We start from the raw sequence: 129,619 nt of genomic DNA, 5'->3' as shown, positions 1-129,619 counted from the left end.
TGAATATATTATTAAAAAATATAAATCCCCACTGATAATAGGCTGGCCTATAGGTAATGTAGTCACTAAGACCATCCACGGACACAGTGAATCGTCACATGTATGTTTTAACATTAAAACATTAATTATAAAATCACGCCAACAATTACGTATTAGGTTATTTTAGTAGCTTAATATTCTATGTAATAAAAGTTATGTATAAAGGCTTTAGGCTGCCCTACACATTATTGTAGGCCCAGTCTAATATGCAACTCAATGTATACAATATATTTAGTCGGGGGTCCCTGATCCATCTCTCCTTAAGTTTAGGGGCCCTTGGCTTAAAAAATGTTAAAGATCCCTTGTTTAAGCTAACTGTTTCAACTGTTTAGTCAGTAGTTTTTGTTATATATTTGAACTTTTTAGTCAGTGGTTTTAGCTAACTATTTTAACTGTGTAGTGAGTAGTTTTAGCTAACTATTTTAACTGTGTAGTGAGTAGTTTTAGCTAACTATTTTAACTGTGTAGTCAGTAGTTTTAGCTAACTATTTTAACTGTGTAGTCAGTAGTTTTAGCTATATATTTGAACTTTTTAGTCAGTAGTTTTAGCTAACTATTTCAACTGTTTAGTGAGTATTTTAGCTAGCTATTTTAACTATTTTGTCAGTAGTTTTAGCTAACTATTTCAACTGTTTAGTGAGTATTTTAGCTAGTTAACTATTTGAACTGTTTAGTCAGTTTTTAACACTCTAACATTAATCAACATGTAGTGTTTAGGTGTTACAGTTACATGTGGATAAATACTTTTGATCAAATCATAATTTCTATTTTTTTTTTCAAACGAGTTGAGCCACTCTACAATCTTTCCATGTAGGCTACAACACACACAGGCTATCACCTTTCAATGCATGCATTCATTCAGGCTCATCTGTTGGCTTGCTTAAGGTAGGACTGATTGATCACGCCTTTCTGTTGTGTAAACGTGGGATGTTTCACTGACAACAGTGGGGTCAGCAGGTAAATGCACCGCTGCTCATACTTGGAAACAAAACATATACGCTAAAAGGAAACTTTTATAATTTGGTTGGTTAAATAGAACATATATTTATCTTTTAAACTTCCAATGTTAATATTGACATACATGCATACCAGACTAAGAAATAAAAGTAAAATTTTTACATTTCAGTCAGATTCAAAAGCATTCAATGTCATTTTCTATCACAATCAGAAGACATTCAAATCATTGCTTGAATTCAGAAGTTGCATGACATGATCATTGCATGCGCCTTGGATATATTCATATTTATACACATATATTGGTTATATATATTTTTAAATGTAATTTTTTTTAATGCATTTCACTATACATGCATTCAGATAAGATAAGATTAGATTCAGCTTTGTTGTCATTGTGCAGAGTACAAGTACAAAGGCAATGAAATGCAGTTTGCGTCTAACCAGAAGTGCAAAAAAGCAGAAAAATGCAAGAAATATATTGCAGTGTTATAAGAGCAGAATAAATATGGCTATGTAATATGAAACATGTATGAACAACATGTAAAATGTAGACATACAAAATAATCCAGTACATTTTAAGTATCAGTGGTACAGAAAAATACTTTGCACATCTACAACGTGAGACACATGCATCGGAGGGGGGGCAAGCAGCTCAAAATTTGTAAAAAGAAAACTCCCGCACACTGTCTGACTTGCAAAAAATATATAAAGTTTAATAATAGGCAAAATTTTGGTACTAGACCATCTTCAGGCAAATGGTGTTACATCCTGAGAAGCCGTCTGTTGTAGGAGGTGACTGCTTTTGTGCACCAATCAACAACTTCCACATGAAATCAGGCATTAATACATAACATTCATTCACATAGAGTACTATAGATAGAGCTTATATATATATTCATATATATATATATATATATATATATATATATATATATATATATATATATATTATACTACTACTTTCATAGTATAGAGGGGCTGTATTGAAGTTTAAGCTCTATCTAGTATGTGAATGAATGTTATGTATTAATGCCTGATTTCATGTGGAAGTTGTTGATTGGTGCACAAAAGCACCACTAAAGTAGATGGATGTTGATTTCTGTATAATTAATCCACACAGAATTATGTAGAGCATTCATATTTAGGTGTATTTCCAAAACCTGCTGGTACCTTAAACATTAATAGATAAATAGAGGAAAAATAATTAACAACAATAAACACAACAAGAGTCCTCACAAAAAATCATTGAGTATCAGTGGTCAAAAGGTTCATATAAAACAAGTGTTAAAAAAGAGAAATACGTGCAGAGACACAGAAGTATTGACAGTATAAACAACCGTTTCTAAAAGAGTGATCATTCTTTTTCCAAATCTAATTCTTTAGACAGAAGGGTATTTCTAAGACTATTTTATACATAGAAAACAACAACAGAGGAAATCCATTAAATGTAGTTTTTCATTCCAAAAAATAACTCCCCGAAATGTTCTACAGAGGAAGATGAAGATAGATTGTTAGCCTGTCTAATTTGGTAATTGGAGAGATTTCCTCTGAGGCGCTTGTTGTGTCAGTGTTTGACCTTATCAGCAGATGGCAGTGTTGATATGCAGTGCGATTTTAAAAAAATACAAAAGAAGCACATCATGGCCCCAGATTGCTTTATGTAGTTGTGAAAATGTGTGGGTATGCAAAAAGTACCAGCCCCCCAAGTTATTATATTTGAAGCACATATAATTGTAGTTATTCCAAAGAGGAAAATAGCATTGAGTAAAATAATGAACAAAAGTCACGTAACTTTACAGCAGAACACCATAACTAATATCTATCTATACGCTACTATAGGGATTAGAATTGATTGAGTGCAGGTTTATGGCTTAAAACAGTGGTTCTAAACCTTGGGGGTTGGGACCCCTGAGGGGGTCATGAGATCATTTCTGGGGGTCACCAGATGGCTGGGGAGAAAAAAATTGAATAACATTTTAGACTGGGGAATGTTTTTTACATTACTGTGTGAGTTTGGTACATTTCATGTATTGTATATTTAGAGCTTCATTTGTAAATCAGTAGGTCCTGGGGGGTCATAAACATATCAAAAATCCACAGAGCCTGGGGTGTTTGGACAAGGCTAGGTACTAGCTGCTAAAAGTAAATTTAAACTGTCATTAAAGCAAAGCATTATTTGTTTACATGTATTAATCAGAGCATATACAAAAATCAGCAGGGGGAGGCGTGAAACAGCTGTTTGCACCGGTTTGCAGCTCTCTTTCTCTCGTTGTCGAGGGGGTGGGGGGGGGGTCACGAACACATACCTCATTATTCTGTGGGGGTCGTGACTCAAAAAGGTTGAGAACCGCTGGCTTTAAACACTAGACAGGCTACAGCAATGCAACACATAAGCATAGAACAAGAAGACACAAGCATGGACATGGAGTAAAATAACACAACCACCGTTACAGGTCATGACAGCTGGCAGGTTGATGGCGTGAGAAAAACACAACACAAATAACACGAAAACGCGCCTGAGGTTTTGAATATGCAGAAAGTTTTGAACAATACAGGAGAATAATAATAATAATAATTTCCTTGACATAAAGAAAGACATTTGCACCGCAACTTGATGCATTAAAGGCACACATTGTGGCAGAAAAATTCAGCAGAATGCAGGAAATGAAGTGTACAGCACAAAGTTTTCTGGGGGAGGACACCCAGACCCACCAGTTATAATGTGCCCCCCATTTTGGATAGAGCCATACCTTCCTCAATGCCTATGTATATGTTATTCCATTTAACCTGAATTGAATGTATGCAGTAGCTTAAGAGATGAGATAATCATCCAAATGTTAATTGGGTGTGTTTTACATCTCAGCTGGGTGTGTGTGTGTGTGTGTGTGTGTGTGTGTGTGTGTGTGTGTGTGTATGTGTCTGTGGGGAGGTGGGGGGGGGGGGGGGATTCCTGGGGGGGTTCCCTGTAATGAATGTGTCTTAATTGTGGCATGCGGGCTATTTGACATTTGAAAAGTCCGATGATCCCTCTTCATTCTTCACAGCCATTTGCATTTCCGTCTTTAAGGTCAAATGGGTTTGAATAATACATTAAGGAGGCTGTTAAGCTCACAGCCAGCGATACCTGTCGCCACAAAGACACCAGCTGAGTGTTGCTGAGCTCACTGAATGTTACAGAAGCGGTCAATTTAATATCACGTCGGGAAGCAAACACAGCATCCGGTTAGTAACCGCAATATAAGGTCAAGAGTCAATAGAAGATAATGTCATTTATTAGGGCTGGGAGAATATGCTTTTGTTGTTAAACCCCCCCCTTTAAATTACACCTATGCATAAAACATACAAAATGATTCAAAATAAAACAGTACGTACAAAGTACCTACATACAAAACAAGTACAAGTGCTGACAAGTCAACCAAAAAGCCTGTTTAAATGTTATTTTAGTGATTTATGAAACGACAGTGCTCCGTGCCATATTTCTACGTATGTATGTGAACTATCAAAGGGCTAAACCTGGAATAATTTCAAGATCAAAGGAAAGCCCAAATTAGAAACCTTGGCAAGAGATTGGAAGAATTTAATGAGCAAAAATTAACATGTATTAAATCTGACCCGGTGCTTACATGGCAGATGTTGAGCGGAGCAGCGAGCACACACGTTATCAGAGATAAACAGCGGCGGGGAGCATGGGAACGTCCACATAGCTTACCTTTTATTCCATTTCAGATACAGCTCCGCCGTTTGGTCTGAGGACGACACCAGTAGTCTCGTCTCTGCAGATGTTTGAAACAATAATTAAAGATAAATTCGTCTTTATTAATCCCACACTGGGGATATTCCCTTGTTATTATGGAACATTTAATATAATTGTGTCCTAAAGGAAAGTGTTCTGAGTAGTCATTGATCAAAATGAAAGCAACTTTTCAATTTGAGTTGCTTTAATTTAAAAAAAATACTAATTAATATAAAATAAAATGTTTTATTTGGGAAAACCTAAAATAATCAGATGGATCCAACCTTCAAAATAATTGTTGCATGGAGTTCAACAATTCAGGTTAATGGATTATTCACGTTAAATCTATAAACACAGCTGTTGTTTTTTTAAATAATTGGTTTGCTCCACATTAAGAAAATAGTTTGCATGAAGTTAAAACATATAAATTATCGTGAATACAGTTGTTTTTTTTTTACATTGAGTCAACATTTTGTGTGATTGATTACGTTGATATTTTTTAAGGATGTTTTTTTTGCAGTGTAGATAGTGTGTTTCAAACTGAGCAAAACGCTGTGAAATCCTACTTTTAGGACGTTCCTACTTGCTCGTGTGTATTACGTCACGATCAATGTCATATAGGACTGGCTGTCTAGCCTGACGTGGTCCTACTCAGATTCTAGTCAGAATATGAGTCTGATACTGCTCCACTGGGCTGGGATTATGGGGCGTGTTTCAACCGAGCCAAGAAAGAAAATGCTTCTGCACTCAATTGGATAGACCTACAACCAATCAGAGCAACGGAAAGACCTACAACCAATCAGAGCGACAGATAGACCTACAACCAGTCAGAGCAACAGATAGACCTACAACCAATCAGAGCAACGGATAGACCTACAACCAATCAGAGCGACAGATAGACCTACAACCAGTCAGAGCAACAGATAGACCTACAACCAATCAGAGCAACAGATAGACCTACAACCAATCAGAGCGACAGATAGACCTACAACCAGTCAGAGCAACAGATAGACCTACAACCAATCAGAGCGACAGATAGACCTACAACCAGTCAGAGCAACAGATAGACCTACAACCAATCGGTGCAAAGGATTGACCTACAACCAATCAGAGCGACAGATAGACCTACAACCAATCAGAGTAACGGATAGACCTACAACCAATCAGAGCAACAGATAGACCTACAACCAATCAGAGCAACGGATAGACCTACAACCAATCAGAGCAACGGATAGACCTACAACCAATCAGAGCAACGGATAGACCTACAACCAATCAGAGCAACGGATAGACCTACAACCAATCAGAGCAACGCCCCATCATCTTAGCGACCATCGAGGCCAGCTGATAAATTAAACGTTTGCCGAATCGCGTAGGAAGGACGGCAAAAACATCTTTGCGATCGACAAATGCCTTGATCGCGGTTCTCTGTTCCTCTTTTTAAAATGAACGCGCTGTCAATATCTTCTATAACAGACGCGATGGAGGAATCTACACATCTCAATTCTCCAGCGGCAGCCGTCTTTGTTGTTAACAAATTCAACACAAGCGCTCTTTGACTACGTTACTGTTGATCGTCTGTCCATCATCGTATAAAGCCCGCCCAGACAATTTGATTGGTCCAAACAGCTCTGGTTGGAGCGTAGCTGCTCCACAACGGATCAAGACCACACCGAACTTCCCAACCTCAAATGTTGTGGGCGGGGCTAAGGCTACTGGGTATCGCCACTGATTTCCTGAATCGATTTGATTCCCATTCACAAGGTCCCGATTCGATTTGATTCAATCAGGGATATTTCCGTTATGCAATACCAAAGATTCTCAGAGATCTAATGCTGTAAATTATACGAGGAAACCCTCTAACCTGCTGCATTATTACAAATATTCATGTTGTCGTTAAGAATTGGGGCGTCTGTTATTTTCCTCAGACTGCTGTCTGCCATCCCGTTGGAAACCTCTTCCTCTTCGGCTCGTTAACTTCTGTCCAAGTTTCCCTCGTTCGTGTGTTGAGCGCCGCCTCGAGGAGCCGTGAAGAAAACCTAATCAGAGCGCCTTGTTTTATTCATTAAAATATTGATAGTTGGCGCCAGCGTATCGATTCTTGTATCACAAGAAGGACAACGAGATATTGCCATGTTCAGGGGCGTAGCTGTTATTTCAGAAGTGGATAGGGTAGAGACTGTTCAATTGAAAAGATCCTCTCCCATTTGGCTCTCCAAAAATCACAGATTCCATGTACATTTCATTTATGATTGATGGAAACACTGATATTTCCATCAACTGTTCCATACTGTTTAACTGCCGCATCTCGCCCAATGGGAGCCCTGCTAACATTTTAATTTGCCACATGGAGGCGGAGCATGCCAGCGGACCAAATATGTGTTACCAAGGCAGCGCTGTCAAAGTCAACTTCACATGGAGAGTTTATTGACGTGCTTTTATTTCATCGAAAAAGTCAAACATCTTGGACCGTGTTATTGCGTTTCTCATATACTCTTCTCACTTAGTGTGGTCGACATAAAGCCTCCCAAAAAAGTATGTTAGCCATCAAAGAAATAAGCTACAAAAAAGGTTTTAAAAAAAGAGTGCTAAAAACATCAGAAAAAGCGTTGGAAAAACTTTTTTAAAAAGCTTCGGCAAAATTGACAAACACGTTGGAAAAGCAACAAAATTTATTAGAAACCTAAATTGATATGTGGGCCGGATCAAAATCTGCGAGAAGCCGAGCTTGACACACGTGTACTAAGGTCATCAATATGCAAAAACATCTGAATAAATTAGTCACAGGGATATTGGAACTATTTTGTCAGAGGGGGTGCAGTAAATATGTGTGTGTGTGTGTGTGTGTGTGTGTGTGCATGCGTGTGAGAAACATTTGGCAGTAAAAGCCCAAATTTGGTGGCCTCTGGCACATTCTAATGCCACTATTCCATCATATACACTGATCTTAATTATTGCATTTAATGCCTCCTTCTCCCTATATTCTTTTGTATTATATTGTGTTATTTTATCATTGCCTATATCTAAATGCAAAATATATATCAGTTTTTGAATTCTTGAGGAAAAACTTTGGGAAAAAGGCAAACTTTGGTAAAAAAAAAACGCCAAAAATGTCAATGTCAAAAGCCTCAAACAGCAACACAATTCTTGATTGGCCAGCGGTGCACTCAAATCAAACGATTATGATACGATGATAACCGAACGGGCCACTGGGCTGTTATAGTTACTCGCCCTGGGCCATGGGGCAACCCTTATCGGCCGTATTGATATTTGTTCCCACCCCTAATAATGACAAGTAAATATGTACTTATGTATATAGAGAGAGATGTAAACAGTTCTTAAAGTGATGGTTCGGAGTTATTTCACCCTAGGGTCCTTTGCACCATGACCTCGAGTCAAACACCCCACCAGAAGCTTTTTTCAGCTGGGTCTAGCATTGGGAGAGTTAGTTGGACCCACGTTTGTATCTGGTAAATGACCCCACTAATATTGCCCGAAATGATACCAAACGTCTACAGTAGTACATATAGGTTATGTACTCATAAAACGATGGATTGGAAAGTTTGTAAGTACACCAGAAGTTTATGAACACTTGCCTGCTGGCAGTAAGACGAGTGCTTAGAGCTGTCTACAAATTACAACACCGAAAAGAGATGCAACAAAAATATTTTTTAATTTAACTTTTTTTTTTTAACTAAGTGCTGTAGTATAACTAGCAGGAGACAAGTAATAACTGAGGTAAGTTTGGAGACATTACCTTATTTAATCATTAAATTAATAAATATTTTTGGTGTATCTCTTTTCGGTGTAGTAATTTGTAGACGTCCTTAAGCACTCGTCTTACTGCAGGTAGCAGCAGCTAGCAGAAGAGAGCAGGCAAGTGTTCATAAACTTCTGGTGTACTTACAAACTTTCCAATCCATCGTTTTATGAGTACATAACCTATTTGTACTAGTGTAGAAGTTTGGTATCATTTTGGGCATTATTAGTGGGGTCATTTACGAGATACAAACGTGGGTCCATTAGCCCCTGCGCTAAGCTATTCAGCTGATAACGCTGCTACGCTAACTCTCCCAATGCTAGACACAGCTGAAAAAAGCTTCTGGGGGTGTGTTTGGCTCGAGGTCATGGTGCAAAGGTCCGTAGGGTGAAATTACTCCGAACCATCACTTTAAGTGAAGTGTATAAAACAGATTTCATGGTATTTCCTTCGCTAGGATCAAACTAATATGAGATGAATGTAAATGAATAAGCATGTTCAAGCAGAGGGATGTATTTAACAGAGGAACAAGTCGTCCATTGGGGGGGAGGGGGGGCTGAGTTTCATAATAAGGCTTCTGTCTTAGGAGGACTGAACCTTGCTGTGGATGTATAGCCTTGAGGAGACAGATTTCTGGCTGTTTTTGACAACTCGTTACCTGTAATTTACCTGACGGATCGGTGAGGTGGCTCCGAGCGGGCCGACTGAGCGCTTTGGGCCTGGGGTGATGTAAGATGCAACGGCAAATAAGCAAACGATTTATTATGGCTAATGATGGCTTAAAACAGAGCGGGTGGGACTTGACAGTTGTGGTGTCTCTATGATGAGGGGGTGGGGAGGGGAGGGGCTGACACATCCTCAGATTAATCGACAATGAAAACAATCGTTGGCAGCGCTACTGATGGTGCTGTCTACTCTCTGGAGACCGATAAAATACACAAACTGAATCTTCCAATCAGCTCAAATACTGTTGAGAGGTAATATTTCCCAGCATCCCCACTAACCCTAACCCTGTTGGTAAGGCAACAGTGTGTGTGTGTGTGTGTGTGTGTGTGTGTGTGCGTCCCCCCACACCACCCACCGCCCCCCACTCCCCCTCCTGCTCCGACATAATTGGTCCATCCCTGGCACTACCCCTCATCTCTCCAAAGCCACCAAAAACTATAACCTACCTTGTGTATTTTTCCCTAATTGAAATGCCTAATGAGGTCCCAGGGGCTCCATCCCATTACCTCGGAGTTAATTAAAGCCTAAGCAGTGTGCCAAACGGTGAATAAAGATGCAGCGAAAGTGCAAAAAAAAAAAAAAAAAAAAAAGGAACAGGGTTCGGCGTTCTGCTGGGATGGCGCTGACCTGCTTTCCTTTTTTTTTTTTGTCATTGTTGTGGGACGTTATACTCCGAGACGGAGCAGATGTCTATTATTTTTTTATTTGTCTTTATTTCGGGGGCTTTTAAATTTTCATTCAGGCTGTTATTTTCCAGTGTGGTTAGAGCGTAACTCTGCTTTATTAAACATGAAACTGACTGCCGTGCGTTTAGAGCTGAAGCAGAAACACACAGCAGGTATGTTAGGGGCTTTTATTCCATCTCCAGCGTGACCACTGGTGGAGGAAGTATTCAGATCCGTTCCTACTTTCGTAAAAGTACTAAAACTAAAAGTGACCATTCCTCCAAACCTGTGGAACGCCCTTCCTACTGTCTTACGTTCTGCTGTTCTCTGTTGAAGCTTTTCAAAGCTCGTCTAAATTCGCTCTTGACTCATGTTTGTAACTTTGGGTTTTAGGTTTTAATCTTTTAAATCAGGGGTCTTCAACGTCTTTTAAGCCAAAGACCCCTGACCTGAGAGGGACCCCCTACTGCATATGTTGTATACAATTAAGTTGCATATTAAACTGGGCCTACAATAACATGTGGGTGGCCTAAAGACTTTACATATACCTTTTTACTGCAAAGAATACAAAGCCATTAAAATAAACATAAAAACGGTTGGCATGATTTTATAAATCATGTTTTATTGTTAAATTTGGCCCCTGTTGAAGATCTCTTTCAGTGATTTTTTTCCTTGCTTATTTTTCTGTTGGATCTTACCGTGTTTTTACAAATGGTTATCATGTGAAGTACTTTGTGACTTTGTCTGTAAAAGGTGCTATATCAAATAAACGTATTATTAATATCACACACACACACGTACAAAGTTACAAGTTACAAGTAAAAGTCCTGCATTTAAATTGTTACTTATGTGAAAGTCTGGAAGTATCATAAGGAAAATGTAGTTAAAGTATAAAAAGTAAAAGTACTTGATGCAGAACTCTCCTCCCATTGTAGAAAGAGTAAAGGATCCAACCAGTTGTGTGTTTAACAGTCTCATCATCTCAGCTGGACTTGTAGTCCGTTATATTGTTGGCTAGTTAACTTTATAATATAACATCTGATTTTAGAAACTAGAGATGGTCCGATAGGCTACCATTTTTTGCTTCCCGATTCCGATACCTGAACTTGCGTATCGGCCGAGCACTGCTCCGATACCAGCGCGTCATATATTATTATGTTTTAACAGCTGTATACTCCTCTCCCTGTATGGATGTGATATTATATATAACAGCTGTATACTACTATCTCTGTATGGATGTGATATTATATATAACAGCTGTATACTACTATCTCTGTATGGATGTGATATGATGTATAACAGCTGTATACTACTATCTCTGTATGGATGTGATATGATGTATAACAGCTGTATACTACTATCTCTGTATGGATGTGATATGATATATAACAGCTGTATACTACTATCTCTGTATGGATGTGATATGATCTATAACAGCTGTATACTACTATCTCTGTATGGATGTGATATGATCTATAACAGCTGTATACTACTATCTCTGTATGGATGTGATATGATGTATAACAGCTGTATACTACTATCCCTGTATGGATGTGATATGATATATAACAGCTGTATACTACTATCCCTGTATGGATGTGATATGATGTATAACAGCTGTATACTACTATCCCTGTATGGATGTGATATGATGTATAACAGCTGTATACTACTATCCCTGTATGGATGTGATATGATCTATAACAGCTGTATACTACTATCCCTGTATGGATGTGATATGATATATAACAGCTGTATACTACTATCCCTGTATGGATGTGATATGATGTATAACAGCTGTATACTACTATCTCTGTATGGATGTGATATGATGTATAACAGCTGTATACTACTATCCCTGTATGGATGTGATATGATGTATAACAGCTGTATACTACTATCCCTGTATGGATGTGATATGATGTATAACAGCTGTATACTACTATCCCTGTATGGATGTGATATGATGTATAACAGCTGTATACTACTATCTCTGTATGGATGTGATATGATGTATAACAGCTGTATACTACTATCCCTGTATGGATGTGATATGATGTATAACAGCTGTATACTACTATCCCTGTATGGATGTGATATGATTTCTATCTTTGTTGTCGGTCTGGCTCAGGTTAAACTCTTTGTGGAACATGAACAAACACAGACAATGAACGCCAAAGAACTTTCTTTTATTCTCCAGTTTGACAGTCAGTCATAATGGAAAAACAACATGAATAAACTACTTTAAAGTAGATTTTCCTCGGGGCTAAATAACGTGGTATCAGATCGTTGCATTAACTCCTGTACTCGCCGCTACCGATACTGGCATTTTAGGCCGTATCGGAGGCCTTTCTGATCTGGTATCGGTATTGGAACATCTCTTTTATAAACAACATGTGTACTGAGTGCAAAACTCTTAATGTGTAAAGTAACTAGTAACTAAAGCTGTAACAGATGAATGTAGCGGAGTAACTAAGGTAACTAGTAACTAAAGCTGTAACAGATGAATGTAGAGGAGTAACTAAAGTAACTAGTAACTAAAGCTGTAACAGATGAATGTAGCGGAGTAACTAAAGTAACTAGTAACTAAAGCTGGAACAGATGAATGTAGCGGAGTAACTAAAGTAAGTAGTAACTAAAGCTGGAACAGATGAATGTAGCGGAGTAACTAAAGTAACTAGTAACTAAAGCTGGAACAGATGAATGTAGCGGAGTAACTAAAGTAACTAGTAACTAAAGCTGGAACAGATGAATGTAGCGGAGTAACTAAAGTAACTAGTAACTAAAGCTGTAACAGATGAATGTAGCGGAGTAACTAAAGTAACTAGTAACTAAAGCTGTAACAGATGAATGTAGCGGAGTAACTAAAGTAACTAGTAACTAAAGCTGTAACAGATGAATGTAGTGGAGTAAAAAGTCCAATATTTCTCTCTGAGATGTAGCAGAGTAGAAGTAGAAAGTGGCATGAAAAGAAAAGACTCAAGTAAAGTACAAGTACCTCAACTTTTATACTGAAGTACAGTACTGAGGTAAATGTACTTAGTTACATTCCAACCACTGAATGTGTCTGTAATAAAATGATACAGCTCATTAAACGTTCATATGTAAGACCTACGAGGGGCAGCCATGGAGGTGGTTAGCGCTGCGTTCACTAGCGTGAAAATATGAATCCAGACCATGTGACCTCGTTGGAAAAAGAAAGGACAAACACACGGGCTGGTAGAGACGTGAAAAAACCAAGACGAGACATTTGCTTTTAAGAAACAATTTTCAAATGTTTATTTTAACATGTCAAAGAAGGGTGGGGGTGGGGGTGGGGCACACACTCATGAATTGAAAAAAAGGGGAGGGCCGGCTGCAATTATTGGCCAGTACTATGACTTCAACTTAACACTAACATTAATCAGGCTTTTGGCTAAAAAGAAAACGTGTTTTTTGTTCCTTAATTTCTTTTTTTTTTTTTTTTTTTTATATAAAGAAACGTTATGTACAATGGTTCTTTTATACAAGAGGTTCATTTGGATAAATGCATCATCATCAAAACGAAAAAGAAAAGAAACCAGTTCTGCGGTAAAACTTTACAAAAAAATACATTTTGTTTTCATTGAGAGATGGAGAAAAGGAGACGGTCAAATATTGACCAATAATATTTTTCTTCCTTTTCGTTATTTTTTTTAAAATTTTTGTTGTTGAAAAAAAGCAGTTCTAATACCTATTTTTTTTTTTTGTAAAGAAAAGCAATATACAGCACAACACGCGGGACAAAAATTGCGTTTTTTTTCTTTTTTTTTTTTTTCCTCTCCAGATTCACTCAGTCGGATTGTTTGGTAACCAAGGAGAGGGGCTGCGACTGGAACAGGGCGTGATGGGAGTGAAGGGCCGCCTGATGGAAAGGGGAAGGTGGGGAGAGCATGGAGGGGTGCAGAGAGCTGAAGGGGATTGGCCGGCTAAGGATGGGCGTGGTCGAATGGCTACCTGAAGAACCAATCGGGATGGAGAGATGGGAGGAGGAGGAAGAAGAGGAAGAAGAAGAAGAAGAAGAAGAAGAAGATGTGGATCCAGAAGCCTTGCCGGCCAGGGAGAAGTGGTGGTGGTGCATGCGCCCCTCCGGCTTGGTGGTGAGCGACAGCGGCTGGGCCTGCTCCGAGTGCGTGGCGGCGGGCGCGGCGGGCGAGGCCAGGGCTGCCGAGGGCGTGGCCGGTGAGTCCAGCATGCTGCCGTGGGACGAAGCCGGGCTGTCGCACATCTTCTCCGAGGGCAAGTACTGCACGCACTGCTTCTTGCTTCGGATGGAGAAGTCTGCGAGGAGAGAGAGAGAGAAAGAAAGAGAGAGAGAGAGAGAGAGAGAGAGAGAGAGAGAGAGAGAGAGAGAGAGAGAGAGAGAGAGAGAGAGAGACTCTGAATTATGGATCGGCTGCTGTGCTGCAAAAATCTGGTTCACGTCCCGACAGACGCCAGCGAGCCGCTACCACATCAGTGAAGACGATGGCAGTGAGTGGGACAATGTTTAAATCAAGGTGAAGAAGAAGAATGCCTTTATTTATCCAGTTAGTCAAGTTGCACACACATTAAACACAGGCCTGAATCACACACATGCTCAGCACCTACAGTGTATGGAGGACTAAAAGTGCCACAATTAAATAAATAAACACACCATTAAATAATTACTTAAATGTGTCATTAATTAATTAAAATTAGAATTAAATACATAAATGTGTTACTAAATGTGTCATTAATTAATTCAAATACCGATTCATTTTATGTAAAATACGTATATAATTATTTGTCACAATTAAATAAATAAATACACCATTAAATAATTACTAAAATGTGTCATTAATTAATTAAAATTAGAATTAAATACATTATTGTGTAATTAAATGTGTCATTAATTAATTCAAATACCGATTCATTTTATGTAAAATACATATATAATTATTTCACTATTTACATTTACATTTCATGATCCTGCGTTGCAGTGCTTCATGAATTACTTAAAACTGTCAAACTGACCCATCAAAAAGTTGGTAGGCGGAACCTAACGCCTGATTGGTTACCCTGTGCATCAAGCCAAGATAAATCAATTCCAGATAATGGATTGATGCAGAGCTACTGAACACATTCCAATACACTGGGTGGCGCTATTCACCTCTACGTTGGTTTAGATACTCGGTTAAACAGAACTTTCATTGCAACGGCTAAAAAGCAAGGAGAAGACTCGGTCCTGCTAGCCCCAATGTTGAGAAGCCGTGTGAGGTGCAGGACAAAATGTCTAAAAGTTGCCCGGAGCTGCTAAGAGAAGCAGCGAATTTGATTGAGGAAGCTCTGAGCAGAAATCCAACGGCTCCCGCGGCACCGGTGGCTACGGCGGCTCCGGCAGCTCAGTCACCGCAGATACCGGCCGCTCAATCACGTACACCTGTCCAAGGTAAGCTAAGTAATTTCATGTTAGCTAGGTGTGCTACTAATTAATGATTCGGGACACACGTGTAGGTTAAATTAGATCGACTCGAACATGTATTTGTATGCGGTATTATGATGCTTCGTGCGTGACACGTTTATTGTTAATGGGGGGAGCATAAAACTAGTTCGCTAATCGGCTAAATGGTGTTAGCTGGCTTGAGCATCCCAAGATAGAAGTACAGGCTGTTTTAGCTGACTGGTGACCATTGAGCTGTGACGTTTTTCTGTGTTGCAGCGGAGGTAGCAAGGCTCTTTGCGCCATATAACATTGGAGCCAGAAGGAATATGACAAGACGACCAGCACAAGTCCAAGTTAGCCGAAGAAGCTACACACACACTGTCTGTTGTTTGGCTGACCACAATGCGGATAAAATTCCAAGCGTACTGTTTAAAGCTGAACTTCTTACTTCAGGACTTGGAGAGCAAAAAGTAACCTTTTCAGGTCAGTGCGAAACTAGGCATTTACCAAAACTAAAAAAAGTTTGTACTGTCTGTGGCTTGTTGAAATTATTTGCATTTCTTTTTATAGTGACTCAAACTTAATTGATGTTCATAATGTGAATAATTATCACAGGCTTATTTGCTTAATTTAAGGTGAGGTGAGTTATGATTTTGTTTTGTTTTTTTCTCCAGGGAATGACCACGATCCCATGGTTATAACAAATAAACTAATGGAAGTGTTTCCGAAGCTCCAACAAGGGGGAGGCTTTGAATTTCTAAAACTTGTAGGATCTACTACATGATCGAAATCTTGCATTGCTTCAGTGTCCCAGCACTGGATACACCCTTTCCTATCTGAAAGATCCATCGACGATGATTGGACAGGCTACAATCTACATACGTCCACTTCAACAGGATCTACCCTTAGATTGTGTACATAAATTTACAGAGACTTAGTTTAATACATAATCAAAACAAAGATTACTGGTGACTTTTAATCCTTAATTAAAAGCCATTTGTTGTTGTTAGGAGAGCTCACGTCCTGCCTCTGGTCCAGTCATCCCCTGCATCAGTTGTCATAAGGAAGTTCCCTTTTCAGAGATGAAGCTGCACAGATTGAGCTGCAATGGGTATGTACTTCTTAAAAAGCAATGCAAGGGTAGCATATTCATTTTCTTTGGGAATATGTCTCTCTTAGAGTGTTGTGCACACAAATAGCGACTATGACCATCATTTCAATTGTGTTAACTTCAAGGACACCCATGCAGGGATCAGAAAGAGAACAAGAGGGAGGCCAAAGTGAAGAAGATGATAGTGAGACAGCCCTAGTCAGTGACAGTGTTCCAGTGAGGCCTGAAACATCAGCTGAGAGTGCAGTAGTACCGGCAGTGATTGTCAACGAGGAGTTGGATCGCAAAGAAACAGACAGTGGTTTGTGTCATCACAATAGTGTTGCTATAAGATTGTGTGTAACTGAAAAGTTAATAGAAAGATGACACCTGTAGGATATAATTAGATAATACAGTTACAGACAATTAATAACATGCAACTGGGTTTTTCTATTTTTCTAATATTTAATTTTTGTTCAGAGTGCTGTTTTTATGTCAACTCAGCGTTGTGACAGGTTCTGAAGATGTTGGGTCTCACGTTTTGTCAGTGAAATTAACAAAATTTTCCTCCTGTTCTGTAGAGTGCGAGGATATCTGTATATGCAGGTAACATGCTAACTCACAAGATGTATCTCTGGAATAGATAACTTTATTGTTGTTTGTTTAGAATGGAAGCTTCTTAAAGAACCCACTCAAGCTGCCAAAGTTTTCAAAGAGAATCTGCTAAGGAACATGCAACTGGGAAACCACTTAGAATGAAGATGGATGTAAGGGACTCTGAAGAGGACAGGGAACGGGAGCTTCTCTTATTCTATAAACAGCAGCAAGAATGGGCATGTCCACTTCATTGTACTCTGGTTGGTAAGTAATATAAAGTTTATAATATAAATACATCTGTACAGTTTATACCGCTCAAGTTCCTTATATGGAATTGTTAAATGGGAGAATGGAATGCACAAAATTATATAATTGATAAAATGTTATATGTATGTATGTGAATATTGTGCACAATATACTCTTATCTGGAATAATCAATATTAAGGATGCTGTTCTAGAATTACAGCCAATAGAATTTTGACTGTTTTTCTCCCTTGCTTGTTAAATGTTACCTAATCCAGTTACCTGTATTAGTCCGCCACTTTTTTCCACTGTGTTATTATCAGTATTTTATTTCAGGTGATGTTGCTATCGGAGAGGGTGTGATGCGGTACTTTATGACAACAATCATATCCAAACTCCAGTTTGGATTCAGTCTAGATCTTGGTAAGTATTTTACTAATTTTTTGAAGGTTAATCCATCTATAAATTGCAGGAATGTCTGTCTGTAGCGCATGTCTCTCAAACAGTTAGTCCGATGGATTTCAAACTTGACAGGTGTCTTGCTATGAGTAAGTGCAGTGCCAAGTTTGATGTTGTTTGGATAAACGCAAAAGATAGCGTTACATATATAGGTAAAAGAAGCACACATTGGCTTTTGCTGCTCTTGCCGCTTGCCATTCTCACACTGCATGCAACGCTGACTGAGCACCTGTTTGTGTCTTGACTCGCTCTACACCGCCTCTCTCTATGCGCGCACACACACGTACGTTCTGGTGGTTGAACGCAGATATGTGCTGTTGAGCGGAGGGCCGGTGGGCAATGTTTTGTGTCAGGTAAATCAGTAAGTTGGTAGTAGGGTATACGGGGGAGTTGCATTTGAAGTGGTTTGGGGTCCTTCTGTAAGTCATTTTGGAGTAGGCTACAATTTGGTTTAAGGGAATTCTACAAGCAGCAATACCACAGGCCAGGTTTTTTATTTTATTTTTTTAATGTATTTTAAGAGGTTAATTGTGACATTATTCCCTGCTTTCTTGGTACTTTACAGGAGGAATGGGCCGAACACTGCTATTTGAGGGTGAACCTGACCATCTTGTTCCAGCAGCATCAGAGGCACTTACTGAAAGCAACCTCTTCCGTGTTGCAGGAAGGATGTTGGCCCACACCTTTCTGCATGACGGTCCCCATGTCACAGGACTAAGTCCTGCTGTAATTCATGTACTGTTCAATGGGGACCCTGAAATGGCAACTGTTGTTACAGAAGACTGTCCTGATCTGCACATCAGGAGCATCATAGAACTGGTATGTAACCTAAAAGAAACTTTGCCATGTAAAAAATATTGCTTGGGCAGATATAATAACTTGTATGGTCTTAATTCTAGCTTGAACATGAAGAACTTACACGGAACAGAAGGACACAGTTTCAGATCTTTCCATGTCTTGGGATCTTCCGCAGTCACCAAAACAAATCGGAGATGGCTACATAACAAACTTCTACTCCATGCAGTGAGTTCCAAGTGACAGAATTCATTGCTGTACTTGTTGAAATTATAGAATGTGTTGTGAACTCTGGCTTGTTATGTTAACACAAGAGTTTAAGTACTAGAGTTTTAATGGATTTTTATAAAGCACTTTATTGTGCTTTTATTAACATTTTCCCTACTGTGCCAACTTTTGTCAAATTTGGGTTAAGGATTTGGGCTGTAATATGGGTCGGTCTGTCTCCTAGGTCGTTGGGAGGACCATGCGCCAAATTAAACAGTTGAGAAAGGGACTGAAAGATGTGATGGTATGGCCCCTGCTGACATCTAGGCCAGATGTTGTACCACTTCTTTTCCCCAAAATGGCTGACATGCAGTTCACACCCCAGGTAAGTCAGTAATTTAGTTATATTTGTGACTTAACTTGATGAATTTACGTGTATTTTCAATAACTGAGCTGGTTATTTTCCATTTTCCAAGAATGTGATATGCATAGTCCTTCACCAAAATAAGTTCTCCCTTTTTAAAATTACAATTTGTTCTTTAAGATGCTCCTAGAAAAAATCACATGGCCAGTTGAGGACAGTGATGATGAAGACTTTGACTTAGACACCACCTGCCGCATCACTGGCTTTCTAAGGATGTTCATTGAAACGGGTATAAACCTTATTTTCTCTCTTTACAAATGCTTCTATGTCGCATGGATAGATATGATCAATTAAAGTTGAACTAAATGTCTTTAATCCATTTTATGACTTTTAGCTTCATCAGGTACCCTGGCCCAGCTGCTGACCTTCTGGGTTGGCTGGGAGATGCTTCCTCCTGAACTGAGAGTAGAGATTTCTGGGGGAACCCTTCCTACGTCCTCCACATGCTTTGAAACCCTAAAGCTGCCAGCTCATTTCAAAATCTACATGGACTTTGAGAAAGCACTTGTTGCTGCCATAAAAAGTACTGGATTTGGGCTTGTTTAAGTTTTCAGACAGATGTCAATTAGGGCTGGGCAATATTTTAATGTATCTATCGTGATATAACACTAGATATCGTCTTAGATTTTGAAGAAGTGTAATATCGTTACATGGTAAGTTTGGTCTTTTCCTGGTTTCAAAGGCTGCATTACAGTAAAGTGATGTAATTTTCTGAATTTACCAGACTGTTCTAGCTGTTCTATTATTTGCCTTTAACCACTTAGTCATTATATCCACATTATGATGGTTATTTATCCGAAATCTAAATGTGGAAGATATTTTGTGAATGCACTAATTGTCAACCTTACAATATCGTTGCAATATCGACATCGAGGTGTTTGGTCAAAAAATTTCGTGATATTTGATTTTCACCATATTGCCCAGCCCTAATGTCACTGCATACACAGTTCAGATGAATTTACACAAGTTCAGGGTCTTTAAAAACATTAACACACTGTTGACCATATTTTTTTTATTCTACATATTTTTTCCATTTACTGAAATCAAACTGTTCTGCACCTTCAGTGCTAACAGTACAGCATTCATGTTAGTCATTCTGTGGACCATAATGAGACAGGAAGCTTCAAAGAACCAGCTTTTTATTTTTCCTTTTTAAAAAGGAAAGTAAACTTTAATTTTTTCCTTGCTTGTTGTAACACAACAAATAAAAACATGGGTTGGACATCAGTCTAAGATTCTTGATAACACTTCCACAGTCTCTACATATAGTCTAAGTGCATCAGTAACAGAAACTCCTGGAGCTGGCAAAATTGCAACCTCTTCATCTGAGAGCTCACGGGCCAGCTGAACCTCGGGGACTGACACAGTGCCTCCATGAAGGCAGTGAGGTCCGTTCAATCGATCCCATATTCTTCAGGAACCTGAATGGATAACAAGCATAATCAATCTTGTACTTAAAACTAGTTTGACATGTCCTTACACAAGATTATTTTTGGTCAGTGAGAGATGAAATGTTACTTATTAAATTCAGTTTTGTAAAATAATACAGCTGTGCATAGTATGCACTGTAGAAACTACAGCTCACATGTTGATCTTTAAAAGCTCGGGAGATTTTAAAGAGACAATCTATAGTAAATGTTTCATTTAAAGTATCACATTTAGCACAATTTTTTTTTTCTCCCATAATTCCTTTGGGGAAACAATTTTAAAAAAAAAAAAGTGTTTAAAGTTGATTGTTAACCTCAGTAGGATCCTCCTCAGGGCCTTGCTCTCTGTAACTTCTCCAGAGATGTTGTGGTGACTGATTCCTTTCAGTTCTAAGACCGTGAAAGTTCCAAGCATCTCGAAAAGAGTCGAGGCTTTGCTGAATCAGTGGAAGGAAGATCCGGTGCAGAGCGAAAAAGATGGACTTCATTGTCTGGATTCAATGTTCCCTGATCTTCCAATGAAGTGAAGATCTGATAGAAGAGGTCCAGGGCATGTTCATAAACATCTCTCCACATCCTCTCTATTCTGTGTTTAGGATAAAATTGACAAATTGTTAATTTATGTGACCTATACTAAAGTACATTCAACTAGTATGTTAGTTGTGGGAGCCTAGTTGCCAAACATATTTCTTTACCGCTGATTGTGGACACTTCTGCCTGTGATGTGTGAATTCCTGTCGGTACCTCTGCTTCTGATCATGAATTCTGCTACATCTGCATTCTCCCCCCCTTTATCAGACCGTACCCTTGATGGCAGCCCATACTGCTCAACAGCGGCGATAAAGCTCTGTAAAACCGTATGAGCTCTGTTATTGCCGGCCACAGTAAGGTAGACCACTAAACGACTGAATCCATCCACCCCACCGTGGACAACAAATCTCCACCTGTTGCAAACACATGAAAATATACAACTTTATTGTAAAACAATTGAATGAAACATCTAGAAAGATGCATTGTTTATCTGCTAATATCACTGACCTGATAAGCTTATGGTGGCCATCTATATGCCACAAAGAGTTTGGGCCAGGAACAAAATACTGCCGTCGCCTTAATACACGCAGCCTCAGACGTCTCATGTAGACTCCCTCTGCATCGACTCTGCGTAAAGACTCTTGCAGTCTTGAGACTGAGGGGAGGAAATTAAAATGAATAACCACACACTCACTGGCTACTTATTTTGAGGATATAGTGGTGTCATAATAAAATACATAATGTGTGTGAAACAGTCAACTATTACAGAACCACCACAGCCTCAAAAATGTACTGTACTGTCAGATATTGTCCCTATTAATTTTTATATATATATATATATATATATATATATATATATATATATATATATATATATATATATATATATAGATTCCACATGCTCGAACAGACATGACCTGAGATTTTTTGCCTCCTATGATTATATCCTTTTCTATGATTATATTATACCCTTTACAGCAGGGGCGGGGGCACATCCGGATAGCTGAGAATATTACTGTCAGATATTGTTCCACCTCTATTAAACAGGAGGCTAAAAATCACAGGACATGTCTATCCTGATGACAAGTCAGCTGTCCTGAAATGTGTGTTTCTCTTCTATTATACACATTCTACATCTCAGAGGCGATGTCTTTCCATAAGCGGGCTTCCTTCAACTTTCAAAGGGGCAGAGCTCCAAATTAAAAATACATTTAAATAATGCCCATATTATTATACTCACTTGGAACATGCACACCTCTTGCATTCAGGTGACCACGCATTAGCTTGTAGCCGTGTTTGGATGACTTCTGTGAATTTCACTTACAATACGGTCTAACTCCTCATCATTCACAGCTGAATAGAGATCTGTCTTTCTGTACAAACAATAAAAACACAACATCAAGTAATGTTACCTTACACGTCATATTCTTTCCGAGTGTATGAGAGCAGCAATTCATAAACATAAAACTCATGAATTAAGTGTAAATACCTTAAACTGTATTGTTGCATGCGCCTCCTGATGGTCCTCTTTGACACTCCGAACATCGCTGCAATTTGAACTTTCGGGAACTCCACAAAGAAGTTGATGCTCCAGAACTGCACTCGGTATGTCAAACGCCAAACGCCCGGTCCCTGTGTGTGTTGGGCCTGATGCCCCTGGTACCAGAGAAGCGGTGGACAACTTCTTCTAGATTTGCAATCACTCTGTGGTCGATATCTTCGCCGGAAAGTGCGGAAATGACTCCAACAACTTCAATAAGTTCCTCTGCTTTACTAGCTACATGCTCTGGGTCAACAGGTCCTGCTTCTACATCCTCTGCTAAGTTTAAATGTCTCTAACCAACTCTCTGGAAAGTTCACGGAGATCCTCCATTGTCTCTATCCAAGTACTCTACTTCAGACCAAAGCAATGGATCAGACTAGATTTATGTTAGCTCCGGACTTTGATGGGTCAGTTTGACAGTTTTAAGTAATTCATGAAGCACTGCAACGCAGGATCATGAAATGTAAATGTAAATAGTGAAATAATTACATATGTATTTTACATAAAATAAATCGGTATTTGAATTAATTAATGACACATTTAATTACACAATAATGTATTTAATTCTAATTTTAATTAATTAATGACACATTTAAGTAATTATTTAATGGTGTATTTATTTATTTAATTGTGACAAATAATTATATACGTATTTTACATAAAATTAATCGGTATTTGAATTAATTAATGACACATTTAGTAACACATTTATGTATTTAATTCTAATTTTAATTAATTAATGACACATTTAAGTAATTATTTAATGGTGTATTTATTTATTTAATTGTGGCACTTTTAGTCCTCCATAACAGTACAGGCCAAAAGTTTGGGCACACCTTCTCATTCAGTGCGTTTCCCTTTTATTTTCATGACTATTTACATTGTAGATTCTCACTGAAGGCATCAAAACTATGAATGAACACATATGGAAATATGTACTTAACAAAAAAAGTGTAATTATTATTATTATTATTATTATATTTTAAATTCTTCAAAGTAGCCACCCTTTGCTTTTTTATTAATAAGGGAAACAATTCCACTAATTAACCCTGACAAAGCACACCTGTGAAGGTAAAACCATTTCAGGTGACTACCTCATGAAGCTCATTGAGAGAACACCAAGGGTTTGCTGAGTTATCAAAAAAAAGCAAAGGGTGGCTACTTTGAAGAATCTAAAATATAAGACATGTTTTCAGTTATTTCACACTTTTTTGTTAAGTACATAATTCCATATGTGTTCATTCATAGTTTTTATGCCTTCAGTGAGAATCTACAATGTAAATAGTCATGAAAATAAAGGCAACACATTGAATAAGAAGGTGTGTCCAAACTTTTGGCCTATACTGTATACATGCTATCACGCTAATGGAGAGATGTCAGAGTGAGCACTTTTGGGGGGTTCGGTGCCTTGCTCAAGCGCACCTTGGCAGTGCCCAGGAGGTGATCCTAACCCAACTCCCTACGACTTGAGCTCCGGCCACCCCCACAAACACGGGTTACACTTTACTTGAGTGACATGACACTGTCAATGAATTTGGGTGTTTGGTTTTCAATTCTACAGAAGAGGTTTAGGGCCAATGGTGAAAAATGTATTTGAGATTTGATTTGAGTATTTGAGTTCAGAATTCTGACTTTATTCTCAGAAGAATAAAGTCAGAATTCTGAACTCAAATACATTTTTCACCTCTTCCGTACAATTCATAGTATTTGAATTTTGTATTTTTTTTTTAAAGAATGTTGAAGAAAGTGACAAAAAAGTTGGAAAAAAAAACCCAACAAAACTGTAAAAAAATAAAATTGTCAAAAACGTTCGGAAAAATGACAAAAATGTCTAAGAAATTAACAAAAACATCGGCAAAAGCGACAAAATGATGACCAAAACGCTGACAAAAAATTTCAAATTTGACTTTTTTTTTTTTTCCTTTTTACCCAGAGCAACAAAACGCTGCATGGTGGACAGGAAGACAACACAAGGGTTAAACATGCTTGCAACGATGCATTACGTAATAAAATGTCAAAATGTGATAAATGTATACTTCCATTATGTAATAATCTGACGCATTTTGTAAACCCTGAACCAAATGTGTAATACATTCAGTGATGAAAGGTAATACTAACCTACTGGACAAATAGTTTATTTTTGCCATGATTCACGCTACAATTCATAAAATAAACCTGACAATATTCTAAAAAAAATGGAATGAAGACATCCATTTTGGTTGGCTGTTACATAATGCACCATGTGACATATCGGGTTCAGGTTTTTATTACAAAATGTGGCAGATTATTACATAATGCATTGTTACAAGATGGTGTGCATTTTAGAGCTGCAAAGATGAATCGATAAATAGTCAACTATTAAAGGAATCACCCAACTATTTTGATAATCTGCTTGCAGCTTTCTTAAATGTGAATATTGTTGTAGTCTTTTCTCTCCTCTGGGACAGTAAACTGAATCTCTTTGAGTTGGGGACAAAACGAGACATTTGAGGACGTCGTCTTGGGCTTTTTGGGAAACACTGATCCACATTTTTCACCGTTTTCTGACCAAACAACTACTCAAATAATCCAGAAAATAATCGACAGATTAATCATCGTTATGCAGCCCTAGTGCATGTATGATGGAGAAAAAAGAACCATGACATGTGAATGTGCACTGAAGGGTGGAAGGCTGTCTTATTTTGCACACATTACAGCAGACATACCTGCCGCTATTAGCACTGAACCTCATAAGCTGCTCGTCAACGTACAGGAGCAGGGAAAGAAGTTAGGGAGTGTTAGTGAAGGAGAAGAATCCATGCAGGAAAGGTAGAGAAAAAAAAAAAACTAAAGAAGAAAGGTTCAGCATCGCAGAAATATAAAGCCCTCGCTACGGTTATTACCAGGTACCCCCAGGTTTCCACCAGGTCAATTTAAGATTTGTTAAGACCTTTTTAATACCATTAAGGCTATGTTCACACGTGGCATCTTTTTTGATAAGAAAAGGTTGACTATAGGGCACTTTTGTAGTAAAAAAAAAAAAAAAAAAAAAAAACGTCTTTCGTTGCTATAACAACAGCTACTGCTACAGTATCCTAGAGCGCTATGTGGAGCAAACGTTAGATAAAACAAAGAGGTGGAGCGAGCTAGAGAAAGGAGAGAGAGAGAGTGGTCATAACGTTAGATTAAACAAAGTGGTGGAGCGAGCTAGAGAAAGGAGAGAGAGTGGTCATAACGTTAGATTAAACAAAGTGGTGGAGCGAGCTATAGAAAGAACAGAGAGAGAGAGAGAGAGAGAGAGGTGCTAACGTTAGATAAAACAAAGTGGTGGAGCAAGCTAGAGAAAGAACAGAGAGAGAGAGAGAGGTCATAACGTTAGATTAAACAAAGTGGTGGAGCGAGCTAGAGAAAGAACAGAGAGAGAGAGAAAGAGAGAGGTCATAACGTTAGATAAAACAAAGTGGTGGAGCATTTTAATCAACAGGACCCTAATGTAAAACAGACGCTGGCAGCTTCAAAAGACGCAAAGTGTGAACATAGCCTAAGTTATTTAATCTTATGAAAGGACAATACAAATGTTAGACCTTTGTAAATGAGATTGAAGACTTTCTAAAGAAAGACTCTTAAGGCCTTGTCTTTCGAATATTATAATTAAAGGTGCTCTAAGTGATGTTGGGTGACGTCAATTCTTGTTGACGTTCAAAGTATTTTCAAACAAAACAGCAGCTAGCAGATAGTGAGGAGATGTTTTTTACAGTGTGTTCAGGGGACAGGCAGCTAGCAGATAGTGAGGAGATGTTTTTTACAGTGTGTTCAGGGGACAGGCAGCTAGCAGATAGTGAGGAGATGTTTTTTACAGTGTGTTCAGGGGACAGGCAGCTAGCAGATAGTGAGGATATGTTTTTTTACAGTGTGTTCAGGGGACAGGCATGTAGCAGATAGTGAGGAGATGTTTGCTGTATGTGACAAAAAATGTTGGAGCCTAAAAGACCTTTTTAAGACTTTTAAGACACCGCGGGTACCCTGTATTATCTCTGATTCCAGTTTGTGAAGAATAAAATCCATATAAAGAAAGAAGAAAAGGCCCCTTACCTTCTGGTTTGGAGTCGGGTTTATTGTCTCTCTTCCTCTTTTTCCGCTTTCCCTGCACGGATAAAACAACGCTGTTAAAAACAGTTTTCATAGTGAAAGGAAACCACTTCAACCACTTCGACGTATAGACCCAATCACAGCGTTCATTAGCGATAACGTCCGTCCCGTGCATATGCAGGAATGCTTCGTGGGAACAGTCTGCCAATTCCCAAACCTGTCTGTGACATCCAGTTAAGCCTCTTTCCGACCAAGTAGTTACAGGAACGTAGTTATAGGAACAGTCCTCTTCTAAACAGTTCTACTAACTACTCTCCCCCAAAACTGGTTTTGCCATTTGCGTTCACACTGACCAAGTGGCCACAGGAAGTGGTAGGAGGGGTAAGGGAGGGACGCAAGCACGGCAACGGCAGAGACCACAGATAGGTCACACCCTCGTGCTTAACTGGATATCTTTAAACGTTACAGTCACGGCTGAATAGGACAACAGAAATGAAACAAGTTTTTGCCTATTTCACATATCTCCACGATTCAAACGGAAGGCCCGCTGTCTACCCGGAAGTTATTTCTTTCTAGAATGAACTAACAGAGCGGTGTCTGACTGAAACTAACTTCCTGTACTCCTTTGTGTGAGATGAAAGCCGACGATGGAAGCTACTCACATAGTTGTCTCGTGCGGACCAGCCCGGGTAGAGCTGCGAGTGCAGTTGCCTCTCCTTTCTGGCCAGCTCGTAGTATTTGGCCTGTTCCTCTCGGGACAGGGAATGCCACTGTGGACAGAGACAGCAGGTATTATCAAAGGGCTGCTGGACACACACACACACACACATGCAAACTATACACGCACGCACGCGCACACACGCACACATGCAGAGACACACACACAGACACACACGCAGAGACACACACACATGCAGAGACACACACACAGACACACACGCAGAGACACACACACATGCAGAGACACACGCGTGCGCAAAGACACACAGACGCAGAGACACACACGCAGAGACACACACACACAGAGACACAGAGACACACACGCAGAGAGACTCACAAACACACACACACGCAGAGACACATACGCAGAGACACACGCACACAAAGACACACACACACGCAGAGACACACACACACACAAGCAGAGACACACGCAGAGACACACACACACACACACACACACACATGCAGAGACACACACACGGAGAAACACACACACAGATGCAGAGACACACACGCAGACACACACACACACGCGCGCGCAAAGACACAAACACATGTGCGCAAAGACACACACAAGCACAAAGACACACACGCAAAGAGACACACACACACACATACAGAGACACACACACATACACGCAGAGACACACACACACACACACAGAGACAAACACACGCAGAGACACGCACACACACGCAGTAACACACACACAGATGCAGAGACACACAGAGATGCAGACACACACACACACACAGAGCGCAAAGACACACACACGCAGAGAGACACACACACAAGCAGAGACACACACACACGCAGAGACACACACACACGCAGTAACACACACACACAGATGCATAGGCGCGGGAAGTAGGGGTGCTGCAGCACCCCCTGTTGGTGGCAGCACCCGTTGTTGGCAAACTGCGATCAAGCCCGTATTACCCAATGGGCATTAATCATTATGGTGATAATTATCCAATCAGAATAAAATACAAGTTGTTTAATGTAATGATTGGGAGAAGACCGCATGCACTGTGTAGATTGGCTAAAGATAAAGGTGGGTGGGCATAGAGCAGGTTGTTTACATCGCACTGATCCAAGATCAGCTTTCTAAGAACGCGTTGAGATTGAAAGAGTGGAATTAATTAGTAACTGATCCCCGGTCAGATTGGGTTGCATCAGCGAGTGAAAGTGTGGAAAAGAGAGAGAAAAAAGCGGCTGCTATAAAAAATGTCCCGCGAATAAATAGCTTTTTTAAAAAGAGCTGGGAATGACGAAGAGGAGGATGTCGAGGAGCTAGCCAACGTTAGCTTGGAAGAATCGCTGCCTTCTACCAGCTACACTCAGCCACAGCTAACGGTGGCTAACGTTAACTTTAGCGAAGTTGTTGTGGAAAAAGACAGAGATGAGGCCGGTCATCAGCATTACAGAACAAGGTAATGGCCCCTCAGGTACCATCATCTCTGAAGACCCTGCACTACGGGGACCGATTACAGAGACCGTCCGGGAGGAAGTTATACCCAGAGGGATATTAGCCTTTCAGAATCGGCGGCTAAATGTCCAGCATCTCGGAGGGGGGGACGAGGCTGGCGGCAGAAAGACCCGCTCTCTCACTAGGGCACTGACCCGACACCTTCACAACGGTGAAACGGTACCACGGGAGTGGATTCTATATTCACTGTCCAGCGGAGACATTTGTTGCGTTGCCTGTAAAGTGCTCCCAACACACAGCAGCGCTTGTGTAGTAGGGGTTAGCGAGCTGCTGAGGGAGCTGGACTTTGAGGATTTGATCTGCGACTTTGCAAAGAAAAAGACAAGAAATTAGAACTTCTAAAGGTAAGAGCTATTATGCTATCTGTAAATTGAGTAGGTTAATATAATCTGTTGTGACCGTGTGACCAGATAATGTACATATTTTGTTTAGTTTATTGAAATGCCATGCATATCAGACGAATGGCATCATAATTTTGTGATGCTGCTATAGGCCTGTGTGAGACGTAGTGGTCAAGTGCAGTAGCCTCTATGTTGGCTTTTGCAGTTTGTGAAGTAGCCAGCTGACTAAGTGACTGTTATTTTACAACCTGCACTCAGCTGTGTTGTGTGATGGCATTGTTGTATCTTCAGTCAATCACGTTTCAGAATTACTATTGTGCTTTCTGCTTGGGTGATTTTTAGTGAATATTATATCGCCATAGTCTTGAGCCATACAACGCTTTGGTATGATTTAATTTATTGTAACATTGTCTTGTGATGTGTGAGTCAGATGGCAGTACTTGGTTTATTGAACTGGAAAGGCATACTTGATGCCTGCTCAGCTGGACTAGTCATTCATCTTTTTTTTAATTATTTTTTATTCGATAGTGACAGTGGATAGACAGGAAAGGGGGAGAGAGAGAGGGAATGACACGCAGCAAAGGGCCACAGGTCGGATTTAAACCCGGGCCGCTGCAAAGGAATCTTTTGACCAGTAGTGATTGGCATGTGATTTAGTGCCCATTTAGTTCGCACTGTATGTAGCGGACTTCATGGAGGGGGGGGGAGGCAGAGGTTGAGTTGTTCTTCGCCCCCCCCGGCGCCAGCACCCCGCACCCCCTGCTGAAAATGACTTCCCAGATGCAGAGATGCAGAGACACACAGAGATCCAGACACACACACACACACAGAGCGCAAAGACACACACACAGAGACACACACACACACACACACACACAGAGTGCAAAGACACACACACACACACGCAGAGACACACACACGCAGACACACACACACACACACACACATGCAGAGACACACACACACACAGTTCTTTTGACCTCTTTTGGGGAGTGGGTTGTCTTTCACATTTTTTTGATGGGGGACAAATCTCCCTCTTCTAAATATCAGAGGGAGACATAATTTACCCCCCCCGCACACACACACACACACACACAGACCAACCCACGCCCGTCCGTGCTGCTCACCCGTCTGCCGAGGATCTGGTTGATGGCGGCGCTCTCCTTCAGCGTGCACTCGGCCACCACTTTGGCTCTCATCTCCTTCATGTACAGCATGAAGGCATTCAGGGGCTTCTTGATGTGAGGCCTCTTGTCCTCTTCTTTCTTGGGAGGAATGGGCGACTTCCTGCTAATCCCAAACATCCAAAAAACATGGCGTTAATAAACCCCGAGCGGTGGGAGAGGTGCTGGTGAGTTAACGCCAAAACAAGGGCGAGACATTGTGCGGTAGGGCCGCACGATACGAGGGAGGGGCTTCTGTGTGCCGAGATGTAAAACAAACAGACTTAAAGTGCTCATATTATGCTTTATCGTGTTATATACAGTATATTTGTTTGTGCATGCTATAGGTTTAAAAAGTGATAAAGCCCTTCCTTCATGTCCTACGATGTCTTATGTTGATCTAATGATGATTTGATGTCAGTTTTAGAATGTTTTTTTCCGGTTAATATCGCGATAACTACATTACTAGCGAGAAATAAACATGTTTATGTCAGTTCTGCTGCTTTCAACATTCTGCTGAAATACAACAAACTGCCTGTTGAATTTAAATTAAATGAAAGGAAATAATATCTAACATTATTTTACTGAATTGAACATAAAAGGCTCCACTAAAAAAAGAATGACAAATGAAATGAAAAATTTCAACGTGCAGTTTTCTGATGATATTTTGTTGTGATTAACACTGCGATGATACCACGACGACACAATATCAATAACAGCAGGGTTTGAACCAGATAAAAGACGTGTTTTAAAGGGTTCTTACGCGTGCATGGAGGGGCTCATGTCGCCGGGCTCCTGTTTGATGGCCGGGGACACGATGGCCGGGTGGGGGATGCCCGTCTGGTGGAGGCCGTGCGGGGGCGGAGTCACCATGTGGGGGGAGAAACGGCTGGACACCAAGCTGTGATGGAGACAAGGGTTGATCAGTCGGTGGGAACCATATTCAGATGGCATGCATTTCACAGCTGCAGAGATGAATCAGCTGTTAGTTGTCAACTGTTACATGAATCGGCAACTATTTTCATAATCTGTTTAATCGGTCTGAGTCATTTTCTTTATGAAAAAAAAAAAGTCAAATATTCTCTGATTCCAGCTCACTGTAACGTGAATATTTTCAAGTTTCTTCACTCCCTTGACAGTAAACTCAATATCTTTACGTGTGTGACTGTAGGTTGCATACTGAACCTGTCATAAGGTAAGTGTGTGCGTGTGTGCGTGTGTGTGTGTGTGTGTGTGTGTGTGTGTGTGCAGGTTGCATACTGAACCTGTCATAAGGTAAGTGTGTGTGTGTGCGTGTGTGTGTGTGTGTGTGTGTGTGTGTGTGCAGGTTGCATACTGAACCTGTCATAAGGTAAGTGTGTGCGTGTGTGTGTGTGTGTGTGTGTGTGTGTGTGTGTGTGTGTGTGCAGGTTGCATACTGAACCTGTCATAAGGTAAGTGTGTGCGTGTGTGCGTGTGTGTGTGTGTGTGTGTGTGCAGGTTGCATACTGAACATGTCATAAGGTAAGTGTGTGTGTGTGTGTGTGTGTGTGTGTGTGTGTGTGCAGGTAGCATACTGAACATGTCATAAGGTAAGTGTGTGCGTGTGTGTGTGTGTGTGTGTGTGTGTGTGCAGGTTGCATACTGAACCTGTCATAAGGTAAGTGTGTGCATGTGTGTGTGTGTGTGTGTGTGTGTGTGTGTGTGTGTGTGCAGGTTGCATACTGAACCTGTCATAAGGTAAGTGTGTGCGTGTGTGCGTGTGTGTGTAGGTTGCATACTGAACATGTCATAAGGTAAGTGTGTGCGTGTGTGTGTGTGTGTGTGTGTGTGTGTGTGCAGGTAGCATACTGAACATGTCATAAGGTAAGTGTGTGCGTGTGTGTGTGTGTGTGTGTGTGTGTGTGTGTGCAGGTTGCATACTGAACATGTCATAAGGTTAATGTGTGCGTGTTTGTGTTTAGGTTGCATACTGAACATGTCATAAGGTGTGTGTGTGTGTGTGTGTGTGTATGTGTATGTGTGTGTGTGTGTGTGTGTGTGTGTGTGTGTATATAGGTTGCATTCTTAACATGTCATAAGGTGTGTGTGTGCGTGTATGTGTATATATAGGTTGCATGTGTGACATGTTAAAAGAATTAAAATGGAGTCATTTTCCGACTGCCCATTAACTAGAGTGTGTGCCAGTGCTGTTCATTACAATGCTCCATTGTGCTAACAATTGGAAATAGAAGCGAGACTATTAGTGAAAGGTGTTCTGTGTGTGCACGGGGGCTGTCGGAGCGCTCTCTCTGGAACCTGGTAAGGAAAGTGGTTTCAGGTGTCACGGCCATGCTTTCGCCATGGCAACAACACACTCCACTTTTTTTCCGCAGCCATTGCTATAATAAAAAAGGGGCTTTTGAAGAACTCTTTATTTGGACGAAAAGGCAGGCATGTAGCTCATTGTGCGTATGAGTTCAGTCCGGACGGACGCAGTGGGCCCGGAGGGTGACGCGGGGCGCTCGTGTGCCAGGTCAGCTGACCTACTTCCTCTCGTCCGGTTCACAGAGGTTCGCTGGTAAACCAGACCGATCAAACGTCGCCTCCTGTTGCCCTCACAGAGCCCTTCCACACTTGAGTGCACATTTTGATGTTCTTTTTTCTATTATAAATGCATTAGAGCTGCAACTAACAATGATTTATCTGTCGATTATTTTCTGGATTCATGGATAAGTTGTTTGGTTGATAAAATGTCAGGAAATGTGGATCAGTGTTTCCCAAAAAGATAAAACAACTCAAAGATATTCAGTTATACTGTCACAGAGGAGAGAAGACACTAGAAGATATTCACATTAACAATTTAAGCTGGAATCAGAGAATGTTTTGACTTTTTTTTCCATTAAGAATGACTCAAAGCGATTAATCGATTATCAATATAGTTGGGGATTTATTTTATAGTGGACAACTAATCGATTCATCTTTGCAGGTCTGGAATAATTATAAGTTTCCATGGTTTCTTTCTTTAAAAAAAATGACTCAAACTGATTTCCTGACCCTTTAATAACCCTGACTCTAACCGTTGGGTAGAACGCTGCAAACACTCACACACAAAGACAGTTAGAAGCTCGTTTTGACTCCTCGTTCAACATTTACTCTCTGACAGAGTATAAAAGCTGACCTAACGGAAGAAATGTGTTTTAATTCATGAGGTGTAATACAAATATCTGTTACTAGGAACTGATATTTGGCTTTATTTTCCTCCTTTTGCCTTGAACCACTCAATAATTCATGCTGTATGAAGAAGGAGGGGCCACATGGTTCCCTGGGTGCTAAACCTTCACCGACTAAATCTGTAAACATCCCACTCGGTCCCTCATGACTGCTGCTCCAAGTGATGGCACGCAGTCAAAATAATGCTCCCAATGCAGTCTGGGTAAATTATAGTGTGGTCTAGACCTAGGCTGCGTCTCAGACCGCCTACTTGCACACTTCAAACACTTAGTTTTAAGTATATAGTGTAGATAACACAAAAAGTCAACGCACTGAAAGTACCCAGATGACCCCCTAAAAACGATCAAAAAGTTCAGTGTGGAACGATGGACCCTGCTCGCACCAAACGGGCGCCATCTTGACTGCAAAGCAGGAAAAAGGGAGGGACCAGGGACGTATTCCGCAACTGCACGGCCTATTTCTCGCTTAAAATGTTTTCAGAAACACGTTTCGGTGAACTACTATTCCAGCCAGACCCACGTGACGCATTCGTCCAATCAGCTGCCATGCACTGCGTTCGTCACGCTCATCCCGCTCTTCATTTCCGGTAAGCGTTTGAACATAAGTGTTCCGTTTGGGACGATACTAACCATCCAAAGTGGGCGCTACGGCAGGAAGTGGTCAGTGCACGTTAGCAGTATACTGATGGAAGTATGAGGAATGAGACACAGCCCTACTCTATCTGTAAAGTGTCCCGAGATTACTTCTGTTAGGATTAGCCACTATAAATCAAAATGAACTGAAATAAGATTGTATTCATTCTTTAGTTCTTTCTCGCTTCATTTTATACCTCATTATCTATTAACAACTTGAACGTTACATCTTCTAGATACAAGTAATGTAAACAATGAACCATTTCGACTTCATAATAACGTTGAAATTAGGTTTTTTTATACCTACTTTAATGCTTTCTGGCTTCATTGTTTAGTTTGTAATAATCACGCTTTTAAAGTGACATCTTTTAGATGAACAAATGCAGACAAAGTTAAGAGCAGACCGCTTCATGTTGAAGTTGGTCGCGGCATTTAGCTTGCACCAAATCTGACGCTTAAATAGTTTGGAAAAAAACAAACTTCTGTGAGGTGTGCGGTGTGAGGTGTGCGGTGATTGTTGCGAGTCCGTCTCAGGACGGTGCTGCACATCCTATTGATCACAGAGACGCTCCTGAATATTTCATCTCGTACCATCACCGGAAGGCTCGCTACAAATCTGCCCAATTTAAAAAAAAGAAGAGGGTCAGAGAGTTTAGTCTGATTGGACGTGCAGGTTCAGATGAGCTTTGATTTGTCATTATCGATTCTCAGCCCTTTCATCTCTGCCGTGTGTGTGTGTGTGTGTGTGTGTATTTCCAGAACATTGGCCCCGACCACAGAAGTTTCGCTCCGGGAGAAAAGACAGGAGAGGAGCGCTGAATGCCAATAACGCCTTCGCCCACTATTTAACAAGCTCAACTTGTGCTGCGATGGACTTAAACCTCAGATCCCTTTGTGCTCCCGACGCTGCTGCCTGTTCATGATCCGACAATTTTGTCAGAAGTTGAAAGTGTGTTATTCAAAAAAAAGAAAGAAAAAAGAAGCTTATTCTATAAAAATATTTTGCCAAAACATTTTAACAATAGGGGGTGGAAATCACAGAGGAACTCACGGTACGATACACAGCTCACGATAACGATAATATCACGATGCAGCAAGTCCGCAATAAACAATATGTTGCCTGACAATCCTATAATGATCCATCACGGTATCGGTCTAAATATGAATACAAAATGACTGTGAAAAGCTTAAGTGAAGGTCTTCAGTATGTAAATTAAAATGACACAACTATAGATCGACTATGGGTTCAGACATTGGACTTAAAGTGCTCATATTATGCTCATTTTCAGGTTCATAATTGTATTTAGATGTTATACCAGAATAGGTTTACATGGTTTAATAAAAAAAAAAAAAAAAAAAAATATTTTGTTGTACTGCACATTGCTGCAGCTCCTCTTTTCACCCTGTGTGTTGAGCTCTCTGTTTTAGCTACAGAGTGAGACATCTCACTTCTGTTCCATCTTTGTTGGGAGTCGCACATGCTCAGTACCTAGGTATGGACTACTAGCCAGTCAGAAGCAGAGTATGAGGGAGTGCCCTGACAGTAGCTAGGTAAGGACTACTAGCCAGTCAGAAGCAGAGTATGAGGGCGTGCCTTGACAGTACCTAGGTAAGGACTACTAGCCAGTCAGAAGCAGAGTATGAGGGCGTGCCCTGACAGTACCTAGGTAAGGACTACTAGCCAGTCAGAAGCAGAGTATGAGGGCGTGCCATGCTAGCAGCTAGGTGAGCATTATAACGTGTGTTACAAAGTGACCACGTTGGTCTCTGAAGTAAAGGCTGGACTACAATAGAGCTGTTTGGAGCAGTTGGTGAACAGTGTTTTCTGTTGGAGATGGTAAGTCCCTTTGGGGGGGACTTTGGGCTTTTTCACTTTGTAATCCTATAACATGCACAAAAAAGATATATAACACGATAAAAGGTAAGGGAAAACGCAGAAAGCATAATATAAGCACTTTAAACGTGGCTGATGCTTTGTTATTTTCCTCATAGCAGCAGCATATATTACATGTCTCCCTTTGGGGGGGGTATGGCCGAACATGAGCCGCTCACCTGGACATGGATGCATTCATCGCCAGCGCTGGGTAGGGGTGACGGAATCCCCCCGGAGGGATGGAGTACATGGGCTGGCCCTGCCTGAGAGACGGGGGGAGACAAGAGAGAGAGTGTTTATCCGGTTGACTTTTATCATTATTATATCAGATGTATTTACTCCTCGTTGTTGTTTGTTTGCTTGTTCATATGCTTTGGCAACACGGATGTATTGATTTTGTCATGCCAATAAAGCTAATTGAAATTGAAAATTGAAAAAATTGAACTAAATTGACAGGGAGACAGACAGAGGAAGAGGGAGAGAGACAGATAGAGATGGAGAGAGACAGAGAGAGACAGATGGAGACAGAGAGAGACACATGGAGACAGATAGAGATAGATAGAGGCGGAGAGAGACAAGAGAGAGACAGAGAGAAACAGATGGAGACAGACGGAGACAGAGGGAGCGAAAGCTCCAGTGTGCGGTGGATCAGACCCAGCTGACAGCTAACCCAGCAGCACTAATCCTCTACTCATCAGCTCCAGTCCTCTCCCTGTGGAACGGCACCGTTGTAATTGATTACGAGAGCCGTACCAAAAGCCATAAATGTTCATAAATTCCTCCCGCTGAACTCAAATGTTCACATTTATTTTTGTTCTGACACGGTGCACCTGCACTTAGACAACAGTTCATAAAACATACAACTAAAAAATGTATATACATTTACTAGCTTCTTGACTTGGACTTTATCAAACTGTTTGTGATGCTTTCCTAAATCTTGACTCATCACGTGGAGTTAGCCACAATGTGAATCGGCTAACATCACCACTTAAACTGTGGTGTGATTTAAAACTAAGGCCACGTCAACGCTGCTACCTTTTCATTTTTAAGCGCCGTTTTGAGACAAAAATGATCTCCGTCCACACAAGAGTTTTAGCTCCAGTAGCAGAACTAATCTCCGTCCATATTAACACGTCTGACATCACGTATCACATGACCGTTCACACACACACTGGGCATGTGCGTGCCGGTGTAAACAGGAAGCAGACTGTCTGAAGTTACTCCGCGGTTGAAGATCATGGATGTAGAAGTTAAAAAATACAGAAAATACTTTTGGAGAAAGAACAACAGTGAAAAGTAAGAGCAGGGATGTATTATCTTGGAGCGATGATGAGGTGGAACTGTTACTGAAAGGTCTGTAAGCTACCTAACTGATAAGACTGACTGATGTGCGTCGTCGTTTCCAAATGTCTCCGTTTGTGTCCGTCCAGACGACAAAACAACCTCGGAGTTTTCTAACCAAAACGGGGGCAGCAGTGTTTCCAAAAGACTCCGTTTTCGGGGCTCGGAAACGCCGCAGTAATGTGGACGTGAGGCGTAAACGTAGCAGAAGAAATTTGTTTTGAAACCAAAAGGTACTACGGATGTAGCCTCAGAACAAACAACGTGACATTGTGACTTTGCGTAAACATATCCGTACACATTTTGAGCTACTGCGTGTATGTCTACGCCGTATACAGTGGATGGGTTGGGGTCAGGTAAAGAAGAACGGGACGTTTGGGTTTACGTAAAGAAGAACGGGACGGTTGGGTTTAGGTAAAGAAGAACGGGACAGTTGGGTTTAGGTAAAGAAGAACGGGACAGTTGGGTTTAGATAAAGAAGAACGGGACAGTTGGGTTTAGATAAAGAAGAACAGGACAGTTGGGTTTAGATAAAGAAGAACGGGACAGTTGGGTTTAGGTAAAGAAGAACGGGACAGTTGGGTTTAGGTAAAGAAGAACGGGACAGTTGGGTTTAGATAAAGAAGAACGGGACAGTTGGGTTTAGATAAAGAAGAACGGGACAGTTGGGTTTACGTAAAGAAGAACGGGACAGTTGGGTTTAGATAAAGAAGAACGGGACAGTTGGGTTTAGGTAAAGAAGAACGGGACGGTTGGGTTTAGGTAAAGAAGAACGGGACAGTTGGGTTTAGATAAAGAAGAACGGGACAGTTGGGTTTAGGTAAAGAAGAACGGGACAGTTGGGTTTAGGTAAACAATAACAAGACGCGGGACAACGGGAAGGTTGGGTTTAGGAAACGTGACACGCGGGACACGATCCCCGGTCTCCTGGGTGAAAGTCCTGTCCCGACCAACCTCCCTATGTGGATTTTCGCCCTTTCATACTACTCGCTACAGCCTAAATTCCCACCCCATCGCACGGTAACGTAAGTCAATGGAGGCCAACGGCGTTGATAGAAACATGTGGCTGAGTGGACGGCTGAATATAAACGGGACTTACTGCTGCATGAACCAGCCCAGAGGGTGTGCGATGGATCCGACGGCGCCGGGAGACAGCGGGTAGTACGGAGAGAGCTCCGAGGGGTGAGGCGTCCGAGGAATACCTGGGGGGGGGGGCAAAGACAGAAGAAAGCAGCTTTAAAAAACCATGCAGCTTCTTACTGACTTATTTAAAACAATATCTGCTATCACCTTTGATTGATTGAGGAGTTTTTTTATTTCAAATACGTAAAGAACAGAAACAGCAGACAAGAAATAAAGCAAAATGCATAAATAAATAACATAATACCTTAATAATTGTCATTACAACAAAAGTAATGGTGAACACTTGTCGATTCGTGTACATATTGAGAAAGAAGTGAGAAGAAGGATTTAACCCTTGTGTTTGTCTTTTCTAAATTTCTATATCAGAAAATATGGATTTCTTTTTAACTACCTAATTTTGATCATAAATAACACTGATCATTCCATACAACGCGTTTCGCAAGTACAACAAAAGATCGGATCTCTATTTTCATTCACAATTCGGGGTGTTTTTCTTCTTTATTTCTTTCTTCTTTGATAATCCTTCCTTTAATATTAGTCTAAATAATTCATAATTCCTGCTTTTTTAACTAAACAATTCTGTACAGTTTCCTAAAAATGGAGCATTATTGACCATGAATTCCAAAAATAAGTGTAAAACTATATAAGTTGGTGATGGTGTTCATACATGGTAGTGAAAATAAGTGTTATGTAAAAATATATGTATAAAAAATCACCAAAAACAATGAAAAAAAACGCCTAAAATGTAAAAAAAAAAGAAAAAAGAGTGAGGCCAAAAAGAGGCCAAAAATAGAGTTGATGTTCAGTTTTGAGTTTTGGAGGATGATGCACGGTCGAATGGAAGCCAACCCAAGGGTTAAACTTATTTAATCCCACCCCCTTCAGTGTCCCCAAATCACTGATCGGCCTGCTTCCCGATTGCTCTTTACATTTCTCATGCCCAAAATTGACATTTATTACAAAAAAAAGAGGAACATGAAATAGGAAAGAATACATTTCAGAAACTCAAAAGACAACAATCTCCGTGCTCTTGGTACTCCGCACTCTAGCTTTGAAAGGGTTGCTGTATAAAGTTTGTAGTTGCATCCTTTCACTCTGGGGATTACAATAGTGAGTTTTCAAGGTGAAAAAAGTAACAAAATGTCCACAGAAACTTGCTCAGTACGTTTCAAACAGAAACTGTTTCCTTTTCAGACTTCGTGACCCTGTCGAGCGTGACCCTGTGCACGCCACGGTGTCTGCCTCCTGCTTTCTGTGGATGTTTCAATATTTCTGTTCAGCTTGGTCACGTTGGTTACTATGTGAATTCATCTTAACTGATGCTTTGACAAAATGTAGCTTTTACAGCCACCTAGTCGAGATTACTGACAGCCTGTATGTGGAATTTCACTTCAAAAGGTAACTTGAGAGGTAATTTTCCAATACTATGGTGTCTGAGTGACTAATGTGAAGAAAAAATCTTTTAAATTGGTCCAGCGAGAACTGCGGCACCTGTAAACCAGGCTGAACGCCAAACCCACCAGACTCCATGTAAATAATCAGGACTTTTAGCGTGTATAGAGCCAGCATATTATCACATGTAAATGGGTGAATTAAGGGTTTATTTCAACCAAACCAGAGTGGTGATTGTTGGAACAGTGGAAAGAAGAACCAAGATGGCTTTTGATCGTTTTATTTTGTTTCTGTCCACTTTAAATGAAGTGTGTTTTATGATGATAAAATCACTGATTATTTAAATGGAGTCTGGTGGAGTTTGGTGATGAGGATTTTCGGGGCTGTTTCATGTTAAATAAAAAGGATTTTACTCTTTAAAGTGATGGTTCGGAGTAATTTCACCCTAGGGTCCTTTGCACCATGACCTCGAGCCAAACACCCCCCCAGAAGCTTTTTTCACCTGGGTCTAACATTGGGAGAGTTAGCGTAGCAGCGTTATCAGCTGAATAGCTTAGCGCAGGGGCTAATGGACCCACGTTTGTATCTGGTAAATGACCCCACTAATAATGCCCGAAATGATACCAAACGTCTACAGTAGTACATATAGGTTATGTACTCATAAAACGATGGATTGGAAAGTTTGTAAGTACACCAGAAGTTTATGAACACTTGCCTGCTGGCTTCTGCTCTCTGTTGTTGTTGCTGCTGCTGTAAGACGAGTGCTTAGGGCTGTCTACAAATTACAACACCGAAAAGAGATGCAACAAAAATATTTTTTAATTTAACTTATTTTTTTAAAGTAAGTGCTGTAGTATAACTAGCAAGAGACAAGTAATAACTGAGGTAAGTTTGGAGACATTACCTTATTTAATCATTAAATTAATAAATATTTTTGTTGTATCTCTTTTCGGTGTAGTAATTTGTAGACGGCCCTAAGCACTCGTCTTACTGCAGGTAGCAGCAGCAGCAGCAGAGAGCAGAAGCCAGCAGGCAGGTGTTCATAAACTTCTGGTGTACTTACAAACTTTCCAATCCATCATTTTATGAGTACATAACCTATTTGTACTAGTGTAGAAGTTTGGTATCATTTTGGGCATTATTAGTGGGGTCAAAGGAAGTAAAGGCTAGAAAAGGTGGAAAACAGTATCTAAAACTTCGAAAAAAGTGACAAAAACCTTGAAAAAGGCGGAATACTTTTTTGAAAAAAAGCTACAAAAACTTGGAGAGAAAAAGAAGAGTAGAAAAAAGGAAGGAAGGAAGGCAAGAACAGGTCGAAAATAGTGGCAAAAAGCACTCCCGTACCCCCTGCAGTCCTCCAAAGTACCCCCTAGGGGTACACCTACCCCCATTTGAGAACCAGTGTTCTAAGACGTACAGCGTGCAGTGAAGTGGAGCCGAGCCGTTACCTGTCTTTGGGTCGAGGATCTCCGGGGAGAGGTGTGACGGAGGCGTGCCGGGGGAGAAGTGTTCATTGCTGTAGGTGATGAGGGGCGTCAGAGGGTGGACGTGGTGGGCGTGCTGCACCACGGGGACTTTATTGGACTGTTGGTGAAGACAAAACCACAGAGAGACACAGACACACAGCAGTTAGGAGCAGGAAGCGAGCAACGTGCAACACGTGTCTGACACATGGCAGTGACAACAGTTGGATTTGATTTACCTAGCGCATGTTGGAAAAACCCAAAACAATGATGAAATTAAGTCTGTGACCCCTAGGGGGTCCTCAGAGTAAGTGCAGGGGGGCGGCCAAATTAGGTTTAAAGGTCCTATGGCATGAAAATGTCACTTTGTGAGGGTTTTAAAGGTCTATATAAAAGAGACTATAGATAAAGTATTAGGGGACCACTAAGGTCTATATAAAAGAGACTTCAGATACAGTATTAGGGGACCACTAAGGTCTATATAAAAGAGACTTCAGATACAGTATTAGGGGACCACTAAGGTCTATATAAAAGAGACTTCAGATACAGTATTAGGGGACCACTAAGGTCTATATAAAAGAGACTTCAGTCTTTTCCTGGTTTTAAAGGCTGCATTATAGTAAAGTGATGTAGTTTTCTGTGTTACCAGACTGTTCTAGCTGTTCTATTGTTTTTACCTTTACCCACTTAGTCATTATGTCCACATTACTGATGATTATTTATCTTAAATCTCATTGTGAAGATATTTTGTTAAAGCACCAATTGTCAACCCTATAATATCGCTACAATATCGAAATCGAGCTATTAGTACAAGAATATCGCGATATCTGATTTTCTCCATATCGCTCAGCCCTAGCGTGGAGATGACGCAGAATCATCAAACAGCCTCAAGTCTTCCATAAACCTTGGGGAAAAACAATGAAAGCTATCATGCCTGTGGCTAAAAAAGAAAAACAAGCTTATAACTATCCCTCAGTGTAGACCGCATTTCTGTCGCCCATTGTTCAGAAGAAACACACGGTGTAAGAAGAGGGCATCATGTGTGAGTGCCCAATCTGGTAAACATCCCATCAGACTGTGTGTGCTGTGTGCGTGTGACCGGCCCTGTGATGCAATCTGGACCGGCACCAAGGAACACTAAAAAGCCCTGCTGACACATGCCAAGACCATTACGGCTGTTTAAGCCGAGCAGAGGACTGTTTGTTCAATCTGAGAAGAAAAACAACGGAGCCACGCAGTCCAAAAGTCACACCACGGAGCCACAGACAAACCCAAGCAGCCGAAAGGTAAACTGGACGGCCCGTAAACAAGTGGAGACATCATCATTCCACTGTGTCTGACTGGATGGGGAAGAAGAAGAAGAAGAAGAAGAAGAAGAAGAAGAAGAAGAGGCCCGTGGGTGGATTACACCGCCACGTTACACTGCAGACCACCCTAACTAATTATAGTTAGAAAAACACGGTGTAACATTAGATAAAGTGGGGAAGAACAGGGAGTCCAGAGCACTGGTGGAATGTAACTTAGTACATTTACTCAAGTAGTACGGTCATGTGGATTTCTTTATTTTAGTATCTTTTCTTTTATTGTCCATATTAATCATGAGGATTTGGCATTTTATCATCCTGTTTATGATGTATGTGTATGTTGTCTTTAAGCTACTGGGACCTTGAATTTCCCCTTGGGGATCAATAAAGTCTATCTATCTATCTATCTATCTATCTATCTATCTATCTATCTATCTATCTATCTATCTATCTATCCACCCATCTACTGTACTTAAGAAACACCTAATATGTTGAGGTACTTGTACTTTACTTGTAGTCTTTTCTTTTCATGCCACTTTCTACTTCTACTCCGCTACATCTCAGAGAGAAATATTTTACTTTTTACACTCATCTGTTCCAGCTTAAGTTACTAGTTACTTTAGTTACTCCACTACATTCATCTGTTACAGCTTTAGTTACTAGTAACTTTAGTTACTCCGCTACATTCATCTGTCACAGCTTTAGTTACTAGTTACTTTAGTTACTCCACTACATTCATCTGTTACAGCTTTAGTTACTAGTTACTTTAGTTACTCCACTACATTCATCTGTTACAGCTTTAGTTACTAGTTAGTTTAGTTACTCCGCTACATTCATCTGTTCCAGCTTTAGTTACTATTTACTTTAGTTACTCCGCTACATTCATCTGTTCCAGCTTTAGTTACTAGTTACTTTAGTTACTCCACTACATTCATCTGTTCCAGCTTTAGTTACTATTTACTTTAGTTACTCCACTACATTCATCTGTTCCAGCTTTAGTTACTAGTTACTTTAGTTACTCCGCTACATTCATCTGTTCCAGCTTTAGTTACTATTTACTATAGTTACTCCGTTACATTCATCTAGAACAGCTTTAGTTACTAGTTACTTTAGTTACTAGTTACTTTACACATTAAGATTACAGCACACAGAACACATGAAGTTTCTAAAATCTGATGTTATATTCTAAAGTAAACTAGCCGACTATATAATGGACTACAAGTCCAGCTGTGACGATGAGACCATTAAACACACAACTGGTTGGATCCTTTACTCACACTACAATGGGAGGATTTTTACTTTTAATACTTTAACTACATTTTCCTGATGACACTTACAGACTTTCACTTAAGTAGTATTTTCAATGCAGGACTTTTACTTGTAACAGTGTGGTATTGGTACTGATCTGAAATACATTTTTGGCAACTATTTTGATGATCGATTCATCGTTTGGGTGAAGAAAAAAAGAATCCATTCTCTGATTCCAGCTAAAATGTGAATATTTTCTAGTTTCTTCACTCATTAATAGCAGATATACTATTAGACCTCATGTATTTAAACCCATTTCTTCCTTTAGGTCAGATTTTATACTCAGAGTCAGAGAGGAAATGTTGAATGAGGAGTCAAAACGAGCTTCTAACTTTAGTGTTTGCAGCCTGGACTCCGACGGTTAGAATCACTCAGGTTCATTATAGTAAACTTAAACTAAAACTAAATTGGTTTAAGTGGAAATGTCTCTGATTCCAGCGTTGTTAAATGTGAATATTGTTCTAGTGTCTTCTCTCCTCTGTGACAGTAAACTGAATATCTTTGAGTTGGGGACAAAATGAGACATTTGAGGACGTCATCTCGGGCTTTTTCGGAAAAACTGATCCACATTTTTCACCATTTTCGGACATTTTAGAGACCAAACAACTATAAATCATTTATGGAGAAAATAATCGACAGATTAATCAACAATGAAAATAATCGTTAGTTGCAGTGTGGTAGACACTAGCTATGTTTCCAGCCACACGTTTTAATGCGAATTAAGTGATATGAAATGGGGACAAAACGAGACATTTGAGGACGTCATCTTGGGCTTTAGGAAACACGGATCCACATTTTATAGAATGCAAAGCGTCATTGATTAGTTGTTTGGTCTATAAAATGTCAGAAATTTGGTACAACAAAAGTCCATCTTTGTTTCCCAAAGCCCAAGAGGACGTCCTTAAATGTAGAGCTGCAAAGATTATTCGAAAAGTTGTCAACTAATAAATGAATCGCCAACTATTTTGATAATTGATTAATTTGGTTTTGTTAAAAACATCTCTGATGTCAGCGTTGTTAAATGTGAATATTGTTCTAGTTTCTTCTCTCCTCTGGGACAGTAAACTGAATATCTTTGAGTTGGGGACAAAACGAGACATTTGAGGGTGTTATCTTGGGCTTTTTGGGAAACACTGATCCATATTTTTCACCATTTTCTGACATTTTTATAGACCAAAAAACTAACTAATCCAGCAAACAACCCACAGATTAATAGGTGAAATGAAAATAATCAGTTAGTTGCGGCCCGAAATGTCGACGCGCAGACCCCCCCACCCCCCCGAGATGAGATCTGACCGCCGTCGCTGCTACGACCAACACGACGAAGACAACAATAATAACCCGCGTCTCTACTTTCATTAGGCAGCGCTCCGTCTCGCAGTCATTTCCCCCTGGCTGCCCGGCTCAATGGAACACTTGTTGGCTCAACTTGTCACATGGGAGGGTCAAGGCGAGGGAGGGAGAGAGGGAGGGAGGGGGGAGAAAGGAGTCTTGTTCCTCCAGGCTAACCTTTCTTCAATATCCACCCCCACCTCCTCCTCCTCCTCCTCCTCCTCCTCCTCACACCCCCTTCTCAACCTCTCCAGCGTGGTCTGCCGGGGAACAAGGTTTGCATTGAGACGTCTGTGCACTCTCTTGCTTCACGCTGCTAAGAATTGTTCCAAATCTTTTGCTTTTTTAATTTTTTTTCCTGCCCATTTATTTAAAAAAAAAGAAAAAAGAAACCTTTTCCTCCCTTCTTTTTTTTTTTTTTTTTTTTTTTTTTTAATCTGTAGCAAATTGGGTTTTTTTCTTTTCTCCCGTGCTGTCTAAAGCACGCTTTGATTCGGCTAATGCCGGACGGAGTGAGGGAAAATATTTACTGGTGTTTAAACATGGCTATATTAAGACCTCTTTGCTCAGGACTTTATTTTTTATTTTTTTTAGTTTCTCCAGACTTAAAGAGCGCGTAAGGTCAACGTGTAGGACTGACGCACAGTTTCACACAACACAGAGAAACAGGCTTTGATGATGCGTTTGCGGCAGAAATAGTGTTGACCTGCTGGCTCGAAAATCCCAACTCCCACATGTCATGTATATTTGAGTTGTGCTTTGTTGTTCTACTTAATGTACAATATGCCTGGATTTTTTTTTCTCCCCCCCCTCCCCTATATTGTGAGGGCTGTTTGAGACCTCTAGACCTGGGTGCCAACACATTTTTTGGAAAGCACTTCAGTGAGAATTTGAAATGGCACTTATTAATTATTCATATCCTGGAATACACCAATCGTGTGCTCTACACATATTTTTTTCTAAGTTTGAAGGCACTAGTTTCAACTGGCTTTTTCGGTTCAGCAGCCTCGAACCCAAAATGTGGAGAGAGGGAAGTGAATGGAGAACGCAGGTTGCACATATGCAAAGCTATTCGGACCTGTGTCCTACCTGCCAGAGTGTCTCCCGTTAGGAATGAGACATGGCTACTTCATCACGCAGATCCCTCTCCTTAAAATCAGAACACTTCGGAGTGAAGCCAATCAAAAATCAGCGTTGTTTTCTGATCGAATTCAAACGTTCAAAACGCTCTGCAGAGAACTGAAGAGCATCACGTGTGGTTTTGTGGAATCACTAAGAAAAAGAAAAGAAAAGCCAGACTAATGGCTCAATCAGGAGTTCAAACCGAACACTGACGCATCAATGCCTTCTTTCACTCGCTTCACGTGTGGAGGGAATATTCCTCCAGCCCGTGAGAGCTCCATACGTCTGCTTTCACCATCCAACGAGCGAGAGTGTAATGAGGAAACCGCGAGGAACACGAGCCGTGTTTTAAATATAAACAACAACCTACGCGATAGGACGGATAAAGGGCGACCTGGAACCAGATGGTATCTGCATCGACAGACGGAATCCGAGCTCTTTACATAGACGGGCTTGTTGCAAACAGGCCTGCAGTGGTGCATACTTCTCCACTAGCCAGTATATAACACCCAGAACTGCTGTTAGAGACATAGGTGTAATATACAGGGGGGATGGGGGGGCACCGGCCAATAATCAAAACTGGCCAATGCAACCCACCCCCTGCCCAAATACCTAATAACTACCTTTACATAAAGAAACACATTTGCACCATAACTTGATGCAGAAAAAAGCATAAACTGTTGCAGAAAAAGGCACCAGAATGCAGAGAAGTTAGTGTTTGATACGCTCAAAATTTCAATTTTGCTCAAAAGTGGAGATGTCGCCCTCCCCCCCCAATGTTGAACCCAAAGTTACGCCCTAGGTTAGAGCGCACTGGACATAAGACATAGGAAGCTGTACTGTCACTGCACAACCGTCTGACAGTATTGTTTGACAGTGTTTTCACAATGCACTACAATAGCCTACAATCTATAATCTTTTTTACCCTAATTTATCTTTACTTTTACTTTACTTTTTTATTTCTTACTGTAGCTATGCTACTTTATGTTGCTTTATACACTTAATGACTCGCTCTTATTTTTCCTTAAAGTTGACTGTGAGCAACTGCAACTAAACAATTTCCCCGAGGGGGGGGATCAATAAAGTATTCAGATTCTGATTGATTACAACTAAATGATGTTGATACTCCCTGAGTAGTAACCCTTGTGTTGGCCTCCTGGCTAAAGAAATGTTAGCACTTTTTTCAAAAAAAATTATTTCCAGCTTCCAGCACTTTTTGTTGAATTTTGTTGAGTTTTGTTGCTTTTTACAAGGTTTTTGATGCTTTTTTAAAATATTTTTTGTGTCGCATTGTTTGACTGATTGTCACTTGTAATTTTTTCGACATTTTTGTTACTTTTACGTTTGACCCCCACCCCACTACTACCAACTTATTCTGCGTGTTTTACACTCATTCTTGGAATTCAGGGTCAATAAACCTAATTTGAGTTTAAAAAGCAGAAATGTGCTTAATAAAATTTAATAAAACACCCAAAATTCAATGAAAGTAGTGAACTGATCCTTCATTTTACTTGAGAGGAGCATTTTATAAAACCATCCATGTTCATTTTAGGCAATTTGGTTGAAAGAAACCCAAATTTCTGATATAGAAACTTTTTGAAAATGGGTCAAATTTGAAAACATAAAACACTATAAATATAAAACCACTAAAAATAGGGGGTGAGGGAAAAAGGGATTTAAGTAGAGCAACAAGTGAAAAGGTCCCAGAAGTAGATAATGCACAGTACAGATAACAGATAAGGATAAGGTATTGCACATTCCTGAGAAGTTAGCAGCTACAGTAGGCTAATAAATAGATAAAGAAGTAAAAGGTGTAAACACTGGTTTGATGAATTGGGATGTTTGATGATGGGGAGGAACAGCAAAAGGTTTGCGGAGCCAGTGCAGAGAGGGTTTGAAGCTTAAAAAGAGCCGAGGTGGCAATACCTCGCCTTGCTGTCCAACTTGGAACGGCGCTAAGAAAAGCACAGTCCTTGGTCAGTGTGGGTGGAGGGGTGGATTTCATTCAAGCAAACATGTTTTTGGATCCTGCACATCTGAATTGAATTACTAGGCAAACAGCCGATGGGGAAGAGAGCTTAGAACAAACTGAATAACCCCGCAGCTTTGTGTGTCTTTATGCTCGGTGATTCTGGGTGGGAGGCTTTCGGAGGCCTTTCAAAAAACTCAAAAAAAGGAAAGACGGGGCTGAAAAGAATGCCTGGCATGCTGAGAAATCCAAGCCTTGTGTTTGTCAACGCCAACAGGAAGCGGACGTGAGAGGGGACTGACCGTGTCGTATGTCTTAAAAAAATAAAAAATCCATGCAAGCCATCCATCCATCACAGACAAAGTGTGCTTTGCATCTGGTCATCGCCTCTGAAAAAAGGGGTCAATGGGCGTGATATTCTAGTTTAAAACAATGCAGCGTAGAGCAGCGTCATATCCTAGGGCTGCAACCAGGGATCATTCACTGTTGATTATTTTCTGGATTAATAGATCAGTTGTTGGTAGGGCTGGACGATGTGAGGAAAATATCTAATTGTGATCATTTTGACTGATATTGCGACTGCGATATGATTCACGATATTGGAGGGAATGATCATTTTTGTATCACTCTCATTTTCATTGAAAAATAAATATATGTATATGATTGAAGTGTGATTTTTTGCGAGGATCTGTACCAAACAAAGATGTTTTTCTGTAGTCTGTAGGACAGGATCTGTAGGCCGGAACGTCTCTGCAGCACCACACTACTTCATTCAAAATGGTTTGACACATATTTTGCTTTTAACAAATATTCGCCCCCCCTGCGATTTGGATATTGCACTAGTCCATACTGCGATTTCGATAAAATTGCGATTAATTGTGCAGCCCTAGTTGTTGGGTCTATAAAATGTCAGAAAATGGTGAAAAATGTGGATCAGTGTTTCCCAAAGCCCAAGATGAGGTCCTCAAATATACTCAAAGATATTGAGTTTTCGGTCACAGGGGAGAGAAGAAACTAGAACAATATTCACATTTAACAAGCTGACATCAGAGACATTTGTTTTACCCAAACCGATTATCAAAATAGTTGGCGATTAATTTAATAGTTGACAATGAATCGATTGATGGATCGAATCTTTGCAGCTCTACAATATCCCCAGTAATCATTCAATAAATTGAGTTTTTTTTTTTTTACAAAATCAGCACGAGAGATGGATGAACTTCAGAGGGATCTCGTGTGTAAATGCATCTTTGTAAACTGACAGATTGTCTGGTAAATCTGCCTCTGATAAACGACATCTCGTGTAATCTCACAAACTCGTTCTGCGCTCCTGAATCTCCTCACTTCAGACTCAAAGTGCTGGTTCCTTGTTTCCTATTTTCTGAAGAGGATCCAGCCTCTGCAGTGGCCCAGCAGGGCTGCAGACCTCAGATCAGTATTCAGTTCAGTCCTCCCAAAGCCTTTGATTTCATGATGGATCCCGGTTGTTCACTGCCTAATGCAAAACGAGAGAATCTCACCGGACGCCCACTCAAAGCTCCGTTGAAAGAAAATGGGTCAAAAAGCAAGCATATTTATCTCTTCGGGAGAAAAAAAACAGCAGATATTCAGTTAATATCTCAACCTAATAGGGGTGGGAAACAAATCGATTCGCATATGTATCGAGATTTTTTTTTTTTTGGCCACGATTTTTAAACGTACATTGTGTAATGTTTTGAGTTGATTCTTAGCAAAAAACCCTTTGTTCTTTCACAAATATGTGCTCATTCATGTGTAATTACTTCCACCAACTAATCAAAGTATTCTCGTAAGTGTAGAATCTGAAATTCAGAATCATTCAGAATACATACGAGTGACTCGCTCGAATGGCAGCTGCCATGTAGCACCTCCATCTTTAAAATCCATTAGCCAAAGAGGGACATACTGTACCTCCATCTTTAAAATACATTAGCCAAAGAGGGACATACCTCCATCTTTATAATACATTAGCCAAAGAGGGACATACCTCCATCTTTAAAATACATTAGCCAAAGAGGGACATACCTCCATCTTTAAAATACATTAGCCAAAGAGGGACATACCTCCATCTTTATAATACATTAGCCAAAGAGGGACATATCTCCATCTTTATAATACATTAGCCAAAGAGGGACATACCTCCATCTTTATAATACATTAGCCAAAGAGGGACATACCTCCATCTTTAAAATACATTGGCCAAAGAGGGACATACCTCCATCTTTATAATACATTAGCCAAAGAGGGACATACCTCCATCTTTATAATACATTAGCCAAAGAGGGACATACCTCCATCTTTATAATACATTAGCCAAAGAGGGACATACCTCCATCTTTATAATACATTAGCCAAAGAGGGACATACCTCCATCTTTATAATACATTAGACAAAGAGGGACATATCTCCATCTTTAAAATACATTAGCCAAAGAGGGACATACCTCCATCTTTATAATACATTAGCCAAAGAGGGACATACCTCCATCTTTATAATATATTAGCCAAAGAGGACATACCTCCATCTTTATAATACATTAGCCAAAGAGGGACATACCTCCATCTTTATAATACATTAGCCAAAGAGGGACATACCTCCATCTTTATAATACATTAGCCAAAGAGGGACATACCTCCATCTTTATAATACATTAGCCAAAGAGGGACATACCTCCATCTTTATAATACATTAGCCAAAGAGGGACATACCTCCGCCTTTCGCCCTCCTACACCTATTGGCAACGTGACAAATGCCAGGGGGTGATTACTCAGTACTCATTACTCGGGAAGCGAAAAAGAGAATTAAAACGACAACGCGACAGGCAAAGCAACAAGACCAAAGTTTATATTGGAGTGGCTAGAACAGCTGCGTGGAAACGACGGAGATACTAAGAGGTAGGTAATTTCGGGTTCGGCCACCGTAGCGATCGGAATGGGAGGGGCTAGAAAGTAATATTCAGTTGGTTGTCCTATGCAATTTCACCGCTAGATGGGAGAAATTCTTACACAATGTAGCTTTAACTTAGATTATTTTCCCCAGAATCGATACTTTTTATTTTATTTTTATTTTTTTACCAATGATTCACCCAAATATTTGAGATTATGTGGTACCGTCGACAGCGACCGCATCATATCCGTTTCTAGCAAAACAGAGCGAAAATCCACGTTATGTCCTTTACAAATGAAATAAATGTCAGACTGACTGAGTGACGTGATGTGCATTCTTCTTAGAAAACTGTTTTTAGAAGTAGTTTTACACATTTGAAATTCACCTTTTAAAGGCTATTTCCATATAACCTGATCCCTGTGTGCTGCATATCAACTTGTTCAGAACAAACTCAGCTGGCTGTATTTTATTTTTTCTCCATTTAATCCTCTTGGCCCCCTTGGGAGCATAGGGTGTGCACCATGGATCTCCACCTCACTCTCCTCTGCGCCAAGGTCTTTACTTCTTGCCAGGAGGTCCCCCATCTTGGTCAGTTCATCAAGCGTGGACCGCCTCCAGTTGGATTTAGGTCTCCCTATCTTCCTCTTGTCTTGGGGATGATAGTCCAGAGCCTGTCTTGCTATGTAGTGTATGGCCAAAATATCCCCACTTTCTGCATTTGATTTCAATGTGGACTTGCTCCTGCTTGCTGTATAGTGAGGCCCAAAGTTGTCCGAGAGCAATGTCTAAAGAGATAATTTGACCCTAAAAGATGAAAAGTTAATTTTTTTTGGGAAGTCCTCAAATCTCGTGAAGATGAAAACAAACCTTTACTCGTGTAGACAAATTCTTTTGTTGCTTGAAATGAGTTTACCGAAGTCTTAGGTTCACAAAAGTAGTGTAATATATGAATAAATAAATGAAATTTTGTAACATGGCTTTTTGAATAGGAAAAGAAAATCCCAATACTCAATACAAATCCAATCAACTCCCATTTATCATTAAAAGCCTCTTTCCGACCAAGTAGTTACAGGAACCTAGTTCTAGGAACAGTCCACTTCTGAACAGTTCTTCTAACTACTCTTCCCCAAAACGGGTTTTGCCATTTGCGTTCACACTGACCAAGTGGTCACAGGAACTGACCTTTTGTTATTGTAACACAGCCATCTAACCACCACTATGCGGAATAGGGAAAACAGCCTGCCTTGAAGTAGGAGCTGAGTTACAGAGTTACAGGAACTGTGGCCTGAGGAACTTAATAATCCCCAAATTGGTCCAGTCTGAACACGAGAAAAAAAGGGTTCTAGGAACTGCAAAAATCCCTCCGGTCGAAAAGCGGCTTTAGAATTGAATTGGGACAAAAGCATATCGTCCCAGCCCTACAACTTCAAGTGTCGTATAGTCTGACACTGAGAGATAAAGATTGCACCGGACACGTGCAGCGAGACAAACGGCATCTCTGGAACGCTGCTCTAGACCTTAACCACTTCAATTCACTTAAAGAAAATCTGTGACTAAGTGACTTATGACATGCTGGCAGTCCCCTGATGCCTTGATTACTCCGGACGCTGATACAATATTAAAAACAAAGAGGCGATTCTTGTGCGCCTGTCGAGTGGAGGTCAGCCCATATTTGAGCGCTGAGTGCGCTGTGATCTAATAAGTAACGGAGGCACAGACACCCCTAGTCAGTTCCACCTCATTAGAGAGCCACAGCTCCGTCTAATCCGGAGAACAGTAAAGTAGTGCGAGTGACTGAGGGAGCTCAGAGAGGGAAGTCCGCAGTCTCCACATCATTATCAGCTGAGTGTTTAGGTTGATTCATGCTTCTGCGTTAAATCTACGCCGTGGCTACGCACGTAGGTATGTGGAGACACGGACCCTGATGTGCACCTATCGAAAAATTTAAATTGCCCCTCCCCTCTCCTCTCATCTCTTCGTGTCCTCTTGTCTCCTTTCCTTTTCTTTCATGTCTTCTTCTCTCCTCTTCTTTCCTTTCCTTTCCTCTGCTCTTTTGTCCTCTTCTCTATCATCTTATCTCCTCTCCTTTCCTCACCTCTCTTCTTTCCTTTCTTTTCCTTCCTTTAGGACTGAATGTGCATTGGCTGTATTTCTCTTTGGAAATGGTCCAATAAAGAGACTTTGAAAAACCTCTCCTCTCATTTCCTCTCCTCCTCTCCTCTCCTCTCGTTTCCTTCCTCCTCTCCTCTCGTTTCCTCTCTCCTCTCCTCCTCAGTCACTCCTAACGGTTGACATGTTACCCATACTGCATCACCTGGCCCTGCAGCCCCTTTGATGTTTTATTCATGAAGAGGCACCCCTCTGAACACAGGGGTCTTTTTGGCGGTTTTGGGGTGCTGAACATCGTGTGTGTGTGTGTGTGTGTGTGTGTGTGTGTGTGTGTGTGTGTGTGTGTGTGTGTGTGTGTGTGTGTGTGTATATATTGATGCTGGGGTGCGCAGCAAAGCTTGTTCCCTTCTTCCCAGTCCTCCCACCACCATTCCTACCAAAAGCAATACCGCCTGAATGCTAAACAAACCTGTCTGCTGAATAATTGAGGCTCTCAGGCCGGATCCGGCTCCATTAGCATACAGGCCGTATGGACCCAATCTGCACAGCCACAGGATGCTCTTTGCCCGGAGTTTGGTATCTACCGAACGCTCTGATTTCTATTACACATCCCCTAATTCTTGTTCCACATTGAGTCTCTTTTTCTGAAAAAAAAAGACTAAACATCTCTGATGTCAGCTTGTTAAATGTGAATATTGTTCTAGTGTCTTCTCTCCTCTGTGACAGTAAACTGAAGATCTTTGAGTTGTGGACAAAATAAGACATTTGAGGACGTCACCTTGGGGCTTTTTGGGGAAACACTGAACTGACATTTTATAGACCAAACTAATCGATGAATCCAGAAAATAATGGACAGATTAACCGACAGTGAAAGTAACCGTTGGTTTCAGAAGTCCAGGTCTGCTTCAGGAGTCCCTGCTGATGTCTCTCTTTCTCTCTCTCTCTCTCTCTGGGCAGTAATCCCTGGCCCCCCAGTGTGTGCCCATCCGCTCCCCCTGCTCTCATTAGTGCAGTGTTGGGGGGCCTGGGGAGCCTGCAGGCCTGGGGGAGCCAGTCTCTCTCTCTCTCTCTCTCTCTCTCTCTCTCTCTCTCTCTCTCTCTCTCTCCGTAATGAGCAGATAATCAGCCTGGCTCGCTGTCAGCAGCAGCACACCAGAGGGGCATGTGGGCTCCTGGCCCAGAGCGGAGGACCAAGGGGGAGTGAGGGGGGGGTTCACTTTCTAGCCTCCGTGCCCTGGGTACACCACGCCCCCGTATTAGAGCGCCCCACAACTGATCAAATGACTCTCTAGTCGCAGGTCGTCAGATCAGGCTTGGCCACTTCCTCTTTTAGTTCACATACTGAAAGCGGTAACACTTTCAGTGAACTTCCCTACCTCCGATTCTGCTTTGAAATGGGGGCTGGGCAATAATTCAACATGATCATTTATAGACTACCAATGGAATCATATCCTGATGAAATCATATATGGCGATATTGTGATATACAAGTAGAGCTGCACAATTAATCACAATTTTATCGAAATCGCAATATGAACTAGTGCAATATCCAAATTGGAAGTATTTGTTTGGTACAGATGCTTGCAAAAAAAAAAAAAAAAAAATCACACTTCAATCATTTAAAAAATATATATTTTTCAATGAAAATGAGAATAATGATACAAAATTATCATTCCCTTCAATATTGTGAATCCTATCGCAATCACAATATCAGTCAAAATAATCAAAATTAGATATTTTCCTCATATCGTGCAGCCCTATATACAATTACATTGTCTAAAAAGATAACAAACACAGACTGCCTCAATTTTCTCAGAAAATCTGTATATATATATATATATATATATATATATATATATATATATATATATATATATATATATATATATATATACAGTATATATATACATGTTTTCACTTGAAACTGTTTTCAGTTTCAAGTGAAAACAGTTTCATTGATGATTATTTATCTAAAATCTCATTGGAAGAAATATTTTGTGAAAAAGCCAATTGTTAAACCGACAATATCGTCATTGAGATATTTGGTGGATAATATCGTGATATCAGATTTCTCTCCATATCGCCCAGCTTTACTTTAAAAATGTAGTCTGGTGGGGGGTGGGTGGGGAAACGACACGTGGTTGTGGATCGGTGTATCGATTCAAAGATCCACCACGATCCAAAACGATTATAAGAGACAAAGTGAAAATAGTGATACATATAGACAATATGTCTACGTATACGCCCCCTTATTTTAGATTTCCCGCGTTGTATTTATTCTTTTTACTAAAAAATAGATTGTTTTTAACCCTCCTGTTGTCTTCGGGTCAAATTTGACCCATTTTCAAAAGGTTTCTACATCAGAAATTTGGGTTTTACTTTAACCAAATTGTCCCAAAAAAAATAACGTGGATGGTTCCATACAAAAATTTATAAAAGAACGTAAAAAGATAAAACGGGGAAATAACAACAACAAAAACGTCAAAAAACAAGCGCAGAAAAAAAAATCCACAAACATCAGAATAAGTTACAAAAGACTTGGAAAAAGCGACAGAAAAATAAGCATTTTCATTTTTAATTTTGACCCAGAAAAACATGCAAGGGGGACGTGAAGACAACACAAGGGTTACTTTAAATGCCTGGAAGAGCGCAGTTATAAAAATCCTATCTTAGTTGTTTTTTTGGAGTTGCTATAAATGGAACTGATTGTGTTAAATAGTGATAATGATATCGGCCCACATCGATTGCAGGCTCCTGAAATGGATCAAATCGAAATTGTGTCGTAAGAGATGTCAGTAAATATTGTATTGGTGTCTAAAGAATCTATATGATGTCGTACTGTGATACAACTTGTGACTTCCAGCCCTACTGTGGTCACAGGTCGTCAGATCAGGTTCAGCCACTTCCTCCTTTAGTTCACACGCTGACGAGCTGTTAATCCTTCAGTGAACTTTCCTACCTTAGACACTGCTTTGAAAATGAAAGCTACCTCGTATTAGTTGCCTGCCAATTTAACCCTTGTGTTATCTTCCCTGTCGACTGTGCAACTTTTAGTTTTTCTGTGTTAAAATGTAAATGCAAAAAATCCCAATGTTTTGGTCATATTCGACACTTGTGTCACGTTTTTCGAAGTTTTTGTCAATATATTTCCTTTTTTTTTTGCACTTTTCTGATGTTTTTGTCACTTTTCCCAACGTTTATGTCACTTTTTCTGTGCTTTTTTGACATTTTTTTCCTGCGTTTTTCAACGTTCTATTATACATTTTTCTTTAAACGCTATAAAGTTGAATAAAACACCCAAATTCAATGAAACTGATCAATTATTTAACTTGTGAAAAGCGTAGTAGGGAACCATCCACGTCGTTTCGTTTTAAAATTTGGTTGAAAGAAACCCAAATTCCTGATTTATTTCTGACTTATTGAAAAGGAGAACAGGAGATGTTGGCCCATTCCTTAGAGTCGTGTTATTCAACTGGAATAAAAATAGCTAAATGATCTAGAGCTGCAAAGATGAATCGATCACGTTAGTTCAATTAATCGCCAACTGTTTTGATTATCAATGAATCTGTTGGAGTCATTTTTTATGAAATAAAAAGATAAAAGTATCTGATGTCAGCTTGTTAAATGTGAATCTTGTTCTAGTGTCTTCTCTCCTCTGTGACAGTAAATTGAATATCTTTTAGTTGTGGACAAAACGAGACATTTGAGGACGTCATCTTGGGCTTTTTGGGAAACACTGATCCACATTTTTCACCATTTTCTAACATTTTAGAGACCAAACAACTGACTTGAACACCGGCCATTAAATGTAGGTTTAATTACAATAAACGACTATTTAGCTGATGTGAGGTGAGCATATTTTTTTGGTTTTCAAGCACTTACGCATTATGAAATCATGAAATATATATATATAAATGGAATAATCTAAGTTGCAGCCTTAAAATGATCATATTTAAAAGCATTAAAGTATCGTCTTTAATTGAATAAAGCCAAGATACAAAGAAGCCTCTACCCATGCTAACATACAGAGCCTGTATAGGCATTTATAAGTTCCTATGTGCAGATATAAAACACATTCAATTGAATAACATTTACATGCAGCCAGCCCAAAAAACTAACTTGAAGAAAAGTAAATGTGTAAGCACACAAAAGTGAAGGCTACTTATTATTCTGACAATGTGAGTAACATTTCTTCCAGCGAACAGTTGGATCCCTCACATTCACGGTCTTCTACAATGTTTCTTTCTGCATTGAGGTTTTTTTTTGAATAGCTTTAATGACGCTCAAAGAGACGAAGGCCAAACAAAAAAAAAAAAAAAACGCGCCAACACAGAGCCACATGAAGAGTAACAGCAACCGCCGAAGGACAGAGCAGAAACAATCCGAAAAACAGGGAACTCAAACTCAGTCAATGTGCTTTCATTTCCTTTAAATCCAACTGCTATTATCCCACTCACTGTTTTGACTTGTTCTCTTAATTCCGTCTCCCTGCGTCGTGGAGTCACAGACTTCATAATGTTACACATTGTCTGACTAAACTAAACTAATTTGAGCGAGTTTGCTGCAACCGAACGTCACACAGCAGCTGCTGTGAGCCAACGGGGTCACAGACAGGTCAGCGTTTATTCTATTAAAAATGGATTGAATTGGTTTCTATTGAGACTAAAGTCAGTCCTCAGCAAACACAACAACTCCCCATTCGACAATGCGTTCAATGAGGACTTTGTCATGTGCATCGCTGACATCACGGGATCCAGGGAATCCGCCCCAAACTCAGTCTACGTCTGCACTGCTACGTTGTGGTCTTAAAAATCCACACTGCTCTGGCGTTTCCGAGCCACTAAAACGGAGACTTTTTGGAAACACTGCTGCCCTCGATTTGGTTTGAAAACTCTGGGGTTGCTTTGTAGTCTGGAGGGGCACAAATGGAGACCTTTAGAAACGCCGGCGTTTGTTCTCGACAGCCCCATCACATGACCGTTCACACCTAGTTGTTAGGGGTGGGGGGAAAAAAATCGATACATCATAGTATCGCGATATTTTTCGTGGCAATACTGTATCGATACACAGACGCCCAGTATCGATCTTTTATTATATATGTGTTGGTCAGTTTGTCTGCTTGACAATCCCATTTTGCAGCAATAAAATTTAACTGAAATGAACAAACAGAGAAATGTATCTTTTTAGATGAAACAGATGTTGACAAAGTTTTCCTTTGGGGACATCATTTGAAATTGGGAAAAATTTGAAGTTGGAAAAAAGGTAAATACATTGCAATATATCGCAGAATATTGCAATATGTTTAAAATCGCAATAATATCGTATCGTGACATAGGTATCATGATGATATCGTATCGTGAGGCCTCTGCTGATTCCCACCCCTACTAGTTGTTGCTTTGTCTCCGCAGTCTTTTCTGCAACAGAGCTACTTAGAATATAGAAAAGTAACACACTGCTGGACGGATTCTTGGCCTTAGGGACGAAATGCGGTCAGAGTAAATAGAGAAATGCATATATTTTGGTACTAAAAAGAAAGTACCTGTTAGCAGGTACTAGGGACTTTTTTTCGTAATGGAAAAAAGGCGAGTAGAGTCAAGGCGAGTCGAGCAGGTACCATGTGATGGAAAAACGCCATAAGCTAAAGTCCCAAAAAAACTTCCAAGTGTAGATGCAGCCTTAGTGGGCACGTCTAGCCAGGATATGTGAGGACTTACATCAACTTAGGAAACGCCCTGATACAATCAGGCAGGTGAGATGCCAGACAGATGCTCGTGTTATCTAAAAATGTTTTTCAATTCCCAAACACACCCATCCCTCAGCGAAAAGCCACAGAGCAAACAGGCCTGCCGAGGCCCCGCATTGTCTAACCCGAGTGAGACACCGGGATGACTAGTTCACACCTGGGTGGGAAGGTTCAAGAATGGCAAAGAGGCTGGAAAGTTGAGAGATTTATGGTGGAGACGGGAGCGATCGTGGTAAAGACAGACAGACCTGCGGGCGCTAAGGGGAGGGGGTGGATGGATGGGAACCAGCAGATTTACATGCGCACTATAACTCCATTATTGTGAAAATAAACCACATTACGGTGACTGTGTAATTAAAGCATTTGCTGTTCGCGTATGGTTCGCTGTGAATTGATTCCCCCCCCCAATAAGTTAACATGATTTGTTTGATAATTAGGTTAATGTCCCGGTGGAAATAGCTAATTAGTGCCAAGAAATAAGGCGAGGGACAGTGCTTGTGTTCTTATTATTCTAGTTATTTGTGTGTGAAATGTTGATGTGGAAATTGTGAATGGGTTCCCTCCCTCCAACCGGCCGTGTTGCTCTTTTGTCAAACACCCTTTCTCTGGTTTGACTTCAGAATCTTATTTTATTTATTTACATTTTTTTTTTAGCTTCATCTTGTCATTAATTCAATCCATTGGATTTTTGTTTTCGAGTGTCCACTTACTAAATGCCCCGGTGTTGGAGAACGGGAGTCTTTTAGTCCTGCCGATCCAGGGACGTCCAAGAGAGGCCATTTCATCTGCAGGTACTGTGGGGGAGACAGAAAAGGAGCCGAATGAAACAACACGTAAACATACACAGAAGAGCTGCAAAGACGAATCCATTAGTTGCAAACTAATGGATTTAACACCAACTATTTTGATAACCGATGTATCGGTCTGAGTCATTTTCTATGAGAGAAAGCTCTGACGTCAGCTTGCTGAATGTGAATATCCTCTAGAGTCTTCTCTCCTCTGTGACAGCGAGCTGAACGTCTCCGAGTTGTGGACAAGACAAGACATTTGAGGACAACTAATCCATTAATTGAGAAAATAATCAACACATTAATAGACGATGAAAATGACCGTTAGTAATCAAAAACAAAAACATACAAGATTTGACGAAATGCATTCAAAATCAGACAGTATAGAAACCAAAAAGCATAATCTAAGGCTCTGTGTTGCAGGGAAAAGGTATTTACTGTTACTAAACCGCCGCATCATTAGCATAATTTAAAGGTGCAGTAGGTAAGACTTCTAACTTTCTGTCATATTTGCTGAAACTGACCTTATGTTGCAGTAGAACTACATGAAGCAGGTCATTAAAAAATAAATAAACTGGCTCCACCTATAGCCTGTAGTGTGATTTGCAAAAATCCACCGCTCCCTGTTCAGATGCACCAATCAGGGCAAGGGGGGGGCGTGTCTAACTGCTTGTCAATCACTGCTCATGCACATGCATTAATTCTCCCTTGTGGGAGACCGTTTTGGGCTTTAGCGGAAAGAGGGGGGAGGGACTGAGAAGTTGTCGATGTTGAAATGTTTTGGATCTTCTCAAACCTACCTACAGCACCTTTAAATCCCTTCTTAAAAAGTGTTTATGAAAATTTAATACGCTGTTGGGTTTTATCTTCCTGCCCGGCCTTGCCCATTAAATGTATATATACACACACGCACAGTACATTATTATATATATACAGGAATTATGTACTTAACAAAAAAGTGTGAAATAACTGAAAACATGTCTTATATTTTAGATTCTTCAAAGTAGCCACCCTTTGCTTTTTTATTAATAAGGGAAATAATTCCACTAATTAACCCTGACAAAGCACACCTGTGAAGTAAAAACCATTTCAGGTGACTACCTCATGAAGCTCATTGAGAGAACACCAAGGGTTTGCAGAGTTATCAAAAAAAGCAAAGGGTGGCTACTTTGAAAAATCTAAAATATAAGACATGTTTTCAGTTATTTCACACTTTTTTGTTTAGTACATAATTTAGTACATAATTACATAATATGTGTTCATTCATAGTTTTGATGCCTTCAGTGAGAATCTACAATGTAAATAGTCATGAAAATAAAGGAAACACATTGAATGAGAAGGTGTTTCCAAACTTTTGGCCTGTACTGTATACACACACACACACACACACACACACACACACACACACACACACACACACACACACAGACATATATACACACACATACATTAGATGGTGCTTCATTGTTGTTGGCTGCTTTGTTCTCGTTTTAGTTGCTGGGTTTCTGGAAAGCACTGTGTAACCTTGTTAAGAAAAGTGCTATAGAAATAAAGTTTATTATTATTATTATTATTATTATTATTATTATTATTATTATTATTATTATATAAACCGTAGGGATTGAAGTGTGTAAAAGTGTTATGACGGGGTGTGGGGCCCGCAGAGATCTCCGGCAGACACCTGTAGCTGCTGGAGTCAGACAGAGCCAGGTTCTGGCACGGTGGGAGGGGGCGGAGAGCCATGGGAACACAACGGACTGCTGGAGGACTGTGAAATTGCCATTTGTCAAGAAAAAAAAAAAAAAAAAAAACAACCAAGGGGCCCGGCTGTGGGCGCCCCATCGCTGAGCCGGAGGTGGAAAGAGACAGCCGGAAGGAAGCCGCGCTTACAGAGGTTGGGGAGCTAACATCGCTTTGGCCTTTTGAACCCTCGGACACACGGCCCCTCCTCCTTTTTCGGCGTTGAATCGTTTCTAAGATTTCTTTAGTCGATTAGTCATTTTTTATGCTTATTCTTGCTTAATTACTTATTTCCAAGAAACTTCTGAGCAAATTTCTGGTAAACACAAGATTTAAAGTGGTGCTTTTGCAGGATTAATTGTGGAGAAACTCAGTTTTACAGATGGTTAATTAACTACATTTATATTGTGCTTTTCTAGTCTTAACCACCTCTCAAAGCGCACAGCTCTGTCAATTAAATCAACTAATCGATTAGTCGACAAAATCCTATATGTGTTAGTCGACTAAGAATTTCTTTAGTCGAGGACAGACCTAGAGATTTCCAACGACCGTTTCGCCGCTGCCCATCCCTTTGCCGCTGTGCCACCGCTGTGTCTTTTTGTGATTTATTGCCTCGTGCAACAAGCTTCTTCTTTTTTTTGGAAATTTTTTCTCCTCCAGCAATGGAGATAGCATGGAGCCCGAGCTCGGAGAGCACGGCTCAACCATCTGGTTTGTGAATCAGTTTACATACCGGACACGGCAGCTTGTCATGCATGTGGATTTTTTTCTCTCTGGTACAATTTGATGAAATTAATTAAAAAGGGCTTTTATATGATAGGGTGGGTTATGTTGTTTTGCTCATACAGGGTGATACATACACCGTGAAAATGACCCCTAAAAGTTATCGTAGTTTGTTATTTGAAGATTGTCTTTTGGGCATAGGAGCATTGGATTATGGGCTAATACATTCAGTCTGTTAAGTGGTGATTACACAATCTCACCGTGCATCCTCTGTTATTATTCTACAATGTACACAGGCCTTATTATTTACATAACTTTTGCGCTCGCGAATTCCTATGCTCAAACAGTTTGACGTCCACCCTTAGCAAACATCAGATGGATGGAGAGGAAGAAGAAGAAAAAAAAAGACAAGAAATAGCGTCTGACGGGGTTTTTTTTGTCTTTTTTTATGACTGACCAAAAGCAGTTAAAAGAGAAATGACGACAAACAAGCAAAAACTGGAGGAGTCGTGCATTCACGTTCGCATTTAAAAAGAAAACTTCATTCATCACTCGGGGGGTGGTTGTGAGGAGGAAGGAAGCTTGGATGGCTGTGCGGGTTAAAAATGGAAAAGACATTATAGCAAGGGGTGGGGGGGGGGGGGGGGGGGAGGAGAAGGGAGAGGAGGGAGAAAAAAAAAAAAAAATAACATTTTCAGGAACGAGTTTGTCGGAGCAGGCAGAGGGTATTGTTTCCTGACAGCTGGGGTCCAACAGAGAGCCGAGGCGGGAGGGGGGGTGTGGGGAGGGGGTGTGGGGACCCTTTTTCCCTTTCGAAAAAAAAAAAAAAAAAAAAAAGAGGGGGAAATTCTTGGAGTTGACATCAGCCCTCTTCATTTTCTACTATACTGCTCCAGGCTGAATCGTAGGTTCCCAGCTAATGGGCCCGGGTCCATACAACTGTCAGGAGCCGGTTGCCTTTAGAGGCTGCTAGCTCCCACGTTGAAACTTTACTCTGCCGTGTGCACGGCGCCTAATGAATGCTGCTCTCCGGAGAGAGAGAAAAATCCAAAAACAATGCAGGTTTTTTTCTCTCTCTCTCTCTCTCTGTCTAATCTATGTCAATCATGAGTCCTTCCACAAATGAAACGAGTGCTATTGTGAGCGTTTGGGTTTTGCCCGGGCCGTGCCCGCCACCGGCTCTCCACCCACCTCCCACCTACCCCCCCCCCACCCAAATCCATCCTTTATTTTTGACAGCTTCTGCCAGGACCGGGGGGAACATGCCCCCTGGGCAACTTTTTTTTTGGTGCCTACTTTTCTTTTAATTGCCAGCGTTGCCCTATGGAGCAACTGTTTCGCACACTCGCCGGAACATTCAGCTGCACGCTGTCACATTAGCTCTAGTCCAGACTACGGCAGCAGCACACACCACACTCACTAACACAGGAGACACAGAGAGAGGGAGAGAGAGAGAGGGAGAGGGAGAGGGAGAGAGAGAGGGAGGGAGGGTGTTTCGGTCTAGGAGTTGTTTCAGGAAACAAAAGGCGAGGAATTGTGGGCCGTGCTGCCGAGCGAAAAACTTTCTCACTGTTGCAGGGAAGACAACCCGACCCGAGGGAGGTGTAAGAAAAAGAAAAGCTACGACAGAGGCGGCACTGACAGTGGATGATTCAAACAGTTATGACGAAGTGATATTAAAACGTTTGCAAAAGACTGAAACAGGAGATAACGTTAAATAACGCTGACTACGTCTGATCTTTTTCTCTCCTTTTTCCAGAAACTGCAGATCAAGAGTCACTTTGAGTACATCTGCTAGAAGTGTGTCTGAAAGTTGGTTTTTTTGCTGACAGGGCACAGTGGCTGATTGTTTCTTTTCTTTTCTTTTTTAAACTTGAGCAGCTGACTGCGGCAGGAGAGGCCATGACACAATGATGCATGTAATATTCTGTTTTTTTATCCCTTATTTCAAAAAAAGACGATGTTCCGTCTAAGCGGTTTACACGGCTGATAAAAAAGAATATTCCCCTAATATTCCCGTTTATATGAAGCGGTGTTAAATAGGATTATTTCATAGTTTTGCAGCGGTGGCCGACTTGTTGGAGCGTGCGAACACAGCATCCCTCTTTGATCACTTCAACCCTGTTTCTTTAAAAAAGGTCAGTGTAGCGATGTGTGAGCATATCCCAAAACCTGTTGATATCCCAAGTCTTTCATGACGTTTAAAAGTAGCCGCGTTTGTCCTTCTTTTCTTTCGGCCCGCGCCGCCCTTCACACTGTCGGCTGGTTGGTTTGTCTCCGACAACCGTAGCAACGCACAGAGCTGACCGTAGGCCGTAAACAGGCAGGAGGCCGTAAACTGTCACAAACTGCAGTAAAAACCCCTGATTGAGACAGATTCTGAATGCGCTGTATACATGTTCAAAGAATGCCCCTTTAAAACCAGAATATCATATTATGTAATCTGAAAATGCTATATTTGGGGTAAAAAAAGGCCTTATTCTGAATATCCAAACCGAATATGCAGTTTAAATGACCTGTATCAAATTCAGAATATAAGTGTGCGTGTTAACATACTCAATGTAACTGCAGGACATTAAGAGATGCTTTCCACATGCCCTTATTTTATTTAGAAACAAATACAGACATATGGTCGGGGGCACATAGCAACGGGAGCTGGAAGCTTTGGGTAAACCGACTCGGACGGACTACTGAAAGAAACGAGCAACCAAAGGGAAGTTTAGCTGATCCATTTTCACAGCTCTCTCTAATTGTCTTCCAGCTTTCCCTGCTGCCTCCAACACTCAGAATAGACATCAGTAGAATGTGCTACTTTTACAGGACCCAGATGCGACAAAGGTGGCAGTGATGCCACCGAACTTTTCCAAAAAGGGCTACACTGGAGCCCTTTGGTTTTTTGAACACAGAGAATGCAACATATGCTCTGGGGCCTGTGGCCTGCCAGAGCTGGGTTCTAATTGTTACATCGCTCTCACAGAGCGAACGGAAAACCCAGCCAAGAGTCTTTGTCATCTCTGAAGTGTGTGTGGTGCCATACTGCAGGCCAACATCAGAGCGCCGAGGAGAGACAGATGTCTGGACATTTTGCTGTCAAACTAAGTCAGAAACTCTGCCAAAGGGACAGAGAGAAGAAGAAAAAAAAAATCCAAAACTTTGCTAACTGCTGTCTGTTGAGAACGACCCTTACGAAGTCAACTCAGAAATAATATCAATGTAGATAATACAATGTAGATAAGAAATATAACATATTTCTTGATTCTAGAAAACAGCAGATATGCGCAGCAACTAGAGCTGCAACTAACGATAATTTTCACTGTCGATTAATCGGTTGGTTGTTTTCTCAATTAATCGATTAGTTGTTTGATCGGTGTTTCCTAAAAAGCCTTTCCTAAAAAGATGACGTCGTCAAATGTCTCGTTTTGTCCACAACTCAAAAGATATTCAGTTTACTGTCACAGAGGAGAGAAGAAACTAGAACAATATTCACATTTAACAAGCTGGAATCTTCTACTTTACTTTTTTGGGCTTTTCTGCCTTTAATTTGACAGGACAGCTAGGTGAGAAAGAGAGGGAAGACATGCAGGAAATCATCACAGGTTGGATTTGAACCCTGGACCTCTGCATCGAGGCATTAACCTCTCAGTATATGTGCGCCTGCTCTACTTACTGAGCCAACCCGGCCACGAATCTTTTACTTTTTTTTCATAAAAAATATGACTTAAACCGATTAATCGATTATCAAAATAGTTGGCAATAAATTTAATAGACGACAACTACTAGTTTCTTCTCTCCTCTGTGACAGTAAAACTGAATATCTTTGGGTTGTGGACAAAACGGACATTTGAGGACGTCATCTTGGGCTTTTTGGGAAACACTGATCCACATTTTTCACCATTTTCTGGCATTTTAGAGACCAAACAACTCATCCATTCATCCAGAAATGAACCCACAGATTAATCAACTTAAAAAATATATATAATCGTATCTTGAACATTATCTAAATGTTATTGCGTCTTGTGCTGAATTGCATTAACTCAAGAAGTCAAGAGCAGACAAAGTCAAAGACAAAGAGCCTGTAATAAAGGAGTGATTATGTAGGCCATAGAGAGGCAGCTCAGACGCTCGTCAAACAGCTTCTCCTGGCTCGCGTTGAATAGCCGAGCGGCAGGAATGCCTCGGCGGATCGCTCCGGCAGATAATGTCAATCACCTACTGTGTGGAGAGCCCCTCCCCATTGTTTTCCTTCACCCCCCCCCCAATAGAAAACAAATGGGCCGCACAGCTTGCTGTTTGGCTGAGGTGTTAATTACCGTCCCCTGCCCCGTATGAGCAGCAACATTCAGACAATGGGCCCCGTCAGGCCCCCCGCTCGACTGTCCCTCCCTGGTTTGCTCTGCTGATATCACCTGCCCACGTGGGGGCCATTGACACCTCAACCTGATCTATGCACGGAACACAATTAAAAGCTTTTTTGGGGGGACAAAGACATTGTGATAAGTAGCCCCCGCCTGGCCACAGAGTTTGCATTAAGGCTCATTGTTGGCCAACATTAGAGGCAATTACAGTGACAATTCTTAAGCAAACCTCGGCGGCCATTGTGCTAATTAGTGTGTAATTGATGGGGAAACAACAAGCGGCTCAGCCGCTCAGACCCACAATGCACTGCTGGGCCACTGCAAATTTTTTCTGAATGGGGACCATGTCCCATTATCCGGTTCACTGTGAAGTAAGTAGATTAGTCAGGGAGGAAGTTATTAATTAAAGCTATCTTAAAGGAAGGTACAAAGAGATAAAAAAGGACAAATATATATTCAGGGAGGGTGTAACTTGTACAGACTTTGTTTTCTGTTTTTCTTCTGTCTGTCTGTGTTTAGATGCTGTCACGTCGGGCACCTACACTTCAGGGCCTTCGTCTACTAAAGAAATATTTAGTCCGATTTTGTCGACCAGTGGATACGTTGATTTAACACATATCGACAAATCTCTAAAACTGAGTTCCTCCACAAAGAATCATGCAAAAAGCGACACTTTAAATCTTGTGTTGTCCAAAAAATGTGCTCAGAAGTTTCTTGGAAATAAATCACAGACCTGAGCGAAATGGAGAAAATCAAACACCTCGACATTGTTGACCAAATACCTTCGATATCGATATTGCGATGATATTGTAGGATATTACTGGTGCTTTCACAAAATATTTACAAAATGAGATCTGTGATAAATAATCACCAATAATGTGGATATAATGACTAAGTGGGGTAAAGGCAAATAGTAAAACTGTGAGGACAGTCCGCTACTAAGTTAGTACGTCTAAAAAGTTCAGAAAATGACAACACGAGGGTTAACACTCATACGATTTTGTCGACTAATCCATACGTTGATTTAATCGACAGATCTGTAAAAACTCAGTTTCTCCACAAGAAGAAAACACTTGAAATCTTGTGTTTACCAGATATGTGCTCAAAGGTTTCTTGGAAACAAGTCATTCAGGATTAAAAAAAGGATAAAAAAAATGACTAATTGACTAAAATCTTAGTCGACTGAGACCAAAATCTTCTGATAAGTCGACTAATCGCTCTCCTTGGTTCCTCTCACGCTGGGCGATATGGAGAAAATCAAATATCATGATATTGTTGACCAAATAACTCGATATCGATACTGCAACGATATTGTAGTGTTGACTATCGGTGCTTTCACAAAATATTTACACAATGAGATCTTTGATAAATAATCTTCAGTAATGTGGATATAATGACTAAGTGAGTAAAGGCAAATAACAGAACAGTTACAACAGTCTGGTAAGTTCAGAAAATTACATCACTTCACTGTAATGCAGCCTTTAAAACCAGGAAAAGACACTTATGTCATATTACGATATCCAAAATCTAAGACGATATCTAGTCTCAGATCACGATATCGATATAATATCCATATATTGCCATGCTCTACTTTGGGACTTGTGTACATCTAAAGTCAGAACTTTAATGGAAACAAATCACTCAGCATTAAAAAGCATTTAAAAAAAAAAAAAAAAAAAAAAAAAAAAAAAAAGAATTCTCGACTCAAGCAATTGCAGTCGACTAAGACCGAGGCCACCGATTGGTCGACTAACCGTTAAGAAGTGGCAGCCCGGCTACATTCGCCCATTTTTCCCGCTCTTCACTTGAGTTCCACATACAGCCGAGTCTCTTTGCGTTATATTAACCCCGAGCAGCCTGAGCGGAGATAGCATCCTGCTAATGGCGAGCACATTTGAAGTGTCCATTAGTCCATAGAGGAATGAAGTTAAGTGACTATGACAGGGCCACTCCCTCCGTTAGCCGGGGCCTCCATTGTGACCCGGTTGGTCTCCCTGCACTCTTATTCACAGCCCGGTTAAAAATAAAAAAAACTGGGTCAAAGGTCAGACATCCAGAGTGCTGTGGTTTCTATGGCAACATGGCCTATTAAGGCCAGGCTCATTGGCCTCTCAACATGCTCTTGTACACAAAGGAACTATTAGTGCAAAGAGGGAGAGAGGAGAGTGAAGAGGGGAGGCAGCGCCAGGGAGGTCCCGACAACACAGACGCAAGGTTTTTCCTTCGCCTGCGGCTCCGTCCACGTCTATATGGAGCAGAGCTGCAGAGATGAATCAACTGGTCACTTTGCAACATTTGCCTCTTCTTATTATAACCCGAAAAGTTAATTTTCACTCATGTCAAGAGTGCAATTATAAAGTTATAGGCCTCAAGTTCACAATGAGGTCATTAAACTGTCTTACAGTTTGCGTTTAGAAACTTTATTTCTCCAGTGGAAACGTGGGTAATTGTTCTGAAACGGCAGATTATTCAATTAGTTGTCGACTTTTAAAACAATCGCCAACTACTACTATCGATTATTTGGTTTGAGTCGTTTTTTTTGTGTGAAGAAAAAGTCAAACTTCTGTGATTGCAGCTTGTTAAATGTGAATATGTTCTAGTATGTGGCCGGTTAGCTCAGTTGGTAAAGCGGGGGGCGCACATACACAGAGGTTTATTCCTCGACACAGAAGGTCCAGGGTTCGAGTCTGACCTGCGATGGTTTTCCTGCACGTCTCTCCCCTTTCATATCTCAGCTTTCCTATCTAATAAAGGCAGAAATGCCCAAAAATAAAAATAAATAATAAAAAATACATCCATGTGAACATGTTCTAGTTTCTTCTCTCCTCTGTGACAGTAAACTGAATATCTTTGAGTTGGGGACAAAACAAGACATTTGAGGACGTCATCTTGGGCTTTTTAGGAAACACCGATCGACTCTTTTTTTTTTTTTACCATTTTCTGACATTTTACAGACCAAACATCTAAATGCTTAATCCAGAAAATAATCGACCGATTAATTGACAATGAAAACAATCGATAGCTGCAGCCCTAGCTGGATGGCAGCTCCACATAATCCCTCATCCATTTCCATGGATTTATGTGTTGTAGAATATCGCCGCAATATCGATAGCGAGGTATTTGGTCAAGAATATCGTGTAATCTGATTTTCTCCATATCGCCCAGCCCTACACTTAAGGCATTACTGCGTAACTTTGATATTAATGAACGTCCGTTACATTCAAGCCGTTGCTAAATGAGTTGCTACAAAGCTAATTAAGACTATCAGCTCCACACAACTCTCTCTGGATCTCTCAGTAGGACCATGTTCAGAAGATTGTGGCGTTCGGTGACTTTCCCGCACAGAAGCTTGAGTGAAGATAATGACCTCTTCTGAAGAGTCCATCATGTTATTTTAATCCTCCGTGTCCTCCTTGGCTACTAGCAGCTGTGTGGAGGAGGGGCGGGGGGGCGGTGCGCGATCACAGAAGGCTTGTATCATGTGGACGCGCCGACAGCGTTGTCGTCATTACTTAGAATTCCTCACGGGGGAGACAGAAACTACGCACTATCGCTTTAAGATGCATATAAAGTAGGCCTGTACGATATGAGCACATTATGCGATATGCGAGAACGTTGCTGAATATCGCAATAACGATATTACTTGCGATAAATAATCCAATATTAAAGTGTACTCAGTTCTGCAATTAAACAAATGTAAAAAAAAAAAAAAAAAGGAAACCATTTCCAACAAATTGAAAGTTGAGTTGAATAGAAAAAAGGAATCAAAAACGTTTGGTTTTAACTGATGTTTTTGAGTGCATTTTGCGGTACGTCGCAGCTTTTCCCGATTCGTTTATTGCACCACGTTTTAATATTCAACTCCTAAAAAGTCAACAAGCAACGGTGTCAGAGAGTGTGTCCTCATGCCTATTCTGTCCAAACTAGCTACTAAACTGGGTTTATTTAAGAGTCCTGGGAGTGATTTTACTGCCGTTTGAGTCATAAAGCAGCATGTAGAGAAAACAAGGCCAAAACAAACGCCTCTAAACAGATTCTTAAGCATTCGGTCCCAGCGAGTGAGCTGCCACTTCAGCAGGAGTTTGCATTTTTTTGCAACTCAAGCAATTATTTTGTATCAGGGTTTTTGTTTTTTTTCCTTCCCGTTGCATGATGACATGATTCCTGAGTTATTGCTTCCCGGATCCACAGCTTTTAAACCTAACTCGAGTCTTTGAATGAAGTCGCCATTGTTCTAAATCCATCTCGTTGACTTCCAGCTACTTTGAATCAGACGCAGTTTAACCCTTTGTGTTGTCTAACAACAATTTGCATCGCTTTTTTCAACGGTTTAGTTACATTTATCAACGTTTAAGTCACATATTCCAACATTTTAGTCAATTTTTTTTATATTTTAGTCACATTTTCAACATTTTAGCCACTTTTTTAATAATTTAGTCACATTTTTCAATCTTTGAGTCACATTTTTCAACGTTTTAGCCACTTCTTTCAATACTTTAGTCACATTTTCAACGTTTTAGTCTAATTTTCACTGTTTTAGTCACATTTTCCAATTTTTGTGTTGCTTTAATCAACGTTTAAGTTACATTTGCCAATGTTTTGGTCACATTTTCAACATTTTAGCCACTGTTTTAATAATTTAGTCACATTTTTCAATCTTTGAGTCACATTTTTCAACATTTTAGCCACTTTTTTCAATAATTTAGTCACATTTTTTAATGTTTTATCCACTTTTTTCAATAATTTAGTCAGTTTTAGTCTAATTTTCACTGTTTGTCACATTTTCCAATTTTTGTGTCGCTTTAATCAACGTTTAAGTCACATTTTCCAATTTTTTAAGTCACATTTCTCAATGTTTGTCACTTTTTTAACGTTTAAGTCACTTTGCTGCATGTCATTCCCCCTCTCTCTCTCGCTCTCTCCCTCCCCCTTCATGTCTAGGCTGTCCTCTCAAAAGTAAAGCTCTAAAATGCCACAAAAGAATGAAAGTTCTCATTTATTTTACCCACAAGGAACATTGCATGGAACCATCCATGTTATTTCTGATACAGAACGGGTTAAAGGAAGCGTTCAGTCTCGCTGGGGTTAAACTTAGGAACAAGTGAGTAATTCTGTTACAGAGCAGCACAAACAGCAGGCCATATATAAAAAAAAAACCTCACTGTATAATTAGACACACAAGAAAATAATTACGCATCTGGTGAGAGCAAGGCCATCCCATAAAGACGGAGAGGAGGGTGCGAAGCTATTCAAGTCAATTATGTGCAGTCCGTTATGTGGTTTCCCGTACCTGGGAGATATCTGCTTTCTATTGTCACAGACTGCTCCGTGTAATGTCAGCATGATCTGATGTCAGGACGGGCTACACCCCCAAAATGTCAAAGGTGTCGTCCTTTCCCCCTCCTGTCCTGTGGCGTTGTTTGTCCGAAACGCACAGGAACACGACTTTTTATTGTTTGGGGAGTCGCCTCGTTTTCATTGAAACTCGCAGTCGTAAACGTTGGTATAATTAACTCCAGAACACGCGGTGGTTCCCAGTGGTTGGCTGCAGCGGGGGAATGTAACTAAGTACATTTACTCCAGTACTGTACTTAAGTACAAACGTTGAGGTACTTGTACTTTACTTGAGTCTTTTCTTTTCGTGCCACTTTCTACTTCTACTCCGCTACATCTCAGAGAGAAATATTGGACTTTTTACTCCACTACATTCATCTGTTACAACTTTAGTTACTAGTTACTTTAGTTACTCCGCTACATTCATCTGTTACAGCTTTAGTTACTAGTTACTTTAGTTACTCCACTACATTCATCTGTTACAGCTTTAGTTACTAGTTACTTTAGTTACTCCGCTACATTCATCTGTTCCAGCTTAAGTTACTAGTTACTTTAGTTACTCCACTACATTCATCTGTTACAGCTTTAGTTACTAGTTACTTTAGTTACTCCACTACATTCATCTGTTACAGCTTTAGTTACTAGTTACTTTAGTTACTCCACTACATTCATCTGTTACAGCTTTAGTTACTAGTTACTTTAGTTACTCTCTGATCTGAATACTTCTTCCACCGCTGGTCGGCTCGATGTTTACAGTAAAGACTGACTTAGAAATGAAGTGTGTGTGTGTGTGTGTGTGTGTGTGTGTGTGTGTGTGTGTGTGTGTGTGTGTGTGTGTGTGTGTGTGTGTGTGTGTGTGTGTATGCGTCCGCGTCTACGACAATGACACAAGAGTGAGACCTGAATTTTTCATTTATGACCAAACACAAATTGACTGGAGACAGCATGGGTTAGCAATATAATGCAGCGTTTCCTGCCAAGGCATTTAGGAGGCAATAATCCAGCATGCACCCCTCACCCTAAACACGGCAAATACCACAGCGCAGCAATCACTCCAAACTCTGGGCGAAGACATAAAAATAATCTTTTTCTCTTCTTTTTCCAGAAACTGAAGATAAATATTTACCCCCACTGAAAGAGCAAATTTGAGTACGTCTGCTAAAAGTGGGTCTGAAAGTTGGTTTTATTCCTGACAGGGCACAGTGGCTGATTGTGTCTCTCTTTTTTTTTTTTTTTTTTTTTTTTTTTAACTTCCTAAGTGCAGCTGACAGCGGCAGGAGAGGCAAGGTACATTTACAACGCATATAATGTTCCGTTTTCTGCCCTTATTCTGAAAAAGATGATATTCTGATTAAGCTTTTTACACGGCTAATGAAAAGTAATATTCCACTAATATTCCCGTTCATATGCAGTCGCGCAAAGTAGTATTTCTTTTCAAAGTTTTAAACCGGTGGCGGACTTCTTGGACCGTGCAAACACAACGTCCTTCTTTCATTTCTTCAGCTGTCCTGTCAATAAAGGACTAAAAATAGGGCCGCTCGATTACTGATTATTGAAATCACGATAATTTAACACGATTACTCGTTGACTTCTGGAAAGATGTTGTATTTATTGAACTTAAAAAACAGTGGGAAAAGTTAAATAAATCAATAGTAAAAAAAAAAATACACAACTGTGAAATTTGCCTCAATACTTGTCCTATTTAAACTTGATTCAGATTCAGAAAAGAGAAAATAAGAGTTCACTTGCAAAACGTAATGAGCTAAATAATTGTTTTTCTCGATTATTCTGTTTTTGTGATCATTGGGAGGCGAAATCATTATCACGATTACATTTTGATTAATTGCACAGCCCTAACTAAAAATGGCCAAAAAATTCATCTTAAAAATAATTTAAAAAGTAGCTGCGTTTCTCCTTCTTTTCTTTCGGCCGTGCATCTCTACCGCTCGGCTGGTTGGTTTGTGTCCAGTCACCACTAACCGTAAGCCGTAAACGGGCAAGAGGCAAATATTCCAAATCTGATTCAGGTCATGTAAACATCATATTCCGTTTCAATATCCCGAATAAGGCCTTTTTCCAAATTGACCTTCTTTTTTTCATCAAGACATGTGGGATATGGCGGTATTACTCTGGTTTTAGAAGCATTCTTTGGACATTTCTACAGCGCGTTTAGAGTCCGCGTCTCAATCGGAAAAAACATCCTGAAAGACTTGGATATCAACCGGTTTTTGGGATACGACATCGCAACGCCGAACATTTTCAAGAAGGCGGTTGAAGGAATGAAAGAGGGAGGCCGTGTTCACACACTCCGACAAGTCCTCCACCGCTGGGACACTTTAGAATAATCCTATTTTTGCGCGGCTGCATGTAAACGGGAATATATCGGTGAAATATTCCCTTTATTAGCCGTGTAAACAGCTTAGTGGGAACATTGTCTTATTACAGAATAAGGGCCGGAAAACTGAATATTATGTGGGTGTAGACGTTGTCAGTGAGGCATCCTGAAGGGGGGACAAGTCAGTTTTGAAAAGCCTGGAGGTGGGCATAAGTGGGTGTAGTGGAGAAGGCGAGAGAGAGAGAGAGAGAGAGAGAGAGAGAGAGAGAGAGAGAGAGAGAGAGAGAGAGAGAGAGAGAGAGAGAGAAAAGGGCCTAAATTAAACACATTTGTTTCTGCTCTCACATACCACAAGTCTTATGAAAACAGAGGGCTGATTGTGTTCACTCCGCAAGTCCCCCACCCCCTCCTCCCCCTCTCTTCACCACCACCCAGCTCCACACCCACCCCCACCCACACACACACACACACACACACACACACACACACACACACACACACACACAGCTGCCTGCAGATGCCTCCTGTGTTTGCTGCCCGAGTGCAGGCGCAAACCTCCAGACCCCGCAGCCCCCCCGGGCCTGCCTCATCTCACTTTTTACTACCTGACATCGCTATCACCCCACCGCTAACTCCACTCGCTCCACACACACACACACACACACACACACACACACACACACACACACCGCTGTCCCACTCAAACGCGCAGACGCATTCACACGCCACAGGTATGATTCAACCCTCCTCTGCGCTGTTTCGCACGGGACACACACACACACACACACACACACACACACACACACACACACACAGGCTGACTGTCCCAAAAAAATGATTCATCACGTGGGGGAGGGTACGTGCACGAATAAAACGTCTCTTGTTCTTCCACTTCTAAAAAGGCCCAAATCAGACAAACTACTACAAATAATTATCATTTCGTCGACGTGGAAACCATCTCGCTTGGCGTCTAAAGCTCGGTCTGTTCCCCCCGGGATCTCGCTGAATGAGAAAATACTTTCAAAAGTCATTCTCACAACTTCCACAGTTGTGCGACAAAGCGCACAACTTCCTACCATGACATTCCCCTGGATTAGTTATGTGTGTTGTCAGCAGTGCCGCGGGGGAGGTCTGGAACGTCGCCAAACGCATTTTTTTTGTCCTCCTTTCTTTTTCATACCTTCATACATTTGTAAAAGTCATTCCTGCTGCAATCTATAGGTTTCATTTTCATCCCGCTGCACGTCCGAGTACTGAGAGCTAAATCATGAGCTAGTGATAGCTTCGCCTGTACATCCAGGGATCCTCTTACACGTCTCAAGCGTTTGGAAAGTGGCCGGGTTGGCTCAGCGGGTAGAGCAGGCGCACGTTTACTGAGAGGTTTATGCCTGGACGCAGAGGTCCAGCGTTCGAATCCATCCGGTGATGATTTCCTGCATGTCTTCCCCCCTCTCTCTCTCTCTCCCCTTTCTCACCTAGCTGTCCTATCAAAATAAAGGCAGAAAAGCCCCAAAAATTATCTTTGACAGATAAGCAAGTCTGTGATCCACTCGACATCCCCTGATCTTAACTATTAGTCAAAATAATTCATGATTTCTGCTTTTTTCAACTCAAAAAAGTTGATATAATGTCATACAAATTAGGTTTATTGACCATGAATAAAAAAAAAAAAAGTGTTAGAAACATCGGAAAAAGCGCCCAAAAAAGTTTAAATCCCTAATGATCCCTAAGGACAACAAGTTGATGGCCGACGGGAAGACCACACGAGGGTTAAGTAACATTTTCACTGCAGGGCTTGAACTTGTAACAGAGTCTTTTGACAGTGTGGTATTAGTACTAGTATCTGATAGGGCTGGTCGACTAACACTCTTTCAATTGTATCGACTAATCGATTAGTCGATTTAATTGACAGATCTGTAAATCTGAGTTTCTCCGCAAAGAGTCCTGCAAAAAGCACCACTTTAATTCTTGTGTTTACCAGAGATGTGCTCGTACGTTTCTTGGAAATAAGTCATTCAGCATGAAAAAAGCATCAAACATGACTAATCAACTAATGAAATCTAAGTTGACTAAGACCAAAACGACTGATTAGTCGACTAATCGACTAAGAGGGAGCAGCCCTAGTATCTGAATACTTTTCAATCAGCTCTCTTGAAAAGCCAAACAATGGCGTAGAACCATTAAGCGAGGGACTGTCTATCTCCTGAGAACGTCGTCTGTTTTTGCGTGCGTCGTGAATGCGTTAACTTTGTGCATGTTCTGTGAAGGCAGACGTTCAGGGGGCTGTGCAGTGAATCCTATTTTGATTGTGATTTCGGCTCCTAACGATCACAAAGACCGAGCGATCGAGAAACAGCAATGACTTTGCACGTTAATGTTTGGCAAGTGAACTCTTATGGTGCGTTCTTTTTGTCTTGTAATCGCGACTAGTAGCTCGAGTGTGACGTCACATCCGTGTCGAAAAACGAATAACCGCGGGTAGGCTACTGCTCTGCTTTCTGCTCAAGACTCGGCCGTTGTTGTCATATAGCAACCGAGCGTCTCTAGCCAATTTCAGCTGCACAAGCTACACAATAACTAATCAGGCGGTATTTAACTCCTAATAAGACTGTAGAGACATGTCTATAGGTAGCAGTATACAGCACTATGTTTAACTCCTAATAAGACTGTAGAGACATGCCTATAGGTAGCAGTATACAGCACTATGTTTAACTCCTAATAAGACTGTAGAGACATGTCTATAGGTAGCAGTATACAGCACTATGTTTAACTCCTAATAAGACTGTAGAGACATGTCTATAGGTAGCAGTATACAGCACTATGTTTAACTCCTAATAAGACTGTAGAGACATGTCTATAGGTAGCAGTATACAGCACTATGTTTAACTCCTAATAAGACTGTAGAGACATGTCTATAGGTAGCAGTATACAGCACTATGTTTAACTCCTAATAAGACTGTAGAGACATGTCTATAGGTAGCAGTATACAGCACTATGTTTAACTCCTAATAAGACTGTAGAGACATGTCTATAGGTAGCAGTATACAGCACTATGTCTAACTCCTAATAAGACTGTAGAGACATGTCTATAGGTAGCAGTATACAGCACTATGTGTACGACTTCTTCATTTGGTTACAACAACAACAAAAGTGCTTAAAATTGTAGAAAACCACAATGTTTACTACGTGTGATGCACGACGTAGCCATCTTTGAAAGTGAACTCGGGGTCCTCTGAGTTCAGACGACTTGACGAGTCGTATATATACGACCTTGGTGGCGTTCTTTTTGCAACTTCCAATTCGTAACTCTGGAAAACGACTCGTAGATCGACTTCGGTGGACAAAAAGACATGGCTAAACTCGCTCAGCCAAGATGTGAATACAGCTTTTATATTCTTTAGTTTAAGGGGGATACAAAAAAGTTTAAAGTATGAAGGGAAACGTCCCAGTTTGAGGTGTTTCCACTGTTGATCTGTTTCACTGTTTGTTTTTTAGCTTCAATAAATGCAACATCTTTCCAAAACTCAACGAGTAATCGTGTTCAATAATCCTGATTTCAGTAATGGCCTAACTAATTGTGATTATGTTTTTTTGTTTCCATAATCGAGCGGCCCTAATATGTTCTAGGGGACCCAACGTTGATTCATACGAGCTGTTCTAGTTTGCAAAGTTGCAGAAAAAATGTCTTCATAACATAAACCAGACCTTTGAGAGAACTCAAGGCTGGACACGCTTTTTTTTTTTTAAAAACAATATATCCAGCTGCTGCTATCTTTCAGTTCCAATCCCATCTAATGAGAAGGGGAAGGTGATTACGATCAGGGGCTGCTGTAAATATCAGATTCCCAAGGACCGAGTTTTAGGAGAGGCCCCCCTTTTACAATTACACAGGATTCAGGAATGCAGAGCATGAACCACAGCTACATGGAGCTGGAGACAAAACGCTCACATCCCATTCTGGACACTAAGATCACACACACACACACACACAGACACACACAGACACACACACACACACACACACACACACACACACACCCATACACACACACACACACACACACACACACACACACACACACACACACACACACACACACACACACACACACCAGACACACAGACACACAGATACACAGATACACAAACACACAGACACACAGATACACAGATACACAGACACCCCACCCACACCAACACACAGACACACACACATACACACACATATATACACACACAGACATACAGAGACACACACAGACACACACACACACACACAGACACATATAATACTTACATACTTATAAACTACATGTGTGAGTGTGCAGGAATCTTAATGTGTAAAATAACTAGTAACTAAAGCTGGAACAGATGAATGTAGTGGAGTAACTAAAGTAACTAGTAACTAAAGCTGTAACAGATGAATGTAGTGGAGTAACTAAAGTAACTAGTAACTAAAGCTGTAACAGATGAATGTAGCGGAGTAACTAAAGTAACTAGTAACTAAAGCTGGAACTGATGAATGTAGTGGAGTAACTAAAGTAACTAGTAACTAAAGCTGTAACAGATGAATGTAGTGGAGTAACTAAAGTAACTAGTAACTAAAGCTGGAACAGATGAATGTAGTGGAGTAACTAAAGTAACTAGTAACTAAAGCTGTAAAAAGTACAGTATTTCTGAGCTGTAGCGGAGTAGAAGTAGAAAGTGGCACGAAAAGAAAAGACTACAAGTAAAGAACAAGTGTACTTAGGTAAAGTACTGGAGTAGATGTACTTAGTTACATTCCACCGCTGGCACACACCACGTGACCGACGAGGCTTTTTTTTTTTTTTTTTTTACAAACAGCGTGAGGAGACTTTATCTTCGGCGAAGAGCTGTTTCTGCGAGCCTCAAATGAAAACGTGCGCCACAATGCAACAAACTTTTTTACTCCATGCAAACTGCACACTTCTGCAAACAATTAGTGTTAACCCCAGAACTGTACGCTGCTCAGGGAGAGAGAGAGGGAGGGAGAGAGAGAGAGAGGGAGGGAGGGAGAGAGAGAGAGAGAGAGAGAGAGAGAGAGAGAGAGAGAGGGGTGCTTGTGCACAATTACAGCAGGGATTTATGGCCTGAGAAACAATTTATAAATCACAGCGCCTGAGCTAATGTGCTCCAGATTGTTCTCCATGCAGCTGCAATTTTGGTCTGCGTGAAACGGCATAATAAACCTGGCTGGAGGACATGTTTGGGTGGGGGGGGGTGAGAGAAAAGTTGAGTTTGTGGGTGTGGGGGCTGATGCGAGCGAGGCTGTGGGCTTTTCGAACTTTTCTAAGGTGTTTGGAACAAAGAAACAGAACTCTCATTGTAATTTTTTTTATGCTGAGGTGCCGTTCTCGATGGTTCATGTCGACGGAGAGCGAGAGAGGAACGAGAAGTCTCATCCTGCGAGTAGACGAGCCGATGCCATGATTGGGTTCTGTGAGTGGGCGGTGCACAGTAGCCGGACAGTAAACAACAACCACCGTTCCAAAACTGTAACTGAATAATTACACAAGTTTCCACTGAGGAACGGTTAACGTTTCAAACCGTAAAAAGCCGAGACAGTTTTAAGAGCTCATTGTGAAACTGTGAACTATAACTTCATAATTACACTCACTGAAACTATTATTTTCAGTGGTGATTAACCCCCGCCCCACTGTGAAACTTTTTTGTCCCATTTTTTCCACGTTTTTGTTACTTTTATCCAACTTTTTTTTTCCTTCCCCTTTTCCCGATGTTTTTGTCACTCTTCTTCTGCGCTTTTTTGATGTTCGTGTTGTTCTTTTTCCCTGACATTTTTGAAGCTTTTTCCGTCATTTTTGTCCAAAAGTTGTTTCATCACTTTTTCCGACATTTTTGTCACTTTTTTGACATTTTTTTCCTAAGTTTTTCAACGTTCCTTTATCAATTTTTTTTTCCAAATGCTATAAAAATTAATAAAACACCTACATTCAAAGAAAGTAGTGAACTGATCATTTATTTCACTTGTATAGAGCGTAGTATGGAACCTTCCACGTTATTTTTTTGGACATTTTGGTTGAAAGAAACCCATATTTCTCTAAAAAAATGTAAAATATTTTTTGGGGCATTTCAGCCTTTAATAAAAAGGACAGCCAGATATGAAAGGGGAGAGAATATGGGGGGGTAAGACATGCAGGGAAATTGTCCAGGTCGGACTCAAACTCTGGAACTTCTGCGTCGAGGCACACAACTCTATATATGTGCGCCTGCTCTACCAACTGAGCTAACCCCCGGCCACAGAAACCCAAATTTGTGATATAGCAACTTTTAGAAAATGGGTCAAATTCGACCCAAGGACAAACCGGAAGGTTAATCTGTCGATTATTAGAAAATGTCAGAAAATTGTGAAAAATGTGGATCAGTGTTTCCCAAAAAGCCCAAGATGACGTCCTCAAAGGTCTCATTTTGTCCCCAACTCAAAGAGATTCAGTTTACTGTCACAGAGGAGAGAAGAAACTAGAACAATATTCACATTTAACAAGATGACATCTGAAAAACCTTTTTTTCAAAGAGAATGACTCAAACCGATTAATCAATTATCAAAATAGTTGGCGATTAATTTATTACTTGACAACTAATTGAATAATCTATGCAGTCTTGAGAACAATTACACAAGTTTCCACTGAGAAATAAAGTTTCAAACCACAAAATTAAGATAGTTTAATGACCTTGTTGTGAAACTGTGGCCTATAACTTTATAATTGCACTTGTGACATGAGTGAAAATTTACTTTTTGGGTTACAATAAGAAAAGAGACAAATGTTGCAAAGTGATGCTGCCATTGCGATCGCAGGCTGGCGTGGAGGTAGAGATCGGATGTGCCGAGGGGAAGCCTGGGCTTTTGTGGCCACTCAGCCAACTGGCCCCGAACCTTGACCTGTAACCCTTCACCCTGGGGAGGGAGGGGGGGCAAACAAAGCTCTGAGTGACATCTGAAACTAGACACTCTGTGGGGAGAGAGTTGTCTGGACGCGACTCAAATAACCCCATTAACTCTGCAGGAAAAAAAAGAAAGATGGATGGCTTTTTTTTATTTTATTCTGCTCTTGCAAAATCGACGGTGATGAGTTGCGCACATATCTGTCAAAAATAATCAAGCACTTAAGACGTGTGTGTGCATGCAGCACGTTTCGTGTTGTTTACTTGCCAGTATTTCCATCTTGCACGGAGATAAGCAACACACAAAAAAAAAAAAAAAAAAAAAAAAACGTTCCATAATTAACGACTCTGAGTCGAGTTGTGATTAGCGGAGATACACACATATGCCAGCAGTTAGTGTGTATCCAAACGCTTAACACAAACAACATGGAGCGGTTTTTAAGAGAGTCACTGATGCATATTCACGCGCGCCTTCGGACGGATTCTATACAATGGATTTTTTTTGGGGGGGGCGTTAGCACACTGTAAACAAAAACAGAGAAACTGGGAGAAAAGTTGATTGGTAAATGTGGGTGAATGCGAGCCTCCGTCGCCAGAATGCTGAAAGCCACTGTAGTATTTAAATCAGGCGAGGAGGGAGGACGACTGGGCCAAGCATTCTGTAGCTCAGCTGTGAGGCTCTAAGCCGTTGCCCTAGGGTCTTTGTCCTGCCTTTTCAGGGCAAGTCTGAGGTAGTCAAAGACCCTATTCATGACCGGCGCTCCCCCTGCCAACACACCCATACAGCCCCAGTCAAGTCAGCCGAGAGCTATAGAGCCTTCCCATTTCACACGAGAATCAGACCTGCCCCTAAAGCCTGCTTCAGGGATTTCCAATAGCCTGCCCCTCCAAGCCATGTACAAATCAAACAAAAGGGCTCCTTGGCCTACTCTATGTCATATAAGGCTGATTAGATCTTTTTTTTCCCCCTAATGTAGCTACTCTATATTTGAGGCAAATGAGTCACATTTTGGTTGGTGGGGTGGGGGTGGGGGGGCTGGGGGTTGGTATAAAGCCATGGAAATGGATGAGGGATTATGTGGAGCTGCCATCCCAACTAGGGCTGCAGCTATTGATTGTTTTCATTGGCGATTAATCTGTTGATTATTTTCTCGATTAATGGGTTGGTTGTGTGGTCTCTTAAATGACAGAAAATGGTGAAAAAATGTGGATCGGTGTTTCCCCAAAAAAGAAAATAAGATGACGTCCTCAAATGTCTCGTTGTGTCCACAACTCAAAGAGATTCAGTTTACTGTCCCAGAGGAGAGAAGACACCAGAACAATATTCACATTTAACAAGCTGACATCAGAGAATGTTTACTTGGTTTTCGATTTAAAAAAAAATAAATGACTCAAACATCAGAATCCAATATCAAAAATAGTTGACACTAATTGATATATCTTTACTTAGCTCTACTCAAAATGGGATGCAAGATATTGGCTAAAAAAACAACTCCAACGATAAGCCAATGAAATTCCAAACAATGTACATAAAATGGACACGAAACTGAACTACACTTTAAAGGCAAAGATATACTGGTTTTTCACAAACAGCTGAATGCAGAGTACTTTGACTTTTCTTCATAAAAACAACTCAAACTGATTATCAAAATAGTTTAGGCGATTGATTTAATAGTTGACAACTAATCGATAAATCTCTGCAGCTCTGGCTCCAACCCGCCTACAGCCATCGTCGCTATCATAAAATAACAAGGTTCACCTCGCGGTAACGCACTTTTTTTATTTCTAATTTACAGGAATGAGAGACACAAACCTGAGTTTATCAAATGATTAACTCTGTCAGAACAAAGGCATGTAATCAGGCTGGTCATCTGAGGCGGGCCCAAGGGGGGGAATCCCTCTATCACTACAGAGTGTCTTTATGTCTGAGGAGCACTAGGACCTTGACCACAGCCATTACTCAAAAACTTATCAACATTTCATTAGCTCATAACTTTAAATTGAGTGGATGAGGTCAGGAAAAGAGTGACATTCGGTTTGCCGAGGCCAATGCAAACAGATATCAGAAGCTTTTTTCTACCAGGGGCCTGCTTCCAGATAAGGAGGCTACACATTTTTAGATGACTTTGCTCGCCTTTAATCGGATTTGTTGCTCAGCGGAACATTGTGACTTCCTAACAAGTACAATTGGTTTATAAGGGTAACTAAGGGAAGCAAGGAGGCACCCAAAGGTTACGTTCTTAGCAATATTAGAACGAGCAGGCCGATCTCATGGGAAAATTGTGCTTAAGCGTACAATATATACCAAAGAACGATAATTATCCCAAACCGAAAAAAAATTTGTGACTTAATCCAATAAGTCAAGGCAATTCCAAAGTTGTTTGACAAATAAACTAATTTATAGAAATGTTACAGATAACATGGCTATGTTTTGGAGAAGATAGACCAATACTATGTATAGTATGCAACAATAACGGAGATTTATTTTGAATTTTTTACTGGTTGTACTTCCAAAACTACCTGCAAGACTTTAGCTCATCCTTTCCCCTTCTGTGTTTAAGACAAAGTGAGTAAAAGTAGCCCCAAAGTAGCATGTGTCCTGCTTATATAAATGTATTAAAACATGGACAAATTCCCCGTGGCGCCCTTTGAGATTTACGTATATGATCCATTACACACTCTACTTGTGTTTTTAGAGCCGGGACTAAATTCAGATTACAGATGGCACGTCAGTCTCATCGTTTACATCATCGGTTACAGATGGAAGTTTATATAGCATATGTTAAGTTTTAATCCATAAGCAGAGTTATAAAAAAAAAATGAATAGGCAGACGTGCAATCAGGTTAAGTGATAACCTACACAAAATGAAAGCTAAGTTAAATCAAGCATACACCGCTTAAGGTCTGTGTGCCGCACGTGTACGCAGGTGCAGTGTGTGTGTTGACGTGGCGCGCGTCCGTCCATGCGTCCGTCGGGGGACCCGAGTCCGAACTCGGTGCTCCATAACAGGGACAACGTCAGCGGGAAGCAGACACGCTGATTTATAACTCCAAGCAGAAGAACAGCTGCTCTGCTCGCGGTCAACTAACCTCGTTCTGGACGGATATCCATCCACTTCTTAATTTAGTATGACCATTACAACCTCACTGATACGACGCACACACTGTCAGACGTGGCCTTTAACAGGCCAGGTGCATGGAGAACACCTTTCTTTCTTTCTTTATTTCTTTCTTAGTAGTACTAAAGGGCGCAGGTTTTGTTTCAACATTGGAGGGGACACTTTACAACCGGGGGGTCTGGGGGGTCGTCCCACAGAAAGATTCAAGCATCTTCGTTTTCCTGCATTCTGGGGATTTCATTTTAAGCGACAATTTGTGTAACACTCGAAGCCAGCTTCATTTGACGGAGAAAGAGAAAGAAAAGACACGCAGGGACCGTGCTTTTTTGGCCACTGCAACACAAACATGCTGCGCAGAAAGCTTAAGATGGTACGGTCCAGTATAGGGGTGTCTGAAATCGTGTGGAAACACATTTACAGGTAAGAAGGATATATACATGTTTTGAGGCCCCCTGAACTGTTATTTTAGCCTCTTTCGGGGAGTGGGTCATATGTTTTGACGGGGGGTCAAATCTACCTCTTCTGAGTATTGGGGAGGGGGGGGCGGACACATATCCCCCTGTATCCCCCCCTAGAAATCTACGCCTATGGTAGTAGTGATGGGCTAGATTCTGATAACCTCCTGCTGTTTGCTGATTGGGCATGTCACTGTAAAGGGAATGGCAAAGCATTGTGGGCTTCGGTGGAGAAACCGGGCGCTCTGTGGGAGACAGGATCCCTCCGATAAGTGAGTGCCTCAAGGTCTGGAAGCCGGCCCACCTCGGGATAACAGGCAAAGGAATATAGCAGGACCCGTATCTGCCCCAGTTTACGCTCCCACCAACACATCTCATCAACAATCTCTCTCTCTCTCTCTCTCTCTCTCTCTCTCTCTCTAAACTGAAAACAGCTGCTCGGAATACCAGACTGATGAAACCCTGTTTAGAGCTTTTCTTTTTCTTCCTGCTGTACAATCTCGTTTTATTAGCATGGAGTGAAGCGTTTAAGGTACAATTACAGAGGGGAAAACATTTCTTTATGTGAGCTGAACAGTAGTGGTTATGGCAATGAGGGGGCTACATATATACACTTATGTACTTATATAGGACCAGTCCAACAGCACATTAAACTGCCCCCCCCCCCCCTCCCTGTTCTAACGGTACATGTCAACAGTATGGCTGAACACAGAACTTTGATACTTTTAAAAAGGCACAGACCAAATTGCCTTTGTATCGAGTATCGACAAATACCTCGTCATTCAATACCTAAGGAGTTAATCTCATCAGAGTCAGTGAGCCAATAAGCACGCAGCATGCTTCTACCGAGATCTACCAACGCTTGTGATTGGCTGTCGTCGTAGAGACATGCAGGATAAACTCTACGTTACAGAGAGACGGGCCTTACGTTGTCATTTCTTTTTGTCAAAATGGATTTCATAGAACGGTTGGTTCAGGACCTGGTATGGACACCAGTGATCGCCCCCGCTTCCCAGGATTGGACATTTGATGGGACCGCCACTAGCAGGTATCAGTTTCTCCTTCATGAACACTGACAAGCAAACAAAACAAGCTCCACCCTCTTATAAACCGCAATGGCAACACCCAATTGGGACGATTGCTTTCACTCGTGGGCTGTCTGCTCCCAAATTTCACAAACAGACCAAGATGGCGGCTCGCTTCGAAAAATTGTTCACCAACATGTGTTTCAGATCAACAACGGTCAACCGGAAAATAATTTTTGGGTGTTTTCGAGAGGCGGTGAGTCAAATGGCAAACGAGGAGCAGGCAACTCGACGCCACGTTTCTCAAAAGTCACCTCAGAATGCTCCCAGAATGCATTGCACGGCTGCTTACAGAGACAACGAATGGAAAGCGTGGAAATGACATCGCCAGTGGACATGTACCTAAACAGTTCGATACAAGTATGGCTGCAAGTAACTGAAGCGTTCATTCAAACGATGCCTTCGACTGGTCCATTGAAAAGTTGATTAGTTAATTCATCCTTAGTTATTTTTTTAACGAAAAAACTCACCCAAATTCACCGCTTCCAGCTTCATAACTGTGACAGTTTGACAAAACAAACCATTTAAAACACCACGGGCTCTCGTAAAATCTAATGGCTGTTTTCTAACCTTTTTGAATATGTTACAGTCTAGACGATTAAGCAATTAATTAACAAAATGATCATTGGTTGCAACTACAATGTTTTCAAATCACTTGTTCAGACTGACAAACCATAGACCAACATATCCAAATGAAGGATATTTACAGGTCAATTATGAGTTAAATGATTAATCCATGATCAGAAATAGTTTCAGGACTGTGGTCGCCTTGGGGAGTGAGTCTGTGCTGATAAATCCTCCCATCCCCCCCCCACCCCACACCCCCTTCCCTGCACCAGGGCTCCAGGTTAACACCACAGAACAGACATGACTAAGCTGGTATTCACATGACATATGATACGTGTCTCCCCCTCCCACATCTCCATCCCCCAGAGTAGGGTTGCAGAATTCCAGAAATATTCAAGGTGGAAACTTTCCATGTGGGAAATTAATGGGAATTAACAGGACAAAAATACAAAATACAAAGAGTTATTTGCTCATGCTGTGTTGACCATGTCATAAGCAACAAGAAAGAAACATGTTACTACATCATAAGCAGACATAATCCATTCATTTGTCAAATATATAGCCTACAATGTGCGATGTGCCATGTGGGGAGATCGCGAGCTAGCAAGTTAGCTAACCGGGAAAGGTAGTATAAAAAAATGTTTAGCCGACAATGTGGGCACCGTGCAAACTTTGAGATTTTAAAGTGGACAACGAATTTATAAGAAGAAATGTTTCATGATAAAGAATGAATGGAAATAAGAATCATTAAAACATCCCCATTAGCATTAGCAGGCTCAATCAAGCTACACCCCACAGGGTAACAGCTAGCTAGCAAAAACTAGCATGTGTTACACAAAGAATGGGACAAAGTTAAAGCTTCGCCGTCTCATTTTGAAACTCACCCAAGTTAAATATGATCTTGTTCATACGACAGAAAAACTAGCAGGTGTTTAAAACGGTGTATACTTTGCTTTAGGCCACTATCTGAAATATCAGACTGGATGACCGGCGCTCCTGCTGATCCTTAATGTATTTATTTACGTATATTTTATCCTTATTTTATGTTTACTCTGATGAAGGTCTTGACCGAAAGCTGACCTTTTGCAACCCTAACCCAGCGCTTCATTTCGTGGCAAAAATTGAGCAGCTGTGGATGAGAAATAGCGAGAATCTGCATTTCCATTGCTTCAACCTCGACTCCTCTGTCTTTGAGACTCTGAATAACTCAACTCAAGTGACCATCCACTACACAAGGATTGCGATTGTTTGAAAGTAGAGACCGAACACGTGTAGACCAGCAGTTTCCTCTATTAATAGCTTGAGATTTTTTTGTTTATTGAAAAGGCTTTAATATGCAACTCTGCAACTGTTTTGCTTTTGTTTGGAATACACACATATGTGGTCATCTCTAAACGAAAAAAAAGATATTTTGGAGTGAACTCAGGGCTTGTTAGAGATGTTCACCTTTGGCCAAAATTTCTCTCAACTCTAGGGCTGCCCCCTCTTAGTCGATTAGTCGACTAATCGGTCGTTTCGTCTTAGTCAACTTAGATTTCTTTAGTCCATTAGTCATGTTTGATGCTTTTTTTCATGCTGAATGACTTATTTCCAAGAAAACGTACGAGCACATCTCTGGTAAACACAAGAAATAAAGTGGTGCTTTTGCGTGACTCTTTGCAGAGAAACTCAGATTTACAGATCTGTCGATTAAATCAACTAATCGATTAGTCGGTATGATTGAATGAGTGTTAGTCGACTAGGAATTTCTTCAATCGAGCACAGCCCTACTCAACTCAACACACAACTTCGCCCCAAATTTTCACAGGGCAAAAAAAAAAAAAAAAGCAATGTACCAAACTGCGCCGCTCTGTAACTCTGGCCAAACACAGCCAAAGAGAAAAACACATTAATTGATAAAAAAAAAAAAAAAAAAAAAAACACACATTTGCACACATATTCATCTTGGCACATCAAAGGGATTCATTAATGTCGCTGAACGCGGGGAGTCTGCGGCGGGAGAGTGGAAGATGTTGGATATCCTTTCCTCAAAGGGCGCTGGGATGCTCCTGACGGGCCGCGCGCTGGAGAAGCCAGCGAGCGCTATAAACAGAATTTGTAATGCCGGGCGGGCGCGCGGGTGGGTGGGTTAACGTAGTGAACTAGCGGAGCATGGGGTAGAGGGAGGAATTGACGCCAACTCATGCTTTTCCACAGAGACCGGAGAGGGAAGGATACAGACCAGGACTGACGCCATTTGACACGGTTCTTTACAAGAGATGTTGGGAAGCCGACACACACGTGCTCCTGTAGGACTCCATTAGAAGGGCTTTATGTGGAGCTACTAACGCTGCAGATTATCATCATCTACTGATTTTAGGGCTGCAACTAACGATTTTTTTCTCCATTAACCCTCCTGTTTGTCCTCCGTTCAAATTTGACCCATTTTTTCAAATTTTCAAAAAGAAGTTGTGTGTAACGTGGATGGTTCTCTACAACGTTCTTCACAAGTCAAAGAAATGATTAGTTCACTTCTTTTATTGAATTTGGGTGTTTTATTAAATTTTAAAGCATTTGGAGAAATAAAATCATAAAAGAACGTTGGAAAAAAAAAATCCAAAATGTCGGGAAAAAGATTCAATAAACGTGGGAAGAAAAAACACAAAAACGTCAAAAGACGCTGAAAGAAATCGACAAAGACACATCGGGAAAAGTGACAAAAATGTTGAAAAAGAGACACAAAAACCTTGTGGTTAAAGCGACAAAAGTGTTGAAAAAGACGACCAAAAAGTTGCCTGGTCAACGGGAAGACAACACAAGGGTTAATGGATTAGTCGGTGGTCTCTAAAATGTCAGAAAACGGTGAAAAATGTCAATCGGCGTTCACTGATCACAGAGGAGAGGAGAAACTAGAAAATATTCACATTTAAGAAGCTGACATCAGAGAATTTGTTAATAAACAATTATCAAAATAGTCAGCAATTAACTGAGTCTTTATCTTTGCGTATCTACCGAAAACCTTCTCCTGCTAAAGTCCTTTAGTGACTCAATGACTCAAATCGATAAATCAGTTATCAAAATAGCTGCCGATTAAATGAATACTTGGCAACTAATCGATTCATCTTTGCAGCTCCGGATTTATACATGTAAAGGCACGCAAAGTGGAACATTTGTAACATGTTGTGGTTATATAATCCTCACTACGAACTGCTTTGGTTTGTGTTGCACTAATTAGACCTGACCTCGATTATTTCTGTGTAACATGAAAGTAATTGCTGAGACACACAGTTGCCTAAAATACAGTTTCAACTGCAATCACTTAAAATGCTTCTATTTTGAAACGTTAAAGTGCTATAACATCAGTAAAAACATCTGCCCCCCACCGTCTCCTTCTCAAAATAAATCATGATTCATCTAATATTTCAAAACCAATTTTTGGCCAAATTTAATTTAATTTCCTCCAGCCCTAGCGCTGAGTTCATTACCGAAATGAATCACTCCAGGCGAGCGCTCTCAGCCAGCGATGGCATTTCTGCGGTTGCTCGCAATCTGGTTTTCATTGAACGCTGTCACAAAATTGATGTAGATGTGTTTTTCCTTTGAAGGAAAAAAAAAATTATCTTTTAAAAAAATTACAAACCTAGTCGAAAATATGTTCGCTCTGTTGACACAGCGCTTGGTTGAAAAAATATTTGCGCGCCAACATTCAGGAACACAACACTGAGGGTTGTCAGAATGTGAGGCCTTGCACACTGTTCCCTCTGTTGCAAAGTTATCCACAGAGCCTCACCTGAACATCCCCCACCCCCCTCCTCCTCTCCCTCCCCCCCTCCCCCGCCGACACTTGCACACTTTACACACACAAACGCGTAGCACGCATGGATACACACACATACATGCACATTCGCACACACACACACACACACACGCGCAGCAAGGTGAGCGAAATGCCAAAGTGAGCCACCTGATGAAAAGACACCTCCATACAAACAGCGTTTGCTCATGCAGGAGGAGGCTCTTTTATTCGGCGGGACAATGTCTCTGTTGACTTTTTCTTTGTCTGCACATTTTCAAGCACCGAAAGCAGCAGAAAAGAACGGGAAAAAAGAAGTCAAAGAGGCGTGCAACCGTAGCCACCGACATGTTCGGACTCATACAAGCTGAGGTTCGTATATCAATCGCAAACAATCTCCCACTCAACAACCGTGCTCGGGAGGAGAGCTGCAAAGGTTAATCGATTAGTTGTCAACTATGGAGAGAATGACCAACTATTTTATCGGTCTGTCTGTCTGTCTGTCTGTCTGTCTGTCTGTCTGTCTGTCTGTCTGTGTGGCGAGCCCTGGCATTTTACTGTACAAGTCTGTTACATTCAAGTGAAAATGAAGGATTCTGACAAACCATTACCTACATATGTTTGGAGCCGCAAAAGATGAATAAATTAGTTAAATTAATCTATTTATTATATCTATCATATTTACTATTTTGATAATCGATTTATCGGTTTGAGTCATTTCAGGTTGTTGTTTTTTACTGGCCCCGTCAAAAAACGTTTTTAAAAAAACATGAAAAAAATATCGAAAAAAGTCAAACTTCGAAAAGAAAATACATTAAAAAAAATAAATAAAAAACATAAAAAATCTTCACAAATGTAAACAAAAACGACAAAAAATTTCCAAAAAAATTAAAAACATTAAAAGCATCAAGCTCATTGGGCATGTAGGTTGTTATATCTACTTGCCCCGGGCCATCCGGCAACTAGGGGTGCATGACACATCGACTCAATATCGTTATCGCGATATCACGCGCCATGTTGTATTGAAAGTGTTGGACCAGTCCAAAAAAAAACTGTGTTTTCCCAAAAGTTTTGTAATTTTACATATGTTTAAAAATATCAAAATTAATATCGATATTGCAATATTCATTATCGATATCGCAATATCACACTTTGTCAATATCGTGCAACGTTACCGGCAACCCTTACTGTTGAACCCTGCATTTTCTATGGGAAACAAGTTCAAATTCTCTGATGTCAGCGTTGTTAAATGTGAATATTGTTCTAGTGTCTTCTCTCCTCTGGGACAGTAAACTGAATATCTTTGAGTTGGGGACAAAACGAGACATTTGAGGATGTCATCTTGGGCTTTTTGGGAAACACTGATCCACATTTTTCACCATTTTCTGACATTTTAGAGACCAGAGGCAATAATCCACCGATTAATCGCCAATGAAAATGATGGTTAGTTGCAGCCCTATTCGGGAGGGTTCGATTGTCCCGCTGCGTGTTTTGATGAAGATACATTTGTGCGGCTAACCTCGCTCTCGCCAACGTGCCACCTCTCACACACACAAGAGGCATTTCACTCCTCGGCGCCGATGATGATGATGTACTCGCCGAGTTATCTAAAAGTGCTGAGGAAGCTGACAAGCGGTGGCGTCAAGCAGAGTGTTTTGTTCGCCAATTAAATCTGGCACTAGTCTGTCACTACGGGAACAATGAGGCCATAATCACATCAATGAATACACAAACAATACGCTGACTCGGGTAAGTAAAAGTACTTACACCACACTGTAAAAATACCCTGTTGCAAGTAAAAGTCCTGCATTGAAAATGTTACTTTAGTAAAAGTCTGTAAGTATCATCAGGAAAATGTACTTAAAATATTAAAAGTAAAATCCTCCCATTGTAGAAACTGAAAACAATCCAAACAGTTGTGTGTTTAATGGTCTCATCATGTCAGCTGTGGGTCTATATATATCGTTGGGTAGCTTAATTTATAACAAAACATCATATTTTATAAACTGCATGTGTTTAGAGTACAACAAAAACTAAACTTGTAAAGTAACTAAAGCTGTAACAGATGAATGTAGAGGAGTAACTAAAATAACTAGTAACTAAAGCTGTAAGTAACTAGTAACTAAAGCTGTAACAGATGAATGTAGCGGAGTAACTAAAGTAACTAGTAACTAAAGCTGGAACAGATGAATGTAGCGGAGTAACTAAAGTAACTAGTTACTAAAGCTGGAACAGATGAATGTAGCGGAGTAACTAAAGTAACTAGTAACTAAAGCTGGAACAGATGAATGTAGCGGAGTAACTAAAGTAACTAGTAACTAAAGCTGGAACAGATGAATGTAGCGGAGTAACTAAAGTAACTAGTAACTAAAGCTGGAACAGATGAATGTAGCGGAGTAACTAAAGTAACTAGTAACTAAAGCTGGAACAGATGAATGTAGCGGAGTAACTAAAGTAACTAGTAACTAAAGCTGGAACAGATGAATGTAGCGGAGTAACTAAAGTAACTAGTAACTAAAGCTGTAACAGATGAATGTAGAGGAGTAACTAAAATAACTAGTAACTAAAGCTGTAACAGATGAATGAAGAGGAGTAACTAAAGTAACTAGTAACTAAAGCTGTAACAGATGAATGAAGAGGAGTATCTAAAATAACTAGTAACTAAAGCTGTAACAGATGAATGTAGCGGAGTAACTAAAGTAACTAGTAACTAAAGCTGTAACAGATGAATGTAGCGGAGTAACTAAAGTAACTAGTAACTAAAGCTATAACAGATGAATGTAGAGGAGTAACTAAAGTAACTAGTAACTAAAGCTGGAACAGATGAATGTAGCGGAGTAACTAAAGTAACTAGTAACTAAAGCTGGAACAGATGAATGTAGCGGAGTAACTAAAGTAACTAGTAACTAAAGCTGGAACAGATGAATGTAGCGGAGTAACTAAAGTAACTAGTTACTAAAGCTGGAACAGATGAATGTAGCGGAGTAACTAAAGTAACTAGTAACTAAAGCTGGAACAGATGAATGTAGCGGAGTAACTAAAGTAACTAGTAACTAAAGCTGGAACAGATGAATGTAGCGGAGTAACTAAAGTAACTAGTAACTAAAGCTGTAACAGATGAATGTAGCGGAGTAACTAAAGTAACTAGTAACTAAAGCTGGAACAGATGAATGTAGCGGAGTAACTAAAGTAACTAGTAACTAAAGCTGGAATAATAGTACTTAGTTACATTCCACCACTGGAAAAAAGCTCTCTCTGCCCCCCCGCTCAGCACAGCAGGCAGAAGTCTGGTGGAACATCTCTGCAGACATTAAACCTCCTCCTCCGCTCTCAGTGGATTACAGCAGAATGTCAGCTCCGAGCAGGCTTTAAATCAGTTATGCTCGGCCCCTCGGGAGGTGGGGGGGGGGACTCTGCGCTGATCCCATGTACGCCTGTCCCTCATTGCTCATGATAGGGTTGCCACATCCAAATTTTTAAGTTCTCGGGCCTCAAATCCTTCATCGTGTTGCACATCGCAGATTAAAATCACTGCTCGGTGACTCTTGTGCAAGAGTCAGAAGTTTTGAGCAGTGTGTTTTTTTTAAATGCTGCAGAATATATATATATATAAATGCATTACACTGCTTCAGGTGGGTTTATTAAAGGGCTGCAATGCAACCTAACGATTATTTTTATTGTCATTTAATCTGTTGATTGGTTTCTGGATTAATGGAACAGTAGTTTGGTCTCTAAATGTCAGAAAACGGTGAAAAATGTGGATCAGTGTTTCCCAAAAATCCCAAGACGACATCCTAAAATGTCTCGTTTCATGTCTCAGTTTACTGTCCCAGAGGAGAGAAGACACTAGAACAATATTCACATTTAGTTGATAATTTTACTTTTTTTTTTAAATAAAATGACTCAAACTGATTAATTGGTTATTAAAACAGTTGCAGATTCATTTAACAGTTGACAACTTATCGCAGTAGGGGCGCTGAAATGAATCTCTGCATCGATGCATCGATGCATCGCGACGTGGACGATCGTGCACCGATGCAGGGACAGACCATAATAGATTACTGCCTACTGATATTGATGGTTGATTTTTCCGCTCGCCGCTTTTTTGTTTTTGCCTTTTGTCTGCTGTGTTCAGACTCCGCTACGTTCAGGAAGTGTCTTTTTTAACAGCAGATATGTGACTACTTGAAATTTGTTGATGGAAACCATGTGTAGTAATATATAATAACATTGAGGAGGCGATGCATCGTGATATCGATTCGAATCGTTGACCAGTTAAGATTCACAGCCCTACTTTGCAGCTCTCAAAATTCAGACGGCTGTCCTCGACTAACGAAACGCTTAGTTGACTAACACATGATTTAGACTAATCAGTTGTTTGATTCAAAACGACGGATCTGTTCACACATGGCGTCTTTTTTGACAAGAAAAAGTTGACTATAGGGCGCTTTTGTAGTAAAAAAAAGAAAAGAAAAGCTGGCAGCGTTTTGGTTCCAAAAAGCAGCCGAGAGCGTCTTTCGTTGCTATAACAACAGCTACTGCTACAGTATCCCAGAGTGCTATGTGGAGCCGTGATAACGTTAGCTGAAACAAAGTGGTGGAGCGAGCTAGAGAAAGAACAGAGAGAGACAGAGAGAGAGAAAGAGAGAGAGAGAGCAGTGCTAACGTTACATAAAACAAAGTGGTGGAGCGAGCTAGAGAAAGAACAGAGAGAGAAGAGAGAGAGAGAGAGAGAGAGAGAGAGAGAGAGAGAGAGGTGCTAATGTTAGATAAAACAAAGTGGTGGAGCAAGCTAGAGAAAGAACAGAGAGAGAGAGAGAGAGAGAGAGAGAGGTGCTAACGTTAGATAAAACAAAGTGGTGGAGCGAGCTAGAGAAAGAACAGGAAGAGAAAGAGAGAGAGGTGCTAACGTTAGATAAAACAAAGTGGTGGAGCGAGCTAGAGAAAGAACAGGAAGAGAAAGAGAGAGAGGTGCTAACGTTAGATAAAACAAAGTGGTGGAGCGAGCTAGAGAAAGAACAGGAAGAGAGAGAGAGGTACTAACGTTAGATAAAACAGTGGTGGAGCGAGCTAGAGAAAGAACAGAGAGAGAGAGAGAGAGAGAGAGAGGTGCCAACGTTTGATAAAACAAAGTGGTGGAGCGAGCTAGAGAGAGAGAGAGAGAGGCACCAACGTTAGATAAAACAAAGCGAGTTCCCCCTCTTTGTCACTTAATTGACTAAGAGGAAGCAGGCCTAAAAACTACAAACATGTCAGACCAGAAGGGGGAGTTGTAAGTAGACACATGCAGGAAATGTAAAAAAAAAAAGGACACAATGTTCCATCTGTAATTACAGAAATATTTACACCATGCTCGAAGCTATGAAAGTGAAAGAGAAAGAAGTGGAGTCTATCGACCTGGCATGAATCATATGATCTGTTCGGGAGCTGTAACTTTTATGTGTCTCATGCAGCACAAGAACAACAACACACACACACACACACACACACACACACACCTATAAACCAAATCTGTCAGACCCAATGGGGCCTTCCAAGACACACTACAACAAACTGGGACTGTTTGGGGAGAGGCGATGACACAAATGAGAATACCCTGTGGGCAAATATTGATCACACGAGCCAATTAGAGCTTCGACGATTAGTCGACTGATCAATTAGTCAATCAACGGGAAAAATTATATAAATATAACTATTTTGACAATGGATTAATCGTTGAAGTGAATTATCAACCAAAAAAATTGCAGAAAACGCTGTTTCAGCCTCTCAAATATGGAGATTTCCTGCTTTGTTTTGTTTTATATTATGTTAAACTTAATATATTTGGGGTTTGGGACTGACAAAACAAGACACTTAAAGACATTTTTTACTATTTCGCGACATTTGATAGACCAAACGATTGATCGAATAGTTGATCGACAGAAAAAAAACCGCCTGAAACTATTTTGCTAATCGTTAAAGTAATGTTTCACACAGAAATTGTAAAAAAAAGCTGCTCTTTTTAGCCTTTCAAATATGGAGGTTTTTCTGTTTTATATCATATTGTACAACAAGTAGGTCCGGCCAGACAATCTGACATTTGGAACGTGCTCAAATCAGCATGACAGCTCACCCAGAGCCATTTGAGCACACCTGGCGCATCACTTAAAATATTACTCCGCCATTTCAATAGCAACATTGTAACTTCCAGGGCTGAAAAACAGTAATGTTAGCCTACAATATTGATACAATGGATCGTTTTAATTTTGATTTATATGGCGGACTTAGTTTTGAAGAGGATGGGAAGAGCACAAAACGAAAAACATATCTTTGTGTTTTGGACTGACACACAACAAGACAGACAAATCAGCTTGGACTTTTTGAGAAACCGGGATGAACATTTCTCACTATTTTGTGACATTTTATAGAACAAACGATTAAATCGGTAATGAAAATGATCTAGGGCTGTCCTCGACTAAAGAAATTCTTAGTCGACTAACACTTATAGGATTTTGTCAACTAATCGATTAGTTGATTTAATCGACAGAGCTGTGCACTTTGAGAGGTGAAAAGAAATCTTAGTCAACTAAGACCAAAACTAGTTTGATTAGTCAACTAATCGACTAAGAGGTGGCAGCCCTAAAATGATCGTTAGTTGTCGGTATTACATTCTGACGGTATGATAACCTTCAGCACAAATATCACGGTTTATACTGTATTGCAATTACAGCTTTAAAACGTATTATTTTGAAATGTCTGGGTACAAAGTTTTTTTCCATTGAACACAATGCATTTTATTTTTAAACACACTGCACACCGGCAGGGAGACGGATTTCTAAACTGCCCTTTCTGTCCTTGACAACTCGGACAACCACAGCTCATACTGCAGGAACGGTAGGATGGAAAACTGTAGAGCTTTTGAAACCGGGACTTTTTCAAACCGCGATATACCTTCAAACCGGTAACCGGCCCATTTGTAGTTGCAGCCCAAGTAGTCTACATATGCTTGAAGTTTCACTTCCGGTGATTGCTCCGGTGCTGCAGGATATCCCGTCTTTTCGCCGGATGTCCGTTTCCTTCCCCTTTCTTTATGTTGCCGTTCTAATCTCCGGTGGATTCATGAGGACTATGGATAACTGCTCAGGTTGTCCTCGGGTCTATGACCCATTTTCAAAAAGTTTCTATAATCGGAAATTTGAGTTTCTTTCAACCAAATTTTCAAAAGCAATAACGTGGATGGCGCCCTACAACTCTCTTCACACGTTTTATTCAATTTCATAGCATTTTAGGCTAAAAAAATGTTGGGAAAATCTTCAAAAACGTGGGGGGGAAAAAACACACAAAAAGGTCAAAAAGTGCAGAAAAAAACAGTGGGAAAAAGTGACAAAAACATTGAAAATAGTGACAAAAACATCAGTGGAAAAGCAACAAAAGTGTCAAAAAAGACGTCCTAAACATTGAAAAAAAAAAACTTGCATGGTCGACGGGAAGACAACACAAGGGTTAACTGCTCCTCAGATCTCTGCAGGGTAAATCCACACAGCTAGCTACACTATCTGTCCAATCAGAGTTTTCTCTTGCATGACTTTACAGCGGCTCCACACGGACCAGAGCACGTTTTTGTCCCGTCCCAGAATGCTGCGGGGACTAGGCAGACCCTCCTCCGCTCCGCAGCGTGTGGATGGTCGGGCAAAGCAAGACTACAGCCCTTGAAACTGGTTAACCGGCCCATGCCGAAACAATATATTGTTTTTTATAGTCATCGCAATATCAACTGGCGCAATATACATATCGCGAAAGGTTGCGACATATCGCGATAGATACTACCAGATTTTTTGTGTTAGTTGAAAGAAAATATCAGTAGAAAACTGCACTTTAAAGTGTATACGTCATTCTTTTTTAGTAGTGCCTGTCATTGTCCATTCAATGCGCAATTTGTTGTATTTTAAAATAGGGCTGGGCGAAATGAGATTTTTGATAAATGATCATCAGTAATGTGGACATAAAGACTAAGTGGGTAAAGGCAAATAATAGAACAGCTACAACAGTCTGGTAAGGTCAGAAAATGACATCACTTCACTGTAATGCAGCCTTTAAAACCAGGAAAAGACACCACTTACGTCATATCACGATATCCAAAATCTAAGACGATTTCTAGTCTCAAATCACGATATCGATATAATATCGATATATTGCCCAGCCCTATTTTTAAAAAATACTGAAAGCAACAGAAAGGCAGAACTGAGTAGGCTCAAATATCTGTTAATTTAAGTAATATCGTTATCGCGATATTCAATCAACTTTATCGCGTATCGAATATTTTCCTCATATCGTGCAGCCCTAGTTGCAGCCCAAGAGCCAATCGGTGTATTCCACAGACTAAAGATGCATGATGAATGTAGAGTTAGCTGAACTAAGTTCGCTGGCCAGACGCGGGTGCGAGCGGCTGGTAAATATCATCTGACTGTATTGAACTTCATCCAAAGGTGTAAACAACCCCGAATGCCATCCTTAAGAGGTGCTAAGTCGAAGCTCTCATAGTCAATCAAACTCACTGCGTTCGCACTAAAAGCCAGGAGCAATATGGAGGACTTTAAGACGTCTGCGGTGTAAGCCGGCCATTGTCTGCCTGCGTGTTTTCTGCAACGCTGATGATTGACACAGTCAGCTCACTCTGTCCCGTTGACCTCATTCTTTTCTTTTTCTAATATCGGGGGCTTATACCTCTGAATTTTAAGTCCTCTCCAATTATTTGCTACTTTGCCTCAAGTAACAAGAACAACGGGTTTTTTTGTTGATGGTTTTTTTGCCAACTCTACTATGCTGCATAAAAACACAAGGAAGAGTGAGAGGCTTCCACAGCAGACACACAAGACAAAACAAAGCAGATAATAGGCTGTTGAAAATTCTGTCAATTTCTTCAGAGTGTTAGGTGTGTTCCTCGATTATACCAAAAAACTATGGCTGAGACTAACGATTATTTTCACTGCCGATTAATCTGTCCATTATTTCTTTGATTAATAGTTTCTTCAATTTATAAATTAATTGTTCAGTCTCTAAAATGTCAGAAAATTGTAAAAACAAAAAAAATGTGGATCACGTCTTGTTTTGTCCCCAACTCAGAGATATTCAGTTTACTGTCACAGAGGAGAGAAGAAACTAGAATAATACTCACATTTAACAAGCTGCAATCTGAGAACTTTTTTCATTTTGTCATAAAAAAAGATTCAAACCTTGTATCGATTATCAAAAATAGATGGCAACTAAACGTTTGATCTTTGCAGATCTACCCAAAACCATTTTTCCTGCTAAAAATCGTTCAGAAAAAGCATAAAATACGACATTGCCTTTGCATTCCTTCACGTTTATATATCTCTGACAACATTCCTGCCAAACTCTGTCGGCCCAAAAGCAACGAGAGAGACAAATCTATGTATCACCAGAGTAGCCATTTAGTTAATGAGCCCCAACGGAGACCTCCAATGAAGCCATCAAGACTGCTCAGAATAACAATGGTCAACTAACGCCTTTCTAATTGAATGGAAGGTGGAGAGAGGGAGGCGAGGGGAGTGGGCCAGGAACGGTGAAAAGGAGACAGAAAAGAGGGGAGGGAAAGGGGGGGGGGGTCTTTTCAGTCAGATGCCTGCCAGGCATTAACGAAAGTACTTGTTTTTTGGGGGGTGGGAGGGGATGTGACACGGATTGGGGGATGGACGAGCTCCAAAGAACACAGCTCTCCAGCAGGGATTATTTCAAGGAAGTTTGCATAGTTCAATTGTATTTAGTAGGTTAGCATTCCAAATATTCCAATTGGTTGAATTGCTTAAAATCACGCACGTTTGTTTGGAATCGCTATTTGTCGTCACTACGTTTATAACCTCTTAGAGTGGGATTTTTTTTTATCGTGATATTTCTCATAGAGCTGCAACGATTAGTCAATCGACAGAAAAATAATCGGCAACTATTTTGATAATCGATTTACCGTAATTTTTCACACAAAAAATAGCAGAAAATGCTGCTTTCAGTCTCATAAATATGGAGATTTCCAGCTCTTTTCTATTTCATCCTCATATTAAACTGAATATCTTTGGGTTTGGACAACACAAGACATTTAAAGACATCAGCTTGGAGTTGGATTTTTTCCCCCCTTTTTTTCTGACATTTCATAGACCAAACAATTAATCGATAATGAAAATAATCATTAGTTTCAGCCCTAGTATTCGTCACTATGTTTATAACACGTTCTTTGACCTTAATGTTGGATTTTTTTTTTTATCATCAATTGTCTTATGTGGCTCATGTTTGCAGCATTGCCAACTATTGTAAGGTCTCCGTGTTTTATTAACCGGTAGTTAGGGCATGTTTAATATGTGATATGTATGGATTAAACTGCAGAAACCAATGCAGCATTTACTGGTGCGATTGCAACAAGTCGGTTGAACCTTTGCAAAAAAACTCTGCATCAACAACACTTACTTAAGACTGTCAACCTTATCTAGACTTTTAAAAGTCTCTGAACAACAGTTGTCATGGACACAGCAGTGAAATGCCTCCTGTGTGTGTCAGAGCGAGATATTACGTTGTTGTTACTGTAGGATATGACTTCAGGGACAGCTTTGGTTGTTTTTTTTCAATTTTCTGCAGAGAATGTGTGCAAACAGCCTGCAGGATTTTAAAGAGCTGATAGTTACTATCTTGATAGTTACTATCCTGAAGAAAAACCTTCATTACAAACACAAGTACTAAATGGAAAGCAATTAAGCGGCCGACTTTAAAAATATCTTGCAATTCTAAAATACATTTTAGAAGAATACTAGCCTCTACACTGCAAGTGCACATAGGAAACTCAAAGTGACGTTTAGGGCTGCAAGTAACGTTTATTTTCATTGTCGATTAATCTGTCGATTATTTTCTGGATTAATTGATTGCTGTGTAAAATGTCAGAAAATGTGTTTCCCAAAAAGCCCAAGATGACGTCCTCAAATGTCTCGTTTTGTCCACAACTCAAACAAGAGATATTCAGTTTACTGTCACAGTGGAGAGAAGACACGAGAAAATTTTCACATTTAACAAGCTGCAATCAGAGAATATTTTACATTTTAAAAAAATGACTCAACCCCATTAATTTGATTATCAAAATAGTTGGTGATTAATTGAACGGTTGACAACTAATCGATTTGTCTTTGCAGCTCTAGCCTATACAATCAATAGGCTATGCAGCGTGAGTGTGAGGGGATTTTTCGACAAGGAAATGCCATAAATCCTTCAAAAATGACAAAGAAAGGCTAATGTGTCTGAACTTTGAGCCGAATGAGAAGTTGTCAAATGTGAGGCTTGTCGAAAAGGGAGGGGGGTGGTGGTGGCAGCCAGCGAGAAATTTATATCCCCAAAAAAAAAGAACAAAGAAGTAGTTAGTAGGACTCCTTGAGAGGCCACTCGGAGGGAATATGGCGGTCTGGCAGTGCACAGGGAACTTTAACGCGCGGCCAAACAAAGTTTTTCACGGAGTGAAAAGAGACTGATTCGAAGGGAAGAGAAACACGTCGACGGCGAGGGGACACTTACTGTTCTTGCACTCGGAGACAGTGAACCGTTGGATATGTACGGGTTGCTGAGGTCTGGGATCATGAGAAACGGGTAGCCAGGATAGTGAGGACTCTTAAAAAAGCCACCATCTTGCTGCCTCCTTAGGGCTGCAGAAGGAGACAGAAAGAGGGAGAGGGAGGAAAAGTCAGTCTTTAAAAAGAGACACAAACGCGATACATAAATGCTAGCTAAAGCACACACAAAGTATCGAGGGTGTTTGTGTGTTTTTTTTAATAATTTTGTTTACCTTCACTGAAGTAGTCTCTCGCTTTCTCGTAACTTTCTAAGTCGGGTCTGGTTTGGGGGCGCCTCTCTGCTTGCTGACAGGGAAAGAAATGTACACACAGAAGGGGAAGAAACTATTGTAACTTTCAACAGCATTAAAGCAAGTTTAGTTGTTGTCGATTCCCAATTCCCTCAATATGTGGATACAGAGGAGTCCAAATACATTTCTCTCCGACCCACGGTGCAACATGTAGCCTAGGCTATGCACAACAAGTAACAAATAGCCTAATGTATACAATATAGCCTACACATGCATGCTAAATGGTGCAGAAGTCAGGCAAAACATAACAGTAGCAACTAAACAACTAAAGCAATTTAAAAAACGTGCATTATTAAAGGACAAATATGAAATGAAAGTGTAAAAAAGTGTCCCTATGGTTCTTTTACAGCCTATATTGGCAGTGTGCTTACCTCTGAGTCCGACGAGCTGCTGTTGTTTTCCGACTCGTTCACTAAGGAGGATTTCACATCATCCAAATCCCTTTCCGCTGACACATTCTCGGATATCTTTTCCTCCGGCTCCCCTTCGTCTTTAAACGAGATCATCTCATCATTGGCCCCCAAATCATCCCCACCGCCTCCGTTCAACTGTGGCATTTTTGCAGAATAACGTTAGATATCAGAAGAAGGAGGAGGGGAGGGAAACAACCGCAATAACAAATGACTTTTCTTTTCTTTTCTTTATCAGATCAGCGTAGTCCAGACGAGTCCCCCGCCGTAGTAGTGAACTATAACTGCAAGAAAGTGTCGATGCTTTTTTTCTTATTTTTTAAAAGACCCTTTTCATCCTCTGAACGGGCTCCAGTAGTCCATGACGAGCCTCGATCGCGATGATAATCCACACAGTTAAATGTCGCGACAGAGATCGAAAAATATCGATATCGTGTGTTTGGCGTCCGCGGCCGGATGCGCAGCAACTTGGCAAAGTTTGGTGTCCTTTCGCAGCCTGCGGATAACTTGTGGCCCCTGCGTGTCTCTCCTGGTTGCGCTGCCGAGGAATAGGACTCTCTTCTCCTCCTCCTACGGAGCCCGGGGACCACATAAACTACACTAGTCCGAGAGGGTTACTCAAGCGAAAGCAACAACAAGACGCACGTCCGATTTCATCTCCTGATATCCATGTGTGAGAAAACAATGGCTCGAGTTATAAAAAATAAATAAAAAAAATACAGAAAAAAAAATAAACACGAGAGGGTCAGCCACTCGCTTGTTTTACCCCCCCCAGAAAAAAAGAACTGCTAAAGTTTACAAAATAGGAAGAAAGAAAAAAAAACGATGCAAACGTGTAAAAAATCAAACGTTCAGCTGGATGTAGTCGCCCTTTCCCTCCACATTGCTGCCGGGGAATGCGCCCTGAAAAACTACTTGGTTGTTCAAGTGGAAGAAAAAGCGCAGCCCCGTCCGTAGGGGAGGAGTTTGCACTGAAAACCGACACTTCATTCAACGCCATGTAGATCAGCTATTCTTTACCCTCGAGCCACCACACCACGCAGGGAAACGAGGGCATTCACAACAGAAAAGTGGATGTTTGCACATGGGGAAATAGAGATGCACATGAATGGCATTGTTATGTATTCACTAAGATGACGATTCTTCTATTATTGCAGATTATATCAAAAATAAGTGGAAGAAGTCAGCCAGTGTTGTGACTTGGAAAATAAACACAATTGTATGTTTTTATAGTTTATAGGTTCCATATTGTAGGCTAAAACATTTCCATGTCTGCTTTGATTTTAAAGCAGGTTGAGGTCGCAAAGATTAATGGATTAATCGATTAGTTGTCAACTGTTAAATTAATCGCCAACTATTTTGATAATCGATTAATCGTGTTGAGTTATTTTGTTTAATGAAAAATAAGCTAAATGGCTCTGATTTCAGCGCGTTAAATGTGAATATTTTTCTAGTTTCTTCTCTCCTCTGTGACAGTAAACTGAATGTATTTGAGTTGAGGACGTCATCTTGGACTTAAGGAAACACTGATCCATATTTTTTTGACATTTTAGAGACCAAACAACTAATCGATTAATCAAGAAAATAATTTAGTTGCAGTCCCATATATACTGTAAATACTCAATCCACAAAGAAATGCTCACAGCCCGTTTGAAAAAAAAAGTCAGGACTTCTGTACGGTTGTGATGTCAAAACTATACTATGTGTAGGTAAAAAGTGTCGATACAGCACCGTTACATCTTCCCCGTGCAATGACTGTCAGAGTGCGGCTGGAAACGCTGACCAATCAGAGCAGACTGGGCTATTTCGAGAGGGGGTCTTAAAGAGACAGGCGCTAAAACAGAGCGTTTCAGACAGAGGGTGAATACAGGTATATTCAGACAGACAGTTTGAGAAAAATTATGTGTTTTTTGAACGTTAAAGCATGTTAACATGTTCAAGTAAACATCCAAAATACTAGTATGAGCCTAAAAATGAGCACGATATAGGACCTTTAAGTAAACTTGAGCAGCAGTGTATCATGTGTTGCCCAGCTGATATCTCCTGTATTGTCAGGATACTACTGTAAGAGACCAAACTGCCTCCATCTGTGTGAAAATGACAGACTGGGATTAAGTGAGAAAGTCCTAATTACACACTGCCGTGTAAATTGCACGTCTGCGTGTCCTGAAACAATACCCTGGGAAAAACAAAGCTCTATAACACCTGGGATAAGCACGGGCCCATTATGGCACAACTGTAGGCATTACAGAGGGAGGCAACAAGCCTCTGAACATCCAGGCCTCCGCTCTCTCTCTCTCTCTCTCTCTCAATTCAATTCAAAAAAGGCTTTATTGGCATGGGAAATAGACACTTATATTGCTAAAACAAGTGAAAATGTTCCTATATGTGCCTCGGAGCCCTTAAAGGGATATGGGGAATTTTATTTTTTTACCGTGCTCACAAGATACAGTACAGGCCAAAAGTTTGGACACACCTTCTCATTCAATGGGTTTCTTTATTTTCATGACTATTTACATTGTAGATTCTCACTGAAGGCATCAAAACTATGAATGAACACATATGGAATTATGTACTTAACAAAAAAGTGTGAAATAACAGAAAACATGTCTTATATTTTAGATTCCTCAAAGTAGCCACCCTTTGCTTTTTTTGATAACTCTGCAAACCCTTGCTCACGAGAAACCAATCTGACTACCGGTCGGAATGGCTGCAGCGGAGGAGGTATTCATCTTTCCTGAAAACGCAACAAAGTGTACCTGATAGTGTCATCAACAAAAACTAAAAAAGGAATGTGACTTAAAGGTAGCTGTTAAACAATTTCATGCAGCGAATGTGAAATATTTACTCGTCTTTGGCCACATTACGTTAGCATCATTTTGCTAGCCCTAGATTGGTTTCTTGTGAGAACGAGATACTTTTGCGTGCTCATGACAAAGTTTCTTGTGCTCACGGGCGGAAACGAAAAAAAACATGTCCCTTTTGGGGCGCCTTAATATACTAATTATATTAGTTATAATAATATAAGTGAGAACTGTGTAAACACTGCAACATTTTCGAGGTATCTGTACAGTGTGTCTATGTACAAAGATCAGCACGGTGCAGATGGTCAGTGCAGGAATACACAGATGACTGTTCATGGTGGTTTTAGTCAACTGGATGTCCTTTTCTTGTCACAGCAGCTCTCTCTCTCTCTCTCTCTCTCTCTCTCTCTCTCTCTAGACTGAAATACATGGCCCCATTGTTGATTTGAGGAACAGGATTGGAGGCCCTGTTTTAAAAGCAGTCTTGGAAGAAAGAAGAAGGGATGTGGTTGCAGCTTTTTTTCTTCGTTCGTTCGTTCCTGTCGAGTAACCTGCACATAAATCACAACCATGACTTGGAGATGTGTTTTGAAAAAGAAATGTTCGCTCACCAAGCATTATAGGTCCACTGTGTAGTGTTTTAAGTATTTTATTAGCTAAAATCAATGTCTTCATTCATAAGCCCTCATTGGTGTAAAATTGCCTCTGCCAATGATCTGACTTATCCTCGTAAGCAAAGAATTTTGTATCTGTATTTACATTGGACGGGCAAGTCCAAGGAGGCTTCCATGTCGTTCCGCCATTTTGAAAAACTATAATGGCTGAGAGGGACATAGAGCACTGGCCTTCCTGTCTAGCTAATCCACAACGCGTTTTGGTTCAGAGCCAGAGTCACCTGACTGAAACGGAGAAGGAGATCAGCGAGAGGCGCTCGTCACCGCACTTTAGTTCATAACGGAGGATCAGACTTATGCCGGGCCACAGGAGAAGGAATCCTCGTCACCAAAAAAGCCAAAATTGGAAGACATGTTGTCATAGCTTCTTGGTACATAACAGCATTTGAAAAAGCGAGGCGCTAGAGAGCACTGTTCGTTTTGAATGCAAAATACAATTTCACAGCTAGATGGGAGAAATTCGTACACAGTGTACCTTTAAACCAGAGTTGGGTGTAACCACAGACTGTAAAATAACGGACGTAGCATCCGTGACGTCACCCGTTGGTTCGTGGACTGCCTTTTTTGCAGTCACCATCTTGGTTTTTTGTAACTTTACGTGATGATTTTTGAAGACAGGGTGGAGCTGGGGGAGGAAGACGCAACCAAGCCAGTGTTGTTTATGGTTCCATGGTGCTGCGCTAAGCTAAACGCTAAAGAGGGAAAGTTGCTGATTTTCAACCCTTCTGAAGCGAGTCATCCAGCGGAGATTTACCGGCGGACCTCCGGGTACTGGTGCCATTCGTCTGCATGGACGCCAGAACAGAAAATCTGCAAAACGTTTTTTCTTAAGTTACCAGCTAACGCTAGTGGTATCTAGCTAGCTAGCTAGCTTGGTTGGCAGAACGCTGAACAAGACATTTTTAAGCGACCAAAATGTTCCAGTTAACTTTGCTGAAGTGAAAACACACAGTGAGAGGGTCAAAGTCTGAGATGAAAACACGGGCAACACCCAAAAACAAGTTGAGGTCTGTTTTAATGTCCACAGTGTTAGCATGGTTAGCATTGCTAAGCCTCTGTCCTGACTGACAGGTCCTAAAGCATCCCCTGCTTTATCGTCTATTTTAAAATAAATGGGACCATCGTTTACTAAATGAACATCATGCTGAATTGAAGAAGACTTGAAACTAGCGATTGGGACCACAAACTCATTATGAAAATGTTTACTGAGGTAATAAATCAAGTGAGAAGTAGGCTCATTTTCTCATAGACTTCTATAGAAACAGACTTCTTTCTGTTTTTTAATAAACAAAATTAGATGGAATGCAGCTTTAAGGAGCTTCACGTTTAAGGGCCGGAAGCTTCATCCATTATTTTCACAGTCTGTGGGTGTAACACAGAAGTTAGCTGCTACACTCTTGTGTCAATGAAGCTCTTTTAGGAACATTTTCTTACCTCGTCCTATCTTCACCTGTCTCAGTCCGAGTCCAGTGGACCTCAGACTTCTGATGCAATCCGACAGGCTTCCCCGGTTCGAGAAAAGGAAGTCATTGATGTTGTCGACTGCGTGTCAGCGAGCTGAGGGTTGACTGACAATTCAGCCGAGTCTCCACGGGCCTCATTAGATCCACACTCCTCCTGGATGTTAGAGTGTGTGTGTGTATGTCAGTGTGGTATTTGTATTCAGTTAAAAGCAACATACTGTAGTTGCATACCGCATCTTCTCTGAATTGCATACGAGGTGGTTTTGGGTTTATTGTACACAGAGATACTCATGTTTGCACTTGCATGCGCACACAGGTGAATATTTGCCCTAAGGGCTACATATCATTGTTTTTTTTTTCTCCTGGAATACAGTATGCAGAGAATTCATTCTCCTAATGATTCACAGACATTTGTAATGCAACCCTGTAGTTTGACACTGAGCTACAGTACAGTTTGTTACGCACAAAATTCCTCAGCGTATCACATGTCAGACAAGTAATGGACCGTGTCCCGGCAGGTGTAATTACAATTATGCAGTGCTCATGCACCGTAGCCTTATGAAAGATTAATAAAGAAATCAAATATTAAAAACACGTCAACTCAGAGAAAAATAATAATGACATGCATAAGCAGTTGGTGAACAGGAACATCTCTAAAACCGTGCTTTTTCTGTTGCTCTGGAACAGCGTCTAGTCCCACATTAAGTCATATTCCATAATTTAAAATGTTAAATCAAATTTAAAGAGCTACCTTTTTTCACTCGCTTTTAATTCACTTTGAGGCTGCTTGGCTTCTGTCATGTCCCCTCTTGACTTATTTTTAATTCCCTATAGAGAGGCAAAGACCCTCCCCCTCCGGTGGACCATCCTGGACATTATTTCGGAAAAGAAATATGCAGGGTAGTGAACGGGGAAAGACAAATCATTTTTTTATCCCGTTTGAATTGAGCTATGAATTACACGTATGATGTCCTTCCAGAAAAATTTGTTTTTTTTTGTGATTGTTGCGGGCAAAAATCCTTGATTATGCGGCACGTTTTCTTGAAAAAATACGATGGAATATGCAGGATATTTATGCAATTTTATGCAATGAAATTGCGGGAACTTGCTAAAACTGCGGTTTGATGAAAAAGAGAAAAAAAAGTGATTTGATGACATAATTACGTCACTTCGTAACGTTCCCATGGCAACAGGGGAAAAACAATTTTTTTCAACTTTCTGCTAAGATATATTTGACTTTTTTGCAACGAAAATGCGGGGATTATGAAATCATGCAAGCCCCGCATATTTTGCGCGGAAATCGGCAATTTATGCGGCGAAAGTGCGCCGTATTTGAATTATGCGATCGCATAATCGTGTTTTTCTGGAGGGACTGAAAGATAATTTTGCAAGTCGAGTGAGTCGCAGTTTGTTGTAAAACTGTTAAAGTATAAGACAATGAAATACATGAAAATACGTAATAAACTAGAAAGACTCCTCAGCCCAAAGTCGCATAAGTGGCGTCTCGGTCTCGCCGAGGCTTTGCGATGCTTCTGTGTGTGGTAACCGGGATGTAACGTGACTCAAAATACCAACGTGTCTTGCCAGTTCTTTCGCTTCCCGGCTGATAAAAAGACTCTGGATAAAACACATCAGGTGAAATAACGTTATCTGTGTTGTGGAACTGAGCTAAAACAAGCAGCTGGCAAGGTGACATATATTGTGCGAGACAAGAGATGTAGTTCACTGAGCGGTTTTGACCCGAAACTGAGTCATGCTACGACAAAGCTACGATAAACTGAGACTTTTTTGACTTGCAAAATTAGCGGTTAAATCGACAAACATCATATGTGTAATTCGTCATGTTGTTTTCCAGATTAATGTGCAATTGGGTTGACCGGAAGAGGAGGGACTTCACCTCTCTATACCGCTTTCTATCTATTGTTTATTTTATTTCCTTCTCTCCTAACTTCCTATTTCTTTACTTGAGTTTGCTTTTATCATGTCAGTTTACATTTTGTGTTGTTGCCTTTATCTTTGTGTGGTTTATCTATTTAAAGGCAGAACTTAAACCATCTGCCTCAACTGGAAAGCCTTTAAACGTGCCATAGGCTATAAATAAAGACATCTCGACTTGACTTAAATACTGACACTTCTCACACATGCACCAGTTTCAGCAGTGTGCTATTAAGCCCCATTGGCATGCAGTGAGTAGACTGTTGTTCACAGTAAGCTGTAGCAGCACAGTGAAATATAACACTTCTGTGATAAATATATTTAAAAAAAAATCCAGTGTGAAAAAAACAAAAGGAAGGCCTTTATTTGTTACAAAATGGTTGCGGGCACGTTAATAAAGCACGTTCATTGTTTGCTTTTAGCTTCAGCAAGAAAAAATTTTTTGACATGCAGCAAAGGGCTGCAGGTCGGAGTCGAACCCATGGCTGCTGCTTTGAGGAGTAAACCTCTATATATATGGGTGCACGCTCTACCCGGTGAGCGTCCCCAAAAACATAATTATGACATATTTACTGAATGATAGATTCCAGGTGTCTATTCTGTGTTGTTTGTTGGTATGAAGCCCCTCACTCTGGTGATTTATTCATCAAAGCGGGTGACAATGGAGTATTTGATGGAAAATTATTTCTTCATACCTGCAACATGTGAGAGAGGATTTTATGTCCTTTAGATAGATAGATAGATAGATAGATAGATAGATAGATAGATAGATAGATAGATAGATAGATACTTTATTGATCCCCAAGGGGAAATTCAAAGTCCCAGTAGCTTAAAGACATCACACACAACATACACATACATCATAAACAGGATGATAAAATGACAAATCCACATGAATAATATGGACAATAAAAGAAAAGATGCTGAATTAAAAATCCACATGGATGTACTATAAGGGATGTATAAGCATGAGAGGTTTGCAGTGACAGGGCAGGGACTGACCCTGTGATTCAGTCTGCATGGTAAGGTGCTCTATGAGAGGGGGTGTCATGGTGGTAGGGCAAATAAGTCAAAAATAGTGCAAGGATAAAGTCTAGAGACCAGCATTAAATATGGGCATTATAAGGGAATAAAGTAGACAGTAGGATAGACACAAATCAACAGTCAATATTAGGTTTGAAATAATAAGGTTACAGCCATTGTTCAATGTACCTACGTATCGCTCCTTTCTCTCCCCGAATACATAATTATTACATATTTACTCCAGGTGTCTGTTCTTTGTTGTTTGTTGGTATGAAGCGATGATTTATTCATCAAAGCGGGTGACAATGGGAGTATTTGATGGAGAATCATTTCTTCCCACCTGCAACAAGTGAGAGAGGATGTTGATGTCCTTCAGATGTACCTACCAGATGTATCGCTCCTTTCTCTCTACGACTGCATACCTTTTTTTTTTTTTTTTTTTTTAGGAGCGGGATTGCTTTTAACTGGGAGCTGATGAGGGGTCATGAGAGATGCAAACAGCAGCCACAATCCTAGCCTGGGGGCAGATCGACTGGTGGCCAGAAAATTTATTCAGGGGGTGCTGTCCCTGCATCTGCCTTACTTTGAAGTTGCTCTCTCAACTCTGGCTTGTTGTACGTGACAGTGTGTTCATCCCCCCCTCCCACACTCTCACTCACTAAAGAGAGAGAGCAAAAAAACAGAGACAGAGCTCTCCTGTGTGTCGATATCGGAGACAAGGCTTTGCTGAATCAGTGCCTTCTTTTAAACCACTTCTTATAGACTTGCTTTCATGTGAGCTTGTCATTTTATCTTTTTTTTTCCAAGTGTTTATTTTAGTTATTCATTGTCATTTTTATTGTTCTTTAAAAGTGTCCTATTATATTTTCACTATTACGATGATGCGTGGATATAACATTTATTTTTATCGTGGATTATTTTCTCCATTAATCGATTTGTTTGGTCTCTAAAGTGTCAGAAACCGATTAATGGATGATCAAAATAGATGGCGAATTCATCTATTGGTTGACAATCGATTCATCTTTGCATATGTTATTCTGTCAAAGCACTTTGTAAACTATTGGTTTGTTTTAAAAGGTGGACGGCAAATAAAGATTACATTATTTTGCCTGCTTTTCCACGTGTGGTGTGTGTGTGTCTGTTTGTGTGCTTGCAGGTGATATGTGTATAGTGCTACCTCATCGTGTTTATTACAGTATCTAATGAGTTAAATTTGACCAATTTAATTTTATATTTTGTTGTTATTTTCTATTTTACTATTTACATTTTTATATTTCTGGTTGTCGGATTTAACTGTCACATTGAGAGCTGCTAAACTTTTGTTGATTGAAAACGACGACAATAAAGATCTATTCTATTCTATGTGTGTGTGTTTAAGAGACAGAGGGTGAGAGAGAGAGAGAGATGGAGAGAGAAAGCAAGAGAGAGAGAGAGAGCGAGAGAGAGAGATGCTGTGTGCCAATCCATCCCCGGCTTTGGAGAATTCAAGGTCATCCTTTCATGTTTTGCCAACCATCGGTCAATCACTTTCCAATCAAAGCGGCGCCTAATTCAGCAGTAATTCCCCATCTCCTCGTCAAGTTTTTGCCTCACTGTTCCAGAGGCGTTCAAGCGTTTCCCTTGTCTTCCCTCTGATCTGCTGCAGTGTGTCCAACATGTCTTGCCGGGGCCACGCCCGCCCTGACAAGCTCTCTAATGGTACGAGTTAAAAGTGTGCGGCGAACACGTCAGATCACACGGTGTGCGACTGCTGCTTCCATCTATCTCACTTCAGGAGATTTAGCTCGCACTTGATTGTCTTGGAAGTGTACTCAAGTCATGTTCGTTCATTAATCCGAAGAGCCCTCCACAATGTTTCTATTTGTTTTGTTTTTTTGTACAGTTTGAATTTAGAGAGATGGGGACAAAAAAAATTTGTCAAAACTAATCTGAATCAACAGATGTGCTCAACTAATCCTCCAAACCATATGACGATACCCCCATGTTGAATGTTAACAAAAAGCTGCTCGCCTTTAACCCTTGTGTTGTCTTTGCGTCGACCACAAACTTGTTGTCCTTCTGGATATCATCAATATTGAAAATGAACTTTTTTGTTGTTGTTTCCACATTTTTGTCACTTTTTTTCTATGCGTTTGATGCTTTTTTAAAGTTTTTGCCACTTTTTTCAACATTTCTTTTAATTCATGGTCAATAAACCTAATTTATATGACATTGTACTTAATTTTTGAATTTAAAAAAAATTAGAAATTATGAATTATTTCGACTAAAAGTTAAAATCAGAGGATGTTGAGTGGATCACAGACTGGTACATGTCAAAAGTTTAGTCAGGATACTGTTAGTCAGTGAAACCATGTTACTGTAAATGTTTTTTGTTTGCTGTGTCTGTTTTTGTGATTCTGTGTAACTTGTGTACTGTTGCTCCAGGGCTCCCTTGTAAAAGAGATTTGACTATCTCAATGGGACATCACCTGGTAAAATAAAGGATAAATAAAAAAAAATAAAAAAAAAAAAAAACCCATTATTTTTGGGCAATTTGGTTGAAAGAAACCCATATTTCTGATATAAAAAATATTTAAAAAGAGTCTAATTTGACCCAAAACACAATGGTTAATTAGCTTTGTATAAACTAATTTGGCAATGGCTTGAATGTTACGGACGTTCATTAACATAAAAAAAGTTACGCACTAAAGCTTTAAAATCAGACACTTCCTGAAGGTTACGCACTTGGCGGTGAACGTAACATTTTACTTTTATTTTCAAACGGGACTCAAAACCCCAGGTCCTGTTTGTTTGACCCATCCACCTCCCCAACCTGCATCCTTACATTTAAAGGTGCTCTAAGTGATGTGACGTGTTTTTTAGGCTCCAACATTTTTTGTCACATACAGCAAACCTATCCTCACTATCTGCTAGCTGCCTGTCCCCTGAACACACTGTAAAAAAACACTGTCTCTGTAGACAGCCCAGGCTCCACAACAACAACAAACTGCACCAACCTGCACCACCAAACATAACAAACAGTGTCCCAGCCAATAACTGACAAGAAGGAGTTGGTTGAGTCATGAATACGCATTGTGGAAGTAGCCTGTGTGCTAACGTTGCTGCAGTGATGGCTCAACCAGCTCCTTCTTGTCGGTTATTGGCTGGAAGACTGTTATGTTTGGTGGTGCAGGTTGGTTTGTTGTTGTTGCAGTTTGTGGATCCTGGGCTGCCTACACAGACCGCATTTTTTTACAGTGTGTTCAGGGGACAGGCAGCTAGCAGATAGTGAGGAGATGTTTTTTTACAGTGTGTTCAGGGGACAGGCAGCTAGCAGATAGTGAGGAGATGTTTTTTACAGTGTGTTCAGGGGACAGGCAGCTAGCAGATAGTGAGGAGATGTTTTTTTTACAGTGTGTTCAGGGGACAGGCAGCTAGCAGATGGTGAGGAGATGTTTTTACAGTGTGTTCAGGGGACAGGCAGCTAGCAGATAGTGAGGAGATGTTTTTTACAGTGTGTTCAGGGGACAGGCAGCTAGCAGATAGTGAGGAGATGTTTTTTACAGTGTGTTCAGGGGACAGGCAGCTAGCAGATGGTGAGGAGATGTTTTTACAGTGTGTTCAGGGGACAGGCAGCTAGCAGATAGTGAGGAGATGTTTGCTGTATGTGACGAAAAATGTTGTAGCCTAAAAAATGTGTCATATCACTTAGAGCACCTATAAATTTGGTGCTCTTAAACTTCGTCACCGTACTTTCCTGCTTTGCTCCCGTCATAATTACTAATGCCACTAGTGGACGTCGTCAGTATATAGGTCGTAATTGCTGCTTAAACAACCAACCTCTGGCATCGTTTTTGGAGGAGGACATTCTCTTGTGGATGTTTTCATAAAAAAAAAAAATAAAAAAAACTGATTCAAGGGTTTTACATTATTCCATAACTGTCATTAGCCATTATATCTGGAGGCCTATATATATTTTTAAAACATCCTGAAATTCCGCCCATGTGACCCCATTATATGAACATAAAGTGTTTACCAACTTTCCGACATCACAGAGGGATCAACTGATTTAAAAGACCGAAAACCTTTCAACCAAAGAGCAGGATCCACTGCTGATGGATTTACACAACTCTTTTTTATCACCACTGTGCCATATTCGCTCACCTCCTCAGTCATCACACTAAGTCTGGATGGGAGTGCCTCATGCAATCATGGATCTCACAAAAATAACCTCATATCCGTTTTAATCCACAGAAAGGTCTCCATTCCAGGCTGGTGTGGGCGTATATGGCATTTAAGACTGTGTGAGGATATGATTAGATGACAGTTTTTAGTGCCTAAAGGGTGTAACTGAAACACTAAACTGTGCACAGAGAAGAGAAAATAAAAGACTTTGCTCGCTGACTTTTCTCCTTCACGCTGGCATTTTGTTGCATTTGAAATATTCTTTTCCTGAAGGGTCGAGAAAATGTTCATCCGCAGAAAGAAAAACACACACACACACACACACACACACACACACACACACACACACACACACACACACACACACACACACACACACACACACACACACAAGACGGCTAATGAAATGGGTTTATTTCTATATGATTAAAATCTGAATTTGACATATAATTTAGTCAGACACAGATTGAATCAGGCTAACACATTTCTGTCCAGTTCTTTTAGCCATTACACATTTATCCATTAATTATAGCTAACTATTTGAGCTGTTTAGTCAGTAGTTTTAGCTAACTACTTGAGCTATTTAGTCAGTAGTTTTAGCTAACTATTTGAGCTGTTTAGTCAGTAGTTTTAGCTAACTACTTGAGCTGTTTAGTCAGTAGTTTTAGCTAACTATTTGGGCTGTTTAGTCAGTAGTCTAAGCTAACTATTTGAGCTGTTTAGTCAGTAGTTTTAGCTAACTACTTGAGCTGTTTAGTCAGTAGTTTTAGCTAACTATTTGAACTGTTTAGTCAGTAGTTTTAGCTAACTATTTGAGCTGTTTAGTCAGTAGTCTAAGCTAACTACTTGAGCTGTTTAGTCAGTAGTTTTAGTTAACTATTTGAACTGTTTAGTCAGTAGTTTTAGCTAACTATTTGAACTGTTAAGTCAGTAGTTTTAGCTAACTATTTGAGCTGTATAGTCAGTAGTTTTAGCTAACTATTTGAACTGTTTAGTCAGTAGTTTTAGCTAACTATTTGAGCTGTTTAGTCAGTAGTACCATACTAAACCAAATAGCAGCTTCTACACTAGATGCCTATCTGACAGTGCTATAGCTAAATTTAAGGAAAATATTCCTACAGCATTCCAGTCTATGTCTTGCCTTAACATAACAGAGGACCTCTATGTTAACCTCAGTCCCTCTCAAATTGATACATTTGTAGACGGTGCTACGACTTGCCTACGGACGACCTTAGACTCTGTCGCTCCTCTCAAAAAGAAGACGATAAAGCAAAGGAAATTAGCTCCTTGGTATAACTCCCAAACTCGCAAATTAAAACAAATCTCACGAAACATCGAAAGTAAGTGGCGCTCCACCAAAGTGGAGGAATCCCGTTTGGAATGGCAAGACAGTCTGAAAACCTATAGGAAGGCCCTAAGAAAGGCCAGATCAGACTATTACTCATCATTAATAGAAGAAAACAAGAACAACCCAAGGTTTCTTTTTCAGCACTGTAGCCAGGCTGACAGATAGCCACAGCTCTACTGAGCCATCTATTCCTCTAGCTCTGAGTAGTGATGACTTCATGAGCTTCTTTAATGATAAAATTATAACAATTAGAGATAAAATTCAACACCTTTTGCCCTTAACTTCTAACAGTTCATCTTTAAATGCAGGACCGCTAGAAAGAACGACGACTCCCGACATATACTTGGACTGCTTTTATCCTATAGACCTTCAACAATTAATGTTAAAGATATCCTCAGCTAAGCCGTCTACCTGTCTCTTAGACCCCATCCCAACGAGGCTACTCAAAGAAGCGTTACCCGTGGTAAACACTTCATTATTAGATATGATCAACATGTCCTTACTAACAGGTTATGTACCGCAGTCATTTAAAATTGCTGTGATAAAACCTCTTCTGAAAAAAACCCACCCTAGATCCTGAGGTCTTAGCAAACTATAGACCTATATCTAACCTTCCCTTTCTATCCAAGATCCTTGAGAAGGTGGTTGCTAATCAGTTATGTGATTTTCTACATAGCAACAGTCTATTTGATGATTTTCAATCAGGATTTAGAAAGAATCATAGCACAGAGACGGCACTGGTGAAAATTACTAACGACCTTCTAACTGCTGCAGACAAAGGACTTGTCTCCATTCTTGTTCTACTAGATCTTAGTGCTGCATTTGACACTATTGACCATACTATCCTGTTACAGAGACTGGAACACTTAGTTGGCATTAAAGGAATCGCACTAAGCTGGTTTAAGTCCTATTTCTCTGAACGATCCCAGTTTGTTAATGTTAATGATAAACCCTCCAAGCACGCTAAAGTTAGCCATGGCGTTCCTCAAGGCTCAGTGCTTGGACCAATTCTATTTTCCTTATATATGCTTCCTCTAGGTAATATTATTAGGAAACACTCGATTAACTATCACTGTTACGCAGACGATACCCAATTATATCTGTCAATTAAGCCAGATGAAAGTGGTCAGTTAGCAAGACTTCAAACGTGTATTGAGGATATAAAATCCTGGATGACCCACAATTTCCTGATGTTAAACTCAGACAAAACTGAAGTTATTGTGATAGGACCAACGCACCGCCGAACTTCGTTTTCGAAAGATATAGTTACTCTGGATGGTATTACCCTGGCCTCCAGCACTACTGTCAGAAATCTAGGAGTTATTTTTGATCAGGATATATCCTTCAACGCCCACTTAAAACAAACCTCAAGAATAGCGTTTTTCCATCTTCGTAACATTGCCAAAATTAGGAATATCCTATCTCAAAACGATTCTGAAAAACTAGTCCATGCATTCGTTACTTCTAGACTAGATTACTGCAATTCTTTATTATCAGGTTGCCCAAATAAGTCCATTAAGACTCTCCAACTGATCCAGAATGCTGCAGCACGTGTTCTGACGAGAACTAAGAGAAGAGATCATATTTCTCCTGTATTAGCTTCTCTGCATTGGCTTCCAGTGAAATATAGGATTGAATTTAAAATCCTCCTCCTGACTTACAAAGCTCTAAATGGTCAAGCACCATCATACTTAGAAGAGCTCATAGTACCTTATTGTCCCACTAGAGCACTGCGCTCCCAGAATGCGGGGCTACTTATGGTTCCTAGAGTCTCTGGAAGTAGACTGGGGGCCAGGGCCTTCAGCTATCAGGCTCCAGTATTATGGAACCAGCTCCCAGTCGGGGTTCGAGAGGCAGACACCGTTACAACATTTAGGAGTAAACTGAAAACCCTCCTCTTTGATAAAGCTTATAGTTAGGGACGAGGAGTTGAAGCGTCCACCTAACCCGGCCCACTGCTTCTCCTCGTAGTCATCAGTTTTTTTTTGTTTGTTTTTTCTATACTGTATAATTAATAATCGAGCGAGAGTAGAGGGAGGCGGTCCAGTACAGCCCGACCCGGTTGGGGGGAGTTCTAGCCCGACCAGGCACCTCTCTTTAACCTGCCTCTCTTAAATTATGCTATTACAATTCTAGACTGCCAGGGAGGCTGTTCCTCCCTAAGACACACTGAGCTGCTCTCTCATCTCTACTTGTTACTTTTGTATGCATCCTGTCCCAGAAATGCTTGTTACTAATCTAGCTCTGGGGAGTTTACTCCCCGGAGTCCTTATGTTTCTTCTTCGCAGAGCTATGCTCTGCGATTCTCTGCATTTCCCGGCTGCATCCTGCTGCGTCCTGCTGCATCCGCAGCCTCCCCGTGCTCTGCAGCGCCCACGTTACATCCCGCAACGCCCTGCTGTGATGTTCATACGCACAGAGTAGTCAGGATCCGGTATAGGAGACTGCACTACTCAGTATGACACGATGTGCCCTGCTATGACATGAACTTCCACGATAACCTTCAAAGTCAATGTGACTTCTAATGTGACTGTTATCACCACTGTTCATCACGCCCCCAACCGGCCCGTCAGACACCGCCTACCAAGAGTCTGGGTCTGCCGAGGTTTCTTCCTAAAAGGGAGTTTTTTCTTGCCACTGTCGCAATAGCCACTGCTAATGCTTGCTCTTGAGGGAATTACTGTAATTGTTGGGCTTTTGGAATTTATAGAGTGTGGTCTAGACCTACTCTATCTGTAAAGTGTCTCGAGATAACTTTTGTTATGATTTGATACTATAAATAAAATTGAATTGAATTGAATTGAATAGTCTAAGCTAACTATTTGAGCTGTTTAGTCAGTAGTTTTAGCTAACTATTTGAGCTGTTTAGTCAGTAGTTTTAGCTAACTATTTGAGCTGTTTAGTCAGTAGTCTAAGCTAACTATTTGAGCTGTTTAGTCAGTAGTTTTAGCTAACTACTTGAGCTGTTTAGTCAGTAGTTTTAGCTAACTATTTGAACTGTTTAGTCAGTAGTTTTAGCTAACTATTTGAGCTGTTTAGTCAGTAGTCTAAGCTAACTATTTGAGCTGTTTAGTCAGTAGTTTTAGCTAACTATTTGAACTGTTTAGTCAGTAGTTTTAGCTAACTATTTGAACTGTTAAGTCAGTAGTTTTAGCTAACTATTTGAGCTGTATAGTCAGTAGTTTTAGCTAACTATTTGAACTGTTTAGTCAGTAGTTTTAGCTAACTATTTGAGCTGTTTAGTCAGTAGTCTAAGCTAACTATTTGAGCTGTTTAGTCAGTAGTTTTAGCTAACTATTTGAGCTGTTTAGTCAGTAGTTTTAGCTAACTATTTGAGCTGTTTAGTCAGTAGTCTAAGCTAACTATTTGAGCTGTTTAGTCAGTAGTTTTAGCTAACTATTTGAGCTGTGATGTTTACGAATACAAAGCGTACACGGACAATAGACGTTTCAGTATTGATGGCGTTTATTTAAAGCCCTGGAAAAATAACACTTAAAGTTGAGACAGACTTAACTTTTTGAGAAACGCAACCGAACCTGAACACAACAGGACATCGCACAAATGACCCATTTAATCAGGGCCGGTTCTAGCCCTTTGGTTGCCCTAGGCGAGATTGAGTTTTGCCCCCCCCCCCCCAGTCTCACATTGCCAGATCTCCACAGCGCTGTCAGCGATAGAGTAGCAATTTATGTTCATTTTAGTTTCTAGCTTCCATGTAAGTCAGATAACACCAACATTTGGTCTAATCAGAACTGGTCTGGCAACCCAAAGGCCAGGGTTTTGTTTCCAGATCTGTGTGCATGGTGACTTATGATGGGGGGGTCTGGGGGTCCACCCCCTGAAAACTTTGATCATTAAATACTTAATTTCCTGCATTCTGGTTAATTTGTATACACTTTTTTTTTTTTTTTTACCTTTTTCTGAATAAATTTATGCTGGAAATATCTTTATCTAAAGGGAAACATAGATTACAATCCAAATATAAAAACATAATGGAATATATTGCAGTAAGGCTCTCAGGCATTATGTATTTCTTTCATCTATTTATTCTCCTTTGGATTGATGTTTCTAATTATATCTGAGTCACAACACATGTAGCCTAGGCATCATTTACTCTTCCCACTTTTGCTTCTTTTCTTGAGGAAGTGACCTCCTTAAATGTGCATATTAAAATTATTCACCTGAATGATACATTAATTAATTTTTATGAATTAATAAACCCCTGGACTGTAATATTTCAGATGTGTTGGAGCAAGATTTCTGCTCATGTTCAAAACTTTGTGCACATTCAAAATACAGTATATCTGATCTGTGTTCTCTGAGGTTTGGAGGAGTTGTGATATTTTGAGAATAATAAAGTGATAATACAATAAGCTATTACAAGAATAAATTCACTATATTTCAGAAAATAATCCACCTGCACCATAGTCTGCTGTGCATTACGTGATTGCTCTGCTGATACGGTAGATCTCAGACCTCCTGACAGACTCAGAGCCCCGTTAATAGACACCCCTACACTGCCACACAAAACTAATAATTAGCATCATCATACAAGTTTTGTATGATGTATTTAATTAGTATTAACATCTGATGAACAGGGCCTAAATTTACTCAGAAGTATTTAATAAATTGTTTACAGTCGTCATCACCATGGCTAACAAATGCATAAAAAGCAGACGAAAGGAGAAAAGAAGCTCCACTCTTTATTTTAGTTAATTATCTGACCATTGATAACTAACATTATAATATAGTAATTTAATTGTGTAAAGTAATGCACATTTAAGATTTTATAATTTACTCTAATTTGCATAGTTATTGACCTTATGAATTTCCATTGCTTATATCAGGTTTGCATATGTGCTGATATTTACCTAACTTTCTGTCCTTACATTCCAACCAAGGATGCCTGGTTTTAAACTCCCTAGCCTGACTTTCAGTCCACAATGCTGGCCACGAGTTCTTCTCACCATATCTCTCATCATCTCAAACAAGTAAATATAAACATTGTATTCTGGTTACTGCTTTACTCCGACACAGGCACACAGACACACACACACACACACACACACACAGACACACACACAACACACACAACACACATATACACGCGATGTCATGTAAGCTACGGTCACTTACCAGGTAACAGTAACGTTGCGGTAGACTTTTCGGGAATGATCGGGTCATTGTGATCTGTGGCAGCTGCAGTGTCACCCGACGCGGCAGGAGCTACAGGACGGACTTATGAATACACTGAAGTTACTTTAAAACGTTGTTCAAACCTTATATATATATATATATGTCAATGGTTCAAACTCTACCAGTGGCGATAAAAGAAAGAGCACGCAAAAAATGACCGCCATACAACTTGTTGTTGCTTAGTAACTTTAAAAGTGACATTGCGTCAGATCCAGGGCACGGCCACGGAAGCCCCAAATATCCAAATGTCAGTGCTTCGTAACCAAGGGGGTAAGCTTCGCTTCAGAACTCGAGCCATCATGGCGCCATTTTGTTGCTAACTGGCCATCACCTCCTGTTAGCATTCCGCTCAGTTGGAGGCTGCGCAGTAAAGCTGGCCATCACCGGAAAAGTGCTTCGAATAGCCTTCACTGGTCTCCGTCCAGAGCAACGGGGTCTATTGGTCCATTATATACTGTCTATGTATACGGCGTATACCTGCGTATCACGTAGACTACACCACTGGTTTTAGCTAACTATTTGAGCTGTTTAGTCAGTAGTTTTAGCTAACTATTTGAACTGTTTAGTCAGTAGTTTTAGCTAACTATTTGAACTGTTTGGTCAGTAGTTTTAGCTAACTATTTGAACTGTTTAGTCAGTAGTTTTAGCTAACTATTTGAGCTGTTTAGTCAGTAGTTTTAGCTATCTGAACTGTTTAGTCAGTAGTTTTAGCTATTTTAGCCGCTTATGCAATATTTTGAGCTATTTATTTCTACCATTTATTCATGACTTTTAGCTAACTATTTCAACTGTTAAGTCATTAGTTTTAGCTAACTAGTTGAACTGTTTAGTCATTACTTTAAGCTATTTATTTCTACCATTCATTACTTTTAGCTACCTGTTCAAAATACATGTGTTCAGGTCTTGTAGCTGATAAATTCTGCTCCACAATCTTTCCAAATACCCCTGGTTGGGAATCACTGGCTTAAACTAAAGACTGCCTTAAACATGAATGAGTGAATGGATTATTTTTCCTTTAGCAAAAGCAATGCTGCTTGTGCAAAGGATGCAACATTATCAGACTTGAAAGACAAGCATGTCTGAGTCCTCCAGTGCAGATTTACATGGTTGCTAAGAAGTGCACGCTCACGCCTCTTGACTGAAATACATGTTCATGTTTTTCTGTATTGCAGAGGATGCTTTTAAGGAGCATTATTTCTGAGGACATCAAAGCCTGCCAAAAGCACTCTCCTTTTGGAGTGTGCTGCAGCTTGAAAATGTAATTTCCAAGTATTTTCCAAATGGACAGGAAGAGGCCCTCACTGGTATTGAGGTGATGCTAATGCATTGTGGCGCTAGGTTTTCATTGTAACTTACTTTACAGCACAAAAAACAGCCTGTATTAAAGTACTATTAATCTTTTAACTGGCTTTATTTGATATTTACTTTAATTTCCCGTCATTTTAAATACAAGAAGACAAAAATAGTCTTTATTTTGCTGTGTCTATATGGAAATCTGACTTTTATGGTATAAGGAAAAAAACAAGCACAGCCAACAATGCCAACAAGTCCTCATGGACACTATTTACAATGCACAGCTCTGTGACTGTAATTGTCCACAAAGTTTGAGTCAGACTAACCAGATGCTGCATTCAGGCTTTCTGCTATTGCCTGGTTTTATTGATCCAGTTAACATTTTGCTTGCAAGGTCACAGTCTTCAACAGTCTGTGTTTTCTCAGCTGAGGACGCATAGCAGCGCTCCTCCGAGGATTGGAGATTCTTTGCTGTGATGTAAAACCCTGCCCAAGTGAGAGGCTGTTGACTTTATTTAATATGTCCTCCAGATTTTTTTTTCTTTATGAGCATTACGCAAATGAAATGGTTTGCATTATGCGTGAACCATACGCTCCGCTGAGGCATGCACGGCTGCAGACAGCTGGAAGTAACTTGAGCCCCTCGGTCACTTATCAGCCCTGGCATCCCTGCCATTTCCCATAGCCATCTTCAAGCCAGAAGAATCCAGCCATTGTTTTCATCTCTGTGGGCCCTGTGTTAACTCAGCAGTGCCTTCGCTGATTGTTGCAGAGATATTAAAGAAAATGGTAGATTTGTCTTTGTCCATATAACCCTAGTCTCGCATTGCCAGACCTTTATCTCCACAGCGCTGTGGAGTAAAGTCTGGCTTCACCACAGATACATTCTGGGATAGGAGGGGAAAAAAAAAACACTGTGGGTTGTTTGCATTTCTTTAATCCAATCACAATCGTCTTGGGCGGCGCTAAGCTCCGGACGCAACCACGGTGGCTCTGCTAAATAGTCTCAGGAAGGAACTGGTTTTGGTGGAACATAAAGAAAACGCCCCCTAATATTAAATGAAGTTAACTGTTGACACAATACAGTAACGTGAGCTATTTAAATCAGCTGATACATGGTTAAACCTCGTTGGCTCTTACCAGTGTATCTCCGTGTGTACTTTGTCCACAGCAATCCCACCAATCAGTCCCAAAACGTCCCAGTTTGAGAGGAAATGCCCTAAACATATTCTTTGTAAATCTTTACAATCATTTTTACAAGGACCAAGCAGGCCTGCCTTGTTGCACCATCCAAATTGGCTTAAAAACTTGCCATTTTCGCTAGCTCGAAGGTTGTTGTTTCCTGAAGGGATTTTGAGAACAGCAACACACGGACGTCAGGCTTTTTCCTGGAAATGTACTTCAGTGGATCCAGACTAGTATAACCCTGACGAATCTAAAATGTTAGATTTGTGTTTGTCCATATAACCCTGACTTGTAAAATCTAAGCTGTGTGTGTGTGTGTGTGTGTGTGTGTGTGTGTGTGTGTGTGTGTGTGTGTGTGTGTGTGTGTGTGTGTGTGTGTGTGTGTGTGTGTGTGTGGGCTTGTTTATCTATATTTGTGGGGTCCAAAAACCGTCCAGTATACTTGTGGGGTCCCAACAGCTTTGTGGGGCCAAAATGCTGGACCCCACAAGTTTAAAGGGCTGTTTAAGGGTTAAGACTTGGTTGTAGGGTTAGGGTTAGAATTAGGTTAAGGTTAGGGTAAGGGTTAAGGTTAGGCATTTAGTTGTGATGGTTAAGGTTAGGGTAAGGGTTAAGGTTAGGCATTTAGTTGTGATGGTTAAGGTTAGGGTAAGGGTTAAGGTTAGGCATTTTTTGTGATGGTTAAGGTTAGGGTAAGGGTTAAGGTTAGGCATTTAATTGTGATGGTTAAGGTTAGGGTAAGGGTTAAGGTTAGGCATTTTTTGTGATGGTTAAGGTTAGGGTAAGGGTTAAGGTTAGGCATTTAATTGTGATGGTTAAGGTTAGGGTAAGGGGCTAGGGAATGCATAATGTCAATGACGGGTCCACACAAAGATAGTGAAACAAACGTGTATGTGTGTGTGTGTGTGTGTGTGTGTGTGTGTGTGTAGGGGTTCTTGATGCAGTTGTAAAGAGCAGCTGCACCTGCCATGTATGTCAACAACAAGGTCTGGAGCAGACACTCAAGAAGAGCGGTGGCTTTCACACCACTGGCCTCACTGAAGCTGCTTACTTTCCAAAGACAACAATGACCACGCTGCTCTGCTGCGCCGCCGAGCTTTCGGGCTCTATAGGCTTGGCGCCGGGTCTGTGTGGCCTCGAGATTATCTCCCGACTGAGCCCTCTACATACAAGCTTATTGGACTTCCTCATGTCCCCTTGTTTTCGTGGCTCTAAAGTTTCCAGGATGCTTTTTTGACTGTCTGTTTTACACATAGAGACAGGATCCCCCGTGGGGGTTGTTAGGAGGTTACAGGGGGGTAGTAAAGAGGTCAGGGAGAAACTGTCAGTCTATTTCCTTTCTCTGGCCTTGGGAAACTGCACCACAAGTCTTCTGCATATTTTTAGCGTCCTTGCTGGGTTTTTGTCCATGTGTATCCACAGGAGAAGATTAAGTTATTCCCAGTCCACGAGGACTTTTGTTTTTCACATGGATTTACTTATTATCAGTGTTGTCTTTTACCCTCTCTAGCTATACAATGACCATGTCCAGCACACAGTTAAAATAATGCACAGGGTCTGGAAACCATCATCTTCATGCGTTGCTGCGTAAATCTCTCTTCCGTCGAATTTCTGCCTCACAGTTGAATGTCTACAGCTGGTAGTGTGTGCACAATCACGGGAGGCGGGGGGGCTTGTATGTGTATGCATTGTATTTGTCGTGCCTACCAAAGTCTATACACTTTAACAGGAATTTCTGGACATGAGGAGGATTGAGGAGACTTGAGACATAGCTGTTAAGGAGGAGGGTTCAGTTTTTGTGATTGAGTGCGAGCATCACGGGTCATCCCAGACCCAAACGAGATCTGTGGATTTTATTTTTCATTTGATTTACAGTTTTCAGCGGTGTTTCAGAATATAAAAATCTGTGGAATTTGGCAGACTGTTTTTCTGTGTACATTTGTTTAAAATCTGCATCGGCGCGGCCCTGGTCATCGGCTAGAACGCATGACCCAGGAAACGTTAGTCCACTCAACAGAGGTTTATTTCCACTAAATGGCGGTGCAAATGAGAAAGAGTGCAACAAAACAAAAACAAACTTGTAACAAACTTACAAATTTGAACTTGACAAAAAGTCACTCTCGCTCAAGTCCCGTCTTCAGGGAATAAGGTTACAATAAATTTGTCAGGTAAAACCATAGACGGTGTGGTTAAAACTAACATGGACGTTTGACTAAAGAGCAAAAACAACTCATCTTACCAGCTGCCACTCCCATTACTGTAACTGAGAGGGAGTGCAGTCTTAAATAAGGAGTGACCAGGTGAACTCAATCATGTAATTAGGGGTGACAAGGGGCGCGTTCAGCCCCGACAAAACGTAGCAAAACGTTGATTTAAACTCAAATGGTGGTGTGTTGAACACCCTGCTGTGCTGCTGTGTGTTACCAAAGATTTTTTAATAAGAAAAGATGTTCCACTCTCTCGTTACTTCCGGCTTCTGAACGGGTTGCAGTTCCACCAGAGTTGCATATAGGCCAGGGGGCGCTCACAGGCCAGTGCAGAATGAATGGGACTCTATGGAGCTATACCCCTAAAAATCCACTTTTCTCAGGATCTAATCTTTTGTCTAGTAATTTGAATGTTGCATTTGAAAGGGGAGGATAAGAAAATACACACTGCTGGGTGTTAGATTTAGACCAATCAGCATTCATTAGCAGAATGCTAGCGTGCTATGGGCAACAACAACTCACCCTGTAAGAAATCGAAAGGACATAAGTACTCGTTCATTCGACTTTCAACATATAACCCATGTTGAACTTGCAAAAACTACAATCAAATCTGAGATTTCTCAACGACAATCAGGCGAAAGAGACACATTTAGCCGTCTAGCTCCATAGACTCCCATTCATTTAGCCGTCTAGCTCCATAGACTCCCATTCATTTTGCACTGGCCTGCGACCACCCCCAGTGGAACTCTGGTGGAACTGCAACCAAATTCGGTACAATGGAGCTGAATAGGGTGTGGAAAGGCTTTCTGTAGACCGGCTTTGGTATTACCAGAAGTCTACATACACATTGCTACTTATTGGGTAACATCTCTGACACACCCAACAAAATGAGAGAAAACATACCTGAAAGCACACCATTTTACACCGTAGCAAAACGGTGCACACCATTTTTAGATTGAACGTGCCCCAGGTGGAAGCTTAAAAGAACATGGGGAACGTTCAATCTCAAAACCAACGACAGGTCTGAACGACTGGTCTGAACGGTGTGAAACGGTGTGCAACTGCTTTGAGATAGGTTTTCTCCCGTTTGGTGGGCTTGTCTCTCGTTTAGACACGTAATTTAAAAGGAAGAGAGGAAAGGAAGTGCCAAAATAAGAGAAAATAGGATCTTTACAACATTGTCCAACGAAAATAGTTGATTTTATCTGTGATGATTTGGGTTTGAATATCAGTCAGATGAATCATTTGTAAGGGCTGTGTTCATTTGGGGAACATGTGCTCTTTTTCTGACGTAGTAAATGCTTTCTTTGGAAAGTACAGATCTACTTTTCGTGCACTTTGAATGCATTTATTATTTCAGGGGGTAAAACATGTGCCACGTTTTGTTGTGCTGTTTGTGTACTCTTTGCAGGGAACTGAGTCATGTTGCTCAGTCGCATCCTGACTCTCAAGAACTGAAAATAGATGTGAATTTAGTGGACTGTTTGTGCAGAAAAGTAAATAGAAATCCAAGAGAAATGGCATGAGATCCGATAAAAAAGTGCGGCTCCCTCTCTTTTTTGAGAAAAATGTTTTGCTCCAAGGTTACGTTCAGATATTGAGTGATTCAGCCGAGAGAGAGAGAGAGAGAGAGAGAGAGAGAGAGAGAGAGAGAGAGAGAGATCTCATAAACCTGCAGTCATTTACATCCAGACGTTATTCACAGAGAATCACCTGGACTGTGCCACAGCCCAGATAATGTTACTCACAGACATGTCTTACCTGCTGCACCACATTTCTTCCTGTGGTATCTCTAAGTGCATCAACCCCTCTTCGCTCTCTTCTCTGCAGCTCATTCCATCTTGTGTGAAAGCTGCTTGTGTGGTTGTTAAAATAGCTGCTGTATGTCTGTTAAATATCTGTAGCTTCTTAAAAAAAAAAAAAAAAAAACACTGTACATGTTGTTCTGTAGCACTTAAATCATCTTTACACCGTCAGGGTTATTATCATTGTCTGGCGACAGACACTATTTGCGTTGTCACTCATGCGCTTCGACATCATAGTGCTGCGAGTACAGTGTGTCTTCTCAAATAGACTGTGGTGAGAACAGAGCATTTAGCTCTGAGAAAAAGTTGAAAAAAAGTACAGCAAAGTTGAAAAAAAGTCCATCTCCAAGGAGGAAGAAAAAAAAGAGCCTTGTAGATGAACATGTAAACAGAAAGCATGTTAAACCACATTAAGATTATCTTAACCAGACTGTTGCCTTGCTTTCTAGTTCCACAATGCAATTATCATACAGTGAACGGGGAAGGTACGTGCCAACGAAAATAAGTCATTTCTGTTTTGCTTCTGGCCCACCTCTCCATAAAGCTCGACTCTGCAGCTGCATCGCACTGTGGAAAACAAACAGTGCAGTGCAGCTGGGCTCCTCAAGACAGCGAAAAGGGGAATTTTAATCCCACTTTTTTTTTTTCCCCCTCTCTTTGGCACCAGTTAGATTTATTTGGTCATAAAGAAAGGAAAAGCACCCCCACCGTCTGAGAAGGATTGGGAAGTGGGAACGCAAATTATGCCAGAAGAACCCCAGTTGCAGCCTTCGGAAACGTAACAGGCCAGGATCTGAATCCCAGCAGGTCAACAGTGCTCAAAGCGCGGTAAGTCTAATTAAGTCAGATAGTGACAAATAACTGGGATACCCGGGAGACTTTCCTCCCCCTGAAAAACGCTCCCATAGGTCGTTTGTTCAAGCAGCAATTATTTTTTTTTTTAAACCTTTATTTATCCAGGTAAACTGTTTGAGAACAACTTCTCATTTACAAACATGACCTGGCAATTACGACCTATATTTACACTTGTAGTGACAGCGCCCTCTTGTGGCCGTAGTAGTCATGACGGGAACAAAGCAGGATGTAAGCTGAGGAAATATGAAGCTTGATTTATGGTTCTGCGTTGAATCTACACCACGGGGAACGCACGTAGATACAGACCCTACGGCGTACGTAGCCTTATGGGCACCTCCCTAGAAATGTAACTACACGGCGCGGCGACGCAGACCGCAACGACTGTCATTGGTCCGCTCGGCCGTGGCTTGGTAGCGTTGCATTTCCCCCTACTCATTTCCCTGTTCTCCTTCTCCGTGGTCAGAAAGCACAGGAGAGACACTTTGTTTCTCTGTCTCCATCTCCATCTCCGGAGTCGGTAGTCGTTTCGCAGCTAATCCCTGTCACTATATCACTCAACCACACACCACCCACACACACACACACACACACACACACACACACACACACACACACACACACACACCAGCTCTGCTATTCTCTTAAAGAGATGCGATAGAACGACGCAGACACGTAGGCTACGGCGTACGCTCTGCGTTGGAGCCTACGTACTATCATAAATCTGCCTTGAGAGCAATAACAAACACAGGACTTTCACACAGGAGAGCAGGGTTCGAGTACCGTTTGAAAATTAAAGTAAACTGCAATTAGTTTTTGACTTAACGAACAATAGCGTCACATAAGTAACTTTCAGGAAGTGAAGTGAGGTCAATACAATTCAATTTTATTTATAGTATCAAATCATAACAAGAGTTATCTCGAGACACTTTAAAGATAGAGTAGGT

General features: G+C 40.7%; 1 protein-coding gene and 1 long non-coding RNA gene across 3 annotated transcripts; one reads left to right on the top strand and one right to left on the bottom strand.

The window, feature by feature from the left end:
- Positions 1 to 13,665: 13,665 nt before the first annotated feature.
- On the bottom strand, positions 13,666 to 103,654 carry tcf7l1b (transcription factor 7 like 1b). 2 transcript variants are annotated; one of them, XM_028577122.1, is made up of 12 exons: positions 102,685 to 103,654; positions 102,236 to 102,308; positions 101,968 to 102,095; positions 59,940 to 60,023; positions 41,425 to 41,560; positions 38,541 to 38,643; positions 36,280 to 36,363; positions 31,167 to 31,304; positions 30,368 to 30,530; positions 27,349 to 27,456; positions 26,690 to 26,741; positions 13,666 to 14,179 (listed from the first exon to the last, which is right to left on the bottom strand). In XM_028577122.1, the coding sequence occupies exons 1-12, from the start codon at positions 102,868 to 102,870 to the stop codon at positions 13,692 to 13,694; spliced, it is 1,743 nt and encodes a 580-aa protein (XP_028432923.1). In that variant the 5' UTR covers positions 102,871 to 103,654; the 3' UTR covers positions 13,666 to 13,691. The 2 variants fall into 2 exon arrangements, with proteins under 2 accessions (XP_028432923.1, XP_028432924.1); XM_028577123.1 differs by having other exon boundaries at positions 30,368 to 30,527.
- On the top strand, positions 16,109 to 17,117 carry LOC114555042 (uncharacterized). The gene is made up of 3 exons (XR_003692515.1): positions 16,109 to 16,413; positions 16,539 to 16,714; positions 17,060 to 17,117. It is a non-coding gene; the product is annotated as an uncharacterized LOC114555042 (long non-coding RNA).
- Positions 103,655 to 129,619: the final 25,965 nt, after the last annotated feature.

Source organism: Perca flavescens, chromosome 5 (genome assembly GCF_004354835.1).
Source record: "Perca flavescens isolate YP-PL-M2 chromosome 5, PFLA_1.0, whole genome shotgun sequence".
In the NCBI taxonomy this organism is placed as follows: domain Eukaryota; kingdom Metazoa; phylum Chordata; class Actinopteri; order Perciformes; family Percidae; genus Perca; species Perca flavescens.
The sequence above is the reverse complement of the archived record's forward strand: the minus strand, read 5'-3'. Positions and strand labels throughout refer to the sequence as shown.

What these genes read in the sequence shown, in the direction of transcription:
- tcf7l1b (XM_028577122.1), bottom strand. Translation starts at nt 102,870, where the DNA reads ATGCCACAGTTGAACGGAGGCGGTGGGGATGATTTGGGGGCCAATGAT. An exon ending in GAGAGACTACTTCAGTGAAG is followed by an intron (nt 102,096 to 102,235) that starts GTAAACAAAATT and finishes CTCCTTCTGCAG; the next exon opens with CCCTAAGGAGGCAGCAAGAT. An exon ending in TGTCTCCGAGTGCAAGAACA is followed by an intron (nt 60,024 to 101,967) that starts GTAAGTGTCCCC and finishes TCTCCCCCACAG; the next exon opens with TACCTGCAGATGAAATGGCC.